Source organism: Argopecten irradians, chromosome 9 (assembly GCF_041381155.1).
Source record: "Argopecten irradians isolate NY chromosome 9, Ai_NY, whole genome shotgun sequence".
Taxonomy (NCBI): Eukaryota; Metazoa; Mollusca; class Bivalvia; order Pectinida; family Pectinidae; genus Argopecten; species Argopecten irradians.
The window spans coordinates 4,806,396-4,950,574 of record NC_091142.1 but is presented as its reverse complement, the minus strand read 5'-3'; the positions used below and the strand labels follow the sequence as shown (position 1 = coordinate 4,950,574).

Here is a 144,179-nt window from a genome sequence, read left to right as displayed (position 1 = left end):
ACAATGTCTACATTGCTCCACATTTTTGTCAGGGGATCACACTTAGATATGGTAGAACCCCCGACATAGCCACTTCCGGGGAGACACGAAAACACAGCTATCGGAACACCTTGCGACTTGTCGATAGTAAAGCTCGTATTCAATATCGATGACGGGTTCCCATCACAGAAATCTGTAAACATAATACATCTTACGATACAAATACAACATACAAAAGTGTATTTTGCATACAATTTTTGAAGCAAATATTTTTTCTTTACGATAAAGAAAATTTGATCAGCAGTGACATGTTTGGGTATTGATTCTATTTGGATACACACGACTTCTTCTGTTTATTTATAGACTGATTAATGATCCGTGAAATAGGTTTGTAACAGGTTTGTAAGAATATGGACTATAATACGACACATAAATATTGAAGAAATGAGTATCTGACTAAGAAATAATGATATACCGAATATTCTTGTACAAAAGCACATACCCAAAAACATTAGAAAAATGACGTATTTCTCAGGGAAAATGCGCGTAAGTTGATTATCACTGCGCCAAGTGGCAAACCAACGAAATGAATCTTTAGTGTTATCGTAGATTGCGTAGAAAATTTTGCATTTGTTTGGTGTTGTAACCTCATCTTTGGTAATCAACATATTGTGTGTTATATTATTATTGTTTTTAAGTTACTTTATTTTTTGTTTCCGAAATGTAGTGTGGGCTTTTAATACATTTTCTTAGTAGTCTTTATTTAAAGGTGGTCGTTATATACTCTATTCGGATAATTACAATACATACCATATTGTATGCAGATATGCCCATTCGATTTCATTCCGATACATTTCTCGTTAGGTAAACAGTTGTGTCCTTTGCATTCACCGGCGTAGTTCTGCAATATTTCATTATTTATGTAGGATGAACAAAGTATAAAAATAATATGATATTAACCTGATAATTCGAATATGAAAAAGATACAAGACTGCATTTTATTATATGACTTCGGTGTTTTCCCATTCAATAAAGGCGCAAAAACACAATCCCCAAAAGTCATTCACGGTTGTCATCATACGCATGACTGCCGGACGCCATTATTTTACCATTTTGAACTTTTGGCGTTTGATTTAGAAGATTTGAAAGAGGTTTACATCGATTATGATGTTCAAATCGAAACGAGAAGGTGAAAATTGATACTGATTTTACACACCGTTATGAATCTTGGTGTGGTGTCGTCGTTCAGTTCACCATTTCGTAGTAAAATGTCGTAGCAAAAAAGAAGGTCATTTTCCACGCGTAGAAATAGTATCATTCATTGGAATCAACCAATCACAATATAGATAGGTTACATAATACGTGTGTAATAAATACAATTTATAAAATGGCTTTATTGAAGGGGAAAAGACGGAAGTCATATGATAAACGAAAATGTGTTATTCAATTTGTAACTTCCTTTGAAATCAATATCATGTTGATGTAGGAAATACATAAAGCAGTGAAATCGCTCTTTATATTCGTTCAAAAAGCCACGGGTTACTCTATTCTAATATACGGTATGTTTCACAATTATAATATCATTTTTTCGCAATATAATTGTGAAGAAAAAATGACTTAAGAGAGAGGAAGTATTAACAACGAAAGAGAAATGTGACTTATTGGTGAATGGCATATATAATCTAAGTGAAGGAAATACGATATAGAAATTATTGATAAATTTTCATTTCATGTGTTTTTATCAGAGTGAACACATACCTGCGGTATATTAGCAGCATCAACAGCTATTCCGAAGTCTGATGTCATGATAGCTCCATCCGTAGAGTTCTCTAGCAGCAGTTCGCATCGTAACCAATCGGGGTATATATTCACAGATTTACAAATCCGAAACATTAAACATTCTCTCATACACATTATCGGAGAGAAATCATTGAGATTTTGTAGAACCTTGCCATTGATTACAGAGTTTCTTTTCAGAAATGTTTGTTTCTCGTCAAGGCATACTTCTGCTGTTAAAAACAGATCTACGAGAAACCAGCACAAGAAAATCACGTGAAATAGCACTGTCGTTTGCATTGTAAAACTATTTTACGAAAACATTTCGTTTAAAATTTTTGATAGGATCCCATCGTATTAAGCCGTACTTTTATATCTACGCATACGGAACTCTGCTTTAGGACTCCAATTAGTTTACGGTGTTTGGTTGCTATAAGAAAACCCTAATCAAGCATTCCTTGTAATAACATGCTCGACCTAGCGAGGTATATCTCATAAGTTTCTAAACACTAAATATGCATCATTGCACTTGTAACGAGCTGCCGGTAAGAAATCACGGCTGTTACGCCCGTCTGAAATATGAGTAGTATAAAGATAGAAAGATCAATAACGCGTCGAAAAATCGGAAATATGGTTGTTTGCAATACGTACGCGTCTTATTCATCTAAAGTGTCAGGTTGACCTTTTGACACCCTGCATCGTTCGTCGTCGTGCCCGTCCGCATGCGTTAACTTTTATTCAGATATGTTCTAGATTTAATGGATATGCATCGTTTTTTTTTGTAACTTCTATTATACAACCCCAAACCCCCATAAATCTTTATATAGATCAAAGTGCTGCAAGTGAAGACATCTCGTCCCGACAAGAAATACGTTGTACTTTTATAGGAAACGCGATTGGACAATTTTGCCTTCAAGCAAACTATTTGGTTAAAGATTTTTGTAAGGATTATAAGACTCTTTCATATGTAGATATGAAGGATAAGAACATTCTACCCGAGGGTCACAAAATGTAGTAAAACCCGAGACTTGTCGAGGGTAGAATACAATGCATCCCCATCCTTCATATCAACGTATGAAAAAGTTTCTCTCATACCTCGATGTTTTATTGCAATTGTACTTCAATAATTTTCCTCCATGTTGAAATCAATTCGAAAAAATTGGCTGCAAGACATTTCATCATACATGAAATATATGTGATATTTTCAACGAAAATCCCGTTGTTTGTATCTTTAAAAGTAAATCCAGCCTACTTTCTGAAAAAAATGTTGAAACTACACCTAGAAAATAGTAATTTCGTTGACGCTGTGACGTCACGAGGCTTTATTGCATGAAGAGCCATGAAATACAGATTCAGGCGACACGAGTGTATTGCCCTGGAACAACCAGTAATTACACGTGTAGGTATGAGAGAAAATATTAGTCTCTTTAATTATAGAAAATACATTGTATTAGGGTGTACGACAAGGGCCACATGTATTGCCCGTATTTTTGTACTTGTTTTACGTTGTTGCACACAGTTTTTGGTGCATTTTTTCCACATACATTTTTCAGCATTGATTATTACTTGCCATTATCCAGTCATTCGGCACGACTTTCATTTACTGGTGTACAGAGGAATAGCCAAATTTGTTTTTAACAAGTTTTAACAATATTATTTTTAACATTAGTTAGTTATTACACAGAAACTGCAGAAAAATGACAATTGTAGTAAATTATTAAAGGGCCATAAATCTGATAAATAACATCCCCTGAAAGAGTTGATCGAACCTGGCAAGGCACTTAAGGCATTGCATTCAACCTTGTTACTAAGTTTGAAGAAAATCTGTTACATTTGTTACACTTATTGCACGGAAATAGCAGAAAATTACGTTTCTAGTAATTCAAAGGGCCATAACTCCGCTAAATAAGGTCCACCGACAGTCGAGATCGAACTTGGCCGAGCCCTATGGCATTTGACCTCCTCATCAAGTTTGAAGAAAATCTGTTTACATTTGTTACAGTTATTGCACGGAAACGAACTGTTACAGACAGACGGCCAGACAGATGGAAAACCCCATATTAATATCCCACGAGAAAGCGGGGGATACAAAAATGAAGAAGATGGCGCTAATGGGTCGAGTGGAAAATAACATCTTGTTCCATATGAATTTTTCATAGCTTTGTAGGTGGCCGCGGTGGCCGAATAATTAAGATGTCTCGAATTATTACCACAAGCCCTCCACAAGTTGACAGGTACTGACCGCTAGTCAGGCTTTCCTCCACCAATAAACCTGGCACGTCCTTACATGAACCTGGCTGTTGATAAAACGTTAAACTAATAAAACCCACAATCATAGCTTTACTGGAAAATATAGTCGATTTCAAGAAATCGTTGTAGGCGATTCTGTAGCAACACCTTTAACAAAAATCTCTCACATTTCCGTTAGATTTGAAATTCAAGCCAATACACATAGTCGATGAATAATATTTTATTTAAATTTTAACATTGATCTAGACATAGTGTAACAAAGACCTAAATTTGCATGTATGTTAGGCGCCTTTTTTGGTCCTCGAATCGATAGATTTAAAAAAAACTCTTATTAATAAATGATAAAATTATTGGATTTTCCAATTTTGAATATAGTCAAAGCAATTTATATGATAGTTGTGTGACTGCGCCGCTGCTATTGCTATAGTGACACCCTGAAATGCGTATTAATTATGCAAAATTGACAATGGTATCAATATAAATATCTGAATTGAAGTTTTCATTTAGAAATTATAGAGCGCATCTTTGAAGATCTCCAAGTTTATAACGATCAATTTTAGAAACAAAAAGTACCCAGACCATACATATTCCTTTCTAGAAAAGTTGCAATAAATGCTCGAGTCATATTCAATAGGAAGATATAATTTGTCATTATTTTATTTTTGCGTTGTGTTATGATGATAAAAAAACCCAAAAAGCTGAATAATAAAATGATGTTTTAGTAAATAATAAAATGGGTATTTGTAGTAAAACAGAACTTTGATGATAGTAGTGTATATGCTATCATATGAATACAAAAAAAAACATGTGCCTTGTCAGTCATCTCATGATTGACGCAATACAACACGACCGTATCTACAATAGTAACACATTGATCTAAATGGCTAAATATGAATAACCTTATCTACGACCAACAATTAACGCAATGCATACTAAGACATCTTCAGCAGAACTTTCTGATATATATATGAACAGTGTGACCTTAAAAGGAGATCAATGTTATTTAAGTAAACAAATTTGATAGTGATTGATCTAGCATGTTTTTTATTTGAATAATTAAGGCTTTGCACATATTAAGAACTTGTGTGAAGAGATCCAAATTTTTGACCTTCCTATGGTATTTGACGTTACCTTTCGGTTATTGTAAATAAGTAATTAAAATATTTCATATATTCTATGCTGCGTTCGGTGTAATCGGGATCATGTCGAAAAAATTATTGATAATTTAGTTTGTCTCTGTTATTAGGACGTGTCCAAATACAAACAGATTGCAATTTATTACTATGTTCTGAAAACTGTAATGTCGTGGTGTTTAACATAAAATCGAAAATGAAACGTCCCAATTAGCAAAAGGCGCAACTTGTGTACTAGCCTAAACCATATTCCAATAAGATATGTTGGAATCAGTAGTATTACGGAGCTTCCATGGAGTAATGTTGAATGGTTAGAGTTACAGCCCAAAAACAACTGTAATTTGGTGTTTCAATTGAGTTTTCATGATAACAAAAAATATTGAAAATAAAAGGTAAAATAACAGGCGAAATGCACAAGTGCACAAGTTAAATATACAGGTATATACCTATAACATATAGCGGAGCTAAGGTGAATAGTTTTGGAGTTTAAGCCCCGGAAATGTCACTCGCGCGAACCGACGGACGGACCTAGACCAAATTAATATCCACAGCAAATGCGTTTCACGGAGATAAGGAAGATTAAACTATTTTTCAAATTATATGAGACATAACTGGGCCAAAATTTTGACATATTATTTTTTTCAGTAATCTATTGAAAATCGTCAGGTTTTATTAGTAAAGCTGCGAAACTCATTAAAATGGACAGATAAACATGTATGATGCCTTGTAAACATTAGATAAACACATCATTTATGAACTGTAAAATTATTTATTTTATGCTATATGTTTGTTTAGTTGGAAACATACATACCTGAAGGAAACACTTTATAATTACTGTATTATAATGTGAAATGAAATTGTAGACACAACTGACCGTATGTGCTCATTTCACTGCATTGTAGATGTAAATGTTATGATGTTTAGCAGTACTGCCAAAAATAATTTGCAGCTCTAATCTGTACTTAAATTCAAATATGTGCATTGTATGTATTGAAATTCTCAAAATATTGGTAAGTTTTGGTAGCGAATAAAATATTAAAAGTTCTTTTTGATTAGCGAATATGAAAATTAGGCCATGTATAGCTTTACAATAAATTGCGTAAACCATTTCCATTACTTTAAATGTTATCAATACAATTTTAATTCAATAACTGACCAACCTCATTTTCAAAAAAGGTCAACAGAAAAAATATAGATAAAAAAGATTCCCACAACATTGCGTTATATAACGCATGTATGTAAGAGTAGCTTTTGCATTCACATATGATTATCATAATCGTCATACATACCTTCTTGATATTTTGAAACGTGAGTTCCGTTTGCTGTGTCATCAATAGAATTAGTAGTATTTATTACTTATAAAGTACAAAAGGAGTTAAAATCTATGAAAATATCGCAATCCAGTTTACATTATGTATATGCAATTATTCAAAAGAAAATTGTATAAACAGCATTTTCATAATATACTTAATACTTGCATAAATTACCAAGTGTCAAAAATTATGTATGTTAATTTTTTTTGTTTTTGTTTTTCTTGTTTGAGTTTGGTATAGTTTTTGTTTGTTTAAAAAATCCCTTTTATCTTTCTCGTCGAGTTTATATCAACACAAAAGTACTGGGTAGTATTCCCAGTCCGTATCCGGTTCCATTGTGTAGCACCAAGGAATTTCTGAATCCTCCATTATGCAGTGATTGTGCGGGTAATTACTATATTCGTGTGAATGCGGTACTTGTGTATCCCAACGCTGACATTCTGTCCCTGAAACCGTGCATGTCACATGGCCTTCGTACCAACCGCTTGTGTAACAGTCCATAACTGAATATAAATAATAGCTGACTAACTAATAGCAATCAAAATATTACAGTGAAAGTAGGGAGTATGATATTGTCTCTGTATAAGTTAAAATCGTTTACATAAAATCACCGTGAAAAGTTATTTGACACGGAAATGCGAAAGTAAGTCGTCGCCAAAATAAGTTACAACATGTTAAACATGTTCTGTTTCATAAACCGATATGCATTTTTCATAACCTTTTATTTATAAGGGAGCAATATTTTATTATGTTTTTGTTTATAAACATAAGCATATTAATAAGGAGGATATAATAAAGAGAGAAGTTGCAGCTGTACCGATAAAGAAAAATTATTTGGACATTGTGGAATAAGAGAGATTATTATACAGCATGTGTGTATCACATCATATGGCCGTCAAATAAAAACATCGTATTTCGATCGGGGAAATAAAAGATCGTATTTCCCTAAGGTGCGTGCCCCCATGGTGACTGTCCGTCTTTCGCACGTAGTTATCTCCCCTTTCGATTGTACAACAATGACGGACGAAGCGTTCAACGTAACTCAGCAATTTGTATATGTCACGAATTGAAGTTATATTTATTTTCCAAAAAAAACGATCGTGAATGTTCGGTTTTAAAAACAATTTATGTCCTCGAAGACAGTGTGATATGAGGGTTTATATACCCTCAGATGTAACATTTACCTTGGGCAAGCCCTCAGGAAATACAGGTATTGCACCTTCGGGTAAATAAGCCTTCAAATCACACTGTCACCGGGGTCATCAATGCATAAAATAATACATACGGTTGGATAATTCATAAAGATCATAATAATTTAAACGACTAAAATCCAAATTTTTGTCTAATATTTTAAGTGACTGTTTGGACTTGTATTCGTTTTAGAGACAGGAGATAACACTAGATGCAACAATTACAAACATCAGATCCTGTCGGGATCAACGCCTCCGGATACAACTGGGATCCAAATCATTATACACGCTATTTATACGGTAGTACCTGACCAGGACAAATTAGAAGTGCGTGCCCATTGTTCTATCCCTGTATATCGGGTAACTGGCAGTTGTCAAGGGGAACCTGACCATCAAAAGACACACACGAAAACGAGGCTAGGTAAACATCATCGTCGGAAGGGTGTTCTGTGTTATGTGGAGTAGAAGGGGAGGGAGGTATACCACATCCGTCCGGTAGGCCTATGAGATAAAACATCAAAAGTCATAATCAGACGGGGAGGGAGGTATACCACATCCTTCCGGTAGGCCTATAATATAACACATCAAAAGTCATAATCAGACGGGGAGGGAGGTATACCACATCCGTCCGGTAGGCCTATAATATAATACACCAAAAGTCATAATCAGACGGGGAGGGAAGTATACCACATCCGTCCGGTAGTTCTATAATATAATAATCAAAAGTCATAATCAGACGGGGAGGGAGGTATACCACATTCGTCTGGTAGGCCTATAATATTATACATCAAAAGTCATAATCAGACGGGGAGGGAGGTATACCACATCCGTCCGGTAGGCCTATAATATAATACATCAAAAGTCATAATCAGACGGGGAGGGAGGTATACCACATCCGTCCGGTAGGCCTATAATATTATACATCAAAAGTCATAATCAGACGGGGAGGGAGGTATACCACATCCGTCCGGTAGGCCTATAGACATAACGCACAATGTTCGGTCACTTTTACGTCACGCCGGAATTTCATTGGAAAAAGCGTTGAACAGTAAAATAATATAAGCGCAATACTATTTTTTTAAATTGAAAAACAGAAAGGATATATTTATTCAATTACGGGAGGACTTTTATCAAAATATTTGTAATATTTATTTTTCTATTGATGTGTTTTTGTTGAGAAAATGACGTTTTTTGGCGCGACAGATGTAACACGCACCTGTATGCGGTTTCAGTTAAAATGTCACTGTGGTCATACTGAACACCACATGGCGGTAAAATTTGGCAAAGAGATTCCCCCAAAACGAACTATCATAATGTCATTTCGTTATAATGAATTGTGACGTCATACTTTAAAATGGTGGACTTTGTTTGTAGACTTGCCGATCGACTGATCCGAAGAGAAAAGATAATAAAGTGAAAAAACACAAATACACACAGTACAAAACGGTACTAATACATGAGATAGAGACATGAATTGTTAATATAAAAATACGTTTTTCTTCTATTTTAATAACATGTCAGAAAATGTAGACTGCGACGTCGTTCTACTTTTTTATCGAACAAAACCTTTCTCTTGCAGAAATGACACAAAATGAAATTTTTAGATTGACTGTTCTGTCACGCAAGTTCACGACGTTGAAAATGACTTTATATTAGGAAGTATGTTTTCTATTCAGAATAAAAAAATACGCGTTTGCTCAAATATACGTGTGCGAAATCTCTACTGAAAATTCAAAAAAGTATTCGAAAAATTGCGTTTTTTCTTTGTCTTGCAGGTTTGCCGAATGTCGGAAATGACGTCAATTGCGCTCGTCATGTTATAAGATAATGACGTCTTTTACATTCAATAACGTTACATAAAAGTGACCGAACATTGTGCGCGACGTCTATAATATAATTATCAAAAGTCATAATCAGACGGGGAGGGAGGTATACCACATCCGTCCGGTAGGCCTATAATATAATACATCAAAAGTCATAATCAGACGGGGAGGGAAGGAAGTATACCACATCCGTCCGGTAGGCCTATAATATAATACATCAAATTTTGGTTGCAAATATGGTTCAAATACGATGCAAACCTACAGCATACAAATGAAGCAAACTTTTCTTTATGATAAAAAGTTATTTTTAAAATGAAATTTTATAGTTTAATACATTTTATAAATACAAAGACATATATTGATATGTAAACTCACGCACTATCATTCGTCATTATTTTTTATTACAAGTTGTATATACCTTGTTTACATACATACCTGGTACACAAGATATGCACCTTCTCACACACCATCACACCCACCCACACACTCTTGAGATTGATTCTATATGGATACACATGACTTCCTCTAGCTATTTAATTATAGACTAATTAATGATCCGTGAAATAGGTTTGCGCCAGTTAAGATCTGGGTATCTGATTAAGAAATAATGATATACTGAATATTCTTGTAAACAAGCAAATACACAAAAAACGGAAGAAAATAATCACGTATTACTGTTGAACAACTTTCTTTCGCGTGCAATTTACTTTCACGAATTTCGCAATCCAAGTAAATTCGCGAAAGTTTATCTCCCCGAATTAATATCTACTTCATATTTATTGATAGATGAATTTCCATTCAATATTTAAATCCACGAATTTTAAACTTCGCGAACTTGTTATGAAATGAGCATCGCAAAAATTAATAGCCGCGAAGAAATTTGGTTTTCAGTACGCGGGGAAGATGTTCGAAGGTTGTGTGGTAGATAAGGAGACACATTATAGTAGTTACAGTCAGTCAAAGGTCCACTACCTTTCCGAAATGGCTTTTTTAAATTAATTTTTAAAACTGGAATGTAAAGTCGCAAAACCTATAAGCTTACCATTAATACTACTCTTATAACATTCTGAATAATTTAAACAAAACTAAATCAAATGTTAATTTTTATAACGCGGGTCGTCTTATGTTTCCCGCCGTCGTCCTAAATACCGCGCGTTAGTTTACTATCAATGCGTCAGATGGCATAAAAGCGAAATTAATCTTAACTGTTAACATAGATTACGCAGAAAACCTTGCATTAATTTGATGAGTAACCTCATCCTAGGCGGCCATCAATATAAAATTTCTTATGTTAATTTTTATTTTTTGTTTTGGTATGGTAGTGGACTTGGTAACATTTTCCAATAAAATGACTATGAACAATATTGTTTTTACGCCAAAGCATACTTTTACAGTTGAAAGTGAAAGAAGATGGCGTTATTATGCAGATGGTCTTTACTCTATTCCGATGATTACAATATATACCATATTGTATACAGATATATCCATTCGATTTCTTTTCGATGCATTTTTCGTTTGATAGACAGTTGTGTCCTTGACATTTTCCAGCGTTATTCTGCAAAATTTTATTATTAAAATGGGATGAACAGTATTAAGCATACTAATATGAATACGAAAAGAAACATACAAGATCGTATTTTATTTGTAAACAAAACATTATACTTGACAGCGAGCAATCGGTAAAATTCTCTCCGACTACGGATGAACAATTCTTCTTTTTCTGTGACCACCATTGAAGAACGATTTTTTCCCATTTTACATTCATTTTGACATTTCATTAATTTTAAATGTTCCCTAACGTCCTTCTATGAGATAAAGTTGGAAAAAAGCCATTGCATGTGTGTTTATTACTTTAGATTTTATAAAACGAGTTTAAGAATTTTTTTAATTAAAAAAAAAAAAAATCTGGAAGCAAATATTAAAACTTAAAGATGAGTTTCATAGAATATCATATGAAAATAGAGACATTTCTGATAATTTCAACTTTAGAATGTGTTGCAAAATCCAACTAAGGCCGCTATTTTGTGTCGCCATCTTTAAATACTGATGCCACGTCTTTGTTTTTGACGTCATTTAATTGTTTCTGTGTTGACGTCAGACAAAGAAAACCGTTCCATTGTCTATTACACTACGACATCAACTACGACAATTACTACACGACACTGCGGATATTAGGCGGATTTTGTGATAAATAGTTAAACTTTCAGTTTTGTAGATGAAAGATTCAGCGGTTGGCTAAACAGTTAAATAAGTATATAGTTTTCTACGAGGTAAATTTAATCTACATTCAACACTATAAATAAGATTGAAAGTCTAGTTATATACGATTTCGTTCTCATTTCTATCAGTTGGATATTATGATAAATAGTTAAACTTTCGACATTAAACAAGAAAGATTCAGCGGTTCGATGAACAATTAAATAACTTTTCAGTTTTCTTCTACGAGAGAGATTTGATCTACATTCAACACTTTGTTTTTAATAAATCTCGGCCAATGCTCGTGTTGTCAGAATAAATTATATTAGTATAAGATCAAGATATGTAAGATTTTCTGATTTTACCCAATGTTAGCCGAATATCCTGGTTTCTAATTGAAAAAAATATTATGTATCATGTTTATGACTGTTTTGATGTTGAGAAACAAGGGCGACATCATCATAATCCAAAATGCGTTATAAAATTGGTAACTCGATTCGAAATTAATCCCATAGTGGTGTAGGAAATACTCAATTAAAATATTATTGGTATTCGTGCAAACATTTTCGGGGTTACATCTCTTTTGATATACAGTATGTTTGGCAATTATAATATCAGTTTTTAGTAAAATCATATTAAAATTATGAAAAATGTAAAAAAAAAATGACTTAGGGAAGAGGAAGCATTAGCAACAAAAGAGAATGTTGCTAAATAGCATAAATTGTATATGAAAGAGATAAGATGTAGAAATTATTGTTAAAATTATATGTGCTATATTTTTCATAATTACGAATCATGAACAACTTTTGATATGGAATTCACCATCAAGAATTTGCAACATTTTGATAATTAAAATCTTTACAGTGTATTTTTTAATGTGGTTTTATTTTACAAGTACAAATAAGAGCTGGAAATCATTATTGCTCAGCTTGGCACATATTTCTTTAAATTTTCCATTTCACACGTGTTTTTATCCGAGTTTATACATACCTCCGGAATATAAACAGCATCAACATAATTTCCGAAGTCTGATGTCATGATATTTCCATCCGTTGAATTCACTAGCACCAGTTCGCATCGCAGCAATTCGTGGTAGATATTCACAGATTTGCAATTCCGAAACATTAAACATTCCCTCATACACATTATCGGTAAAAAATTCTGGAACGTTTGTAGAACACTTCCATTTATTACAGAGTTCTGTTTCAAAACTGTTCGTTTCTTTTCAAAGCATACCTTTGCTGTTATAAACAGATCTTGAAGAAACCAGCACAGCAAAATCACAAAAAAGAATACAGTCGTATGCATGATGAAGCTAACTTACGAAAACATTTCGTTTTAATTTTGTATATGATTCCATCATATTAAGTCGTACTTTTGATATCGACTTCAACGAACTGAGCTATCCTTTAGGACTACAATTAGTTTATGGTCAATAAAAAAAACAACTAATCAAGCAATCCTAGTAATAACATACTCCCCTAGCGAGGTATATTTCATATATTTCTCATCAGTATGTATACATCATTGCACTTGTAACGAGCTACCGGGTAGAAATCACGGCTGTTACGCCCGAATCGCGAAATTTCTACTTGTCTAAAATGTGTGTAGCATATTTTAAAGGTTAGAACGATCAATCACGCCTCGACAAATGGGATATACACTGTAAATATGGTTGTTTGCAATACGTGTTTTCTCAAATACAATATCTAATTAATTTTCTGTTTAAATTACATATTCGGAAGATAAATCAATGATATTAAAAATGCAAGATTGTCTCTATGGATTAATCATTAAAAAGGTCTCAAATGCCCACTACATATAATTACCCAAGTATTTAGAAATTGGCCATTAGCACTTGTCTAAATGTATTAACTAGAGAACTGAAAAGTATTTTGGAATGCACTGTTTATATTGTTTATCGAAGAAACAATGATCATTGGTAGCTCATTTGATGTTTGTACTTTATTATTTTTTTTAAATTTATATATAAATATATGTTGTATTTATAGTCAGATGGCCGTTAACGCTCATTGCGCCTCTTCTTCTATTACTATATGTTCTTACTATGTTGTATTAAAAGTACGATGACCGATAAGGCCCATTAGACCTCTTGTATTAAAATAAGTTTTCATTTTTGTTTCCCGAACTACAATATTAATTTGTTTTACCAAGGTAACATAATTGTCAACCTCTTACTAGAGAGTTCCATATCGCAGATTAACGCCGGGAATTTGACATCCATCAATTTATCTAACAGGCTAAAAATATCTAACAAAATTATAGATAATTGCGTTCGATATATTAATTACAAAACATAGCGAAGATACTGTAGTTAGTTTTCAAGCGAATCGCTTTTTATAGATTTAATAGCAGATATCCTTCACTTGATGCACATCCGAGGCATTTGAAGTATTCTTTTGTTCTTTTCACAACAAAAGATATCTTCTCAACCATGTATACTGATTATTAGACCAATTGCTACTCCTAATAAGATCTTGCTGTTTGGTTTAACCTCTGTTAAAATGAAAAGTTATTAATAATAAAATTTGTGAATGTGGCCATGACCAATTAAACAGATCGTAAGTAGTGATAGAAATTGATGCTTGGAAATACGTAGTGCGCTGTAATAAAGCGATAATGTGTTATAAAACAGGCTGAGAGTACTGTGCCGGCACCATAGTCTTTAAAAGTGGTAGTTTCTACCCCTGCTAAGCGCTCAGAAAAAATGGAGTGGGACTGTTTCGCCCGTTGTCAGTATAATGTGACCGGGTGGGGTGTGTTGTTTAGTGTCTTCGACGGCATAATTAAGTGATATAGCACAATAAAAAGGGTCAGTTACGCTAATGCGCTATATGTTTTGCCGTTAACCTCGCGATGTCTTTTCATACATTTACCACAAGATGTATTAATTTTTGCTGGGTCTCTAGGACATTTGACTCAACTTTTATTTGAATCAAATCTGCGTCACTATTGGTGGTGTCCGCAGCCACGGTTGAGAAAAGTTTAATGCAAGTGTGACAACTGGTTCTTCTTTGGTTTGATTTGCTCATTCTGTCAATAGTATTATCATATAAGCTTCTTTATGATTCTCTCTTCTCAGTGAGTCACATGGGTACATTACTGTCAACCAAAGGCTTGTCTGTCTTTTTTATTATTTTATAAAATAAAATCCTATTAAAAGCCAGGGTCATGATCCAAAGGCAATCAGCACTTGACACATTATGGAATTTCTTTAATAGGATGAGCTAAATGGACCCCCTTAAGATAAACATCAAATCGATACATCTTTCTAATGAACGTAATGAATGGCTTCTGTTAAAACGAGCATCAGGTAACCCATTGAATTCCACATCACTTTGCAGATTTTTTTTTTTTCTCAAACGATAATGAAAGAAATTTAAGAGAACTGACAATAAGACTCAATACTTTATTTTATCATCACAATAGGGAAATTACATGAACAAAGAAACCATAAGTAATTATAAATATCCAGTGGAATCATTTCACAGCTTAATTCCTAATTGCAATCAATCAATTTTGACCAACATCAATATTTACATTATATTATTTGTGCTAAACACACCTTTTCAGTAAAGATATTTAGTTCTTTTGTACTTAAAGGTAGGTTTCGCCCATTGAAATATATAGACTATGAAATTGAAATTTATTTTATACATAGATATAATCTTCAGATCATTTTAATGCATACAGCGAATAATTTGGATGGTTAGTTGCCTAGCTTGACCAGGAAAATACTCCTCTAAAGTAGAGCGAAGTCAAGCTTTACATAGAATATGACGTATTTTTTACAAAACGAGGCCACATCAACAAACGGAAGCGTGTAACCAAAAGTCAGATAGCAGTGACGGTCTTGCCACGGCATGTTCAGTAAAAAAATAATAACAACAAATCGAAGTGCGATGGACTGTTTATACATATTATATCATCTAAAACACTTCATGCTACTTACATACGCTCGTTAGCTTAGGACATCAAACATATATCTAGTAAGTCGGTCGCTGTATGTGCGCTGGCACATGTGTTGAAATTTAACTCACCACGTGCAACAGAATCCGGGCAAGTTCCCCTTGAGACATGGCTTCTGTTTTTTCTATTGATACTTGACATTTCTGAATTTCATTCCCTAGATATATCTTTTTTTTCTCACACGCTTTCGTTCAGCCATTTTGTTTACTTTTAGTGCGTAACAACGCGCATGCCCGAAACTTCGAGATTTATCGCAGCTTCATTTGCATACTATTCTGTCTTGCTGACAATCGTAATAAATCAAGGATTTCCTTGAATTTTATTTCCAAGACACATTTATTAATTCGCATACACATAAAGAAATTAAATTGAGATATTTTTAACATGTTTTTTCATCTTTTCTTCCGTTAATCGAATTTTACAAAAAAAGTTATTTGGTTGGGCGAAACCTACCTTTAATATGGGTTGAATAAGTTACATGCTTTGCAATATGACCATTTATGATACAATTTCACCTGTGCATAAAAAAAACCTCTGCATTGTCTCTTGGGTGGTCTTTTATTAACAGGTTTTACTTATTTCTCGTAATTATTACCTAAATATGATATATCACTTGACCATAATTTTATGTTATTTCAATCTAAAATTTATCATCCCGCAAAACTGTTCAAGATCACTTTTGCGCAAAAAAATTAGGGCACCAAAAATAAGTACGTTTACAGTGTTAAGATACGGTTAAGCGCAAAAGTTATCTTCTTTTAGCGCGGCCAAAATCAATTTCCCTCGCGAACGTGTTTCACGGATACTAAAGTTTACATTAAGTAAGGAGGAATATGTCTTTTAAATGTACAAAAAATCACTTGAAAATATAAATAACATATTTTGAGAACGTAAGCAGTGAACATTTTCTTAAAGATTTTAGTACTAACGTGACTTTTTATCGCGTTTTCATTGGTTCAGTCCCAAGGCACTATTTAGCCATAGTTCCGGGGCTATGCTTTCCCGCGGGACTATGGTTTGGCGCGCTTTTTGTTACGCACGTCACATTGACAAGAATGACGTCACTGTCGCCATTTGCACACTGGCAAACAAGTTGCATGAGGACGACATTTTGCAAAAAACATATGATCTCACGGTTTGGAATCTTTAATGCAGACGAATTTATACAGGGTTCATCATACATAATTGTTTGTCCTATCATTTAATTTTTTTCTCAATCCGTTATATACTAAAAGAATCATTACCTTCTTCTGAGTACACTATGTTCTTATAGTGTTGTATTGTGATGGCTCGGGTTCTATGCAATCCATCGACAACACTATAAGACCATAGTGCACTCAAAGGAAGGCAATACTATATAAATATAGTATGTGTTTTTTTATTTTCAAAACATACATCAGAAACTCACATACTGAAAATTTCAGACGAATATATATGATTTTTTATGCTAAATCGCCACCAAAGATAGAACTAAGAGTCTGTTGCTTGGTGTCTTCGGTGGCAGCTTCAGTGATATAACATTATAAAAAAGGCAAAAGTTCCACTATAAAAAGAGACAAAATACGAATATACCGCAGTCTCCCAAAACATACACCTGCATTTCATACACGCAACACACCACATACATGGGTGACCATCCTTGCATAACCCTGGCTGTTGAAAGGAAATCAATTTATATTAAAAAAATATAGCGGTGGTGTGTGGTGTTCGGTCTCTGGCAGCATACTTCACTGAGATAGCACTATACATGGGCAAAGAGTTCAACAATTACAATGATACAAAACATAAAAAGAGCAGTTCCTCCAAAACACACCTGCATCGAGTTTTTATTTTTGTATTGCAATCTGGAGCGAAGGTGAAAACGAACCGCTATTTGTTTATAATGATAATGCCTATTTGATTTATCTTATTTTTCTGTCGGAAACACGATAAGCATGATAAAAAAATATCTATTTAACATAAAGAAAGTTTGCCTTGAACATAAACCACTTTCCGTATATCATCGCTTTGAAAATTTAAATATAGAGGTCTAATAGGGAATTTACTATGAAGAAAGAACGTCATTGTCGAGTGTCAACTATAGAGGACAACGGGGAAGAGGGAGGGTAAAATCCTGTCGACTATAGTCGACAACGGGAAATAGAGAAGGTAAAAGTCGACAACGGAAAGGGTTAATATGATATGGTACGAGTGATTAGGACATGTTCAAATCCAGACAGACTGTAATTAATTATCGGTTTCCTGTGACTGATTTAATCAATATCTAACATTACCGTATACGTTAAATTTATTTTGCAACATCACTTTCAAACATGTTCAACAAAGTAAAAATATTAATTGTGATGACTTTCTGAGCTTATCGTATGAGTTTACCTCACGGATAGTGCATTACGAAACAATGTAAGAGTAGGGTTAGTTTGTTTGTATTCATATTATGTTCAATATCATCGCCATTCATGATTGACTGAAATTTTGAAACGAAACGTAAGTTCAGTTATACTGTGGTATTAGGAGAGGAGAAACTGTAGTGGTCAGACTGGGATTCGAACCCGGGACCCTCCGAACACTAGCCGAGTGCTCTACCGCTGAGCTACCTGGTCACCGATGATCGACTTAGTCCAATCCCGCTACACTATTTAATCAATAACAGTCGTGGTATATATACGTGTAATGTAAAAGTCGAGTTTAAAACCGTGTGGTAATGGCGCAATTCAGTTTTAATTTATGTAAATTATTTGATAAATATTTATTTAAACAAAGCAATTTCATTATGTTCTTTAGTGCAATGTACTCAGTTTTTTCTTTGATTTCATTTGCTTTCTTTGGTTTTGGTTTTGCTTGTTTCAATAGAATTTATTTTTGTTGTTTCTTGTCCAGTCTAGATTAACAGAAATGTACTGAGCAGGGTTCCCACCTCGTATACGGGTCCAATGTGTAGCACCAAGGAATATGGTGATTATCCATTTTGCAGTAGTTGTGCGTGTTATTTCCGTATTTGTGTGCGTGGGGTATTTGTGCATCCCAGCGCTGACATTCTCTCCCTGAAACCGTGCATGTCACTTGGCCTTCGTACCAACCGCTTGTGTAACAGTCCTTAACTGAAAATAAACAAAACCTCACCAATGGGACTAATTCATGTACGACGTGGTTACCGATAACGTTTGTGGGGAAATACATAATGTAGTACCCTCTGTGGTGATGGAACTAACCTCTTTATAATATTTCTGCGGAAATCACCTTAGCGCGGGAATATAATTTTTTACGTCCTTTCATGACCAATAAGAAATAGTCCCGCAAAAAAATCGCGAATTTAAATTCCTGTGAAATAGTTACTTCAAACGCAAACGCGAAATAAAGTTGTCTAAAAAATAAGTTCATATACTGCATCTAAAACATATTCTGATACATGAACAGACATGCCTTTTCCATAACTCGTTTCTTAAAAATGACAATTTCTTTAATGTCTATAGTCTATAAAAGTGGTAGGTTCTGCTCCTGCTTAGCGTTCAGTATGCGTATGAAGGGAGTGGGACGACTGGTTCGCCCGTTGTCAATATAATGTGACTGGGTGGGGAGTGCTGCTTGGTGTTTTCGGTGATATGCTTCAGTGGTATATAACTATAAAAAGGCAAAGTTCCTCTGTACAGGAAGACACAACACGAGTACAAATGTACCAAAATGTTTACATCTACTTGACACTTCTACTATATAAACTAACCAAGGCAAATTGAAGTATATGACAGGTTAACTGACACCCAAAACGTAACCATTATGACGTCACTAATGTTAACGTGGTGACGTCAACTGATCATCGTCAAAATGGCTGTTCTATCTTGTGGATTAAATCGTCGTTGATAAACGGTTTTCCTGATCTAGCTTGAACAATGTTAATGCAGAAAACCTAAAATGTGTTGATAATGTAAATATAAGCATAAAACTATCTTCCTATGGCATCTATATTGACCATATATGTCTTAGGAAGATAGTTTAATGCTTAATTATCCCACACGTAAGCCACCACATACACGAGAGGTCGTTAATAGGATAGAAATGTGTAAACCAAACCAAATAATTAATGGCATATTGATTTTTTTCTCTTTGAATAACAATAATACGTAGGCTAAAACAAAAAGAGAGTTATATCTATGAAGAATAGGTCACCTAGACATTGCTAAAGAAGAATTAATATTAGAATTACTTTTGGGTAGTTCACAGAAATCTTAATGATAAAACGCCGGAAAAATTAATCTCAAATCCAAATACTATTTAACTGATTGTACCTGAGCAGGATAAGTTGGGGGCGCCCGTCCATTGTTCTATCCCTGTACATCGAGTAACTGGACAGTGGTCAACGGGAACTTGACCACTCAACGACACACACGAAAAAGAGGCAAGGTAATAATCGTTGAGGTATTTGTACTCGGTGATATGTTCAGTAGATGGGGAGGGAGGCGGTCCGCATACTATAATATAATACAAAAAATCATAATTACACTTCCGTTCACTACAGTCACTGAAGTAATCGTTATAAAGTGCGATAACTCCACATATACAATTTCAGAATATCTGAATGAAACGAACAAACGTTACCCACTAGAATTCGAATTAAACGCCAAAAAAGAAATTAAATGAAAAATAAAAAATATATGATATATGATAAATGGGCAGATGTTTTAACTGGTATTAAAAGGTAAATGGGAAAGACAGTACATTGATATCGAAACGAACAAATATTACCCATGAACAAAAAAAAAGGGAAAAATAAAATTCAATATACACTGTATATCATTATTAGATATAAAAATGTTTAAATGGTATATAAAGGTAAACGAGGAAGTACATTTATATATATATAAATCATAAAACGAAACGGACCAACATAAACCATTGACGCCTGCACGTGCAAACCACGTAAGTTAGGAGTGTCAGTCAGAATATAACACGATTATCAGCATGAGTACAATAACACAAATAAATAAAGAATGAAGACAGCTTAGCTCATTCACCCCTGGAATTTCATAATGGACTGGTCCAGTCTTTGACTTAGAAGAGCCTAAATGTGACACATGGGTGAATGACTTAATGGTGTGTTACATTTAATGTTTGGCAAAAATGTGCTACTTGCCTAAAGAACAGACAATGCTTGCATTGCTCCACGTCTTCGTCAGGGGATCACAATTAGATATGGTAGAACCACCTGCATGTTCAGTTCCCGGGAGACACGAATACACAGCTATCGGAACTCCTTGGGACTTGTCGATGGTAAAGCTACTATGCAATATCGATGACGGGTTCCCATCACAGAACTCTGTTAACATCATATATTTTATTTAAAGTACATCTTATTTTTACCGGGAAATTTTTCTTAGTTATAATATACATAATCTAGCATTTTGGTAGCAAGTACGGTTCAACTATGGTATAAAAATACAACATACACATATTTTGCACATACTGCTTCTATATGGATATACACATGGATTCCCTTGTTTTATTAGAGACTGATTAATGATCAGTGAAATTATCTCGTAACGGTCTGGGTAAGGTTATCAAATAACACGGTTTGTTGAAGTGTACTGAAGTACGAGATTTTTTAATTGATTTTTAAAAACTCCTAGATATTTTTTCGCTATCAATAAAAAACATTTTTTTATTATTCAATCACAGGATTGAAAATGAAGTTATACTCATTGTTTAAGGCTACCTATAAAGAAGTAAATGCTTACGAAATTCACTAAATGTAATGAGATAAGTCAATTATCATACTATGCAGAACTATGTCGCTTATGGATGGAAAAAAGATTAATTTATTTAGGGTTTATTTTTAAGTGATTGGAAAAAAGGATATAAATGACCTCTAGTTTAAACATCTCCCCCTCCCGGGGAAATTAAAAGTGTATTCGGTCCTCCTCCCGTTTCCCCAACCCATTCTCATATATTTCTATTTTCACAAATCCCCTTCACCATTCTCTTTTCTGGCCTGCTCTTTTTCTTCTCTATATTATCTTTCTAGCTTGCCTTTTTTCCCTTTTTATTAAAAATGAGCAATGATATCAGCTTTAAAAAACTCATTTGTGAATGTGTGAATTGCTATAAATATCATTAAAAAGAAAAGAAAAAAATCACTGAATTTTATTTCAGACAGACGACCTATATAGGTAATGTTTTCTGTCTAATTCTTTTGACTTTTGTGAAATAAAATTGTTTGAAATGAATATCGATAATATCACAACCGATTGTAATATGACTTACAAATAGCTTAAATCTTGGTACTTTACTATGAAATTATGATATACTTAATGTTCAAATACGCGTACAAGTAGAGAACGCAGAGATCGATACTTCATCATCTTTTGTGTATGACGTATCAACCATGTCAGGCTTGGTCATGTGACTACTAACACTAGAATTAATCCCTGTATAACTCGGGGAAGATGTTCCATTGTTAATTTCAAGATAACGCGATACATTACAGCAGTCAAAAAAGAGTTAAGGTTTTTTCAGAATATGTCAAGGAACGAATTTGATTTTTACGCCACAGATTTATTTTTCGATAGCAATTGAAAGAAGTTGGTCTTATTTTGCAAGTGGTCTTTATACAGAGGTGGTCGTTCTATACTCTATTCGGGTAATTACAATACATACCATATTGTATGCAGATATGTCCATTCGATTTCATCCCGATGCATTTTTCGTTAGGTAGACAGCAGTGTCCTTGGCATTTACCGGCGTAATTCTACAATATTGCATTAAATTTAGGGAAAAGGGATGAAAAGGGTATAATGCATAATATCTTAAAATCATTATGAACTAGAAAATGAAAACATTAGAGCGCATTTTATTAACAATAAAACTTTTTGCTTGTCAATGAACAATTGTTGAAATTTTCGCCGATGATAGAGGGACAGTACTACTTTTACCATTTACTGTAGGTTTACTCCTGGATACGATTAGAGATGTTTCTGCAGTTTTTGTATGGAAATTAATAGTGTCGAAATTTACTATGTCTCCGTGATCATGATTGAAGGATTATCTTTATTCTTATTTTCATGTTAGTCAATTTGAATGATTCTCACAGCTGAATTTGTCACACGCGATGCTTTTCAATAAATTACTGATATATGAAACAATAGTAAAAAACAAAAAAGACGAAGGGAGAAAGCTTTATTAACGAATGAATATGCTTCAGAAAAGTGTAACTTATTGATGAATAACATAAAAGATATGTACGGATAGTAAGCTGAGAAATATAAAGTTGATACATCTACATACCTCCGGGATATTTGCGGCATCAACAGCTATTCCGAAGTCTGATGTCATGATACCTCCATCCGTAGAGTTCTCTAGCAGCAGTTCGCATCGTAACAAATCGGGGTAGATATTTACAGATTTACAAATCCGAAACATTAAACATTCTCTCATACACATTATCGGTGTGAAATCCTGGAGAATTTGTAGAATGCTACCATTGATTACAGAGTTCCTTTTCAGAAATGTTTGTTTTTCATCAAGGCATGTATCTGCTGTTAAAAACCGATTTCGTAGAAACCAGCACAACAAAACCACGATTGATATTACGGTCGTTTGCATGATAAAACTGTTTTACGAAAACGTTTCGTTTCGTTTTAATTTTTAGAATAATTTCACCAGAAAAAGGTTAACGTTTGATATCCACGCCAGCAGTGTTGAAACTGAACTCTATTTTAGGTCTACACTGATTTGTTGTTGCTGTTGATATAAAAGATCCTCATTAAACATTCCCTTTACTAACAAGCCTGTCGTAGCAATGCATATCTAATGCCGCGTTTACCATTACATATATATTTTTATCACTTGTGAGGAGCTGCTAGGTAGAAATCACTACTGTTACACTCAACTAACGAAACTTACTGTTTTAATGCGCGTAGCACTTTTTTTAAAGATAAGAAAAAGAAAGATCAATAACACGTTGACAAATTGGAAATACATTGTCAATACGATTGTTTGTAGTATGTTCCGTCTTAAACACAGTATCAAGCAGTTTTTCTGTTTAACTACATCATTAGAACATAAATCAATACAATTTAAAGTGTAAGCAGATTCCTCTATCAATAAATCAATGAAAGTTCTTGGAGGCCAACTACAGTTCAAGAGAAATATATAGTATTGAGAAATTGGTCATGTAGCATACAGGAGGAAACACTTCATTTATCAACTAGAGAACGATCTTGGTATACTTGGTGAAACATATCAATCGTTGACAATTTCATCTGAAACGGGTTGCAGTTTGCAATCTTTTAATTATCGATCAAAGACAAAAATGAGCATTGCTGGCTCAGTTTGTGTTTTGTATTTCATCCATTTCTTATAAGTACGTCTATTATACGTTATACGACTCATTCATGTGTGGAAATGAAGGACGGATATTCTACCAAAGGATCACGAAATGTTGTAAAACCCAAGACTTCCCGACAGTTTTACCACATTTTTTTTATCCCGAGGGTAAAATATCTCATTCCTTATCCACATAAAAAAAAGTAATTTTCTCTTATATAAATGTATCTCGACGTTTTATTGTAATCTTACAGCTATGATGTGCCACCATTTTGAAATGAATTCGAAAACACAGCGACGATTCTGCATACATGAAAATTGCACGATATTTTAACAATGTTGTTTGCACCTTCTAATGTAAAACCAGTCTAGTTACTGAAAAATTAAATGTTAAAATTGTACTGAGAAATACTAGTAATTTTGTGGATGCTGTGACGTCATGATGTAACAAAGTCTCACGCGCGATATGAGTGTATTGCATTAAAACAGACAGGTATGAGAGAAAATTACCAACCCTTCATTAGCAAGTGTCATATCGGAGACTGGCAACGGGAACTTTGACATTGTTGAAGCGTTCACTACATCAATACCTCTAATAAGCCAGAAACGTCTAACAAAATCCTAAATAGTTGAGTTTTATATGTTAACTTACAAACCGCTGCCAATATACTGTAATTTGTTCTAAAGCTAATCGTATGTAATATGCTGTAGAGTTGCTATTTTTCACGGTCGGGGTTTTGATTTCGCTAATTTCGCGGAAATACTTCGCAAAATTAATCAAATTCATGGTTTGGTATATTTTACCTGTCCTATAACTTACAAATGCTACAACGTTAATTCGCGAAAATAAACCCAAAGTTCCACACAGTAAATCGTGAACCGTTTTACCTGCGAAATTTAACAACTATACCGTACGTCCTTTCATCTGGTGAGCATCTAAGCCATATACATTTGTACACCTTCTATTATTCCCTTCAAAATAATGAACGATGAAGGGTCTACCCAACCACGTAAATTATACACATTGTAACTAATTATGATTAGTTTGAGTTGAAATGTATGCTTGAATGAAAAGTTATTAACCACAAAGGGCGTGAATGTGACCCTGATCAATTCAACTGATCGGAAGTAATGTTAGGAATTGATGTATTGGAAATACGTGGTGCGTTGTAATAAAACGCTAGTATGTTGATTGAAAGTCTACTATTCAACTGAAGTCGTCCAATGCCAATGGCGTGCTGAATTTGAACAGGTGTGTTTTGTGCCTGTGGTACAAATCGACGGAATTTCTACAGCCGAAATCTTATAAAATTGGTAGTGAGAGAATGATTAAAAAAATGACAAAAGACGTCTTTCTTCAAATCGACGTATTTATTAACCAGAAATGTTACAACTAATATAATGTTATGAACCAATAACGTACAAAAAATCCTTATAGTTCTCTGGTGATTACATATATGTATTACACCCATATATATATATATAAAACAGTTAACGTAATTCCCCACCTTTTTACTCTCCATTCATGGGTTGACTACGTTATATATAACTATTTTGATAAATATTCAAAACGAAGTCCATGCAGACCTGTGGTTTTTCACTTTTGCTAATATAGTTATCTGCACTTGCGGGTAGGTATTGATTGTGACGTCATGTGTTTGCGAGCGTAACGTCATACGTTTCGGAGAAAACGACGTAAATTGCGCTCACAAAATAATGACGTAACAATCGATACCTACCCGCAAGGGAGGTAACTCTGTAATATGCAAAGACGGAATAGTACTCTCCTTTCATAGGTTGACTATGTTATAGGCATTGCATAACAAACCGATCCAGTAACTTGAAATACCAGTTGTTAAGGTATAATTCGAAACCTGCCTAAATGACTTTTTTCATAGGATCCCAAATGACCATTTACAACACAATTTGACCTGTATAAAGAGCTCACCTGGCTTTACAGACCACTTTCCTCTAATTCACTTGGGCGGTCTTTATAGACAGGTTTAACTGAATGCTTCACTCAGATAGCACTATAAAAAGGGAGGACCTATGGAGTTGAGTTGAACAGTTTAAAGGTGTTAACAAGGCATCGAAGCGGAGGAAGTGGAAAATGAATGTTTGTTGTTATCACCTTATTTCCATGGCAATTAAACTATCTGTTAATAAATCGAAATGTCACCATTAGCAAAATGCACATCTACATACACAGGGTATTATCCGAAAATGTATGAGTTAAAAATGAGCGTTTTTGGAACTATAGTCCGAAATGAAAAGTAAACTGCATTTGTGATTTGATCAAATATCCAAGTAAAAGCAAACAATGCACACGAACGTTCCAAATAGCAAAACATACAACTAGGACAATGTTCTATAGTAAGCCTTAAGTGCCCTTTGGATTGACGGACAGATGGACGACACACAGAGCCAAACTATATTCTTCGCGAATGCGTTTAACGGATTCCAATTTATACCACAAATAAGCGGGAATCTATCTTTTAAATAAAAAATGCAATAATTTCAAATATAAATTGTATATTTCGATCATAATAATCATTGAACATTTTCTAAATGAATATAAATGATGTGTTTTAGCTTTTCAAAAGCAAGAACAGAAACGTACATGCAAAATTTTATATTTAAATGGTAATTAAAGTAACATTTTTCAATTCAGTAATGTTTAAACAATACTGTTACATTGAAGTATAAGGAGCGAGTGTAAATCCTCATCAGTGCATTGCTCAAAAATTGAAATGAGATTGAAAACAAACATACTAAACCTTCAAACCAGGTTTCGTGTATGTAGGACGTTAGAACTATACCTGCTGTCCCTATAGTGAGTAATATGCGACTCTTCGCTATTTCCCTAAAGATTTAGGCTTTAAATTTAAAACTGCTGTCCCAAATGCAGGTGTTGAAAAGTCGACTAAATTTGAGAAATTATTTTTCCCTTCTTTCTTTAACCGGCTTTCTTGCTCCTAAGGTCTCTTTTTGACAATTCTTCAAAAGCTCCGGGTTCTGTCCCTTGACCAAGACAACATAGCCTATAACGTGGTGGTGTCTTCTACTGCTCAACGCTTAGTATTAAGAAATTGGGACGACTGGTTTTCAGTTCATGTGACCTAGTGGTGTGTGCTGGTCGGTCTCTGGCAGCATGGTTCACCGAGATAACACTATAGATCGGCAAGAGTCCATCAATTACTATGATACTTAACATTAATAGATCGATTCCTCCAAACACATACAAACATTCACACACGCTATATATAGCACACTCAGCCGACCTTCTCTAAATGATCTTAGACGTTGATGGTCTAGACAACCAATCAGTTAACCAACTTTTCATTGGTACTTCATTTCAATAAGCAATGAAAACGATATGTGTTTGTTAAACGTGCCTAAAACAAGTAAATAAAACAAAAGAATTTCGACAGTTTTTTAATTTTGCTTATCACAAGCATTTTCAATGGCTTAACATATATTATCATTTCAAAACATTAAAACTGACGTCAGCGGTTAAAACGCCGCATTTGATTAGTTGATACGGCAGCGTAATAATTTCTAAGAGAAAATAGTCCATAAATAAAAGTGAAGTAAAAATGAATAATAAAGATAAGCGTGAATATATTTTGTGTTAGGGAAATATAAATCATATATAAGTGTACTCTGATTATAAAACACTTCGGAATTATTTATAGTATCTCTATAACATAAAAATACATTCAAGTGAATCCTTAAATATTTCCGCTGCGAAGTCTTTCGCTTAGATACTGTTTAGTGGTGATCGGATAATTATAACTTGACTTCTTGATATTATTTGTATACATGAAATGTTGTTATGGATGGTTTTGTTCAGAACTTCCCTTAGAATAATTATGTGATACAATCGGCTGATGATGATAACACTCTCGACCAAATGAACTAACATCAATAAACTAATTAAAATACTAATTACTTAAAATACTATTTAGTTTGTATCTAACATGCTGGGACACCGCAGTACTCCCATCTAGGGCTAGAATAGATGGTGTAGCACCAGGGCTTCGAGCTATCCTTTATCCTACAATAGTTTTCGGAACTCTCTAAGTCGGAGTATAAATGGAAATGCGGACTTTTTGAATCCCATCGTTGACATGTGTGTCCATTTACCGTGCAAGCGACTTTGCCTTCATAGACGCCGTTACCGTAACAATCATTCACTGCAAGTATTAAACATGACAATATATAATTATAACAGTCTTTCTACAATAAAGAATCACAGTTATCTTGTATTGACACTTGGATGATCAAATTGAGGCGGTAAAGTAAGGTTTTTTTCTTGATTATACAGGTTTTATTTGATAAAATAATAACAATAACTACTATTATGTTGGATTATATAGATATCCGGGTTAAACAAAGGCCGGATCTGACAAGTTTTACATGTATAATTGCCAATAGACCAGTACAAATCATAATTCTATTGTACGGTAACATCGCGTACTGCGTAATACTTGACAAATTCAGCTACAGGTAAATAATGCACCGCCAAAGTAAAAATATTGGACAGCCCCAGGTGAGTTCTGTGGTTTCTGTTGTATATGCACAAACAACGGATAATATCACAACTAAATTTCAATTATTGGGATGAACCGTTACTTCATTATATCAAGGTGTAACTGAATACACTTTTAGTTCAGCAGACGTTCACAACTACTTAATTAGTCATTAGTAATTAATTAGTGATTGAGTAATTAGTGGTACTGAAGGGCGACCATACATTTCATTTCAGGGGTTACTGTCACTGTCCTTAATTACGCCCCTGGACCGTGTCATAGTAAAACTGAAGGATACGTGTGCAATAATATATGAAACAAGTAGTTTGGTCATTTGATGTACATCAAAAAATTCAAATAAGGGTACAATGCGTAAAACCTTATAGTCGCTCTCTGTAATATTCAAAACGAAGTCCCTGCAGACCCCTGGTTTTTCACTTTTGTTCACCTGGCGCTGCCGTCCGTCTGTTTCTCCGTCAACAGATTGCTTAAATTACTACTAGTCATACAGTTGTGATTTTTCATCAAATTGGGAGAGAATGGGGCGTTGTTATGATGGAAATAGTGATAAATCCTTTAAATTGCTACATATACATGTACAAAGGTTTGCACGATATGTAACCAAGGTTGGTAAGGGATATTTATACATTAGATCTAACCCCTGAATCCCATAGATTGTACAAAAAAAGAGAAAGCTATGTTCGATTGGAAAAGAGAGCTAGGCTCAGTAGGAGAAAGACAGTTATGCTCAATGGGGGGAAGAGTGCTAGGTTCAATTTGGGAAAGAAAGCTAGGCACAATAGAGGTAAAGAGCTATGCTCAATAGAGAAAAGACAGCTAGGCTCAAAAGGGGAGGAAAGAGAGCTATTCTTCATGGGGGGGGGGGGGGGAGGAAGCTTGGCGCAATAGCCAAAAGAGAATTAGGCTCAATTTGGGAAAGAGACCTATGCTCAAAAGGGGAAAGAGAGCTAGGCTCAATAAAAGAAGAGCTAGGCTCAATAGGGAAAGAGAGATAAGCTCAATAGGGGAAGGAGAGCTAGACTCAATGGGGGAAGGAGAGCTAGGCTCAATGGGGGAAAGAGAACTAGGCTCAATGGGGGAAAGAGAACTAGGCTCAATTTGGGAAAGAGAGCTAGGCTCAAAAGGGGAAAGAGAGCTAGGCTCAATAGGAGAAAAGAGCTAGGCTCAATAGGGGAAAGATAACTAGGCTCAAGGGGGAGGAAGATACTTAGGTTAAATAGAAGAAAGCGAGCCAGACTCAATAGGAAAAGAGAGCTAGGCTCATTGAGGGAAAGAGAGCTACATGTGTGCTTAATAGGGAAAAACTGCAGGCTTATTGGAGGAAAAGAGAGCTGGTTTAATGAGCTAGCTGGGTTCAAAAGGGGAAAAGATATAGGCTCAACGGAGGAAAGGAAGCTAGGCTCAATAAGGGAAAAAAACTAGGCTCAATGGGGAAAGATAGCTTGGCTCAATGGAGGAAAGACAGCAAGGCTAAAAAAGGGAAAGAAAGCCAGGCTCAATGGAGGAAAGACAGCTTGGTTCAATGGAGGAAAGACAGCTAGGCTCAAAAAGGAAAAGAAAGCTATGCTCAATGGAGGAAAGAGAGGTATGGTCAATGGGGGAAAGAGAGCTTATGCTCAATAGGGGAAAGAGAGATAGACTGAATCGGAGAAAAGAGAGCTAGCCTCAATAGGGAAAAAGAGAGCCTAGCTTATTAGGGGGAAAAGTTTTATGGGCCAAATGCTATTTGTTTTGTCTGAAATTATTTAACCACTATTAGCAAGATGAAGGTCATACTTTTAGGAGAAATATCATCATACGTAAAATTTGTCTGAATTACTTCTTTTTGCTTAATTTTCTTACTTTGTAATTATAATAATTGCAATATCGTTTTCTTCTGCAATACCGTCAGGTTTGCTTTGCGAGTGCATGGTGTGCACCCACCGACAGTAACAGCCACACCTGTGATATCGATGACGAAGGAGGAATAGAAAATTTAACTACCTGAACAAGACAGTGTAGCATTCGTCCACTCATTGATTCCAGTGCATGTTGTGACAGGACAGAACTCTACGCTTGTACCGCCACTTAGTGCCGAACAAGCGTAGCTGCCGCGCAATTGGTTACCGTTCAAGGGATATGTGGCTGGAGATGAACCGGGAAGGGGAGGTGGAGTTCCACACGCAGCTGGTAGGTCTGAAACAAATAACACCTAGTGAATATTGTGTAGAATTTGAATATCCATCTATTATTCCACCTAGTGAATATTGTGTAGAATTTAAATATACAGCTATCAATCCACCTAGTGCATATTGTGTAGAATATCGAGCTATCAGTCCACCTCAATTCCATTCATTTTATTCCGAATGAAACAGCATATAGGATTACAATAAACATACAAATGACAACATATTAAATATGTGCAATATGGCGGAGAACACAGCCAATGTAATACTACACAAAATATGATATACACTACAAAAAGCATGTGTGAATATTAATAAGTTTGCTATAAGAAAACAAGAAAACAAAATATATGTGTATCATACAGTTAATTTACAATTGCAGTTTTTAAACTACATGAATTAATAACATAGAAAAAACAATAGGTACTGGTAATAAGAGATCTTGTGGTCAATTTGCCAATATAAATTGGTGATCAATACATTAACTATTTAATAGTAACTTTCTTCTAGCCGTTTTTTTACATGGCACAATTCAAACATCTTGAACATAGATGGTCGACGATAAAAGTTTGGTTTTAAATATTTTACCCTTTAACCTAAAAATCTTGGACATAATAAAATAAAATGGACTTCATCTTCGACCGCATGGCAATCACAACAAGTTCACAACCTTTGTGGTCTAGGGGTACCGGTGTATTTACCAGTTTCAACGTTCAAAAATAGGCACTTATTCTGTATTTGGATATTATTCGCCTTATTTTGAAAGTCAATGGTTTACTAAGATAAACCTGTAGAATAAGCTTATCAACGATATGTTTGTTTATAATGCACTTTGAAGAACTTTCTAAACTAGTTCTCATTTTTTGAATAAATGTCTTGCAAACGTTGTCTATACAATAACAAAAAAATATTTTTCATTTTTAATGCTCTGTGCATACCATACATTTATATCACCAAAATCAAATGAACATTATTTTTTTTTTCAAATAATATACCCATAATCAAAAAAGGTCGAGCATCTGTATTTGGTAACTTTGACAAATGGATTCAGTAAGTTCTGGTTCCATATCATTTACAAACAAATAAAACATTATCGGTGACAAAAATCATCTTGTCTAGGTCATTCATAGGAGACATTACTCGCTATGTAATATTACACGGGATTTGATATTTTCATACAAAGATTTAACAACATTTGATAAACGACCCCTCACCCCAGATTTCCAAAGCTTTAGCCATAAATTATCATGCGATATACTATGAATACACAATATAATCTTTTTATTATTTCGCAAAGTTTTAGAGATTAAACTATTAAAAACAAAAATTGCGTCCCTGGTACAACATCCGGGCTTAAAACCAAATTGAGCATCGGATATTACGTTATCGCTCTTACTCCAATCTAAAAGGCGCTTATTCAAAAGTGATGTAAATAATTTTGCTAAATGACTTACCAAAGTAATGCCCCTATAGTTTTTAACGTCACTTTTATCTCCTTTCTTGTGCAAAGGGATGATAACTCCTTCAGACCAAGCTTTGAAAAATAACCGACTTGTAAAATCGTATTAAATAATTTCAATAAAACTTGTAAAGAAACATCACTATATTCAATGAGGTATTCCACCCAGTGAATATTGTGTAAAATATCCAGCTATCATTCAACCTAGTGAATATTGTGTAAAATATCCAACTATCATTTCACTTAGTGAATATTTTGTAGAATATCAAACTATCATTCCACTTAAAAAATGGTGTAGAATATTTAGTTATCATTCCATTTAATGAATATTTTGTGTAGGATATCTAGTTATAATTCCACTTAGTAAATTTTGTGTAGATTATCCAGCTACTATCATATCAATAGTGAATATTGTGTAGAATAACTAGATATCATTGCTTACGGAGTGGGACGACTGGATTGCCTGTTGTCAGTATAATGTCAACAGGAGGGGCTGCGCTTGATTGGTGTCTTCGGCGGCATGTATTCAGTGTGAGCATGAAAAATGGCAAAAATACCACTATCTTTATGAATCATTACTCGAATTAACCGCAGCCACAGTAGAAATAAGGTTCACAAACTAAACTGCAAACAATCCACACATGCGATTTTTAAATCGTCCTGGCTGTAAATGGAACGTTCAACCCACTAATCCAAACGAAACCAATAATCTACAGCAATTGTAGTTCCAGTTCAGTTCAGTTAACGTTGACAATAAGTTGTAATGGAAAGATCCGTGGATTGTGTTGTGTTGTTATTTCACAATAGGTTACAGTGTTTGAGTTGCACTATAACTCTGTATTAATAGTTTGTCAAATAGTTGTACAACATACAGGCAACACACCGCATATATGGGAGGCCGTCTTCACATGACCATACTGTTAAAGGGACGTTAATTAAAAAAAATCAAGATTATACTGCTTTCTTGATTCTACCTTTTGAATATGGTTGTTGACAATCTGATAACAATTCAAATCTTTATTCTTAATTCCATTTCATCGAGAACATGATAACATCCAATAAGGGTCAAGTACCATTGACCTTTTAAATTGACCAACACATTAACTATCTTCAAATCTATTGGCGAGGACGAAATAGCTTGCAAGAGCTGCCAAAATCATTTTCGTGATTATAGTCTTTTCGCCAGGAGAACAAAAAATATAACTTTGTGTATATGCATCCTGTGAAGAAATTTCGGCTTTCAGTAGATAAAGCGAGATGGCGGTAATGCATTTGAATTACAGTGAGAATATATTTATATATATAAAGGTCATAAGGACATGCCACCCCATGATATTACGTCAATCTTTTTAATTTGAATTCAAATTAAAGATAACCCATATGAGAGGTTTTCAAATGGAAAAAAAGAGGACTAGGATTTATATTTTAATCAAATTGGGTTGTTTGTTTGTTTTTGTCCTTTTAAGCCATATTGAGTTCTTGGTTTCAGTGCTTCCTTACCTGGCGTGCAGACGATGCCTGGTACTGTCCATGTTCTTGTGTACGGGTTACAATTTGATTCTAAACTTCCCTCCGTATAAATTGACATATCGACACAAGAAAACATCGCGGAAGCAATGCCAGCGGACGTGTCGATCGTGTACAAAGTGTTGGCCACGGGTGGAGGGGGCTCGTCGCAAAAATCTATAAGTAAATCATATTTGATTGTAACAATACAGAAGTGGTAAATTAATATAAAGATGCTCCACCGCTGACAAATGGTATTTTTCACGATCAAAAACAGGAGCAGACGATTTAGTATTTTTCTTCAGCTACAAAAATTACTTACTTTACACCATTACCAACATTGAAAAGTTTGAGCTTCTAATTTTAATTCAAAGTTAAGAATACAGAAAATAATTAAATGTATCTTGACAAAAATCCGTGGCACGATATCCTATATGGCATGAAGTACTGATTGCGCAACCACCAAAAGCAAAATAAATAATTCTATACTACTTTTTTTATGTTAATTTGACATACATATACACTATTAAATACCAATTATTGTTCAAATTATTTGTATCATTTATGCTCTGTCGGCGGTGGAGCACCTTTAAAGGAATTCTTTAACCGAAAAAATCTCTATAGGAAAACATCACAGAAGTTCAGGAAAAATCCTCCTAAGTTAATTAAATGAGCTTTCCTTAAAATTCGTAATGCTTTACCTATGAAGAATTTCAAGCCTATTCTTACCTAAAGTTGATAAATTTCTAGCAAAATTTGGCGAGAAGAGGAAAATCGTCAATTTGATGACGTCATAGGTGGAGCACATCGTGTACATGGTTATAAAAAGTTATGTTTTGTTGAATGGCAAGTATGAGAGTATTGATGTGGATCAGAGTTAATATTTTAGGCCTGAAAAAATAAGGCCAAATACTAGTCATATCATATCTACTCCTTTGAGTTGAAAATATGACAAGATATGAAAGAAAAATACTCGGGATCACAAAATGTTGCCAAAACCCTCGGCAAGCCTCGGGTTTTACTACATTTTGTGACCCTCGGGTAGAATATCCCTATCCTTCATATCCACTTATGACAGAGTCTTATATCATGTATCTAACTTCTTAGTATAATTATCTGAATTCGATCTGGCTTGATCAATTATTCAGTTTACTCAGAAAAATATCAATTCAATTCTCTATATATTACCTTACGTAATTTGGTAAAAACATTAATAGAATAAAATGAAAAAAAGATAATTGACAAAGCTTGATTTCTCTCATACTTACACGTGTAATACTGGCTGGTCTCGGGCAATACACTCATGTCACCTGAGGCTGTATTGCATGGCTACCGTTGCAATAAAGCATTGTGATGTCACAGCGTCAACAAACTCACTATTTTTTCGGTTCATTTTTAATATTTTTTTACAGAAAGTAGGCTGTATTTATGTTAAAAAACGCATATAACGGGATTGGAGTTGGAATTATCATGCATTTATCATGTATGGAGAATTGACTTGCAGTTTCCTTTTTTTTCGAATTAATATCAAAATGGTGGAACTGATGGGATATTTTAATGAGAGTTCCGCTGTTTGCATCTTCAGTAAATCCAGCCTAGCTTCTGACTAAATGTTGATCACTTTACCGAGAAAACAGTCATTTCGGTGACGTCAGGAGACTGTTTTGCATGGGCAGCCATGTGAAACAGCCTCAGCTGAATTGGTTATTATGCATGATATACCAGAATTATACCTACGAGAAAAAAAGACATATACGCATTCATAAATCTACAGAATATGCATCATGTACATGCATATAAACAACTAGGAAAGCTACATACCAAATTGCACGCATGCATGCTCTCCAGTCGACAGCTTACCAGCGCACTTCTCGAATATATTGCATGTATGGCCATAACATTCACCAGTATATTCCTTAAACATGACAATCATACAAGTTATGATTTCTCTGCATACTTTAATCATTTAATTTTAACTAATTTTGAGTGGGGCGATTAGGGATAGCAAACAGTTGGGATTCAAACATAATTATTTCCTATCATGAAATGTGATTATAAATAATGAGAAATCAACGCAATTTTAGGGACACAAAGAAAACTTAGGACATATCGGGGTTCGCAGGTATATTGGTTCGATGTCAAGGTATGACTGAGCTTGTTAAGAAATATTTAATCTGAGCTAGCTTTTCTCTTGTTCAGAAAATTAGCTTACTTTCACCATCAAAAATATCAATATTACTGTAAAAAGGACTTAGATTTATAGCCGATATTTAATTTGCAAGATTTTATTACAAAAGTATGAGTAAAGCCTATAGATAGCTAAATAGCAACTCCATTTGCCCCTGATTTTCAAGGTTCTCCAAGGTAAGATATAAACATTGAGCCATGAAAAATCAATTAAGCAATTATTGGAATATTAAAAGCAAGAACATACTTTTAATTATGAAATCATATACGCTATTATTTTAGCCAATCAGACGCGACGTAAGAAATGCTGACGCCAATTTTCGCGTTATGAAATGGTAAAATAAATCTTAAGCTAATGAAAATGCTTGTTACAAGCGAGAATGAATTAATACAGAAACAACATAAAAAGATTGGATTGTATAACATTTACTATGAAATAACGATTTGCCTGTAATAAGTGCTTTTTTAAAAATACGATTGGCGATAGCATGTAATTATTATAGGACTTACCTGTGGAATATCTTGAGCGTAAATGGTCATTCCGTTTACTGAGAGCACACGACTGGTAATATCGGTAAGGATAAGTTCACATCGTAGAGAATCCGTATAGAAATTTATTGACGTGCACAATGAAAATGTAATGCATTCTCGCATACATGTTATTGGTGTGTAGGGTTCCAAGACACGAGCTACATCAGTATCAACTATCTGATTCCGCTCAAAAGCTTCCACCTTAGTGAGACATTGGGTTGACGTCGATGTTGAAATAACAGTGTTGAAAACACAAGTAAAACAAATTGAGATAATACAGTGATTATGAAGGTTCCACATTGTATTGAGAAAAAAGATCCAATTAAATTAACTAATTTCCAGAAATCACAGCACTTCTATATCGGTATGATTTTTTTGTTAGGTTTTCCTCTTGAATCCGTTTTACTTGGGTTGCAAAATGTTTGTTTGAAATAAAAAGAAATCCGCACACTTTATATTGAATTCATTTAATATATTATGTGATTGAAATGACTGTCGTACACTTGTGATGGTCTTTTTGTAATTGAAAACAGACTATCTTCGTTGTATAATGATGTAACTTCAGTCATTTCTCTTTTTTTTGCCATTGAAATCTGAAATAAATGTTTTCCTAAATATCAAACAATTTACCATTAAAACCGACGATAAATTTGCTGCGCGTTTTTACAAATATATACATCGACACGTTTACTTTAAACATTATTAGTATTTTTACAACTATTTATTTATGAATTCTGTGTATGCAAATAAAAGTTTGTTTTTCGCGAACATTGTTCCATTTGAATATTCCAATTAGGCGAAATGAAACTTGATATGTGTATCTATAGTTGATTTCCATCAAAACAGCAGAATGTCTATCATACCTCACACAACCTGCACACACCATTATATGAAAACATTTCAACACCTATTTGTCTTCTTGCATGTAGAAGAAGAAATGGAAATTATTTATGTATACATTTTCTGTACGATATTTTTTCTTTAATGGTAAATGGCGAATTCCTCCGTACACATGTTCTTTTTAAAAACGTTTTCATGGAATCATTATCAATACTTACACTCCAGATTTATCACGAAGGTGGTCTTTTAAATATTGATATCCGTTAGGCTATAAGCACTCCAAGTGAACACATTGATCTTTAGTAGGAAGATTATACGATTTTCACCATACATCGACAAATCGGTCCTCTGCCATTGTTTCGAGCCTCACGTTCCTTATCCATGCTAATGAGACTTGTCTAGTGCTAATTTAGAACCACTTACAGGCTAACAAAATAGATCAATTGCCAATTAGCAGATACATAGCTGCAGTCGGGTGTGGACTCCAACTTGAAAAACAATCGCTCTTTTGGGAGCTACTGAGATGTTAATTAAGTACTTGACAGCGTGAAATGACAATTCCAAACATAGAAATAATTAAAAATTACCCTTGTGTAATAAAACAATTCCTGTGAAACACGGACGGGTGATACATTATAAATATACTACTTAATGAGTTGTGGTGTGTGTGTAAAATGACATGTAAGACATACATGTACTGTACTAAGTGTTGAGAACGGGGCAAGCTAACTGACGGAGAATGTTTTTTTAAGCTTAACCCGTTACCATGCCGAGTTTAAGAATAAAAAAAATAAAAAAAATTTGATTTCAAGATCACTAAACTGTTATACTCCCCTGATCGTTATAAACCTGAGCGGCCCAAGATCACGAAACAATTATACTCCCCTGCTCGTTATAAACACGAGCGGCCCAAGATCAGAAAACAATATTATGTACTCCACTGATCGTTATAAACCTGAGCGGCACAAGATCACAAAACAATGATTCTCCCCTGATCGTTATAAACCTGAGCGGCACAAGATCACAAAACAATGATTTCTCCTGATCGTTATAAACCTGAGCAACCCAAGCGCACTTAACAATGATTCTCCCCTGATCGTTATAAACCTGAGTAGTCTAAAATCATAAAATATTCTTGTTGTTTTTACTTAGCTAATCGCTAATTGCGTACCGTTTGTAACGTCATCTGTGATTGACTTAATCAAACAGTTTAAGATCTAAGTCAAATTTATGAGTTTGAAGCCAAAATTATGCTATGAAATATGAGCGCATTCTTGTAGTCTGTTTTTTTTTTATTTTTCATATCTACCTAAACTGGATTATCGGTTTTAACATTTCTTCATGTTTAGTTTAATTGACTCGATTAACTGAAATTATGGTATATGTTTGTATAAAATAATATTTTAAGATGAGGGATATCTGAAGTGATTGGAAAGAGGGGAGGGGGACATGTTTCAACAAACTTGCAATACACTGGGTTTAATTTTAAAGTATAAATAAGAAAGCTGAATGTTAAATGATCATTATACATACATCGACAGCGCAGTGAAATGAGTACATACGGACAGACCATGAAACCTAGTTGTGGTCTAAAACTTCATTCCACATTGTTAAAGTGTTAGTGGTAATTGTAAACTTATTTTTGTATTTTTGTTTCTCTCTAAACCTGTTGTACCTAATGTTTGTAAGGTATTATAAAGGTTTCTAGTCCATTTGAATTATTTTCAAAGCTTTTCAATATATTACAGAAAAAGTTTCGCACAGTTAAGGCACATGTAATTTTAAGTAATTAATCCTTATGAAACGCATAAATATATATTACATATAAGAGATGAATTTTGTTTACGTTCGACATTAAAGGTACAATGTACAGTGAGGCTAATTTTGCTACAACCACGAAATAAATATGGCATAATTGTATTCTTATACATTTCTTAAAAAAAAAACCCAATAACATTGAACTGAATTATTTCACATGCTACCATATAAATCGTATAGTTGTGCGATTAAGCAAATACAATAAATGTGCTACAATACATAACATAATAAGGTAAACACGCTACTGTGACAATGTTTTGAGAAGTTTTGGACAAAAGTTTCTTTATGCCATTAGGCCAGGGTTCGGTATACAAAATGTCGAACCACAATGTATAATGGCGGACAGCGAGCACGTTTGAACATTTCACGCACAGTGGCATAATACAGTGATGCCAATTGCCTTGACGACATTTTATTGTTATACTACTATTATCTCGACGTCATGATACTGTTGACGTGACATCATACAATTTGTTAAGCAAATCCATAAATGCTGTCATATCTTGCGAATCTAGAGATGATCCGAATAATGTTGTGTTCGTTCTATTAGCGCATTTTTAATATTGTTCCTACTGGTTTGCCCGTTGTCAGTATAATGTGACCGGATGGGTGTGTTGCTTGGTGTCTTCGGTGACTTGTTTCGGTGATATAGCACTAAAAAAGGCAGTAGTTCCACTATACAAAAAGACACAACACGCATATACCGAAGCCTCCAAAAACACGCACCGCGCACTTCATACACGCTAAATACCGCATACAAGGGAGGCCGTCATTGCATGACCCTGGCTGTTAATAGGACGTTCATATAACTAAAAAAAACCAAACAAATCAATATTGTTCCAGTTCGTCGATATTGTCATTGTTTACCCATATTGACCAAGCTTGGTTATGATGATAACGGGACAGTTTTCACATTGTATTACTAATGTGAAAGTGTTAATCATTCAATGCGATAGATGTTTATATTTTTACGAAAATGTTATAAGAAATAATATATAGTAAACATGTATGAAGTCATTTTTAATGAATGTTATGACAAATGTGATGACAAGGTTTTGTACAACTTATTATGGTTGTGAGACACATTTGAAATCTAAAATTTGAACCAGCATGTCTGCACTCATTAGATTTAATGAGATCCGATATTGGTTGTTACGATAGTCATCATATTTCAATCAGTAAGATAAATATAATTAAGATCTATCCTAAATTGTACAAAGTATAGTTCAACACCCTACATGCACGAATAAACAAAATTCAATATTACCGTGTTTTTCACATTCATATCACAAATATTCTACTAGGCCAAAATCCACATATAACGATCAACTAATCTTAACACCTTTGGCTATATTTATTTTCTGAATTAGCTAAACCTTATTTCGAATTCTATAGCTAATGAAGAACCTTTCCGTCATTTGTTTTTGAACCGATGTAATGTAATTATATTTTTTCATTTTTGGTTAGAGACGAGACAAAAGATAAATGTTTTCCAACAAAGATATTGTAATTAACTCTCTTAATAATTCATGATTGCGTCATACACGTATTTATACAAAAGTTTTTTTTACAGAACAAAAATCATTAGTCTGTCAAACATTCGTTGTTCCTGCTTTTCAGTATATATGATAATTCTCATTTTACGCCTATTACCAAATCATGTTGAAAAAAATACTAATTGCAAATACATGTATATTCTGTTTGCCAAAATACGTAGCAGAATACCTAGTAATGATAAATGATTTAGCAGTTTGTCAAGGTCGAGGAACGTGAACTAACATATTATCGTTATGTTTCCTTATAAGTTCCGCAACAGCTATTTAGAAAATCAATTTGTACTATATCGTCAAGGGTCTATCTTCAACAGTACTTCTTTCGGGATCACCAAAAGTCCATGAAATTTATTTATTTATAATTTTGGCTTTCAACCCTGGCTTGGTGTATGTTATAATGTTCAAACTATCAAACTTTGTATAACTTGCTTGAAGACAATGAGTATTATTCTTAGGTGGTGTAGCAATGGCTCAAATCACTTATAGCCTAAACGATGGAATGGATATGTTATATTGATATAAGACATTAGAAATATCTCTAAAGCATAACCGCCCACGCTTCAACACATTCAAGCAGGACGGTACGTGACAGAGGGATGTACTAGTATATACCATATCCTCAATGATGTTTTTTTTCAGGATTTTATTAACACACTTTATTGAAAATGCATATTATATATCATATTTTAATATCAATGTGACCACCTCTCTGTAAATTGGTAGAGTAGCGAAAAGAGGTGGATATCTACGCATTTTCATGTTGTTATAATCCATGCGGTGGCCAAGTGGTTAAGGTGTCCCGATATAATACCCCAAGCTCTCTCGGTTGCGAGTTTAAATAATGTGTAGGGTAGTTGTCGGATGTTGACCGCTGGTCGTGTTTTTTCTCCGGATACTCCGAATTATTTCCAGAAATTTTTTTGAACCTGTGAAGAAGCTTCTTGATCCGTCCTTATGGTGGTAGCATATTTCAGCCATTGTGTTATATCAGGTCAAGTTAGGTAAGTTTAATATTCTAAAGATAATTCTTGGAAGAAATTTGACATGATAAAGGAATACCAAACTTCATTATTTAAATACGTACCTCTCATTTATAGATATTTCTTTATAACAAATTTGGCATGGCAAAGGGATATCATGCTTAGTTATCCAAATATTTTTGTTACAGAACATGCGACATCATGATGACGTGAAATAAGTCTCTCGCAAGAGAAAACAAAAATAACGTCAACTCCTTCTTTTCTCATTATTTCGAAATTCCAAACAATCAATAATATACTTTTTCCGTACTTCGTACCACAATTATCCGATTCATATTTTAATTTGTTTCGAATCTAGATTTCAGGAAAGCCGTTGTTTCTGATGATCTCCGAATACACGGATACTGACGATTTCATGGATCGTACTCGCTGTGGGCTGTTAAAGTCGACTTGGTACAGTCCGAACTTCTGTGTGTAGCCACTGGTCCACTCAAAGTTGTCCATCAGCGACCACGCCATATAACCACGAACGTCAACATTGTCCAATTTTATGGCTGAAACGTGATCGAAAAAGTAATAAATGGAAACAAATTTATTCCATATCATCGTGAAGTCGTAGTCGAGTTTCTACAAAGATTAAGCATTATCATTTTTGGTGTTATTTACGGACGGTCCAATTCGAAAGAAAGCATTCAAATAGAGCACTGCGGTATGCTTTTTTTTTGAACGACATGTTTGCCTTTTTTCAGCATAATGTAATCGAATGGGGTTTGCTGTATAGTGTATAGTGGTATGTTCAGTAAGTTAACTTATCAAGTAAAAAAATTAAAAAAAAAAGTACGACCTTTTTTTCGGGACGCAATTAAATATTTTTAATATCCTTATATTGAAGTAAAATTAGGAATTCAGACTTTTCACTGGTGGTATATGCGTAAAATTTTGTAACTGAAGAAAAATACGAATTTGTCTGCTCCTTTTTTATTGCGAAAAATACTGTCAGTGGTGGAGCATCTTTAAAACTCAAAAGCCAAGAATTACAAGCCACAACATGAATATACCCAAACCTCCTAAAACATAGAGACATTAACATACGTAAGCCATTGCATGATGGGGTGGGGGTGTTCATCCATGACATTTGTTGTAAATAGGGCGTCAAGCCAAATGTACCAATTATTTTACTACCTAGCTTGTTCACTGTAATGAATAAGTCATTGTGAACTTAAGTGATAGCTGAATAATTGGCATGCATAGAGACAAATATGCCCTTATTGAAATGCAACCCAATGGCTAACTATATTTCCCTTGTCACCTACCTTTCAACATCTCGTTGATGTAGTCCCGGTAGTACCGTATCCGTCTCTCGTCATCCAGCTGTCCTTTGTCAGAGACCCCGTTTTCTGTGACGTAGATAGGTGGACCGTCGTATCGGTCATGTATCCACTTCAGGAGCTTCCTCAGTCCCCAGGGATTCACACGTAACCATGATGATTCCGATCTGAGGTGTAGCAATATTACATCACCTTTAATCATGTATACCTCGTGTTTTGAAACACTTTTCTTCAATGATTAAAAGTTAATATTGATATTTTATAACTTTTAGTATATAAAGCATGGTTGGTACGTGACTATTAGATTTATCTGTGCGTGATCTAATTGTAGCGGTGTTCTAATTTAGCCCCTTTCGCTTTTACGCCCTTGCGCTTAAGTACAACGCTTAAATGTGTCCGGGATGTTATCTTGTATGCAGGGACATCGTGGTTAAGCGAATAGAAGATTACGCTAAATATTTAATGATATAGCGTCTTTTGGTAACGAGTTCAAATGATCTTTTAGCATCAAAAATCTTGTAACATTTGATGATTGGTTGCCCACTTCAGTCTCGAACTGATCCATAAGTGGAAAACAAAGAGGTGATCAGACATTTGTAACGGTCGGCGAACATTGTTTTAATAAACTCTGCGTGGTTAGTTCGTTGACAGTATAATGTGACCAGTGGGATGTGTTTGTGTCTCTGGTGGGATGTTCCAGTGAGATAGCTCTACAAAAAAACCCAAGAGTTCCGCTATCACAAGGAGACACAACACACCGCATACATGATAGGACATCCTTATTTGACCGTGGCCATTACGAGGATGTTAATATAATCAACCAACCAGCCAACAATGGATAGAAATTGTGCTTTATTGTGCAAGTACAGACAAGTCGACAATGGTTACCTATTGATATTGCTTGTGTGGCTTACCTATTCCAGCAATTGTCGTAGGTGATATCAACATCCTGGTCGTTGTCATAACTCTGGTCCCGAATCGGTCGGTCAAATTGACTAACAAGGTTTGACGTGTAATGATTCAAGCCGAAAAAAATCGGCAGATTCTGTAAGGAATACATAATAATGTAATGAAAATTGATTGATATACTAACTTTTTCTAACAGCAAAATACAAAACGAGAAGAATGATTGTCAAATTAGAATTAGTATCGTAGGCTCACAGATAGAATAACTAGAACGAGATTATTCCACATAAGATTAAATTCTATCAAACATAATCATCTATGAAACATTTTTTCAATCAAATCGTTTACCTACTTTTATTCTGCTCAATTTCCTCTGGTGTAAACTCTGGAAGTCGCGACACTGAGAGTCCTTGGGCTAAGCTCTTTTGCTTCACTACACGCTTCATGACAGATGGATAGTCCCCATTACCAAAGATAGGGTTAGCGAACCAACCGAGCTTGAATTGAAGTGCTCTCTCGGCAGCGTACCTGTCCTTGGCTGACCGGAACTGGTTCGGCTGCTTCCAATCACAGTCCAGTGTAATACCAACTTGGCCTAGAACCAGACAATACATACAACAATCACAAATTTGATCTTAAATGTGTCTGGTTGATTTCAGAAAACTAGACACATAAAAGGAAAAAAAAAACTACTTACCGTTATACTTAGACCGGAAGTGATCATTATAGGTGTGGTAAGCCTTCACGTGAGATCGGATGATGTTGTGCGCCACCTGGTAGACACCTGTGCCGGGACTATAAACTCCAGGGGCGAATACTCCGATACCGTAACCCAACCAGGATATAACGAACGCCTCGTTGAAAGTCAGCCACGATTTTACCTGAAAAATACCAAATTCATTATGATAAAAGTGTAGTCAACACTTTCCTTTTCAAAACTTGTCTTTAGTCATGAACTTAATTTCTGGCCGTTTTATTTCTAAATTACTTTCAAAGATTTGAGCTCATAAAACATAACAAATATTTTGTCTCAGTCAACATTTTTAAATAAACAATGACAATTAAGTATAAAAATAACACTAGACATATGCGTGGTCAGATCGCAAGAATACCTTGTGTCCAAAATTTGAGAAACATATCTCCGCGTATGTGTTAAAATGGTCAATAATAGTGTCATTCTCCCAGCCTCCGATCTCCTGTAAAGCCTGAGGCAGATCCCAGTGGTACAGGGTCACAAAGGGCTGAATTCCGTTCTTTAGCAACTCGTCAATTAGGTTGTTATAGTATTTGATTCCCTTGGGATTCAAAGTCCCCGGTGTTCCGTCTGCCATGATTCGGGACCAGGATATCGAGAAACGGTAATGATTCACCTAGGCAACAGATAACATTGATATTTTATAAGCACTTTAAGTATTTAAATAAGATGAAAATAAAAAATAAAAATAAAAAATAGAAGGCCCACTACATTTCCGAAACAAGAAGTAATTTCCAGCGTTAACGATGTTGAGAGTGAAGATTCATTTCGCTGTTTTGTCGTCTGTCGCAGTGATAGTCAACTATAACGCGTTGTTCCCATTTTAAAAATCAAAAGTCGTTGTAGAAAGATAGTGGGTCTTTAGAATCGCCATTTGTTGCTAATTACTACATGTGGTATATTGGAGTTAACAAAACGGTATTCAATTGACATGGTCTAAAGTTTACATACATAATTAATTACGTTTTATACTGAAACGCATACACAAGTAATGATGACGTTTTACCCCCAGTTGTTTCAGCATTTGAACATCCTCTTTGTATTTATGGTAACTATCGCAGGCTACATCCCCGGTATCTTGATTAGCTATCCTCCCATTGTGTGAAAACACGTCCCAAATACTGGGTCCTCTTCCTGAAAATACCAAGAGCAATAACGTAACGGACCACTGTATTTTCATATCTCTATCCTAAAATCATATTACAAAGCCAACAAAGGACTCTTGGTGTAATACCACGTAAACAGTTATTTACTGTCTGACGTAGCCATAACCAGGCTAATCTGTAAAACTAAAAATGCCGACAAATACAATACGGCGCCCGCGCTTTGGAAATTTACATTTAATATGCATATTGAATTGTTGCGGACGGGATGATAGTAGTGGTATTACGAATAAGCCATTTACTTTTGAATCTCTTACGAATTTTCAAATTCATTCCACTTTAATGTTTTTAATCGTAAAAGCCGTTTTGATTAAGGTACATATCGTTAATACTTAATTATGGATAAGTATTATTATTGAAACAGCTAAAGCGAAATCAAAAAGAAAAGTCATGTTAAACTTACCATCCTCGTTCCAGCCCCCTTCCACCTGATAAGCAGCTGTTGCGGCTCCCCAGGCAAACCCATCTGGAAACGTGTCATGAAGGAACATATCACGTTCTTCAACGTCTGGAACAAAAATCAAATATTAGACCAAAGGCACATGTAACATCATCTGTGATTGGCTAAGTCTAACCTGACGATTTTAAGACGATTTAATTTTTTGGGGTCTGGTGTAGTCGTCTATTATTCATACCATAATATATCGTTTTCTACACGGAGAAATACAGAGTTTATGACGCAAAACCAACATACCAAAGCCTTCCATATTATATAGACATTTACACAGGCACATTGCATACTTGAATAATCGACATTCAGATAGAAAATGAAAATGATATATCTTGAAAATAAAGAAAACCTTCATTCAAAATCAAACATCTGTACATTTGTAGACACAAATAAGGATCTACAACGAGTTAATGCTCAATCTACAATACCAGACGACCCATTTTCGCATTGATTGCTTACCTTGCATTACATAAGTTGATGTATCCCATCCCGGTGGGAAACCATTGTTTTTGACTAAATCAGCAAAAAAGAAGCCAGAGTCCTTTACTGTTCTTGGCCTCTCGTTACGCTCGAAATCCACCTTGACCAGTCCAAACCTCGGTGTGTAGCCAAAAGACCAACTAAAATTGTCCAGTAGTGACCACGCGACGTAGCCCTTCACATTACAGCCATCCAATGTTATAGCTGTAACGTGAAACAATGCGATTATTTTTTTATTATTAATTTCGTTAGTAAACCAACTTATTTTCCAGTTTAATTTCTCTGCAGATTAGACTGATTCACTCGTTATCAGTATAATGTGACCGGTGGGGTGTGTTGTTTGGTGTCTTCGGCGGCATGCTTCAGTGATATACCACTTTAAAAGGGCAATGGTTCTTCTGTTTATCTGTTAAATGGTTAATATTTTATTGGTCTTAACGAGCCGAACTAAAAATCTGCTGTTCCTTATTCCGTCTCTGCATATTTGGGGCAGATGTCCATTGTGACGTCATTATCTTGTAAGTTCAACTAACATCATTTTTATTGAAGAGTATGACGTTTTCCTCGGAACCTCTTGACGTCACAATCAATACCTACCCACAAGGGCAAATAACTCCATAATATGCAAATATGAAATAATTTGACCCAAATGGCGAGTGCAATATTGTCCTATGAAAGACGACAAAATGGCATAATACACTGTAATTCGGGCAATTTATATCTGAAAATTATAATGCATACCTCTCAGCATATTGTTGATGTAAGCTTTGTAATAGTCTAGTCTAGTCTGGTCCTGCAATGTTCCACAGTCCGATACACCGTTCTCTGTCACATAAACCTCAGGGTTATTGTACGTAGTTTTGATCCAGTTTAATATATTTCTCATTCCACCCGGGTTGACCTTCAGCCATGGAGAAGCTGACCTAATAACAAAATGGAAGATATATATCATTAAGACTGCGATTTGATTTGATTCGTTTAATGTCTTATTACTGTACATTAACTTATATTTGCGTGCGAGTAGATTTCACGTTTTTAGGAAAACGTTTTTAATTTGCATTTAAATGAATCGCCACGAAGACGTTCTTTTGTGCCTCACTTAACGATTTTTTGACACAGACTTTACCCTGACTATTAGTTTAGTGTTTTGCTCATGTGTAGAAAACTGCTGGTTTGTCCCATGGTCCAGTCTATAGAAAGACTTAGCATATGTTTTGGATTCACAATAGGAACAGGGTGTGATTTGCCTTTTGTTAGAATGTATACTCGATTTGATTATTTGACATGATTTGCGTTTACGTTATCTCCTGGTAGTGTAGTTACTTAATTAAAACATATTAAACAAACGATTAATGGCACCATATAAATGATCCCTTCATCAACTTTGACGTTGCTTACCCTCTCCAACTAGGATCAACTTCGGTTTGGGTTTGAATATCTGTCATGTAACTAACTGGGTCGTCATCACGACGGGGTCTGTTCGACACGATGTTACTTGTGTAATGGTTTAAGCCGAAGAAATCAGCAGAACCTGCAACCAGAATGTACAACAAAGGAAATTGTAATCTTCATGATAATCAAAACATAAAAAAATGATTCTAATATCATGATAATAATATTATTTTTAAAGCACAAACAGTTTCCAATGTTGTAAAACACACAACACGACTATAAAACAGCCTCCCAAAACATACAGACAGTCCAACACACAACTAAATCAATAAAACCAATCAACCAAAAAGCTGGAAACTACACTTTTTTTGTATTCCAATTCATATTCATTTTTTACTACACGCACTTATTTCGCCATTGTCATACCTTTGTAATTAAAAATGTAAATACTACCGTAAATTATCATTTGGAACGTTTATCACCTTTGTTATTTTGTTTCTCAGTGGTAGAGAAAACCGGAAGTCGGGATATATTCTTCATGACCCCTGGGTAATCGCCATTGCCTCCAAATATGGGATTGGCAAACCAGCCAAGACTGAACTGCAACTGTCTTTCAGCAGCGTCAATGTCCGCTTGTGACTGGGTTTTCGGAATGGACCAGTCACTGTTAAGCGTTATTCCTATCTTCCCTGTGAAAGATAATTCAGGAATGCAATCACATCGTATTCACATGGGAAAATAGGTGCTTAAACTATGCACAAGCATAATACATTACTGAATACTAAGCAAGAACGAATGAAATCAAGACCTTACGATTCTTCTAAAGCCATTTTTAAAACATATTATTTACATTCTGGATAATATGACGTGCAGAAGTACAAGACACATACCTACACCGAAGAAACGAACCCTGGATTTCGGCGCGATAAACCAACGGCTGAACCTAAGGAACATGCTCCGTCAGTTGAGAGACATAAATCGTATCTAAGCCCCATAAAATTCATAGTAAACCACTTCTTTTAAAGAGGTATTTTAACATTAACTCACCTTTCTGAAATACCCTGAACTCTGTGTCATATATACGGTAAGCCAATGAATGGGCAAGTATCTGGTTGTGTCCTACAATGTATGGTGCAGTCGCGGGTTCTTTGATACCCGGAGCGTTCACACCATTACCGTATCCAAGCCAGGCTACAATGTAGGGTTCGTTCAATGTGATCCAGAACTTCACCTGAATATAACCATAATAATGACAGCACGTTTGAGCTTTCAAAGAAGTAAAGAAAATTCCATTTTAATGTTTATTTATTAGTAGATACTTAATAATAAAAGGATCGGTAGCCAAAAAAGCTTATGATCACTTCAAAGAAAACCTGCGTTACATTAATGGGTTAACAGTTAGATATACCGATATGCTCTTTATATTTAAGCTATGTTACCGTATTAACATTTATGTGTGAATATTACACGCACTTGAAGTATAATATTTCCTCAGTTTGGAGCAATTTTATTTCCTCGAATAATCCTCTGTCGATATCTATCAGCATCGCGCCCTACGAATGGAGACAAGCCAATGATCATATTCTATTAATATCGACTACATGAACACAAAAACAGGCCTTAATTTCAATTATGATTCTTAATGAAGTATTTTAAGTACACAAGTTTGGAATATGTATGGCCTTAATGTTGCTTTCTGAAATCAGACCAAATGACAAAGAGTATTTCCCATTGGTAAAAGACATGGTATTACCGAAATTTGCGTGTGCAAATGAAACTGTTTTATTACTCGATACACCCATCGGAAATGATCGTGATGAAAATACATCTTCACACAAACCTGGTCTCCAAGTTCTCTGAACATGACCCGAGCATAGGCACCAAAGTACTGTATAATGGACGAGTTTTTCCAGCCTCCCATGCTGTCGTGTAGAGCCTGTGGCAGGTCCCAGTGATACAAAGTCACCATGGGCTCAATCCCATTAGCCTTCAGCTCCGTGACCAGGTTCTTATAGTAGTTAATTCCGGCCTGATTCAGGGACGCCTCGGTACCATCAGGAAGGACACGACTCCAGGATATGGAGAATCTGTAGTACTTAACCTGAGGAAAAATAAAAACAACTCACTTAACCACAGTGACATACCTCCATTACTTGTTCATCAACTTTCTTTTCAGAAATAAAAAAAAACATATTTCGCGGACAGAAACAATTGTAAAAATATAATATGAATTCCAAAATACCATCAATGGGATGATAAAATCTAAACGCGGAACAAATTGACCATTCAGATGTTTTAAACAAATGCAAGGAATAATGTGCATCAAAACAGAAACTGGAGGCGTAAATTGTGTTACCATGTTAGCATACTGAAATACGAAATATGCTAAAAGAAAAAAAAAAGAAAAGTGATTTGTAATATTATAGAGCTTGGTGTCATCCCCAAGTTACATTAACCAAAAAGGGCGCCCTGTGATACGCCTGTTAGAAAAAAACACTTTTTAATTAAAAAAAAAGGTTGTGACATAGGGGTACCAATCAGCATGGACCAAGGAAAGACCCTTGTGGTATATAATCGTCCGCTGAGATTTTTCGGTGTGATATATTATACATTTATTGCTCAGGCGGCAGGGAGGCATGACGCTTTGATTACCCAAGGCAGGTCATATTCCCCGAGGGCGTAGTCCGGGGGAAATATGACTTGACGCAGGTAAACTGTGCGTCATATAACTCTACGGTTAGGGCAATAAATTATCTATTTTACCGAAAAAATAAAGTTTTTCTGGCGCCAGAATACAAGTCTAACGTAATGGCTAGAATCTAAGTTGTTTGCTCAAACACTGTCGGGTTAGCGTTACAGTTATTTATATTAATGATTTCCAGCTTAGCGGAAGGAAAAAACGAAACCAACTACGGTTGGGCCTTTTAATTTCACCTTCTATTTCCGGTCATGCGTACTTACGTTCAATGACTTGATGAGTTGCACATCCTCTTTGTAATGGCTGTACTGGTCACATGCTACGTTACCATTGGATCCGTCGTTCACGTGACCCGCCCCATCCATTGTGAATACGTCCCAGATACTAGGAGCTCGACCTGACATAGTGTTTAGGAAGGGTTTATTTCAGAACAAGGAGTCCAAAATTACAGACATTCACAGACCACCTCATATTGTACACAAGAGAGGCCGTTTGTAAAGGACCCCGACTATTAAAGATGCTCCCCCGGAGACATTTGAACATTAATTTGTGTTTAATCGTGTATATGTATGTCTAATTAACATAAACAATAATATAAAATAATTCATTTTGCTTTTAATGCATGCGCAATCAGTCCTTCATTTCATATAGGATATAGTGCCACGTGGACTTAAATATTCTTTATATTTTTAACTTGAAATGAAATCAAAAGTTCAAACTTTTCAATTGTAGTAATGGTTTAAAGTAAGTAACTTTTGTAGCTGAAAACAAAAACTAAATCGTCTCTTTTTTCTGTTTTTGATAGTGTAAAATACCGCCTGTCAGCGGTGGAGCGTCTTTAATAGGACGTTAATTAATCAACCAACAAAAAACAATAATAAAGCAAATTAACCAAACATCGACGTGTTTCGGAACATATTTTTGGTCACCAAATAGTCATGTCATTTCATAAATCTAAACAGGGGATGGTTGTTCTTTTATATATAAAAAAAAATGTCGTGTAATATATAAATACATTGTACTGTATAATTCTGGTATATAAACTTAAACATTTGTGTTTGTTTTGATATTAGGGTGATTGGTTATATAATTTATGGTTTGAAAATATTTAGCCGGTTATTATTTCCCTTTCAATGTCTCACTTTTTCATAGGTGGCGCTGTGTAGGAGTGCCCATTACACGTGACATGGGCCACTCTACATGTGAATTCATTCTCTGGAAGTGTATATATTCATTTATAATAAAAGGTTAATAAAATCCTAATAGGATTCGATTGGGAATTCATATTTGCTTTGAATTATAAGAAAAAAAATCTGGGTGTTGTGTATGTGGCGATATGAAGGTACATTGTACGTGTAGAATAGCATTGATATTTCATTTTAGTAACTGTCTCGACATTGAAAGTTTTTATGTCAAACAGTTACTGCTACAAACTCCATGTGTCATTTCATGTTGGTCACGTGGACCATGTATGATATTAAATGTCGGTTACACACTGTTGCCTTACTTTTGAATCTGTATTAACATATATTGTTCTCATGACTCTGGAACCGCGTTTTTCTGCTACCCGACAACTTTGAAATTCTTATCTTGTAAATATGTACATAAGCCGAACAATCTTTTTCATCTTTTTCATATCAATATTTTTAAGTCAAATGACCATAAATCATGGTGACCTATTACAATAGTCTTCTGTCCGTCGCCGTACGTCGTGCGACGTTTGTTAACATTTCCTTGTGAACGCAATAACTTGAGTAAATATGCAACGAGCTTAATGAAACTTTATATATAGACATTCATTGGAACGATCTCGAACGAGTTCGAAAATCAGCTTGATTCGACAGTTATTTACGGAGTTATTGCCCTTTGCACTAATAATTATTACTGGACAATGTAACACGATAACCTGAGTAAATATAAACCGAGCTGAATGAAACTATGTATGTTGACTAACACTGGATAGATCTCAGATAAGTTAAAAAAATCAGCGTGATGCGACTGTAACATACAGAATTATTGTCCTTTGCACAAATAAGTAATTAGTATTGGATATTGTGAACATGATACCTTAAATAAATATGCATTCAGCTTCATGATATTTTGTATTTAAATTAAAATTGGAAAGATCTCGAATAAGGTCGAAAATTGGCTTGATTGGACTGTAATTTACAGAGTAATTGTCCTTTGCACTAATAATTATGATTGGGCCTTGTGAACATACCTTGAGTGAATATGCACCCAGCTTAATTTAAACTTTGTATGTAGACTAACATTGGAAAGATCTTGGCCGAGTTCGAAAATCAGCTTGATCCTACTCTAACTTAATTACAGAGTTATTGCCCTTTGCAATAATAATTATCTAATCTTTTGAACATGATAATGTAATATAATATGTACGACGCTTAATGAAACTTTGTAGGTAGATCTATTAGATCTATGTTTCCATTTCGTGAACAAAAGACATCAATAGGCTAGTAAATGACATAACTAATTTGTATCAAATATCAGGTGACGTTAAAGGCTATCTGTCTCTTGTCTCAAATATATGGCTTCATTAGTCCACCGCAAACATATACCAATCGGATTGAATGTTATCTCTAACCAAGTCGTGGCTTCCGTGAGTATGAATGACACATCTTAGATTTAGATAAATGTTAACGATCAAGCATGTCGGACAACAAGGGCGCGCGAACTCATCATCTGATATAAAAGCCACGTGTTAACTTAGTCACGTGTTGTTCTTATGGTACACGTGATAAGTGACATCGAAGGTAAATTAGATAATTACTGCGTTGGATTAGGGATTAGTGACACACGTGAATTAGGGATAAGTTATTTCAAATATTAAAAGTGCATTACAGTAATGTCATCGGTAGAAATCAATAACGCTATCCTACGAAAATGGTTCCTGTTAGATTTTTATTTTGTATTTTATATTTTTTTCAAAAGCTGTGGCATTGATATGAATACTTCAACATCTAAAGTTTCGAATCACATAATAAATTCTTTGATAGATTGGTAATACTAATACACATAGAATGTATTATTGCTACTGCATGGGAAGACTTTAAGACTCACTTGTAGGGTATAATTTCTTATCTTTCAATTTTATAACTATGACATCCCGCCATTTTGAGTTCGAAAAAAGTTAATTAGCTATGCATGAAAATTACGTGATATTTTCAACGCTAAATCCTGTTGTTTGCAATTTTTTTATTGTATAACAACCTAGTTTCAGAAACAAAATGTTAAAATTTTACTTGGAAAATAGTAGACATCACAAAGATTAGAATACATGGGTGTATTGCCCGAGATCAGCCAGTATCACACCCGTAGGTGAAAGAATAATGGAATAGCACATGGGTCTGGTAAGTGGACAGGGGCATTTCAACGGGATTGAAAGACTGTCACTGGTAAGTATAATGCTTGCCAAGTGCTTAGGGCCAAAATCTCCCAGGATTGTTGAAATATTTTTTTCTAGTTGTATTACACCCGTAGGTATGAGAAAATGAACGTTTCTATATCGGCTCATCTGCACCGATGAGCCGATAAACGTGTATGGTCGTCATCAGTAATAATTCATCCGTCCTTCAGTATTTCTAATCGTTACTTCTGAGAAGTTCTAAGAAAAATTTGAGATGAAACACATGGTATTTTAGAGAGATAGGCTTTGTTTGTTTGTTTGATTAATTAACGTCCTCTTAACAGCTATATGGTCATGTAAGGACGGCCTCCCATGTATGCGTTGTGTTGCGTGTATGTTGTGTGAGGTGCGTGTTTTGGGAGACTGCGGCATATTCATGTTGTGTCTTCTTGTATAGTGGTACGTTTGCCCTTTTTATAGTGCTATATCGCTGAAGCATGCCGCCGAAGAAACCAAGCAACACACCCCACCCGGTCGCATGATACTGACATTGTTTGTATAAATATATTTGCACTGATGACCTGTAGAGTTGGAGCTCAAAACAAGCGTTAAATCGAAATTAGTTATTGAAATTTCTTTCCTTACGTCCTTGTGAAAGAAAGTTATTTAATTTTGTAAAGTCTTTCTTAGAGAGATAATTCAGACTGTTTTGCTATAATCATTTAAGTTTTTTAGGTCAAGTACAGATGTTGAGTCCGAACCCCTTGACATGATGGGCGGTCACCTTTGGATCGTAAGTCCTTCATATTGCAATAATTGTCTAGGACGTCACTGAATAGATGTAAACCTTAATACCAAAATCACTAGGTTACCAAGTCTTTTCAAAAGATAGTTTCAGTGAAGGATAACATGTTATGAAATATAGTGACATAGTTTACTTGTGATGATTCTGTAGAATACAACCAAGGTGTCGCAAATATGCGGTGTGGAACGCTTAAACATGTATATTGCCCATGATATCAAAAAATAAATAAAAATTCGGACATTATTCTGTCAGAGTCGGTACTTACCATCTTTGTCCCAGGCCCCTTCCACCTGGTACGCCGAAGTCGCCACCCCCCAGGCAAAGTCGTCAGGGAATTGCCCGGGGACCACGGCATCTGGGTCGTACTCCGCCTGACCCATCCCTGCCATTTGTGCCCCACCCCTAGGGATGAGGGCGAGGAAAAAGTACAATAACAACCCGATTTTTCCCCGCACCACCATCGTGATGTGGGTAAAATAGCAATGACATACCTGGGTAGCCTACTTTTGTGCGGTCAGAACGTTTCAATCAACAAAGCGTTGTACAAATTCTTCGAGTGTTAAGCAAAAACAAATTAAATCAGCTGTTTTAAAAGAATCCATAAGATGCTCTTCATTCCTACGCAAAATACTTCCGTAAATAAGCTGATATTCATTTATATTTATTTTTTAACAATTTTTTAACAATTAACAAGATTTTATTCAATATTAAAAAAAAACCACTGTGTTTGGGTTTTTGTTGTTTTATTTTACCCATGCTTTCCAATAAAAGTAAGTCTTAACGTTAGGTTTAGCACAGATTTCATATAATCGTTAATCTATTGTGAAATAGGAATATTATATAGCGGTTTCAATTATTCAGTTGGCTAAAGGAAAAATATCAAAGTAAATGACGAAGTGCAATTTAACCTCACCGAAATTTGTAATATGTTTCAGTGACATAACACTATAAAAATGGCAAGGTGTCTGTCTGTCTGCATGAGTTGTGTGTGTGTGTGTGCGAGAGAGAGAGAGATATCTGTATGTGTAAATGTATATAGGTTATGGTGCTATATATGTACTGTAATGCTAAGTATTTGTGTGTTATGCAATGCCACTGCCATGATGCTTTTGCATTGTAGGTACACATATGTTTTGTATTATGTATACATTGCTATAGTATGTATGCTTGAATACATGCAGTAATGTATGTATGCATGCATATGTATATTAGTGCATATGTATGTGTATGCTTGTGTACACATGTGTTGTTATGGTATGTTTGTATGCATGCATCTATGTATGCATGCACGTACATGTAGGTATGTGTGTATGTATGTATGTACATGTATGTATGCATGCATGTATGTGTATTGTGTCATGTTAGTACACATACATGCATATTATGCAGGGGAACACCATGGCATGCTATGTAATGTTTTATATATGATGTAACATAACGTACAACTTGATGTTCGAGTAATGTGAGTGAATGCGTATGCACGTGTTTATGTGTTGGTGTCCATTTATATATACTGTGTGAAATGTTTGAAAATAAAAAATAAAAAAAATATCATAATTAACACATTGAACATGTTCAAATCGCATTTTTTTTTTAGCTTTTTTAATATATATTCTATGTATATAATTAATGATTTTCTATCAGACATTAGATTTTTTTCACTTTTTTTTAACATTAAGGTTTTTTCCCAAAATGTCTAACGGAGAAAGTAAAGTGACACGACTAGAGAAATTTGGTGAGTATAATGAAATACCTTGACATTGTCTTTTTAGAAGATTGATTAAAAGGGAAAATATGTCTTTTGACAAAAGGGAAGCATTGATCAAGAATATATATTAAATGTTATATTAAACCATAATGCAGACATTACTGTGTAGCCGGTTATAATGGCGAATCGCACGTTTTCCAGATTTGATCTAAAAACGAGAAAAATAATGTTTTACCGAAAATCATGTGCTAGCTGTTTTCAAATTTTCGCAGCTGGCTTTAAGAATTATTATCATTCAAACATTTCTTGATATTTCTTAAATCAAAGTTTCGCGACGATTACATCCCCGCCGCAATAGCCAACTATATGGTATTTAATATTTTATGGTGAAAGAAAAATAACAATGATTAAAATTAAAATTTCTTCAATATTGTAAAGTAAAATAAACAAACGTAGAATGTCTTTATGTAAAGTTTCTACATGTATATTGACATTCATGTTTATAATGAAGGAGGTTATTAAAGTCAGTGCTGAAAAGCACTTTAATCTTTTAATGAAAAATAAAAAAAAAATCGTTTGTTATTGACCTACAAAAAAAATAAAAAGGGCAAGAGTTCTTCTATACAAGAAGACACAAAACGAATTTACCGCATCTGCCATAACACGAACCGTATGCTACATACACGCTGCAGACTGCATGATGGCTGTTGACATTTCATGTTTTCCGCATTGTAAACAAAACCATCTTTGGCTATAGAATAGCTCCATTTAACCTCACAATCATCAGTTGGTGGGCTATTCAAATCGCCTTTCGCCGGTGGTCCGTCGTCCGCCCTCCGTAAACAATGATTGTTACCGCTATTTCTTGAGACGTCCTGCACGAATATTTCTCAAATTTTGCATGCATGGTTTCCTTGGTCATGCTGATCGGAAAAACAATAAGGCCGCCACACAACCAGGCTGTCATCTTGGATTTTGGCAGTCGATGTTCGTTACCGCTATTTCTCAGAATGTAATGAAGGGATATGTCTCGAATTTCATATGTAGGTTTCCCTAGGCCCTAGAGGTATCATGCTGATTTTGAGACTGATAAAAAACAATATGGGCGCCAGCCAGCCATCTTGGAGTTTGACAGTTGATGTTTGTTACCGCTTTTTCACAGAAAGTACTGTATCACATTTCATATGTAGGTTTCCCTAGGCCCTAGAAGTATCATGCTGATTATGAGACTGATTAAAACAATATGGCCGCCAGGCAGCCATCTTGGAGTTAGGCAGTTGATGTTTGTTACCGCTATTTCTTAGAAAATACTGAAGGTATTTGTATCAAATTTCATACGTAGGTTTTCCTAAGGCACTTGGAGTATCATGTTGATTTTGAGACAGATCGGATAAACAATATGGCCGCCAGGCAGCCATCTTGGATTTTGGCAGTTGACGTTTGTTACCGCTATTTCGCAGAAAGTACTGAAGTGATCTGTTTCAAATTTCGTATGTAGGTTTTCCTAGGGCCAAGGTGTGTCATGCTGATTTTGGGACCGATCGGTAAACAAGATGTCAGCTAGGCAGCCATCTTGGATTTTGAAAGTTGAGGTTTGTTACCGCTATTTCTCAGAATGTACAGAAGGGATCATACTCAAATTTGATATGTAGGTTCCCCTAGGGCCCTAGTTGTGCATATTGCCTTTAGGACCGATCGTTTAACAAAATGGCCGCTAAGCATATGTCAGCTAGGTAGCCATCTTGGAGTTAGATAGTTGAGGTTTGTGACCGCTGTTTCTCAGAAAGTTCTGAAGGAATCTGTCTCAAATTTCATATGCAGCTTTCCCTAGGGCCCTAGTTGTGCATATTGCATTTTAGGACCGATCGGTTAACAAAATGGCCCCATGCCGCCATCTTGAATTTTGATTATTATAGTTTGTTACAGCAATTTCTCAGAAAACACTGAAGTACTGAAAATAATGTACCTAGGGCCCTAGTTGTGCATATCTTATTTTGGGACCGATCAGTAAACAAGATGGCCGCCAGGCAGACATCTTTGTTTTTAATTTTGATTAAGTTTGAAAAGCAGAGAAAAGATCCCTCTTTCATTTGTCAGACAAAGATCAATCTTTGGTGGGCGCCAATATCCCTCTGGAATCTCTTGTAAAGTCGTTCACGGATAAAATACAATCAATTAATGCAACGATTATAGGTACATCCATCAATCAATATTGATGAAAAATATATAGAATTCATTTTCTATAATATAGAAATCTAAGCAGTGTTAACTTTGACCGAAAGAGCAGGTTCTAATCGTCTAAACCCGTGCAACCCGTACAAACCGCCTGACAAATAGCGCTCACGAGCTCCCCGAGTTCAACTTTCGTTGTATTTCTGATAGCGGTGACACATATTCTGTCGATACAATATTCACTCTTTGTGTAGCATTGCACAAAGCGAGGGACAGACAAAGAGTGATATGCAACGACATAATATATCAGAGAACTCGAGAAGGTAAAGCCAAAACGTGGGACAATTTTAGCTCGATATCATCCTCTCAATATTTAAACGTCTAGAAAACGTGTTTGGAGGCAAATATAGATTAAAATCACATAACTGTGGAAAAAAATCTTTTCTGGATCTATGTTTAGGTTGAAATGGCGGAATGTCACACCGTTAGAATGGGGACGGCGTCCTAGGTCATTATTTTGTATTCTACTTGGCGGTATAGATTAATCGAAACATAACTTCTTGATCTTATAAAAACACTGAATATCTGATGTTCCAATTGGTTATACGAAATACGATGGCTATAGGAGGCATTCCTTAAACAAAATACTGATGGAATGTGTCTTTTTGGCTGTAAGCAGCAATTTGTGCTATGGAGATTACAAGTAATGAGTAAGTATTCAATAGCTACATTGTTTTGTTGTCTGTGACAACTTTTTTGGTTACAGTTTTTCGGAATCTTTCCATAGGTTTTACATTGCTACAATTTTAATATATGGTTTTTAACCCTGGATATAAAAACAAGGTACTATATCGTTGTATTAGCAAGATGGCAAGATTTGTACCCCATCTTTGATGCTTCTCGTTTATAATGTAGAAAAGAAATGTAAAGCAATTGCAACACTTGTATGACAACCAATATTTTGATAAGATAATTACGTCATTGATAAAAGACCATTTTAACGACACTAATTGTATTATGTTGTCTTTGAATGCAGTTAGTTAAAAGCAGCAACCGAGCTGCAGGCTCTGATCATAAAAACCAAATTAAATAAGGAATTTGGTAAAGATTCTGGTGAGGATTCCAAAATTATATAGCCATGAATCTATGAATTCCATACATGACCCTGGCTGTTAATAGGATGTTAAAACTAACACAACTAGCCAAACTATACCGCCCATCCCCATCCCGCGCGAGCCCGTAAAAGACTCAATATGTGCGGTGGTTTGTTTGTTTGATTAATTGACGTCCTATTAATAGCCATGTTCATGTAAGGACGACCTCGCATGTATGCGATGTGTTGCGTGTATGTGAACGAGGTGCGTGTTTTGGGAGACTGCGGTATGTTCGTATTGTGTCTTTGCTATATCACTAAAGCATGTCGCTGAGTGAAAGATTTGCATGGAAGATAACTATTTTCATATTTCATGATTATTTGATTATTGTAAAATTGATATAATGTTTGGCAATAAATAAAAAATTATAAAAAACATACAACACACCACACCGTGTCACATTATACTGACAAGGAACGAACCAGTCGTCCCACTCCCATTATATTTCAACTCTCGTGTTGTATCAGATCATGGTAGTAGAGGTTAAAGATAACTACATGTATTTATTTTTTGACATGATAAAGTATTTAATATTATGTATTTGAATACATTTTGAAACTTTCTTTGTACGGTCTTTATTTCCGTAATGCTATCCGTATGGTATCAAATAACTACTTTTTAAATTCATATGGGTGCCGCCATTTTGGAAAACCCAAAACGTGTTACATTAGGCGGTGTCGTATCAATTTAGAACAACTGGTAGGATTCTGCAAAACAAACGCGCAGATATTCTTACTTCAATACTGCATATTAGACTTATTGTAGACAAATGTCAAAATGCATGCTTCTGGGCAAGAAATATTGAAATGGCCCATCGTCATTAAATTGTACCTAGAATGAACCGCTGCTGTAAGTAGGCGCCTCTTTGACAGTTAGCCTACCAAAACATGATAATCCGTAGAAAAAACCACCGCCCTGCGATCAGTAAACGACATTACCCCTTGTGGGGTTCGAATTTGCAACTCCGAGACGAGCGGTAATGTGTAGAACGGCTTCAACACTTGGTCACCGATCTATGTTCAATTCCAAATCGAAACCTGAATAAAATACTGTTTAATTAAACTAAGGCCAACTAATTCAAAGCCAACTAAACTAATGCCAAATTATGTGTATACTTTATTATTTTAATATGCTTGTAACAGAACATTCGACATCATGATGACGTAACATAAGTCTTAATTAAAGCAATAATATAAAAAATGAATGGACATATATGTCAATTGTTTGATATGTCATGATGATTGCAGCACATGAATACATACTGTCATCACTGAAGACAGAAGTCACTACTCAAAGTCAAATATCACAAGAGAAAAACAATCCAGTGCTAACATCAATCCGTCTTTTCTTATCATATCGAAATTCAAAATGATCGATAAAACACTATTACTTTATACAATAATTATTCGAATGATATTATTATTTTTATACGGTTTGATATTTTTAATCTCGTTTCGAGTCTAAATTTCAAAAAAGTCGTTGTTTTTTTACTTTAACTCCTTCTTTTCTCTTTATTTCGAAATTCAAAACATATCAATAACATACATTTTTCAATACTTTTTGCCACAATCATCCGATTCATATTATGATAATTTTTTTTAAAATTATTTCTTGATATTTTAATCTCGTTTCGAGTCTAGATTTCAGGAAAGCCGTTGTTTCTGATGATCTCCGAATACACGGATACTGACGATTTCATGGATCGTACTCGCTGTGGGCTGTTAAAGTCGACTTGGTACAGTCCGAACTTCTGTGTGTAGCCACTGGTCCACTCAAAGTTGTCCATCAGCGACCACGCCATATAACCACGAACGTCAACATTGTCCAATTTTATGGCTGAAACGTGATCGAAAAAGTATTAAATGTAAAAGATTAGATTCATTAGAATTTCCTATCATTATGAAATCGTAGCCTAGTGTTTTACAACGATTAAGTATTATTTGTGGTATTGTTTATGGACGTTTTAGAACATAACCGAATGTCATGTCATGTCAAAACATGTTTAAATCGATAAAACATGTTAATAGAGCAGTTATTTGGAATACTGCAGTATGTTTTTTCGTGAGACGACATATTTTTGTCAGTATAATGTGGTCGGGTGGTGTTTGCTGAATAGTGTATGATGGCATGCTTTAGTAAGATTGCAATATTAAGGTTTAAGACCCTGTTATAATCCACACCCGCCATTGTTCCGACAAGGTCAAAGGTCATTGTATGCCTATGTAAAATCGAATCCGGTCAAACCAGCGCTCCTGTTACATGCTATAAGCACTAGTTAAATTAATGGCATGGTTATTTGGTGACAGAAATGTGTACTGAACCATGTGGACTTGTACCCATTTTTGTATATTTTCCAAAATTTACAAACACAGTGATACCTAAGGTTAGGACTGATGGATAGACACTTTATATCAACTTATCAAGTAATGTTCAAGTACACCTAAGAAGTGATATATAGACATACAAACAAATACTAGTTTAAACAGGGACTTAAACCTTAAAAGCCAAAAATACCAAGACACGACATGAATATCCCCAACCTTCTAATCCCAAAGACATTAGCATATATACGTAAGATATGGACGTGGGATGGGTGGGGTGGGGGTGGGGGGTCATCCATAAATGACCTTAGCTGTAAAAAGAGCGTTAAGCCAAATGCACCAATTATTTCAATACCTAGCTTGTTCATTGTAATGAATAATCATTGTGAACCTAAATGATAGCTGAATAATTGACATGCACGGAGACAAATATGTCGTTATTGAAATGCAACGAAATGGCTAACTATATTTCCCTTCCTACCTACCTTTCAACATCTCGTTGATGTAGTCCCGGTAGTACCGTATCCGCCTCTCGTCATCCAGCTGTCCTTTGTCAGAGACCCCGTTTTCTGTGACGTAGATAGGGGGACCGTCGTATCGGTCATGTATCCAATTCAGCAGCTTCCTAAGTCCCCAGGGATTCACACGTAACCATGACGACTCAGATCTGAAGTGTAACAACCAAACGTCATCATATATGTCTTATCAACAAACACTTAGTCTTGTCCGTTTGATTTATACACTTTGTATCCATTGATTATGATTTAATTGATATTTTAATAACGTGGTGTACAAGGCATCATTGGTACGAGGGTTTTGGATTTATCTGTGATGTGAAAATGTACGTGTACTAGTTTTAGCGGTATTTTAGATCTAGACTTTAGCGCTCACACCGTTGCGCGTATTTGAGTACAGCGCTAAAATGTGTCCGAGATGTACATATATACATGTAAATAGCGAAATATTGTGGTTGCGAGAATTTGTGAGTGCACTTATAAGTCAATACACCCGCAGATCGCTAAAATTTGAATACGCTAATTTAATATATGTGCAGTATATACTCGACAAAGTGGTGATCATTTCATGACATAGCGTCTCTTTATAACGACTTCAAATTAAGTTCTACCTTAGAAAATCTAAATAATTGATGGTACATGTACTTTGATCACTTCAGTGTCGACCACTTCAGTCTCTACCACAGGTGGAAAACAAAAGATGGTCGGACATTTGTAATCGTCGGAGAACATTTTCATAAATACTGCGTGGTTTGCACGTTATCAGTATAATTTGACCGAGTGGAATGTAATCATTGTTATTTGTGTCTCTGATGGCATGTTCCAGTGAGATGACACTATGAGAAACGCAAGCGTTTCGCTATCACAAAAAGCCACAACTCACCGCATACATAATAGGCAATCCTTAAATGACCCTGGCTGTTACGAGGACGTTAATTTAATCAACCAAACAACCAGTCAACATTGGATAGAAATTGTGCTTTATTGTGCAAGTACAGACAAGTCTACTATTATTACCTATTGGTATTGATCGTGTAGCTTACCTATTCCAGCAATTGTCGTACGTAATATCTACATCCTGGTCGTTGTCATAGCTCTGGTCTCGAATCGGTCGATCAAATTGACTTACAAGGTTTGACGTGTAATGATTCAAGCCGAAAAAATCGGCAGATTCTGCGAGGAATACATAATAATGTAATGAAACATCGCTTGATACATGAATTAACAAATGCCTTATGTTATTTTGTTACCGCAAACTTAAGAAAAAGAGAAACAGCTGATAGTCAGGGGAGATAATATATTATATCTATGACCAATGAAAATATTACCAATGAAGTAAATTTTAATAGAATCCCATCAAAACATTTTTTCTGTTATTATTCTAAATAAATACGCTTGCTTACTTTTATTCTGCTTAATTTCCTCCGGTGTAAACTCTGGAAGTCGCGACTTTGAGAGTCCTTGGGCGATGCTCTTTTGCTTCACCACACGCTTCATGACAGATGGGTAGTCCCCGTTACCAAAGATAGGGTTAGCGAACCAACCGAGCTTGAATTGAAGTGCTCTCTCAGCAGCGTACCTGTCCTTGGCTGACCGGAACTGGTTCGGCTGCTTCCAATCACAGTCCAGTGTAATACCAACTTGGCCTAGAATCAGACAACATATACAACCATTACATTGAACGTGTCTCGTAGATTTCAGAAAATCGCGACACATAAAAGAAAAAAACAACACAACTATGCATTTACCGTTATATTTAGACCGGAAGTGATCATCATATGTGTGGTATGCTTTCACGTGAGATCGGATGATGTTGTGCGCCACCTGGTAGACACCTGTGCCGGGACTATAAACTCCAGGGGCGAATACTCCGATACCGTAACCCAACCAGGATATAACGAACGCCTCATTGAACGTCAGCCACGATTTTACCTGGAAAATACAAAATTCATTGTCTGACAAATTTTCAGTCAACATCGTTTTCAACATTTACACCTACAAATATAGGGTGAACTTTTAAGTTCTATTTTTAAAGTCCATAACTGATTCTAAAATATCCCTCTATTCAAATTTTTTATTTTTTTGAAATATGGAAATAAGACACATATACGAAATGCAAACATACGGTATGAACGGAATTTGGACAAGGAGTCTTGCATTCTCTTATTTATGAAAAATTCTAGTTACATTATTGCAAAAGATTTGAGTCCTACATATTTCATTCAAGGCGAAAGAAATTACACATGAAAAATGTGTTTTTATTGAAAAATATAGCAATCATGTTCCATTTCTAACTGATAAAAATTATGTATAAATCTAACAGTAGATGACATTGACGTCAGATTGCGGGAATACCTTGTGTCCAAAATTTGAGAAGCATATCTCCGCGTATGTGTTAAAATGGTCAATAATAGTGTCATTCTCCCAGCCTCCGATCTCCTGTAAAGCCTGAGGCAGATCCCAGTGGTACAATGTCACAAAGGGCTGAATTCCGTTCTTTAGCAGCTCGTCTAGGAGGTTGTTATAGTATTCGATTCCCTTGGGATTCAAAGTCCCCGGTGTCCCGTCTGCCATTATTCGGGACCAGGATATTGAGAAACGGTAATGGTTCACCTTGACGACAGATGGCAGCATTATTAACGCAAAATAGTGAGCATTAAAAAACTCTTAACGTACTTATTTTAGCGCAAATGCGAAAATCTGATTTACAAGCGTAATCCGATGGATTAATACTAAATACATTTTATATCATTTAAAACATTTAGCGCCGTACATTATCGCTAGCGCGAAAAGTGCTAAAATAGAATTACCGTTGAAATTAGTATATTGTGAGTAATTAATGAAACGGCATTTGTTAATAAGCATTACATGTAGAGGATTGGTGTTAATAAAAATCGGTACTCAATTGACATGCTCTAAATAAAGAATTACATAATTAATGATTACGTTTTATACAGAAACGTATACACAAGAAATGATGACGTTTTACCCCCAGTTGTTTCAGCATTTGAACATCCTCTTTGTATTTATGGTAACTGTCGCAGGCTACATCCCCGGTATCATGATTGGCTATCCTGCCGTTGTGTGAAAACACGTCCCAAATACTGGGTCCTCTGCCTGCAAGCACAACGATTAATTATGTACCGGGCCACTATATTTTCATATGATAAAAAAGTAACATCAGTTCATCTTTACCGATAGACTAAAATCATATAACAAAACCATATTCGTGTAATACAATGTAAACCGTTATTTACTGTCTGACATACTGATTACCATACTAATCTGTGAAATTGAAAACTTGAAAAACCCCGCGCTTTGAAAATTTACATTTGACATTCATATTGAATTGTTGCGGACGAGATTATAGTAGACGTATTAAGAATAAGCCATTTACTTTGGAGACTCTTACGAATTTTCATACAAATTTTACTTTGATATTTGTAAAATTAAAAGCCGTTTTGGTTAAGGTATATACAAAAATTTGTTACGACAAAATTTTGATAAATAGTTATATTGAAGCGGATAAAGTGAATTCAAAAAGAAAAATAACGCCAAACTTACCATCCTCGTTCCAGCCCCCTTCGACCTGATAAGCAGCTGTTGCGGCGCCCCAGGCAAACCCATCTGGGAACGTGTCATGAAGGAACATATCACGTTCTTCAACATCTGGAATAAAAAAAGAAATTAATTTTGTGTGTTATTCTGTATTTGTATATTACAGAGCCACCTCCTTTGTTAATAGGTATTGTTTGTGATGTCGTTGTGTGTTTGAAAGCGTAACGTCATACCTTGCAAAAAACGACGCGGTTTTCGCTCACAAAATAATGACGGTATAATTGATACCTACCTGCATGGGAGAACCATATTTATACAATGCTTTTGTTTGTTTATCAACGTCCTTTAACAGTCAGGTTCATGTAAGGACGGCCTCTAATGCGGTGTGTAGCGTATTTGTAGGGTGCGGTGCGTGTTTTGACTGCGGTATATTCATCACTGAAGCATGCTGCCAAAGACACCATGCAACACACATACCTTCAAAGGTTAATGCAAATAGACAAAACAAGAACATACCGCAGCCTTCCCAACATTCACACAAACACATTATATATAGAGGAGGCCGTCCCCTAATGATAAACAAATGAACCAACCAATTAAATCAAAGGTTAATCGTCTGCAATACACTGTAGGTGTTTCTTTTTGATGATTGACATAAGACTTAGGTAGAAAGTTGACTATGTGGGTATACTTTGATCGGATATCACATGAACGTGTTTAGCCTCTTTTTCGAAAGAAATATTACAATAAAAATTCTATCAGCGTGATATCTGATAGAAAACAAAACGCAAATATTATAAAAATAACGAAAAGTCCATTAGAACACCAAACTTTTGTCAACTAAATATAAGTATAAACAATTTATTATTTAAAAAGATTTTTTTGCTAAATCTGATATAGTAGACGACCTATTTACGGCTTACCTTGCATTACATAAGTTGATGTATCCCATCCCGGTGGAAAACCATTGTTCTTGACTAAATCAGCAAAAAAGAAGCCAGAGTCCTTTACCGTTCTTGGCCTCTCGTTACGCTCGAAATCCACCTTGACAAGTCCAAACTTCTCCGTGTAGCCAGAGGCCCACTCGAAGTTGTCCAGTAGTGACCACGCGACGTAGCCCTTTACATTACAGCCATCCATTGTTATAGCTATAGAGTGAAACAATGCAATCAACTTACAATTTCACAGATGGGTATGGTATAGTTATTTTTCATAGTTTTTTTTTATACTTATTCACGGGGAGATATCAGTTTCAAATCATAAATTGCCTTCTACTTCGGAATCAGTTGCGCGTATTGAAGTCTGCAGAAACGCACTTGACCACGAATATTCCGAAATCGAATCCCGCGAATTGAACTTACTACACAATATAAGTTTTGTTTAATGGTGATGACTACAATTTACAATATAATTGAAAAACTGTTATATTAGACATTATTCTTATTTATTTTTTTCTTGTTGAAAAATTGGTGGTATGTTATTCAAAAGTGCGAATTTGAAAATGTGTGACACGCTGCGTTCTCAACAGAGTATATGTATGGTCTATGATAAGTATTTTGGATGATAGAAGAAATATAAGAAGTCAGCAATACAAAAATCGCATTCAACCTACATATATGTGTTTCGTCGAAAGAAAGCTATCCTGTTTATTCTGTTCTTATTATCGTTAAGACGGTTGATGATTTGGTTGGAGTGTTAACGATATTCTGCCGGGTTCTATGGTTACCACTACATGTTGAGTGCATTATTGTTTAATTTGCATAATTCGGGGTCGTCATTTTTTTTTTATTTAATTTAATATTGGTTCTAAATATACTGCCTTTCTTCTTGCTTAATATTAGACAAACTTTTTATATAAACAGACGATTGAAGGCATAATAATTAGCCCTAACGTAATATCTAAATCACTATCATATACCTCTCAACATGTTGTTGATGTAAGCTTTGTAGTAGTCCAGTCTAGCCTGGTCCTGCAATGTTCCACAGTCCGATATACCGTTCTCTGTCACATAAACCTCGGGGTTATTGTACGTGGTTTTGATCCAGTTTAATATGTTTCTCATTCCACTTGGATTCACCTTTAACCAGGACGACGCTGACCTAGAAACACAAACAAACACAATTCACACTTTTAGGTGTATGTAAGACAGCGAATTCTGTGTAAGGGCGGACAAAAGAGAACATTGTTCAGGATGAGACGATTGCATATTATATTTTTAAGGTTTTCATGTTCCATTCTACTCTGACATTCATTTAAGGTAAAACGTACACATTTTGACGCTATTCCCACCCGTAATTTCCCCCTATAATAGGTTTACCAAACGACTGGTTTTGGTTTACAAAGCCCACATTAATCACCTTTGATGTCACCTACCCTCTCCAACTGGGATCAGCCTCGGTGTTGGTTTGCATATCTGTTATGTAGCTAACTGGGTCATCAGCACGACGAGCATGGTTCGACACGATGTTACTTGTGTAATGATTCAGGCCAAAGAAATCAGCAGAACCTTCAATCAGGAAGCAAATTAGACGTAATTTTTCATTTTAGCCTCCCTCCCTAAACAAGTATCACAACGCGTAAAGGTTTAAGTTGCTTTAATGGACCGTTAAACCACGTGACCAACCATTCATTCAATAATTTTTCTTTTGAAATAACACAAATGATATAATACGTGCCAATACTGTGAGTTGTTACAACATGGAGCTTGCTCACCTTTGTTAGTTTGTTTCTCAGTGGAAGCGAAAACCGGAAGTCGTGAGACATTCTTCATTACATCCGGGTAATCGCCATTGTTTCCAAATATAGGATTGGCAAACCAGCCAAGACTAAACTGCAACTGTCTTTCAGCAGCGTCGATATCCGCTTGTGACTGGGTTTTCGGAATGGACCAGTCACTGTTAAGCGTTATTCCGATCTTTCCTGTGAAATATAAGTCAGGTTTGCAATCACATGATATATACACCGAAAGAGGATAGTTACTTTAACTACCAGCATAATTATTGACTGAATTCTAAGTAAAATACAAATGTTGCTATGACGTTGTGCAAAACGGGCGTGTTTGTGATATTACGATGAAATAATGACAACAATCTAATAAAGACATAAAGGCTTCCAAATTCATACGCAATACGTTTTATCTGTATCAAAGATAAAATGAAGTATAAAAGAAAAGGGAAAATGCCCAGACTAGATATCTCACCCTGGTCTAAGGCGTGATTAACGAACAACCGAATCTGTTCCGTATTTAATACATAGTTCGTACTTGATATTATGTACCAGGCCCGCAGACTGCCTCATTTACAGACAGATGCCCTTACCTTTCTGAAACACCCTGAACTCTGTGTCATATATATTGTAGGCCAAGGAGTGGGCGAGTATCTGGTTATGTCCAACTATGTAGGGAGAAGTTGCGGGTTCTTTGATACCCGGGGCGTTCACGCCAGACCCGTATCCAAGCCAGACCCGTATCCAAGCCAGGCTACTACCCAGGGTTCATTCAATGTAATCCAGAACTTCACCTAAAAAACGTCATAAGAATAGCAGTAAGTATTAGCCATACTGGAACATTTATCTTACGCAGAAAGATCAACAACTACATGAACAAAAACAGGTCTTCATTTCAGTTCTTTTCAGTTCTTGGTTTTTTTAATGTTTTACTTTAAGTATAGCTTTCAAAGTACATATGTATCTCGGCTCAAAGACTGAAAATTTTAAAATCAGCGACTGATATCGGCTGCTGTTTTTGAAAGTCAGAATAATTGGCTTCAGATGTTGACAATAAACGCCAATGCGACTGAAATAGGAAGTGGCGGAATGGTTAGAAAGTAATTTGACACAAACCTGGTCTCCAAGTTCCCTGAACATGACCCGAGCATAGGCACCAAAGTACTGTATAATGGACGAGTTTTTCCAGCCTCCCATGCTGTCGTGTAGAGCCTGAGGCAGGTCCCAGTGGTATAAAGTCACCATGGGCTCAATCCCATTAGCCTTCAGCTCCGTGACCAGGTTCTTATAGTAGTTAATTCCGGCCTGATTCAGGGACGCCTCGGTGCCATCGGGAAGGACACGGCTCCAGGATATGGAGAATCTGTAGTACTTAACCTGAGGAAAAACAAAGACAACACACTGTAAGCTAGAACGAATATACGTACCCGACCTACTATACCTTTTGAACACGCAACATTTTTGTCTAAAAGTCTTTTGAGCTGCAATATTACAGTTACCTGTAAGACACAGTAACCTCCCTCCCTCATCTATTCATGTCTGTTCATCTATTTTTAATCAAATCAACATAAACCTGTTTTTGGACAGAAGCGATTGTTAAAATATGATTTCAACTCCAAATTATGATCAATAAGAATATTGAAATCTAAACGCGGATCAAATTGTCCATTCCGACATATCAAACGAATTCAGGGGATTAATATGCGTCAAAAAACTGGAGGCGTAAATTAGCACAATGAAAATAATAAATACGCTTATGATGAAAATATGAAAAGTGATTAAGAATAAGGTTGTCAATTAAATCATTCACTAAAGTAAACAAGAGAAAGTTGTTTGTAATAAATATATTTTACAAAAAAAAACCCATGTGTAATGACTAAGGACAGAGATTATTGCACGCCTGCAAGAAGTAAACCTCTTTCATAGAGCATGGTAATATGGGGTTCCAAGTTGCATGGACCAAAGAGAGCGCCTTGTGGTACGTTTGTTGAGAAAAAAAAATAACACTTAATACATTTTTTACATAGGGATTCTAATTTGCATGACCCAGTAAAGAGTGCTTGCTAGAATATAATCGTCCGCTCGAATTCTTCGGTGATTTAAATTATATATAACACCAGATGTGATTGTTTGATAACTTAACGTTCTATTAACAGTCAAGGTACCGAAGAACCTCTTTTCGATTTGTAGATTCATAACTATTCGGCATTTCAAATGTATGGTGATAAACTTTTTTTACCTCCTCTATTTTCAAATTACAAACAATACTCATGTCATTTAAAATTTCCGGTTAAGCGGAATAAAAAGGCAACAGTATATTGAAAGCCTCAATTTCAGGTAGGACAGCTACCCCGATGATCACGCCAGCAGTCGTTTTATATAAACACTTACTAAACCAATTATGGACGGGCATATTTGACTTCATAAAAAGGTTGTTTTTTTCAATTCTATCCTGTATTTCCTGTCATGCGTACTTACGTTCAAGGACTTGATGAGTTGTACATCCTCTTTGTAATGGCTGTACTGATCACATGCTACGTTGCCATTGGATCCGTCCTTCACGTGACTCGCCCCATCCATTGTGAATACGTCCCAGATACTAGGAGCTCGACCTAAAATAGATCCTTAGTGATTATTTGAAGGGTTTATTTCAGAACAAGAAGTTGACACAACACGAACATACCGCAGTCTTTCAAAATATAGATATTTACAAACCGTTTCACGTTATATACAAGGGAGACCGTCCGTAAAGTACATGGTTTCAGAACATATTTTTGTCATGTCATTCCTTCAAACTTCCATATCTTTTTTATCGTTTTTTTTTTTTAAATATTTTTACTTAATTTTCTTAAAAGGCTCATGGTGATATATAAGCACATGGTGTTGTTATATCTGCTAACTACATACTTTTGTCTTTGCTCTCGTCAATATATACGTGTATTATATGTTTAGAATAAGTTTAAAATTATTAGTTTGATATTTAGACATTTAGACGGTAATTATTTTCCTTTCAGTATCTCACTATTTGATTGGTGGCGCTGTGTATGAGTGCCCATTACACGTTCTGTACATGTGAATTCATGCAGCGGTAGTGACTCCGAAAGTGCATATGCTCTTTTATAGTAAAAGGTAAATAAAATCCAAAGAGGGATTGACTTGACTTTTTTCTGGTTTCTGTATATGTGACGGTATGAAGGTATACATGTATATGTATAATATCGATGATGTCTGTGGGTGAGGAACTTGAAATGCACTTGTGTAACTATTTGCTACATCTACTTTGCCCTCATAACAAAAAATTAAGAGTAATAAAGGGAAATTATATATTGTTTTAGTAAGTGTTTATACATCGAAAATTGTTTATTCAAATAGTCACTGCTACGAAATCCATGTGCCTTTTAAGGTTGTTCACGTGGACAATTCATGATACTAAAACTCGGTTGCAAACTGTCGTCTTACTTTAGAAACTGTATCAACCGCATTTTTCTGCTACCCAACAACTTTGAAATTCTTATCTTGTAAATATGTACATTACAAACATGTAGCAACAATCGTGAAGCATCGACCAACACACTATAAATTATTACTATTGCACATCACTTTCAGCGTGGAACATTAGTAAAATTCGACTTAGAGTCTCGTGAAAAATGAAAATAGGAATTAATCTTTATTTATTGCAAAGATAAATCAAATTAGCAAAGTTCATGTGTAACTTTAACATGAAGCTACAGCTTTGGTAACGCAGATAATTTATATAAAACTTGATATAAAAAAACACATTTCTGATATTGAGCAACCGACGGTAATGATATCAGGGAAACAGACATAAATGCAATGCTGAAGACTTGGAAGCCAGACTATTTTTTCATCTTTTTCATATTAAGTTTTTTTATATATACATGGCTTAAAGATACTCCAACGCCGACAGACCATAAACGATATTCATCAATTCAATTATAATTGGTGTTTAATCGTGTATATATATATATATATGTCTAATTAACATAAAAAATAATATGGCATAATTTATTTTGCTTTTGATGCACGCGCAATCAATACTTCATTCCCTATAGGACATAGTGCCACAAAATTGTATCGGGATGCAATAAATTATTTTCAATATTTTTGTCTTGAAATAGAAGTAGAGGCTCAAACTTTTCAATGGTGGTAATGGTGTAAAGTAAGTGACTTTTGTAACTTAAGTGACCGAAGAAAAATCTTCTCCTGTTTTTGATAGCGGTGGATATTGCGTTACCGAGGAAAGTGATGATATCGGAAAAACAGACACGTATACATTTAACCATGGTTGAAGATTTGGAAGCTAAAATGTTTTCTTTTTCATCTTTTTCATTTTAAGCTTTTTCGTGTATATGGCTTCATTAGTGTACCGAAACATGTGACAATCGCATTGACTGTTATCAAGTCTTGGCGTCCGTGAATTATATATGACATGTCTTACTTACACTGATTGACATTTCATTACATTCAGTTATCGAGCAAGCATGTCGGACAACAAGCACACTCATCAGTTGATATAAAGGTCACGTGTTAGATAGGTCGCGTGTTAAGTAAGTCACGTGTTGTTCTATATAAAGGCTTATGGTCCACGTGATAGATGACATCGAAGGTAAATTAGATAATTACTGCATTGCATTAGGGATTAGTGACACACGTGCAAAATATCATACATATTTAAAGTGCATCACAATCATGTTATCAGAAAATATTGGAAATTAATAACATTATTGTTCGAAAATGTTTTATATCTGGGGTTTTTTTTTCAAAAAGAACATCATTACGTATTTCATAACTTTTCAATTTGAAAATAATAACATGATCCAAAGCAGAAGTATTGTAATGAATAATTCAACATCTAAAGATACAAGTCATGTAAATTGGTAATACTTATATATCCAGAATATATAATTGCCAACTGCATGGGAATAAAATAAGACTCACATTAGAATTTCCTACCTTTCATACTTATATAAAAAGAGTGTTTTTCTCTCATATTTGACATTTTATTGCAATTTTATCATTAATTATGATATCCCGCAAATTTGAAATAAGTTTGAAAAAAAGTTACTTTCAAGTCAATTATCTATACATGAAAATTACGTGATATTTTCAAAATTCCATTGTTTGCATCTTTTATTGTAAAACCGCCTGATTTCTTTAACAAAATATTTAAATTTTACTGTGAAAATAGTAATTTTACTGATGCCGTGACATTACGAGGCCGTATTGCATGGGTAGCCTTGCAATAGAAGTTTAGGCGACATGACTGTATTGCAGGAGACCAGCCAGTATCACACCCGTAGGTATGAAAAAATAATGAGATTACATGTTAAGCAGACAGGGACATTCCAACTTGAGTGTAAATGTACTGGTAATCAGTAAGCATAATTCTTGCCGAGTGTTGACAGCCAAGATCTCACACTAGTATACCGCAGTCTCCCAAAACACACACCCGCGCGCACTTCATACACGCTACACACTACATAAATTGGGTGCCGTCCTTAAATAACCCTGGCTGTTAATAGGACGTTAATGAATCTACTAAAGCAAACCAAACAGATCTTACACGATTATTTAAATATTCTTGTCTATCTGTATTACACCCGTTGTTACTAGAAAATATAATTTCCCTGCGTTTCTAGAGTATATAAGGATAGACTGAACGTTTTCTCTAGGGTCATCTGAACCGAAGAGCCGAAAATTTTGTTTTGTCGTCATCAGTGATAATTCATCCGTCCTTCAGTATTTTTAATCGCTACTTCTGATAAGTTCTTAAAAATTATGCCAGAAACACATCATATTTTAGAGAGATTTGCATTGATGTCATGTAGAGGTGGAGGTCAAAGCAAGTATGAAATCGCAATAAGTTATTGAAAGATTTTAAGAAACAAAATCATTTCTTTCCATGCGTCCTTGTTGAGGAAAGATATTTGATTCTGTAAAATCGTTCTTTATATAAACTCGGACTAGTTTGCCTTAATCATTAAAGCATCCAGATCAGCGATATATAAATCGCCTTGGTCTAGTATAGCTGTTGAGTTAGAATACCTTAGCATGATGGGCGGGCACCGAAGGAACGTAAGTCCTTTATATTACAATAATGTTCTAGGACATCACTGAATAGTTTGTTTGTTTGTTTGTTTGTTTGATTAACGTCCCATTAACAGCTATGGTCATGTAAGGACGGCCTCCCATGTAGGCGGTGTGTTGCGTTGCCCTTTTTATAGTGCTATATCACTGAAGCATGCCGCCGAAGACACCAAGCAACACACCCCACCCTGTCACATTATACTGACAACGGGCGAACCAGTCGTCCCACTCCCTGTATGCTGAGCGCTAAGCAGGAGAAGAAACTACCAATTTTATAGACTTTGGCGTGTCTCGGCCAGGGGACAGAACCCAGAGCCTTCCTCACAGGGGCAAACGCTCAATTCAAGGCCAAAAGTGAGGCAGTGCCAAGGGAGGCATTAGGAAGGATAAAGTTAGTTAGGAAGAAGAGAAAATATAAGATCCTAAATTTAGTCGCCTTTTACGATCATTCAATAGGGGCAGCAGGTACAATTCTTACGCCCTACCTGCAGGGCCAATCACTGAATAGATGTAAACCTAAATAGATGTAAACCTAAATGCCAAAATCGTTAGGTTACTATTTTTTCAAAAATCTCCTTCAGTGAAGGATGTCATATTGTAAATATTTATATGTGAAATAAGGTGACATATTTTATTTCCGACGATTCTGTAGAAATAAAGTGTTTTTGCCACAACGACTATAATAGCAGGGTGAACGATATGCTCCTATGATTCACGTGTTCCTTGGTGTGTTCGGCGACATGCTTCAGTGATATAGCACTATAATAGGGACAACAGTTCCATTGTACAAGAAGACACAACACGATTATACCGCAATCTCCCAAAACATGCACCGCGCACTTCATACAGCAAAGAGCATACATGGGAGGTCGTCCTTACGTTATCCTGGCCGTTAATTAATAGACAAATAAACACAGATAAACAAACAAACAAAAATCTTCATTCAATGAAGGATAACAGAGTATGAATGAATACCAGTCTTGAAGATTGATATCTTTACAAGTATAATATGGTGAGGTATTTTATTTTTAATAATTTTGTAGAAATAAAGTCTTTTGCTATCAACATGCCTATACTACTAGGGTAAGCGATATATCCTTATGATTCATTTGATACGTGCAGGTAGAGTGCAAGATATTGTAGCTGTTGCCCTTGTTCTATGATCATAAAAGGCGACTAAATTTAGGATATTATCTTTTCTTTCTAAATGACTTTCTTCTTCCTAACGTTTATTTCGACAACACCGCCCTTTTCGGAGTTGAACGTTCGCCAAAGAATATTTTGTCCCATGGCCGTTTCACACCATAGTCTATACAAGTAGTAGTTTCTGCTCTTGCCTAGCGTCTAGCATAAGGTTTGTTGGTTGATAAAACTAACGCCCTATTACCACCGTAGGTCATTTAAGGACGGTCGGTCTTCCGTGTTGCAGTGTGTTGCGCGTGTGACGTGCGTACGTATTTTGGGGGACTGCAGTATGTTTGTGTCGTGATTCTTGGGGGACCTCGTGCAGTTTTTATAGAGTTATCTCGCTGTATCGCTTTTAGAGACACAGAAGAAACACGTTGACTGTATCTAAGCATATATAAATTGTAAATGACTGTTGTCGATAGGAAACAAAACATTTGAATGCTGCTAATCCTTGGTGTAATGGCAATTGCACAACACTTCAATTGTTGCACGAGCCAAAAATGTGTGCAATAATCACTTCAAAATATTTTATTAAGGATTAAATTGAAAATATTTTTTATTATGGAGCTATGACCGGATGCACTAAAAATAAACCGCGATGCAAAATATATTCAATGTTGATCCAAATAATTCTATCTAATCCAGTGAAATTCATAATAACTATCATAAAATTCATGTTGATAATATATTTCTTTAGTGATCTCACTATCGAGTTGATACTCTTTTGCCAAACGTTGAGTTTTTCAGAGCGCCGTCCTACGGCCATTGCTCTAATAGTTTATAATAGGCTGTGATAAGATAGCATAATATTTATATCTCACAATGGAGATTAGAACTTACGGCAGAAACCTGATATTGTAACCATATTATAGGCCCCAATGATATTCATTTTACAACACATGAGAAAAATACAGAAAATACGACAATGTAACGTCTTCATACAGTTATGTATATTTGTACACGTATTTGGATAATGTTATTTGTCATTGTTTGATTTGTCATTAACCCATAATGAAAACAAACAACAACAAAATTAATATAAACAAATGTTTTGAAATATGGCCTGGGTGTATATGGTAATAGTGAAATTAATTGTTCTCTGTGTATGGCTGCATGTGCATGTTTGTATATACATTGTAGTTAGTTTGTGTTGGTAGAGTTGGTTGTTGGATGCCATAGACACTAAACCCAGTAATCCCTTGTGGAGTGTATCTGACTTCGTTTTACCGTCATATAGGCGGACGCTCCGAAAAATAAACGGAAGAATTTACGTTGTTACCTACATACTACATACATATGGCATTTTCTATAAGGAATTAATTACGCATGCCTGAATTGTACTTAGTATATCTAAGCACATAATTTATGGTATTATCATTCTACATATGTATACATCGTAAACATGGGTATATCATAATTCAGAAGATTGGTATCTATCTTCTGAATTTATATCATAATTAATGAGTTTATATTGAATATTTATTCCTATATACGGATATGCTAGAATGTGAGCATCAAGACTTTTACTAAACTTTAACGTCTCAAATAATCCTAATGAAGGCAATGTTATAGCCAAAAACTAACGTTACACACCGCATACGTGGGAAATATTGGCTGTTAATAGGACATTTATTTAATAAAAAAAATTAAACAAACATGTATGTTATCCATGGTATTAAAAAAAATCAGATATTTTTTTCTGTCCGAGTTGGTACGTACCATCTTTATCCCAGGCTCCTTCCACCTGGTACGCTGAGGTCGCCACCCCCCAGGCAAAGTCGTCAGGGAATTGCCCGGGAACCACGGCATCTGGGTCGTACTCCGCCTGACCCATCCCTACCATTTGTGCCCCACCCCTAGGGATGAGGGCGAGGAAAAAGTACAAAAACAACACTATTTTCCCCCGCACCACCATCTTGATGTGGGTAAAATGGCAATGACGTACCTGGGTTGCCTACTTTTGTGCGGTCATAACGATTCAATCAACAAAGCGTTGAACAAATTCTTTGAGTGTTAAGCAGAGCCAAATTAAATTAGCTGATTTAATAGAATCCATAAGAAGTTCTTCATTCCTACGCAAAAACTTGGGTGATAAAGCTGATATTTATTTATATTTATTTTTCAATAATTAAGTGGATAGTGTGCAATATCTAAAAAAAAAAGCTGAGTTTGTGTTTTTGTTGCTTTATAAAGTCCATACCTTTAATGAAAGCGAGTCTTAACGTTAGGTTTGGCACAGATTTCATAAATATTGTCGTTAATCTATTGGAAAATAGACATACTATGAAGCAGGTGTTCAATTGGCTATCATGCAATATAAAAATCAAATGAAATATATCAAAGAAAATGACGAAGTGCAATTTAATCTCACAAAACTTGTCATCGTGTTTAATTGATATATCACTATAAAAAGGGCAAGAGTTCCACTATAAAGCACAACACGAACATACCGCAGTACCTCAGAATACGCTTCGCACGGTACATACACACTTCACACCGCATAATAGTTGTTGAAAAGACGTTGATTAATTAAAACAACTACTTGAGTGAGAGTTATTATAGTTCTTGACATTTAATGTTGTCCTCATTGTAAACAGAACCGTCCTTAGCAGAATAAACTTGTGTTATTGTATCTTCATTAACGAAAAACACGTTCAATCAATGCAAAGATTATTGGTACATCCATAATTGTCGTTGGTTATTTTAAAATTCATTACATAAATATATATCTAATTTAAAACTTAGCAGTGTTTACTCTGCCCAAAAGGTTCTAATCGTCTATACCGAAAGCGACCGTTCGACCCGTATAGTTCACCTAATGGAAGGCGCTCCCGAGCTCCCCGAGTTCAAATGAAGTTATATTTCTGATAGCGTTGACACATATTTGTGTCGATACAATATTCACTCTTTGTGTGGCATTGTACAAAGCGAAGGACAGACAAAGAGTGATATACAACGACATTATATATCAGAGTGCTCAAGAAGGTCAAAGCCAAAACGTGAGACGATTTCAGTTTGATATCTACCTTGAAATTTAAACGTATTTGGGGGCAAATATAGATGAAAATTATATAAATGTAGAAAATATATATATTTCATTTACACATAGGTCAGTAGTTTGTATTCTACTTTGGCGGTAACAACATATTAATTAATTGAAACAATACTTGATCTTTAAAAACAAATATCACTGAATATATGATACTCCAGATGATTATACAAATGTACAAAAGTGATGGCCATAGGTGGCCTCCCTGAAGAACTCCGGAAGGAGTGTGCTTGTTTGGCGGTTTACGGCTGCATTTTATGTATGTGACAACTTTTGTGGTTACATTATCATCAGGTTTCCGGCATTTTACGATGTTACAATTTTAATGTAGATAGGGGTTTTATAGGAACATCGATTTGATTATGTTGTCTTTGACTGCAGTAAGTTCAAAGCAGCAAACGAGCTGCATATTCCGATCATGGTCAGGCTAACATAAAAATTAATAAGGAATATGGTGAAGATTTTAAAATTATAGCATATTTTATATTCAGACAAAACTAAAATCTAAATGGAAATCAAACAAATACACCTAGGCAATGTACAATAGAGCGACATGTAGTTATAATTTTAGTGCACTTATGTATTGATTAAGTTAGGACTGCCCTGCAGGTAGGGCGTTAGAATCGTACCTGCTGCCCCTTTTGCATGATCGTAAAAGGCAACTAAATTTAGGATCCTATCTTTTCTCGTCTCCCTAACTGACTTTGTTTCCTAATGCCTCCCTTGGCACCCCCTCACTTTTGGCCACGCGTTGAGCGTTCGTCCCTGTGAGGAAGGCTCCGTTTTCTGTCCCCTGGCCAAGACCCACCAAAGTCTATAAAATTGGTAGTTTCTGCTCTTGCTTAGCACTCAGCAAACAGGGAGTGGGACGACTGATTCGCCCGTTGTCAGTATAATGTTACCAGGTTGGGTGTGTTGCTTGGTGTCTTCGGCGGCATGCTTCAATGATACAACACTATAAAAAGGGCAAATGTTCCAATATACATGAAGACACAACACGAACATACCGCATTCTCCCAAATCACGCACCTTGCACTTCACATACGCTACACACTGCATACATGGGAGGCCGTCCTTACATGATCCAGGCTGTTAATAGGACGTTAAAATAATCAAACAAACAAACAAAGTTAGAATTGAACCTGCTGTCCCTATTGCATGATCATAAAATGCGACTAACTTTAGGATCTTATCTTTTCTTTTCTTCCTAACTGACCTTATGATTCAATGCCTCCCTTGGTACTGCCTCGCTTTTGGCCTTGATTTGAGCGTTCGCCCCATTGAAGAAGGCTCTGAGTTCTATCCTTTGGCCGAGACACACCAAAGTCTCTAATAGTGGTAGTTTCTGCTCCTATTTAGCGCTCAGCATACAGGGAGTGGGATGACTTGTTCGCCCGTTGTCGGTATAATGTGACAGGGTGGGATGTGTTGCTTAGTGTCTTCGGCGGCATGCTTCAGTGATATAACTCTATAAAAGGGCAATAGTTCCACTATAACAGAAGACACAACACGAACAATACCGCAGTCTCCCAAAAGACGCACCTCGCACTGCATGCATGGGAGGCCGTCCTTACATGACCTGGCTGTTAATATAGTCAAACAAGTTACTATCTAATCAGGTCAATTTTTCTAACTTGTCCGAGATCTTTCCAATTTTATTCTAAATACAAAGTTTAATGAAGTTGAGTGCACATTAATTCAAGTTATCGTATTCACAAAGTCCAATAATAATCATTAGTGCAAAGGACAATACCTCCGTAAATGATCGCCAAATCAAGACGATTTTCGAACTCGTTTGAGATCGTTCCCATGTTTGTCTACACACAAAGTGTCATTTAGCTCGGTTTAAAGTTATCGCGTTCACAAGGTCCAATAGTAATTATTAGTGCAAAAGGCAATAACTCCGTACATTACCGTTGAATCATCCTGATTTTCGAAATTGACCTAGATCGTTCCAATGTTAGTCTACATTAAAATTTCATAAAACTCGGTTTATATTTACTCAAGTTATCTTGTTCACAAGAAAATGTTAACGGACGGACGCACGACGACTGACAAAAGACTATAGCAGAAGGTCACCATGATTCATAACCTATGGTCAGTTGACATACAAATTATTAATTGAAATCTACATGAATGTAAAAGAAAGTATCAGCTTAACTATTGAGTTCCAACTTATATGTTGAAATGCATCTGTGGGATTTGTTTTCAACAAGATATATTTAGAATGCACGAGAGGTGGGACGACTGGTTAGTCCGTTGTCAGTATAATGTGACCGGGTGGGGCGTGTTGCTTGGTGTCTTCGGCGGCATGCTTCAGTGATATAGCACTATAAAAGGGTATCAGTTCCACTATACAAGAAGACGCAACATAAATATACCGCAGTCTCCCAAAACACACACCTCTCACAACATACTCGCAACACACCGCATACATGAGAGGCCGTCCTTACATGACCATAGCTGTTAATAGGACGTTAATTACAAACAAACAAACAATCATCAATGTATCGTTGCCATATGAAACCTATGTTGTTATTTGTTACAAAATCGTTGATGATGTACTTTTTATCATAAAATGTCATGATTATATTGGACTTAATAGTAAAATTTCCAGGGATTGCTGAACGATGAATTTCATTGCAAACAACTAATAAATGCTTTAAATACGAACCATGCGTAATTTGATCTCTCATTTGTTTGAATATGTATATATATCAAATTATTTCTTTTATGTAACTTCCGGACCTGTACTATATTCCTTTGATTTTTTTTTGTAGTCTCATAAAAAAGAAATAAAATATATTTATCTATAAATGCTTAAAATTGTAAACCAGACCAGATATGCGTTTTGAGTTTTGCTTCGGAAAAGTAGTAGTACTTCAAAGAATTACAAACATCAAGAATTGGGACAAAAAAATCCTTGAGGTGACCCGTTTAAAATTTCTCAACGGGGTAACGTCCTCCTCTTTGACATCGTTATCTATCACAAACATAAAATGTCTTCGTAGTGAGAACGATTGTCTAGTTTAGTATCGACATTATATGGGTCGGCCAGATAAACAGCTTTATACTAATTGACCACAATAGCCAGTGGTCAATAGCATTACCGATATGACCTGTCTAAGTGAAAGTATACGCCTACCGTGTGCGAGATAACATCACATGTATATAGACAGTGGAGATTATAAAATCTTCTTCAGAAGACATTACCGGTAATCATGCAAATTCAGGCCAGCCCGATTAAGCTTATTTCTGACAAACTAAATTCGACTTTAAGAAAAAAGTTATCTGTAAAAAAATCTTAGAATGATTCCATTATGAGCTAATACAATTAAGATAAACATGATATAGCAGACTTACATTTTGTAATGTAGACCGTCCCTTCGGTTTTTTGTTAGAGTTCGCTTGTTCTTTCTATTATATTTATGTTACATGTATAAATACATGTACTCTTATCACAAAAGATACACAAATACATTTTTCAACACATTCAGTTTTCTTTCAGGGTCGATATAAAAATTATTTAAATACACTGGATTCATAGCATGATTTTCGGAATTTCAAATTAATACTTTAACTCCCCTTAATTATATTATTGCTATTTTCGATGTGAATACTGTTCCATTTTTAATGCTAAACACCTTTCAATACACGTTATATTTCTGATAAATATATATGGTGAAAAGAACTTCGTTTCTAGCATTTTTTGGACGATTTATATATATACAATTAAAATCCAATAACATGCAATACGTACCGCATTATTTTTCAAAATGTGACAGATGTGTTGATGGTACCCCTTAGATATTGCTATGAAAATTCCTTTTTTTTCCTGTCGTACAAATTTTCAAAGCAAATATAATATTTATTTATTTCAATTGTAAGATAGACAACATATACTGTTATCATAAAAGGGGTTATTGAATAACTTAACCATTCATTCAATATTTCTATATTTATCAATATAAACTTAAATGATGTTTTGATAATATCTGTAATTTTTAGACCTGAAGGGTGCTAGCTGGAACAGATTATCGCCAGAATAAAGAATAAACAATTAAGTATGTGTTTTCTTAATGTAATTAACTTATTGATCTTTTTAAAGATGTTCCATCGCTCAAAAACATAAATGACCCTCATCATTTACACAATAATTGGTGTTTACTCGTACAAATACCTGTCTTATTGATACAAATATGATATAGAATATTTGACTTTGATGTAGGTGGATGCACAGTCAGCCCTTTATATCATGTAGGGCATAATGTCATGATTTTGGTAGGGACACAATAAATTAGTTTTAGTTTTAAAGTAAAATTAAAAATTAATGGTGTAGAGTAAGTAAAAGTACTAATTCGTCCGCTTATGTTTTTGAAAAAGAAAAACAACCAATCGTCAGCAGTGTAGCATCTTTAATAAAAACAAACAAACACTCGAAACTCTTACGGTTCTCGAGTCCCTGTGATATTTTCAGGTAAATAATAAAGAGATATACTACACATATTCATACCCTATCCGAGTGTATGTATGTCTTCAGTATAGAAACTAATACCTATATTCTTGGTCCACGCAAACCAATTTCTCTTGGTTACAAAATCTCGCGACTTTTACCGGGTCACGAAGCTGGCCAGACGAACGTGTATGGTACCAGTACTCCGTCCGCCCTTGGCTTCGGATATGGTTGTGCGCTTTGTAGTTTTATGTGGCGTTCTTGCCCTGGCCCGGGGGTCGGGCGAGGAGTTTATGTATGGCTCGTTTCCGACAGATTTCGTGTGGGGAGTTGCAACACCAAACAAAGGTAAGCTTGGTAAGCGGGTTAGTTATGAAGAAATAACGCTTGCGTTGTGTTTCTGAATTAGATCTACCGTTTTACGTTTAAAGAAAATTATACATATAGTTGTACTATGATGAACGAAATGTTGTTGCCATTATTTTTATGCATTTTCTCCCGTCGATTTAGTTTGTTACATAGCCATTTTGCAAGCCGCTTAGTAAAAATACAGTACCAAGTAAATACATTCAATTATTTTAGTCCAACTTTCTAGCGTTAAACGTCTGATATAAAACTATTTTCAGAATGCTTTTAGCGATTTAAAGGAGAAAAACTGGTACGTTATTTTCATTTTCTCTGCTCGTGCTCGAATATATATGCTTATCGAATTATTTTGGCATTACTGTATTATTTATAATTATATTCGAAATTACGTTCTCGAAAATAATTGAACTTACATTTCTTGGAGTAGTGATTAGTTTTCGGTATTGTAGCCCTGTGACTGTTTTTCTTCTTTTTGTTTCTGCTGACAAATTATGGCAAATTATGGCTACTGTCAATTTTTTTTTGGGAAAAGCAGGGTCTGTTACTTTCTATATCGGGAAATGTAACTTCGGGCCACCCGGTGTCATGTGATTTGAATCGAGAGCATTGACCTTTTTAAAGATGGCGGAAAAATTACAAATAGACGATGTTTCCACTATTTCAGTGTAATAACTTTTATTTCTAACTTTTAACTATTATTTATCAATTAAATTTGATTTAATCGAGTAATGTCTCTTTTTAGGTCATTTGTTGCTATAATGATACATTTATATATAACATACAACTCAATTGACGGGAATGGCAAATGTGGAACCTCATTTTTATTTATCAATCCGCAATATTGTATCGTTTGTCCTGCTCGATGATTTAATGGAGGGACGACGTAAACGAATGTCGTTTCTACAAAGACCGACACAATCGGCAAAAGCGGGATGGCGAAACGAGCACGACGTTTAGATCCATCGACTTTTTCCAATCTTTATAAGGTCGATGCACTCGATTCGAAAACGAGGTTACCTGTTATCCATGAGTTACCTTCCCGGTTTTGTTTAAAGCAGACCCAACAATAGTTTCAATTGATTTAGTCAATTAATGAAAACAACATTAAACCTATCTTGAGTTTATCGAAAGAAACATACATATATCGACGTCAATTCGAACGTTAAATCGACCGATTTTACCGGTGTTGTCCATGCGTTTTGATTAATTCCAGAGAATTAATATGCTGTAATCATTCTCTATTTACATTATCCAGACATTTGGTAATTATCCATGGTGTCTTACATATGGCCTGACGTCAATTACCTAGATACGTACTCTGTAGCTGTGAGTAAACCGCTTATAAATCAACATATTATGTAAAATATTGCAATAGGGATAAAAAGAAAGTTTTAAATCAAAGCCCTTTGAGCAGTTGTAGTTAGATGTGTTACGTAATTTATGTGCCATCTTAAACCATAAATTTTTATTTGAGCCCTGTTTACTCAAATGTGATATACTAATAACCCTTTCCTGTTGTCCGATCTCTGACGATAAGTGTTTATTTGGACAGAGTAAGAAGCAGACTAATGTTCGGATTATACCAACAACGCCATCATTATAGTATACAAGGTGATATCAGAATGTCCCTACCTGGCCGACCTATATATATATATCTATATATTTATCTCATGTACATCCAAATTTTATCAATGATCCCGTTATCCACAATTAAGCCCACCCTCCCATCTAATCCATCTTATTACTGCCTTATTTTATCACTGGCTCCGTTATCCGCAAGCAAGACCACCCCTTCCTTCACAGCATGCACGTTAGCACGGTGTCTGAATAGTTTTTCTGCTTATGTACTGTATAGTTCGCGGGGTTTTCAATTTCACTAGTTTTAACAATGATTATTCCAAATTAGCTGATTCTAACGCCTCGTGTAACTAAGTATTGTTTTGTGGCCACATGAATGTGTGACACATAATGGTTGCCATTACGATTCATTTGAAAATGTTTTTGCCATCTCCAACCTCAAAACCATCAGTATCACTAAAATAGAAGAGGCATAGTTATTATAAATAGTCCTGTTTAAGAAGCCTCAGCTAACATCTGTTTAGTGCGATATTTAGCCAAGTAACGCAATAAGCGTTTTATATATACCCGGTATATAACGATATGAATTAAAAACAGTGTCAGGTAAATGAATCACAACATTGCTATAATTTACACTATGATATGTAGCTGTGATAAGAATACATCAATTCGATAGTTGTTAGGTGTTGAGTCCCACTCACCAGATTTGTGTTAGATTTCCTTTAAATTGAAAACCTGTTCTGTCACAAGGTCACCGTGTTGTGATAAAACAAGCCCACATTTCATGAAATTGTTTTCCAATGCTTAACTTGTGTGCCAACGTGAATTTACACCCATTTATTTGCAGTTATATACGACATTTTTGTTCTAATATGGTTTGAACCGATAATGCACGAATACTTTTTCAACATAAAACATGTTAACTATGGGTACATATTTTGTTGACATATCGAATCTTTGTGAATAACGATAATCTATTTGGTGGGAAAGGGGGAGCTGGAAGGAAATCGAGAATATAAAAATCATAATTTTGTTCTTGAGAAAAACTCATTTTTTTCCTAGAATAAGATTGTTGCTTAAAAAATATTACTGCAGACAAGGCTGTGAAATAGCGTAAATATTAATATCTCTAAACGTTTTGTTACGACTAAGATATATTTATCGACAAGATACTATTACAGATAAAAATTACTTTTACACTTATTTTTATTGCTAGATTCGAACCCAGGATCAATCATATCATATGACGTCGCCGAAAAGAATATTGAAGCTGCCAAGTTCCTTGGGGTAAGTAAATATAACAAAATTACAAAAAAAGTTTTATTTTGATTTTAAAGCTGACATTGTAAGTTCAAAAGTATAATAACTTGACATTTAATATAATGAAGAAACATTAAAAAATGAAAATTATTTCTTAGACTTCCTTTCCTCTCCCCCGGGTTATGACAGTGCTGTGTCCGAGACCTATATAAAGCATAGAGAAGTCAACACACGTGCATTCATTTTAGAATACGTTATCTCCCTTCAGTTTAACGATTTTAACTTAAATTTGTAGCTTTAGCCGGCCTCGAAAATTGTTCTTAAGGTTGAATTATTGACGCACAACACAAAGTAGTTTGTCGACATATGACCGTAAAATATTCTACAGAATTGGTTAATGTATATATCCATCTATGTCAAAATAATACCATCATTCATAGAAAGTGTCGAAATATATATGTTGGTCGAGCACACAAAAAATGGTAGAAGTACATAATTTAAGTATTAGAATTAACAATGAGGCACAACAGAAATATACCGCAGCACCCCGAAACATACAGACATTCACACACGCAACACATTGCATGCAAGAAAGACCGGCCTTAAATGACCTTTGTTAATTGAAGGTTAAGCGTAAAAAAGCAACTGATAGGGCCATTTTCACCCTTCGTAGTTCTACTCCTTAGGTCTACTCCTTAGAAATTCAGGTTTTGATTGAAGCAGTGTTGTTATTTTTACTCTTTTTGCATTTCTTTGTTACTGTGTATTTCAGTATGTTCAGTTCCTTTGTAGGTTTCTCATTACCATTTCGCCTTGGATTGGTCAATATTATTACCAGATATAGATGGACAGCACAATCCAAGTCCTGGACTCGATTATTACAATCATGTGATCAATGCTACCATAGCAGCAGGTATGACGCCAGTGGTGACTTTACTCTCGGGAGAACTTCCGGTTCATATACAAGAATCCAGTGGGTGGTATAACACCTCTACAATACACCACTTCCGGGACTACGCCAGAAACTGTTTCGAAGCGTTCGGTGATAGGGTAAGTCCGTTCTGTTTATTTCTAAAAGTTTTTTTAAGACGGCAGGGAAAATACGTATATATAAATGAAAATAGACATATTAAACAGTTCAAGTTATACATTTTATGCTGATATACGTCGTGGACGGATATTGTCCTAAAAACGATCTTTTAGTGCAATCCCACGTACGGGTATTTGCAGACTAAAACTAATCTTACAGCACGTTTTGGTAATAATACATTATCTATTCATTAAATCAAAATTCGTGCGCCTATGACTTCACGTGCAAATCCGCACAAAGTCGTTAAGGTCTACTCGACACAATAGCAATTTACTTTTAACGCTGATAAGGGTTACTTAGAAACACCACTCCGGATCTAGACTTGTTTCGTTTTGTTTACTAGAGTGACCACTTAACAATTTTAAAGGCAGTAAAACAAAGGCATTCAACATCAGCCTAGTAACGCAGAATGTTCCAATTTCTAATTTCACATCAATGGTCGTTTGAAGATCATCAAATGATGATAACCCTTTCAAAAATGTAATACTTTTTATCTACCTATTCAATATACTTGAACACCTTTGTATCAACGTTAATATTTCCATATATCATAATCGCAAGGAAAAGGGTTAGAACTGTTTTTGAAACAAAATGCCCAAGCCTGCATCAAAAATTGAGATAGGACGAGCGGGTCACGTAGTGAACGTTTTTGTACATTCAAACGTTGCAATGATACAAGTTCGGACAACGTATGCACATTTTGACCCTGAATTCCACATAAGCATCCAAGCAGGCCATTATCTAAATTATTTACTATTCATTCCTACAGGGAGATAAGGAGCATGTCCAAACCAACTGGAAACCAAATTTTCTTTGTTTTACTAAAAAACAATTTTGGTACATTGTTTTTGTTTTGTTAAGACAGTTGTTTAACTTCTATGCTGTCACATACGTATATAATCAATTTCTGCATATGGACTAACTTGTAGTAGCTTTATAAATAATTCATGACCGTTACTTCTGGACTTCAATCTTATTTACAAAGCTTTTGATTGGTTGGGATGCTTATCCAATAGTAATTTGAGATTTCATAAGAAACGAGGTTATGCAAGTGCATGTATGAAAATAGGTCTTTGTAACGAAAGTAATAAATAATCTACTAGTCAACCGAGATTTCTTGTTGATAACATAACGTGTTTGTCCTGCAGGTTAATGTATGGGTAACTATGCAGAGGACGTATACCGCGACATTACCCGACATAGTCAAGCGTAATCTGATCTCAACCCATACCGAAGTGTACACAATGTACAAAACGGAATTCCAGCAGGTGTCAGCAATAGGAGGTACCAAATAAAATGAAACTGTAAATGTGTCTGTATGTGTGATCAGATTTTTTTACGACTTGGTAAAAAAGATTAGTTACAAGCAAGAAAACAAAAGAAAAAATGGTGATACATTCTAGATTAGGAGGTTAAAGACACACACATATAAAACTATTTAATGAAATAAAATATCCACAACAGTTACTGTATAGTCGGTGATGTACGCGAGTCGTAATTCTCGCGATTTTAACATGAAAATTATTGAAACAGTTACATGTATAATTTTAGTGATCTGATTTTATTAAGGATGTATAATTATGATTTAATAATATCTCATTATTTCGCGGAGCAAATTTTCACGGTGACAACAATGTCCCACGGAATCGCGAATGCATCGATCCCGCGAAATTAAGTATACGGCATTGTGAATAATGTCAATTCCATTTAAATTCTGATTTTATCTAGATAACATTTAACGTGACAATTTGATTCGTTTTCCGTTAATATTTCAATTGTTATATAGAATCTAAAATAATGTTACATTTGTAACCGATTTTTAACTTTAGGAAAATTAGGAATAGCTTTGTCAATTATGTTGGACGAACCGCATGAGCCGCAGATGATTGATGATGTTTTGACAGCCTCTTCGTATCTGACCAATCATATCAGAGATTTCCTGACACAACTTACGTCCAATGGTAAAACATTACATACTACTATTTATTGAACATAAATAACTTTAATGATCTCCATAAATATGTTTACATATATATGTATATATATGATAGTGATGCCCATACCAGTGATACATTTTTGGATTTTCAATTTTACAATAAATCAAAAGTAACATTCCCTACTACAAATCTTGTCATTGTGATAAGTTTTTGTTTACAATATTATCATTATTAAATGTATTTCGTTCAATTTTTTTCGCTATAAGGTTTGACTGACTTTCTTTGTGTGGAGTATGCTGTATCTCATATGACATCACCGTTATCTGTGCAAGGAGCAAGCAAATCGAGGTAAACTGTAAACGAAAAAAGAGAATTTCATTAATAAGATATAACAGGCATGTTATATGTTTCACTGGGGAAATATCATCTACTAAGTATTGCTCTGTGGTGACTGGGCTGCTAATTAACTAATTTACTAATTTGTGTTAATTGTTTTTGCACTGTAAGCCATGTCCCAGTGCTACGCACCAGACTCAGTAATTATAACGAATGTTTGTGACATCGGTGTACTATCAGCGGTAACTTTGAAAAATACATACCTTTTACGTACATACATAGCAAAAATGCAATACTTTAATTCATCGCCTTTCCTTTAGAAAGCTCTTTTCTGCTTGTTGATAAGACGGAAAATAAAGACTGTACTTTATTATATTACAAATTAAATGTTAAATACACAATTATGTGCATTTCAGCGATAGGTATCTTATTATGAAAACAGTTTGAATATTTCTGTTCCATTTATATAAGTATAGGCGCTATCAACGTGACATTCAAAATTATTTCTAAAAAAAAATAAAAGAAATATTAGAGGTTGATGTACTAGACGGATATAATTTATAGTATTCAGGAATATTGCTGCGACCAAACGGAAACTATATCCTAAATCTATATGCATCAAACATTCTTGTTTGTTTTTAATATAAAGCTGAAACACCTATATTCTGTCGAATCCACCCAGGAAATATTCCATATATTTTTTTAGAACCACGGAGGCCAAAGTTGATGAATCTCTCCAAAGTTTGCGACAGCTACTGAAAGGGCTGACTGAATCATCACCAATGCTTCCCCTTTATATCATGGCAAACTATGACGACGCATCTGGAGACTTACAGAGGCTGGACTGGTATCGCGACCACATCAACGAAATATTGAAAGGTATGAGTTTCCAACAAGGCTTGGTTATTACTTTATATATATCGTTAGGGTTACTGTAAGTTTGGATATATTCGCGAGTGTTTATTTTCACGATTTGTACGTGTTTTTTTTTTTTTTTTTTTTTTTTTTTGCAACATAGTTTCATAAATTACGCACGGGGGAAAGTTTCGAGCTAAAAAGACCTACGCCTAATCAGCGTAAATTTCCATCTCGCGGTAATTGCCACATTTGAAGTAACTGAAAACGATTTTATCGATTACAAAAAGAACGTTCACGTCGGAAAGCGCGCCCGATTTTTTCGACTGCTCTCATAAACCTAAATAGCAGTTATGTGTTTGATATATACTCTTCTCTAACCAAATCCTACCAATCCAAAATTACTATAATATTTCATTTTTTTTATTGATCGCGGAAGGGATGAATGTAAATTATATATATATTATTGTACCTAATATTTCGTGAAATAGACTGTAATCACATGAAACCCATCCTTTGAGATAAATGCAAAATAATATGTAGTTTTCACTATTTGAAATTTGCATATAACAAACAATTGCATTACGTTTATTTATATTTCGATTTTAAAGGAATATCGAATCATGGATATTACTGGGCAGTTATTCAACAATTGTCGACAAATTACGATGTAACTAGGACCTTAAAACCCTCTACAGCCTCTGAAATCCATATCTCTATAAAAAACAAGGTCTACAATATACGATCGTCTATGAATTAATTATCCTGTATGTACATTTTATACATATTTACTTTTATATTACGGCAGCAATCAACTCGGACAAGTGTTCAGAAGTGAAAGGATTTTTTGCATCCTTTCCAACTACTATGCACGAGGAACAAAGAACATCGAACACCGTTTCGAACAGAAGACTGCCGAAAGCTTCCGAATTGTTTATCCAGCAGGTTGTCAACGACAACGGTTTCACAGAAGGTTACAACATGAAAGGAGGCATGGCAACTAGTCGTGTTGCTAATGAAGACTCCTTGTTGTTTGACAAATTTCCCGAGGGTTTCCGATGGGGAGCATCCACTTCTGCCTATCAGATTGAAGGAGCCTGGAACGAAGGCGGTATGTGCTACTTAATTTTTATTTTAGACATGAATAAATTAAACTATACCGAAACTTTAGGAATGGAAATATTACTGCTTGAAATTATTTGAATGAAACAGAAAGCGAAACCGTTCACTGCTGTATGCAAGGGTAGTAAATAAACAATTCAAGAAGATAACTGAATTTGCCACATGATACCCCGTGAATACATTCGAAACAATAAATCGCGAATTTTTACTTTCACGAAAGTTAACACTATACAGTATTACTCTAAGGCATTTAAAATGCAATTGTAACGTTGCAAGACGTTAATGTTCACAAATCTACAATACGTTTATTTTCTTATGAATTGATCTTCTTTTTTTAAATGAACGAATCGATTGAACAATATAATTTCGTACATCAGTTGATCAATACATGAACATTTGATCAACTACATGTATTTATTGAATCGTTATCTTAATTTTCCACAGGGCGTGGTCCGACCTTCCTTGACCAGATCACCCATAGCCATAGCGGTTCCATCATAGACAATTCAACAGGGGACGTGGCGTGTGACAGCTACCACAAGTACATGGAGGATATCAGAATCTTGAAGGACACTAAGGTAAAGTTTCTATAAGCTAACACGCGGTATTCGCCATCAATAAAATCAATATTCTGGATATCCCTTCACAGATGGTCATAATTGTTTGTTGTCCTAAACGAAGAAATGTATTAAGGTGTCTCTGTCATTTCTCTATACGTTATTAAACCCTTCAAATTACACTGAAAAGTACAGAAGTGACAGTTGAATATTTGCAGCAAGGCATTTGTTAAACTAATATTCGGAACCTCGTACAATCATGTTAAGCCGAGAAAGAGTTTGTTTCTCGGGAACACTTATGCTGGTATTTATGAGTCCATTGCTTTACAGTTGGAAAATATTTTATAATGTCTATTTATTAATTACAGGTTACTACATACCGGTTTTCTATATCATGGGGAAGAATTTTTCCAAATGGTGCTAACCACACCGTCAATCAGATTGGTGTGGGTTACTATAACAAGGTTATTGATGGCCTCCTTGCCGCGGGAATCGAACCTATGGTCACCTTGTATAAATACGACATGCCGTTGGATTTAGTAAAGGATGGTGCATGGACTAACCCGGCTACGATCGACCATTTCAAAGAGTACGCGAGAGTTTGCTTCAGGGAATTCGGAGCTAAGGTACATAAAACGAAAAGTGATCTATATATTTATCAATAATGGGCATCTGTTGAGGTTCATTTTGGTATTATGACGCCTTGATAGAATTAAATAATATTCGAGAGCGTAGTCAGACGTCATTATTTGTAATACAGCATTGCTGGATATTTTCACGAGTGAAAAAATTTCGCAAATTTGACATAACTCGAGGCAATTTATTATTTCACGAATTTTGATTTCGCGTTTTGGCAATGAGGAATATGATTTAAGAACCATACATGTAATTAGATGTTCACGATTTCAACCATGACCTACGTTTACCAGCTATACGATATTCTGATATAATCACTTCCCATACAAATCTACTGCAAGGTTGTTCTCCTTCACTGAGGATTAGATTTCGCTTCGCCACGAAAAAATCAAGAACGATGAATTGAATAAATGTGAGCAAATGACAATTCGCGTATTAATTATCCCCGTCAATTAGTATCAAAGAGAAAAAAATAGCGAAATATTATGAGTTTTTTCAAGAGAACATAACATGAATATACCGCAGTCTCCTAAAACACACACCCGCACTTCATACACACTACACACTGCATACATGGGATGCCGTATTTTCATGACCATGGCTCTTAATTGGACATTAATTAATTCAATAAACAAATAATCATTTAAATTATGGTTGTGTTTGTAGAAAGATAAAGATACAAATCAATGATACCAATTTTTAATTTCGGTCCGTCTTTATTTTGTTTATCAAAGGTGAAGACATGGTTCACGATCAATGAACCGTACATGATGAGCAAGGTGTTGTACGACAATGACGGTTCTGGGACAAAGGATTATATAGCGGCTCACAACATGATCTTGGCTCACGCTCAAACTTACCGCATGTACGAGAAGGACTTCAAACCACAGCAAAACGGTAAAATTACTGGATATCATAATACAATTTATAGATGCTACATCGCAGACGAATAGTATTTTTCTCTGTCAAAAACAAGAACAGACGATTTAGTATTTTCCTTACTTACAAAGCTTACTTACTTTATACCATAACCACCATTGAAAGGTTAGAGCTTCTATATAAAAATATTAAAAACAATCAGTTGCGTCCCGAAAACAGTCCATGGCACTACATCCTGTATGGAATGAAGTACTGATTGTACATCCACCAAAAGCAAATTTATCATATATTATTTTTGTGTGCATTAGACATACATTTACATGAGTAAACACCATTTACATATACTGTCGGCGGCGGAGCATCATTAACATCCCACTTTAAGGTTTTCTCTGTAAATTAGGAAAAAAATAATGATAATTTCCGGATAGTGTTAGTCAATAGAGAGCAATGCAACAACCATATCATAGAACATTTTACTTCTGTTTACGGTTGTGTTTCATGATAAGATAAACAAGATATGTCCAGTATCATGCTAAACTAGAAATCGTCATTAGGTATATCCCTTGTAAAAAGTAACGAGAAAAAATAATAGTATATTACATTAACCCCAGGTACATAGCGTGTTTAAACAAAGTCTATAAAAGTGGTGGCTTCTGCTCCTGTTTAGCGCTCAGCATAAAGGGAGTGGGTCGAACGGTTCACCCTTTGTCATTACAAGAGGATTCAACACGAATATACCGCAGTCTTCCAAAATACGTAACTCCCACTACATAAGCGCTACACACCACATACAAGGGAGGCCGTCCTTACATGACCCTGACTGCTAATAGGACGTTAGTATAACAAACAAACAAACAAAAGTTTAAACAACAATTTAACTTATCGTTTGATGATTAAAAAACAAGCTTAAAGTATACATGAATTCCTATTCTAGATACGTATTAGTTCATAGGGGATAAACTGACGCTAAAGATCAGTGTAGAACTATTTTTAACAACACTGTTATCGGATGGACTGAATGACAAACGGTTCACTGACGAAAGGCGAAAAATGAATAGGAAAAAAATGCTCAATAGGTAACAACAGCATGAACGAATCACAATAATTGCCTGTTTTATAAAAAAAAAATAGTCGATAAATTACAATTACAATGTACTTGATATCGATTACTTTGTTTAGAATACAATTGTAAACTGTTTTGTTTATTAGTGCGTCCATTATGTAGCTATTTTCTACCGGACGTGTCGTTATCTAATATAACTCATATGTTATAAGAAAACAACGGGGAAATATATTAAACATATAGCTTTGAATTATAAATCATCAACACTAATTCGCTATTCGTTGATCATTGACAAAATATGGTGTAATCTGATGCATGTTAGATTTTTAAATGAAATTAAATACATGATTTATTTCAATTTCCAGTTTTGAATAACATGTCGTATTTTCACTGATATTAATCAAGCATGCATTGCATTGATCAAATGAATATAACACAATTTTATTTTCTTTCTCATTTTCTCCCCTTGGGGAGTTTACTGATACGAGTTATTGTTTCAGCTTTCCGGTAATTATTCGTTAATTAGTTAATCCTGTTTTGTGAATGGCTTACCACTTGGCTAATGGAATAGGTAGACGGATACCCACATGGTATTCATAAAGATGGAACGAGGAAATATGTGTTAGGATTTTAGGGTGCAAGTTAATGGAAAATCGACAGGCTACTTTATAATCTCATTGGGAAATGTTTCGGGATGTAGTATAATGGGGGCTTCTTCGTATACATGTACCAAGCGTTTACATTGGGCTGCGGTGGCCAAGTGGTTAAGATGTCTCGAATAATTCTTGAATAAAATATTTTTTTTGAAAAAAAAGATGTCTCGACATATTTCACAAGCCCTGCACCTTCGGGTCGCGAGTTCGAATCCCATGTGGGGCAGTTGCCTTGTACTGATCGTTGGTAGGTGGTTTTTCTCCAGGCACTCCAGCTATTCACGACCAACAAACCTGGCACGGCCTTATATGACCGTGGCTGTTAATATCATAGGACGTTAGACCAATAAAAGACACTGGCTGATTGTCATCTCTAAAACTGATACTAACAATTAATTGGCATTGTTTTATTTTACAGATATCTACTCCTCCGAGGAAATTGGCATTGTTTTATTTTACAGAGATTTACTCCTCCAAGGAAATTAGTATTGTTTTATTTTACAGAGATTTACTCCTCCGAGGAAATATTTATTTTTATTTTCCTGCACTTTTTAAGTCATCAGATCTCTATTTGATTGATTTTGAGTTTGTACAAGTAATTTGTGTCTAAATCAGTATTCGTAAAATCAACTTGCTATGTTCTATGACAGGCAAACTAAGCATTGTACTGTTCTCCCAATGGATGGAACCGAAACAGGCTGGTGATCCCGCTGATTTGGAAGCTTCTGAGAGGGCACTGGAGTTCAATATTGGATGGTTTGCAGAGCCAATATTTGGCAATGGATCTTACCCAGACGTGATGATAAGACGTATAGCAGATGCCAGTAAATCCATGAATCTTACCAAGTCTAGATTGCCAAATTTTACAGACGAACAACGCAAAATGATCACAGGTAATTATGATTTTTATCAACTCTATTCTATTTATTATTTATGTTGACTGATGAGGTTGCTACAATTCGTATATTCATATTCTACATAAAGGTATATATTTTGTGAGTTTGTTTAATCCTGTTTTAACTAGGTATAGATCTAAAAAATAGTATAGATCTCATGTATGTTTATAAACAATATACCTGAAATTATATTGACTATTTAGTCTCTGTCATTTATTTCCTGTGTAAAGCTGACAACGTAATTCAACCCTAACAGAAAGTTGGACCCCCAACCTAGAAATAATGGTAACAGAATGCATTCATACTTGCCACACATGTTTCTTACCAATTAATTTCAATATTTGTGATAAATATTCTATCACAATTTATGTGTACAATTAGGCAAGTCATACAAACTATTTCATAGCTGCTTTGTATTTTGACATATAATGCCCGGTAATTGTTTTTAGCTTAGAACACCCAGGACTACATTTTGTCGAGCATGTTAACATGTGTGCACAGGAAATTCGGGACAAAAAGTTTGTACACTTAGGTACATTACATCAATTATTTTGATTCTGTCTTCCCAGGTACTGCCGATTTTTTCTCCATAAACATATATAGTGCGGCTCTGGTGACATCCGCAGGCCCCGCCGAGCTGACGACAAGATTTGATGAAGATGCTGGCTACACTCTCAGTGTTGATTCGTCATGGAAGGAGTATGCATATTTCATTTAGTTTAAAATTTAATTTTCCAGCTTCTACTTTATTTTCTATTTTGTCATACAATATTTTTCTCGGTGATAAAAAATATTTGTCTTCTAGATTTTTTTACCACGTCCATTTCCTACATGATATTAGATGTCACTATCACGACAATTATCACATCACATTCATGAGAAATGTCAACATGTTGCATGTACAACCGTGCATGTTGACTATGAATGTCATTGTCACGGGCAACTGTTTTGGAAGTGAACTTTATTTGAAACTACCTTATTCATTTGTCATTCGACATTTGGTTTGGTCTAGAAAATATTTGACCTCTGAATTTTTTCACCGCGTTCAACTTCTTGATATGTTTCACCGCGTTAACTTCCCACATGATGTTAGAGGCCACTTTCACGACAATTATCAACTATCAAATCATCAATGCAAACGTTGATTGTATGATGAATGTCATAGCAACGAGCAGCTGTTTGAATGATACTGTATGTGAATGGTACAAATCATAATGCATCGTATCTAGTTTATATCTTAGATATCCAAATAATATTTTGCAACTAATAATGTATTAAGTATTACTGTTCTTTCACAATGTATGAACTGTTGTAGCTGTTTCGATATTATATCAATATTATTGATATTTATTTTGTGCGCTTTTTTCAATTCTCATCACATTTAATATTTAAAATTTAAATATTAAGTATGTTATAGGCTTTTCTTTCTATATATTCATATTTAGAAAAACTTGAAACTACATTAATATATCTTCGTTATTTTCAGAACATGTGATGGTAGAATGTACGATACCCCGTTTAGCATGCGCAAGATGTTAAACTGGATCCGCCGAAAGTATGGAGATGTTCCTATCCTGATAACAGAAAATGGCGCGTGCGATCAAACGGACGGGATAGTAGATCCGGATAGGATTGACTTCCTTCGAAAATACACAAACGAGGTGTTAAAAGGTAATCTTGTTTCAGTGATGGATTATTTTGATCAAAATTCCGTTTTTCATATTACAGAGTTGCCTCCCTTGCAGGTAGATAAAGGTATCCATTGTAACGTTATTATTGTGTGAGTAAAATGTACTTCATTTTCTCTGGAAAGCTCTCAAGGGACGATAACTCATAATATGCAAACACAGAATTACCATTTTGTTACATCAATGCTGCAATACCCTCTATTTTCGTTTATTTGTTATTGCAATAACCATAAGGGGGTTGTTTAAAAACGCATACGGTTAGTGGATTTGCATAGATCATTTGCCAAATATACTTTTCAATAACTTGAAAATGTATGCATGTTTTATTTCATCAAAACATTATACAATATATACTCCTACATTAGACCTTTTCCTCCAAAATGTGGAACCTTTTAATAACTCCCGATAAGAAAAATATATAATAGATATATAATGAAGACAATATAAATCTTGTACACGATTCTTATGAATGTATACAAAGGTTACCAATAGACGTCCTGACATTGTCAAGCTATTGTTTTTAAACTACTTTTAAGGCAACAGATTGACTGTGCAAGCATATCGCATGATGATATACATGGTTATAAAACTCTGTTTATCTGTAGAACCCGTAGGCACTGCATTAGAAAATAATCTGTAGAACCCGTAGGCACTGCATTAGAAAATAATTTTAACGATACCTAAAATATGTCATAACCTCTTCATTTTTGTATGATTCATGATATTTTTGTCTGTATATCTGGTGTATTTTTAATTCAATGTATATAGGCGTCAGAAAACAGAGCATAACATGCACCCATACATTCACGTTTGACAGTTTAGGATTTAATGAAATGTGTGATTGTTGTTTTTTCAGCCATACGTTTGGATAAGATCAATGTCACTGGATACCTAGTTTGGAGTATTATGGACAACTTCGATATCACTTTCGGCTATCGTAATAAATACGGACTGTATCACATCGACTTTAGCGATCCGGACCGCACCAGAGTTCCGAAGCACTCTGCGTCTTTCTATCGACAACTAGCTTCAGAGAACTCATTCGAGCATGGCTACCCTGGGATCGGAGGAAGAGGGGTCGCACCGGAAATGGAGAATGAGTTTTATTTTGAGACTTTCCCTGATGATTTTGTTTGGAGTTCAGCTACAGCAGCCTACCAGGTGGAAGGTGGATGGGACGAAGGCGGTATGTTGTTTATTCAAAGAAATGCTGTAAACAAACTTCTACTCGATTTAACCTGGTCTAACGACTTTTTATGATGATTTGATTCGCGATAAAGGCTTCATTGGTCATAATTGAATGAGTCCTACAGTTTTGTATCATTCTATCAAAACTGATGTTACAACATATTTTTTCTTGTTTTCTCATGAAAGAATTATTAATGAATGCCTTTCTTAATGTATATCATACTTTGTATTGTATTACAGTACAGTAGCTGCGTTCTCCGCCATCTTGATCATATGAAATATGTTGTCATGTGTATGTTTATTGCTATTTTCATTCGGAATGAAATGAATTTAATTGTTGAAACTTGTTTCAAGCAAGATATAATTATAATGCCGTTCATAACTTCTTTATAATCAATTTCTTTTTTAATACGAAATATCAAAAACAAATTCTAGATAACTGCATTAAAATGGAATGTGATTCTTCTTTGCAACTGAAATAGCGTGTGTTCTAACCATTCATAATCGTGTTCCTTTACAGGGCGTGGTCTGTCTATATGGGACGTCTGGGCACAAACCCCGGGCAAAATCGCCAACAATGATAATGGAAACGTGGCGTGTGACAGTTACCATAAATACAAGGAAGATATACAGCTGCTGAAACAACTCGGGGTACGTGAAGAAGTTAAGTCACAAACCTCGTTAACTCGCAGTCAGGGAGACCATGGTACATATGTAAACTGTCGAGTTATCAGTGTATTCGAGTTAACTGTTAACATGAGTAGATATTAACAAAATACAAAACAATCACCCATTTCAAGACCTGATTGAGTCTGGCTTTTTTCTATTGAATACCGAACTTTTCACGCTTCTTTCTTTGTTTAGTTTTTGCTTCAGATATGGCGGCTTTGAGTCATTTCTTTGTTTAAAAACTGAATAGCAGATCCTACATTACATTGGTAAAATAGGTACTGCAAATTTATTTTCGAGGTTTCATGCCTCCAACTTTTTTGCGGCGATTTAATTTCGTAATTTAAAGTTTATACAAATATATCTTTGTCTGACATCAATTGCTGGTTCTATTCTTTACTAGGTGTCTCATTACCGCTTCTCCATTTCCTGGCCAAGAGTCCTACCAAACGGTACAGTGTCAAGCGCTAACCAACCGGGTATCGACTACTACAACAACCTTATCGACGGCCTTCTGGCGGAAAACATCCAGCCCATGATCACATTGTACCACTGGGATCTTCCTCAGGCCCTGCAGCTTAAGTACAATGGATGGCTCAACGATTCTATGGTCGACATCTTCGCTGACTACGCTGAGTTCTGTTTTCAGCACTTTGGAGACCGGGTATGTTGGTTGAATAGTTTAGTGTGGTTTCATGTGTCCTGTTAACAGCCAGGGTAATTTGGTCGATTGATTCGTTTCTGGTATGAATGTGATGAGTCATCTAGTACATGTATGTAAGCGGTGTGGTGAATTAGAGCCCTCCTGTGTGGGGACATTTGTTTATATTTTTGAAGGCTGACCCAAAGGCCCCAACCTTGGCAGCCTTCAGATGTAAAACATGTCTGGGGTATTAAATGTTTTTGTGTTAAAAAAGTTATAGTTAAAATTATTTATAGACGACCTGCTCTGTATGTAATATGTTGTGAGTGTGAATGTCTATGTGTTTGAGGGGGCTGCGGTATATTCTTGTTGTGTCTACTTGTAAGTGAAGACTCTTGTCCTTTAAATACTGTATCACACTTGCTTGTCACCTATTACGACCATGAAATAGGGACATCAGGTACAATCGATTCTAACGTGATAAATAAAGTAATAGACGACAGCAATATCAATACAACCAGTGGCTATAATATAAACAGATTTTTGTCAGTCATGTTTGTTCAATTTCTTTTCTATTTCAACCAATCTTTGATCATATTTTGTTTTCTATTTTCAGGTGAAATTCTGGATCACATTTAACGAGCCGTGGATAGTTTCGTGGTTAGGGTATAGTGTTGCTGTGTTTGCTCCAGGAATGTATGGTCCCGGGACAAACGCTTACACAGTGAGCCACCACCTGATCCTAGCTCACGCTAAAACCTGGCAGGTCTACAACTCCACCTACCGGCAAAAGCAAAAAGGTAGGATTCTTTACTAGGGCCCAGTTTCATGAACATTCCTTAACTCTAAGGAATTCATTAACTTAAAATTCTCCATGGGAAAGCATTATGAAAGTTAAGGAAAAATCTAAATTAGGGAGCCTACCTTAAAATTTGTAATACTTTCCTGTGGATTATTTTCAGTTTTACGAATTCCTGAAAGCTAAGAAAGCTGCGTCATGAGTCATTCTTACACCGCCACGAAACAGAAATATGCATGTTAAACTTGTCACTTTAAAACTTATCGTTGGCATTCAAAGCGGATTTTATCAACGAAACCAAAAGTGCTGTTACTTCAATATTTTTTTCATATCTATAAATTAAAGTAGTCTGTAAATGTAGTAAACAATGAAAAACAGCTTGATGTAATAATACGGTACAGATAATTATGGCATTATTCGGCACCAACACAAAGAAGGCGAAGGAAGAGAGAATGATGAAAGGGACCTTTGATACGTATAAGGAAGAAATGTCGCTTAGACGATGAACATAACAAATAGATAAAATGATTGATATCAAAACGGTAATCCAGGTCAAGCATTTGTATTTATGCAACACTGGATAAAGCTTGTTAGAGTAACTTTATCCCACGAATTCCAGAGACAATTTCTACGTAATTGGTTACTGAAATAATCGAGATATGAACATAGACATCCTCTGTCCCTTTTAATTTTGAGATTTAATGGAATACAGGGCAGGTGGGAATAACCTTGAATGCTGGCTGGTCAGAGCCCGAGGATCCGTTTAACCCCTCTCATCTGGAGGCTGCGGAGAGAGCTACCCAGTTCGACTTTGGCTGGTTTGCCAATCCTCTGGTCCACGGTGACTACCCGGATATCATGAAGTGGCAGGTCGGAAACAAGAGTGCTCTTCAGGGATTCAACGAGTCAAGGCTACCTACATTCACAGAGACACAAAAGCGAATGATAAACGGTATAAATGAAAAAAGATAAAAGATAAAACGTATTTTGGCGGAATTATATTTCAGCGTATTGTTATTATATAAGAATGTATCTGAGGGGGGATTTATTTTAGCTTAAACAAGATAAGCGCAGAGATGCACATGCGCATTTACAGGAAATACAATTTACGCAATCATATTGTATCGCACAATGTCTGGCGCAAAACCGCTATAATATGTTAACTGCTGAAATATATACGTTGACAGTATTCTTTTTAATCAGAATGTCCGTATTTTGTTTCCCTTCCCGAAATATTTTTTTTTTAGATTAAAAACTTATCAATGCAACGTTTAAAGAAAGTCCCAATGTAATGAAATCGAATGAGGGTTTTTATTTCATATTAAGTAATAAATTAGATATTTTCAGGGAGTAAAGAATACTTTAATCAAAATATTATTGGTTTCATCGTTCACGAGATTTAGATAAGGATTTTAATTGCAATTGCCTTGTACCATTTATAGGAGCGACAGATTTCCTTGGTCTGAATTTCTACACGTCTGGTCTTGTTCACCCAGAAGATAGAGACATTAACGACATTAGTTACGACGCGGACAAAGATACTGGAGGCTCAATAGATCCGAAATGGCTTGGGTAAGTAGCAAACAAAAATACTGGGGGTTCAATAGATCCGAAATGGCTTGGGTAAGTAGCAGAAAAAAATACTGGGGTTCAGTAGATCCGAAATGGCTCGGGTAAGCGGGTAAGTAGCGGACAAAGATACTGGGGTTTCAAAAGACCCGAACAGACTCGGGTAAGTAGCGGACAACTCTAGAGACCCGAAATGGCTTTGGTAAGTAGCTTTAGAGACCTGGAATGGCTTTGGTAAGTAGCGGACAAAGATACTAGCGGCTCTATAGATAGAAAATTAGTTTTGTGTTTGGTTTTTTTAATCTGGTTCTACAGATACCAATAAAAGTGTAATGCTGGGCCAAGGTCTTTAACTCTTCCAATAATGTAACACTTCGCAATTTCGGACAAAGTATAGCTATTAATATACAAATAAGATATCACAACAGAAACACTCCTCATTGACAGACAGATACGTTATCCCCAATTTGATATATTATACAAAATTTATGATGCCGAAATGTCGCTATGCGTTCTGAAACATAAAAATAGCCAAATTGCCAACCTTGTGTCTAATAGGTAGTTTAAACACTGCTGCATATCAGCGCCCTAGCATCATAATGTTGAAAGTGTAGTAGAAAACTAATTTACCGGTACGCCAGTCGATACCTATATATTATCTGTTTGCCCAAGTACATGTAACATGTCGAATATATGACAGGCCAAACATTAATGAGATTAGGTAATTAAATATTGAATATATAAAACTCAAACCATATCTTCAGGTCGGGCTCTGGCTGGCTAAAGGTTACTCCATTTGGTATCCGGAAAATGTTGAATTGGATCAAAAACCATTACGGGGACACTCCTATTTATGTAACTGAGAATGGCGTGTCCGACAGGAACGGATCTCTACCAGACGTCCACAGAATTAACTACTATAGGTCTTATATCAACGAGGTTCTCAAAGGTAGGTCACCGGAGATTTGTTTGGGTTATTCAAAAATCAAGTAAAATAACAATGTATTTCACATTCGTAGGAGGGCCCTCACAGCGTTTTATATATTTATTGTACCTTAACTTTGAAACACAATTGTATATCATCCTCACTTTATTATTGATATATAATCAGCATTTTCACTTTTTACAACCCATTAATTCACGTCCATTAAACGCAATACTTATATACTTACTTTACAGTACCTGTGAAATTCACTTGAGATAATCAAAATGATGGTAGATTTAAGATATGAATTTGCAGTGATCAAGTTTGTCAACAACTCTCAATTAAAGGGCACTAACTCGAGTTTCAGTATGCCTGAATGCAATAACATTGTACTGCATTTGGGAGTTTGGTCTACTATACTTAATTATACTTTAGCACGGAAACTGGATAGAGTGAATGTGCGAGGCTACACAGCTTGGTCTTTGATGGACAATTTTGAGTGGGGCAGTGGTTATGACGAGCGATTCGGTCTTCACTTTGTCAACTTCAGCGATCCTGACAGAGCCCGTACCCCCAAGGAGTCAGCCTATTTTTACTCCCAGATAATAAAGGACAAGGGTTTCCTTCGAGATTCGATCACAGCACCAGGAAATATAAAGACATATACTCACGAGAATGAGTTCTTATACGGAGAGTTTCCGAAGGGATTCGTTTGGAGTGCATCTTCCTCTGCCTATCAAGTGGAGGGATCATGGAACGTCTCTGGTAAGACATAAATGTTTCTTTCATTATCTTTCTTACAATGAAATATTAAATCAAAGAAAGCCGAAAAAATTGTAGCATATATTACATGCATCTGTGTTGACATAAAGCTAACAGTATATTTTTGAATTTCAAGATAAATTTTCGTGTACCCGGTAATAATTGTGGGAGGATAAAGTCACAATTAATCAAAGTGTTGAAGCTGTGAAATGATAGCGGATTAGTAAATCATATATTCACCTTTGGCCAGGATGCAATATTTCAATGAGTGAAGTTTTTATCTGCGGAAATAGACTATACTTTTGTTACATTAACGAATCGTTTGTTTTTGTTCACAGATTCTCTAATTTTTAAATTTGATCAAATATATCATGCACAGGATGCAAAAGCCCTAAAGATTACAAGGTTGTATTTTCAGAACAAAACCAGATGTGTTTTCGGAGCAAAGCGAAAATAACATGTTGTGCTAATGCTTAAAGGTTCATGCAGATGTTTATAAAATGAGAATATTTGTATTTATAACAGGCCGAGGCGAAAGTACCTGGGATAAATATCTCCACCAGGGGAATCCCGCCACTGGCAATGCTGATGTTGCCTGTGACAGTTACGACCAGTATACGGAGGATGTGAAAATGCTCAAACAACTTGACGTAAGATATTTTCTTATTTTACATCTTTCTATCGCAGTATTGATAAAATGCAAAGATAATAATTTCAGTTTACATATTTCTCTTGTATTTATAGAAATATATAGAACAGTTTTTACATACATTTGTATATATAATCTACACATTTGTTTATTGATGTTCGTGATGTTTTATGTTGTAACATATACAGTTACATACATTCCCTAAGTGGATTTTATTAAGTAAAATATGTTTATAGCAATTTACTTTATTTTACGAACATATGTATCAACTGTTGAGGTTCATATAATGTTTTGATACATGTAGAATAAACGACCGAGGGCTGATCTACAGGCTAATTAAAAGAATAACGATGGTCATAAGACGCCACCCTGGAGAACTCAAAGTTGGGCAATGAAGTATTAACCCGTTTTTGACACCAGAAAAAAAAGAAATACTGACATTTTTTTATCATATTTAAAAGCTAAAACAAAACTTATTTTAACGTTTGTATATTACATTTGTCCTATTTATTTCTTACATGATGTCTAGTACTCGTGTTCTTCCATTAGGTGTCCCACTACAGGCTAACTCTATCGTGGTCGCGTATCCTACCCCGGGGATTAAAGACGGAGATTAACAGTGAGGGGGTCAAGTACTACCACCGTCTGATAGATGCCCTCCAGGAGGCTAACATTCAACCTATCGTTACACTGTTCGATAACGACTTCCCCCAAGCCTTGCAAAACAATGGAGGATGGCTTAATGCATCGATGGTCGACCGTTTTGTCGATTATGCAAGGATCTGCTTCAATGAATATGGAAATAAGGTAATTATGTATGCATTATCACAATAGGTAATTATGTATGCATTATCACAATCTTGGAAATATGATATTTAAATTCTGCACCGGGTTTGGTTTTTACATTAGGCCTAACCTTTTTGATAACGAATACTTGGCACAGAAAATATAGGCATAAGTCATAATGGTTATATTGCTGAATAAGTTTGCTTTTTTATTAACAATGCAAACTATTTGCTGATAAATGAGAATATAATGAAAAGATACTATAGTCATAGATATACCAAATCAATCGTGCATCAAAACGTGTACGTTTAAAGTAATTCTTATAGTCATGTATATAACAACTGACTTTTGAATTTTTCACACCATCTCATGTTACAAACCTCTTATAGCTCGAGGAAAGCAGAACATCAGGGTAATCAAAATATGAAATATATTCATTATCCTCAAAAAACGCTATTGATACACTGAATGTAACCAACCTATTCGTGAAATGATTCTTATGAAAAAGTTAATGTCATAAAATTGAACAAGCATGATTGCAGTAAACTTGTCTGTGCTACAGGTAAAGATGTGGTATACTATGGATGACCCCCAAGCGTTAGCAGTGTCTGGATATGGGGAAGCTAAATCACCACCTCGCATATCCGGAATAGGAACAAACGTCTACACGGCAGCACACAACCTGATCAAGGCCCATGCCAGCGCCTACCACGTGTACGATTCAGAATTTAGACAGTCACAGAACGGTAAAATTTTATTTGGGTTAATTTTGATTGTTGGTGTTTTGAAAAATCATATAACTTTTGGCGCTGTTCTGATTTAGGAAAGAACATTAAGAATTGTACTGTTCTTTTTAACTTGCGATTACCATTTCAGGTTGTATTAGTTCCTTTTATAGGTCTTTTAGTTTTACAACTAGTACTTTTAGCTTTAATTGCTAACCATTGAAAGTATTCTGAAAATGCATGATACCTTTGGAGTATACTACCATTTATTAAAGTCTCCAGGGAATTGAACACAATGGCAAAGTTCAGAAACGTCCAATCGGTTCAAAATATTTTTTGTGATACAAAACTTTAATATATCAAAATATCATGCGTATAACCCTGCCAAAATCTTAATTTACCAGCCTGCCAATTGCACTGCTGTCCATATCTCTCAATAGCCTTTTGGAATATGCATACGTACTTATCCGCTTTTGATTTTGAAATGCTATGATAATAAAGAAACACGGCATGTATATACTCTGAATTTTTAATTTCGATTGAAATAAAGGTTCTGTTGGGATCGTACTGCACGTGAAATGGGCCGAGCCGAAACAGACCTTCAATCCGTTTGATGTGCTTGCATCAGAACGGTACCTGGATTTTAACCTTGGATGGTTTGCCGATCCAATCTTCCTCACGGGACAGTACCCGCCTGTGATGAAGGCACAGATAGCAATGAAAAGTAAACACCAAAACCTCACAAATAGTCGACTTCCGGAGTTTACCACAATGGAGCAGAAGATGATTCAAGGTAATTTAGACAGGAAATGCGTCTTTCAATAAGAATTATTTTAATTTTCTGACGTGTTTAACTTCATGTTAATGATATAATCCTTATTATTGTGATAAGGAGCAGACCATGATTCAAGGTAATTAAGACAGAAGATGTGTCTTACCATAAGAATTATTTTGATTATCTGATGTGTTCAACTTCATGTTAGCAATGCGACTTGCAATTTGGCTACAGTATGCAGCTGGTTGCATTTCTGTGCTCGGATTTAAACAAAATTATGGACATACAAGAACTAAAACTTTCTCAGTGAAGTCGAAAATAGTTCAGTATTGTGAAGTTTTTCTCATCAGTCCCATAATTCAATTTAAGGTAAGTATGTTACGATTGTGATCAATTTTGATTGTATTTCTTATCTTGTAGGATCAGCTGATCATATCGGAATTTCATTCTATACATCACAGCTGATAAGTAATTCTCAACAACCAACATCATCGCCTAGTTACTATGACGACCAGGATCTGACGACGGAAGTCAACCAAAGCTGGCCACAGTAAGTAACCTCTGAACAAACAATGCAAACGTTCCACATATTTACATAAGTTTTGATATGCATGGCGCACTTTGTTTCAATTACATGTAATCAAGAAACAAAAGAAATGTTACCATACAGATGATTTTTAATCAACTGCCAATTTTCACTGAATCAAAAGGGCTATATACGGCTTTTGCCTAATTCACCCCTCCTTTTAAAAACTATTTGTTAAGAACGTTAGTGTATTTAAAATAACTACAAGACTCATGACGATCCTATTGACATGTTAACCATGAAACAATGTTGGTCTACAGTAACTTATTCAACTTATTCATTTGACACAAAAAATCATTTGAACAGGAGCGGATCGTCATGGTTACGTGTGACACCGTTTGGTATGAGAAAGCTGTTGAACTGGATCAAATTTAAGTACCCAGACGTCCCAGTATACATTGCGAACAATGGAGTGTCGGACAATGACGGGTCAGTGCAGGACAATTACCGTGTCCAGTATCATAGAAACCACATTGACGAAGTTTTAAAAGGTGAGTAAATATGATTCAGGTATATTCAGCAACATAACTATAAAGTTCTCATATTATATTGTTCAGAAAATCTCAGTATTACTATATTTTTCATTTGTTTACATGGATATTTTACATCGACATATTCCTTGACTGTACAGTTTGTAAGAAATGGTTAATGCTGATCTCTGGTAAATACTAGCCGCAATTTACCTCTCACCTAGAGTGAACTTCTCTTTAGTTAGATCTGTTGAGCATAAGACTGGTAATCCAGAAGTCCCGAGTTTGTTTCCTGACAGAAGCAATTGCTAAATATATATAGAATCCAGCTCTCTGATACACTGATAAGTATATATAAGTTGACGAGATCATGAAAGAATTCCAACGGTAATATTCTAGATAACACATGATCCATACTAACGTATGAAAGGTATGGGACATTGAGGATGGTATTTCGCATCTTATTTTTCATATTTTAAGAGAAGATGCACTGAATTTACTGTCTCCTGTTCTTTCCCCTGTTTTTAGAAAAAAAAATGATAATTGTGCTTTGACTATATGCATATTCACCATACCTGTGATCGTGATTTTCCTTTTTTGAATTTCCAGCCATCACTTTAGACGGATGTGACGTGCGGGGATATTCGGTCTCATCTCTCATGGACGAGTTTGAATGGAATGCAGGTTATACAGAGAAGTTTGGTGTATTTAATGTCGACTTCACAGATCCTCGACGAACGAGGACACCGAAATTATCCGCCAGTTTTATCCGGAATGTAGTCCGAGCAAATGGATTTTACAAAGATCTTGATCCGCTGCCCTTCCAGGACGAATTTCTATATGAAACCTTCCCAGAAGGCTTTGCGTGGAGTGCAGCCACTGCATCTTATCAAGTGGAGGGAGGCTGGAATGAAGATGGTAAATTATGGCATTGGAGATATTGGTTTGGTTGTTCTGATATGATAAATATGTATAGATGTTCCAAGCCAAAAATTTAAAAACAAAATAATCCTTTTGTCGTAAAAGTGGGGTAAAGTAGGATGTAAAAATAGTTATCCTACTGGGTCAATATATTGTAATTGTTAATACGTGAACATATATATATATTTTAAAGGTATTTCAGCACAATTTGGCCATAATTTTAAAGGCATACTTTCTAGACAAAATGTAAAGAGAACAATTTGTTTTGTGATTAATTTACAATGGGTTAGTACGATGAACATAAAAGTTATCAGTTCTTCAATGTATTTTAAAATATTATATTTCTTGTAATACTCCGCCCACTGGTGTCATTTGTAGATCTTTCTCCAAAATAAATTTGGACATAAATATTTGATTTCCGAAATACAGGGGATGAAGTGTAAAGTATAGCCAATTTCTGTCCCGTCCCATCACTTCCCTTCGATATATGGAGGCAAGGATGCATATGTACATTATAGTTGAACATTTTATCAACGAATATTTCCTAATCCAAATATTGCAGGGAAAGGCCCGAGTATATGGGACACCTTCTCTCACCAGGGTCACGTTGACAACAACGACACGGGCGATGTAGCATGTGACAGTTACCATAAGTTCTTCGATGATGTTCAACTACTCAGAAATATGAAGGTAGTTATCGACTTTCCATAAACCAATTAATTTGGACGCTCCTGAGTACAGCGTGATGCAAATAAGATCAGTAAATATGTTCAAAAAAACTATAGATTTGTTCAATATGTCACAATATCAACAGTAGATAAATTAATGTTATTTGATTACCAAAAACGCACATATTTTAGCGCTTTTTGCGCTAGATATTGACCGATAGTAAGTTGTAATATAGACAAGCCTCGCGCTCGCAAACGCACGTGTACCTGTTTAATTTCGATGCAAACAACGTAGCATACACAATACAAAATGCAACGTCACGCGTGGTTTGATTGACAGCTGGTGATCCGTCAATTTTACGTTAAAATAATATTACACAAATCGTATGTTCTTCATAACGCTAGTATTAGGAATTGCGTTTATTTATCACTGCGCTAACCTATTCAAAATCACTTTTTCGCTGTTTTTTATTGCGCCAAAATAATAACGTTTATCATACGTCGAATGATAAATTAATTATATTATTCCATATTCAGGAAGGATATTGAATAAACTACCATCACATAACATCACCTTCTTTAAAACTTTTGGTATTCCCATTTTTTGCAATCTTTGTTAATAGGTGTTTGTTTGTTTTCAAAAACAGGTGACGCATTATCGGTTCTCCCTGTCGTGGCCCCGTATTTTACCTGACGGAACAGCAGATCACGTGAACCAGCTAGGTATAGATTACTACAATGCATTAATCGACGCCCTCTTAGACGCCGAGATCACACCCATGGTAACATTGTACCACTGGGATCTGCCTCAGGCCTTACAGGACATGGGCGGAGGCTGGCTAAACGCCTCCATAGCTGACGTCTTCGCCGACTACGCAAGGATCGCATTTAGGGAGTTTGGAGATAGGGTATCTCAGCACATATATTTTTTAATATGAAAATAAACACGAACATTTAAATCATCATTTTCCGTGACGACAAATCATAGATCCTTCTTTGCACTGGAATTTTTTAAATTGTAGTCGATGTATTTTTCAATTTATTAATAGTTTGATGGACTTTTATTCTACAGAATTAACCTATTTCACGTCATTCCATAAAATCGCAAACAGCACAGACATACGGGAATATGCAATTATTTTTTTCTATATATCTTGTATGCAAGTTCATGTTATGTTTTCTTTTGCCGTGACATGGCCATCATACATTTATTCGTTAGTATCATGAATCCGGTAAATGTGCGCAGTAGTGTATTGTTGGTTGATTTGGTCGACAGGTGAAGACGTGGATCACCCTTAACGAGCCCTGGGTCGTATCAGTCCAGGGCTACGGACAGGGTACAAAGGCTCCCGGGATTGTCAGCCCGGGGGACAAAATCTACATCGCCGCCCACAATCTGATCAGGGCTCACGGAATGGCATACAGGATTTACGAGAAGGAATTTAAGGCTTCACAACAAGGTATGTACTATACTTACATATAATTAGGGCATAATTTTGTTTGAGGTCTTGATCATGACTTCAAATGTTTTAAAACGTTCAATGATTTTTCATACCAATTATAGTTCATAGTATCAGTATGACGTCATCATTGATCAGCAAAATCCATTAATTTCGAATTGGAAACGATACAGGCTTTCAATCTTTTCCCCCATTCAACAGAAGAAAATTTTTAATAACTAGTGATAATATTTTAACTTTTGTTTCATGTTGCTAGGAAAGGTTGGTATCACATGTAATTGTGACTGGGAAGTACCAAAAAGTGAGAATGTTCCGTCCGACCGAGAGGCAGCCGAGCGTGCGCTCCAGTTCCATTTTGGATGGTTTATAAATCCTGTACTAAACAATGGTGACTATCCTGACGTCATGAAGTGGCAGATCGGAAACAAGAGTGTCATTCAAAATCTAACGGAAAGTAGACTTCCGGTGTTTACGTCAGAGGAGAAGTTGTATTTAAAGGGTAACTTACATTATTATAGCATGTTAACCTCAATTTCATTAAGATTACTTGTATAATTGGTTTCCAGCATATTTTATTTTGCTTACATAAGATTTATAAAACTAACATAAAAGGACGTTATAATTAACGTCATACAAATTTCAAAACACAGATTTGGTTCATTTAAATGTTTAGTTAGTAAAAATGATGACATTAAAATCATTACGACATGGTACCAATTCCTAATAAAGCGAGAAATGAGGTAATTTATAAATACAAAAAAAAATCCCCACGAATGATAAACAACGCCATTTACTGCACTAAACCTCCAAAGGATATTTAATATGTATAAAGATGCTTTTATCATTGACTCTGTTTGCATTTTAGGATCCACAGATTTCGTAGGCTTGAATTTCTATACATCAAACCTGGCAGAATATTATCTGGACGAGAAATATCCACGAGATTACTTTTCGGACATGGATGTGAAGATGTCAAAAGATCCGTCCTGGCTAGGGTAAATAATTATGTATCATCATTTATCACCACCCCTCCAACTCTGGCTTGAGTATCAATTATTAGTCCCCTTCCGGTGAAACCGGAGGGGACTATAATGTTTGTTCCCGTCTGTCTGTTTGTCCGGATTTCGTTTCCAGACGATAACTTGAGAAAAATTCAACGGATTTTGATCAAACTTCACACAACGGTAGCATATGGGAAAATACAGCTTGGGATTGAATATTAGGTCAAAAGGTCAACTACAAAGGTCACTGTTACTGAAAATAGATTTTTTCACAAAGTATTAGTTTCCAGACAATAATTTGAGAAAACATCAACATATATTGATAAAACTTCACGCAATAGTAGCATATAAGAAAATACATATTGGAATTGAATTGGAGGCAAAATTTCAACTACAAATGTCTTTTTTACTAAAAATAAATTATTTCAAAAAATTAGTTTCCGAATGATAACTTGAAAACACATCAATGGAATTTGTTCAAACTTCATACAATGGTAATATAGGAGAAAACATAGCTTGAGATTGAATTTGGAGCCAAAAGGTCACTTGCTAGACATAGTTTGTTTCACAAAGTTTCGTTTTTCGAACGATAATTTGTTCAGAATTCATACACAATGATAATCTAACTAAACAATTATAGCTGGCCATAATTAGAAAAATGTAATTGACAGCAGGGGACGTGTGCTTGCAACATTTACTGCAAGCTTGTTCGGTCTTATATAGCGCTGGCAAACGTTATAATATATAATTTAATATAAATTATTTCACATTATGTATTTAACATGTTTCAGTAAGAATACAATTTAACAATTTGATATGAAGATTCATAGCACTCGATCAGATGATAGTATATGGCATTGTTAACCTTGGCATTATTGGGAATATACAAAACCATTAAGCGTTATTAAAGCAAAACATTGTAGTCTTTGGTTTAATGAGTTTAACGTCATATTAACTAGCAAGTGTCATTTAAGGACAAGTCAGGTTATTATGGTAAAGTAAACCGGAATGTCCGGAGAAAAAACACCGATCAGCGTCCAGTACCTGGCTACTGCTCCACATGTGATTCGAACGTGCGATCCAGAGGTGGAGGTCTTGTGGTAATATGTCAGTACATCTTTACCACTTGCCATCCGCAACCTCAACGCTTTTTTAAAAACCATTAGTTTAGCTAGGACTTTTAACATTTAATCCATCATCTTTTCCCCATAAGATCCGGATCATCTTGGCTGACAGTGACTCCGTTTGGAATTCGTCGTATGCTGAACTGGATAAAAAATCACTATGGAGATGTACCAGTATATATAACAGAGAATGGCATATCGGACAGAAACGGCTCCCTGTCTGACGATCATAGAATATTCTACTACAAACACTACATCAATGAAGTTCTCAAAGGTTAGTACAAAGCATTATCCCGCTACATCGCTATGTCAATGAAAAACGTAATATAGCTCGAGTGCAATAAAGATATCCGAGCTTTAAACACGTCAAAAAGAGAAATACTTTTACTTGCATGACCTAAATTGAGTTTTAGCTTGCTTTTGGCTTAATTTGCTTCTTCGCTTTTTGGTTTGATGCTTAACCCTTAATTTCGCAAATCCATTTCGTTGATTTTTTTAATATTACTAGGGGTGCATAATGCCGTTGAATTTAAAGCCTACGCTTTTTATAGCATATCATAAATTTTAATCTTAAGCAGGCACAATTTTCATATTGCTCAATATTCGCTTGTATCTTCGTACTTTTTATACAATATGAGCTATACAAAACGCACCAAAAGTCGCACAAATCTGGAGAAATAGAGTTTATGAATCTTTCACTCCCTGACCTTGTTTTGATACCAATTCTCTGCAGCCATCCACGTTGACAAAGTTGACGTCCGGGGATACACCGCCTGGTCACTGATGGACAACTTCGAGTGGTCACGGGGTTACTCCGAAAGGTTTGGCCTCCACTATGTCGATTTCAATGACCCGGCCAGACCTAGGACACCTAAAGCCTCGGCCCGGTATTATCAACAACTTATCGAAGACAATGGATTTTATAGAGCTGTTCCTATAGTTCGTACAGCACAAGCCCCTCCTAAGCGTGAAGATCGCGGGGTCTCCAGAGCTAATTCTCTATGCCACTTACCAATACTGATATTGTCTGGACTTATTTTAGGAATTAAATTACTGACGATTAATATTTACTAAATTCCCGTCAGACGAATTGGTTATAGAAAAAAAAAGAAAATGTAAAGTGAATTAGCGGAACAGCGTGAGAAGGAAGCAGTTCAACATACATGTGTGTATATAAACTGTATACAGTAAAACACTTTTATAACAAACACGCTTACAACAGAAATTCGTAATTATAACGTACTTCATTTCTCGTCAAGGTCCCTTAAATATGTGTATCATGAATAATGCTTATAACGAATTAATTTGTTGATCCCCAGGAGTTCGTTATAACTGTGTTTTACAGAATATGTACGCGTGTTACAGTTAAATTTTACATGTGTGAAATTTCTGTGCTTTTGATAGTTAATAGGAAAAAGTATATCGCAGGTACTGTATGCAATGTGTGAACGCGTTAGATCAATATTTTGCGACATTCCATTTTCCAGCAACTTCCACAACGTAGAAGCCGGTGATACTACGTTTAAGCTTTATTGAATACAATGTTTTCCTCGTGTATTCAGGTGTCAAGACAAACTATACTTTAAACCAACTAATTTAGCGGGCAAGAAAAAATAGTGAAAATTAATTATCGCAAAAAAATTGTGAAGTATAGGTTGAGTAGAATCTTTGATATAACTCAAAATCGCGCTATCAAGTAAAATTAAGTAACCGTGAAATAGTAAATAGGCAGGAAAACGCGATATTGTTTTGTCGCGAAAAATAGATAATTTAAAGTAAAAAGTTTTATAATTCTTCAAAAAACAATATTTTTTTAAGAAATCAATTGACGTTAAATGACATGAAGTCATATTATCAATTTCAATTGGTATAGACGTTTTGGTCGATTATCGACATTTTGTAATTCTGCCACACATGTATAAGAAAACGATTTCATTGTCATCAACATACCTACTTTAGGAATGTGTAACTATTCATATAGAAACTTCTTTTTGTGTTGTATGATCGACAGTTGCATTGAAGAATAAATATTTTGAAAATGTGTGAGTGCTTGTGATTTGTAAGTCAATATTTTTTTCTTGTCTCGTTGTTCTTTGAGTTCAGCAACAGCCATTAAGGTAATTTGAAATGTATAATGGACAATTAATGCAGCATAACTTGTCAAAATGGGGTCTTTGGTTTAGTTTATCAGATCGACGTCTATTAAAAGCAAGAGTCATTTAATCATTGCCTCTTCCGCATGCAATGTGTTGCGGTGTGTGGATGTCTGTATGTTTTGGGAGGCTGTGGTATATTCATGTTTTGTCTACGGGTCCAGTATACTTGGCTGGTAGAGCCAGAGTTCCGGATTTTACAGGTTGTAACTATTATACTAATTTATTAATAAAGAAATGATATACAATTACGTTGGGATAGACAAGTATCCGAGTTAGATAAGGACAGTGTTTGACGTGTTGTACTAATCAGTTAAACACGTTTATAATGAACACGCTTAATAGGAATTCTTTGTTCTAGCGTAGTAGTTTTCGTTCCGCGTCAGTCGTCTTAACAGTTATTTATATTATGTTGTAATAGCATTTAATTTCTTTGGTTCCTTGAGGTTAGTTATAGGCGTGCTGTTTTGTGAAATAAGGTGCTGCGATAAATCATTTTGTTTCCACAACTTAAAGCTAATATATTAGAAGAATATTAATTACACAAACATATACAACTGTTCATTCGGTTGCGGGTTAAAACACACTAATGATTCTACATTGCATTGAGTGATGAAATAGCATTGCAATTAAATTTTGATATCTTAATTCAGTAGGTTTATTTTATAACAACATAAGTAAAGTGTATATATTTCACTACATACCTTTCGGCGAAGGATGTGGGGGTAGGGTAATTTCACAAACGCAAAAATGTTAACCGCATCGTTATATCGTGGCAACATTTTACTTTTATCGACACTCTTCAACAAGTATGACATGTAAATGTATTCTTAAGCATTATTAATGGATATGTTGTGGAGGTAAATGTTAGACGGATGTGTAAATAAGGGTAAGGGCATAGAGATACATAGAAAACAAGTGTATTTAGCTTCTGCTTAAGCTTTAATCGTCTGCCTGTAGATTTTTTTTATTTCAAATGCAAGATCGCCCGGTCCGCAACTTATTTACTCAAGAACAACATCCTTTGCTTATAAACATCGTACATTTGTCTACAAGATATGTGCTTGTATTAGCCCTAATCGAAAGAAGACTGAACGGTGAGGTGAGTTAAGAGTTTTAATTCAAGAGTTATATAGAAAAACATAACCTTAAGTTTCTATCCATTAATCTCACAAGCTCAAACAATTTCTGGTAATATTTGAAACTTAAAACACAGCTAATTGATATAATTGATAACGCGGTGAGTTAAAAGTAAGAAAGTAGTAAATAAACATAGCACCTTATACATTTTATAAATCTATATTTGCTATAAAACCAGAAGTCTAGCATTGTAATTTTATGAAGAGGAATACCTCTTACATATTATGCAACAATTTTTATATCTTTTAAATAATCTTATGTAGAAAAAAAATAAACAAAGAGCACGTGTTTTCTGACAAATTTTAATGATACTGGTTACTATTCATGAGGCTTCGCCGATACAATTATTTCTAGTTCTTACGAAAATGTTTCATAAAATTAAACCCAAATATTGCCACTTTCAGCCAAATCACTCGCGCAATGATTTATTTGCAACCGAACAAAACTTAAAAAAAAAAAAAAATAACGCATCATCCACGATGTAGAATGTAGTTCCGAAGTAAAATTAACAGACCAAATATGATTGTTTTGCTTCGAAGTGTCAACTTTTTTTAAAATGTCATTTATTTCAAATAATCCTCGTTCAGGTCCGAGTGGTTCAAAATATTAATTTGATTAATCACATTAAATTGAAATAATTCATATGAAATTTACGTAATTATATAGCATTTTCAAAGCAATTCGTTCTTTACCTAATTTCTGGTTTTAGTATAGATATAATTATAGGGTTTGCAGAAAATTAGAAATTAAAAAATTCACTAGCCATGCGATGAAGCTATTCATCTTGAACAACCGGGTTCGAGGGTCGAGATAACAAGTTTAACGACTCTTATACTCCAGCTATCCGTCTAGATCATGTGGATGTTCGTGGCTACACTGCATGGTCCTTGATGGACAATTTCGAATGGTCGATGGGTTACGCCGAGAGGTTTGGCCTACACTTCGTAAATTTCAGTGATCCAACACGCACAAGAACACCTAAAGCATCCGCTAAATTCTACAGACAACTCATCGAAAACAATGGGTTCTTTAGACCACTGCCAACCCAAGCTATCAACACCCCTCCACCTGGTCGAGGACATATGGCATTGGAAAATGACTTCATTTACGGTACATTCCCCAAAGACTTCATTTGGAGCGCAGCAACAGCAGCATACCAAATCGAGGGCGGCTGGCAAGCAGATGGTAATTTATTATTAGTGATATATGATGCCATCTTCCTAACCAAATAAACAACGAGCTTAATAATGTGTGTAATATGTCCTTTTCCGATTGCAGTTTTCTGTCATTGGTGTTAATGACCGATTGTCATTTCCTTCTTTGCCTATAGTGAAATGCACTCATAAAAATAGATTGGTTATTCGATAAATGTGACTCAGTACATATTTAGGTAATTTACGTAGGATGTAAAATAGTTCTGAAGTTTTTGCATGCAATCTTGATTTGATGTAAAATGACGCTAGGAATAACTGACCGTACATTTGAATTTCATAAATCGTGAATTTGAATATGAATTAAAAGTCTGTAAGACTTTCTTGTAGGTAAAGGCCCGAGTATCTGGGACACATTTTCCCATCAAGGTCACGTCGATAACAACGCCACGGGCGATGTAGCGTGCGACAGTTACCATAAATACATGGAGGATGTTCAACTGCTTAAAAATATGAAGGTAAATATAAGTACCGCATTTCTGCTCACTCCTGTTTTGAAAGGGAATATACGACCAGGCGTAAGTGTCTTTCAAAATCATAACATTAATAGATACTGTTTAAATATGATTGATATTTTCCATTTCAATATTGTCGATAATAGGTGACGCATTACCGGTTTTCCCTGTCGTGGCCCCGTATTTTACCGGACGGTACTACACGTTATGTGAACAAGCGTGGCATACATTACTATAATACACTGATTAACGCCCTACTCGAAGCTGGAATAAAACCCATGGTAACACTGTACCACTGGGATCTGCCTCAGGCTTTACAGGACAGGGGCGGAGGCTGGCTGAACGCCTCCATAGCCGACGTCTTCGCCGACTACGCCAGGATCGCCTTTAGGGAGTTTGGAGATAGGGTAAGGTATTTGTTAATTAGCTAGTCTATAAAATCACTTCTTTGGTACATTTAACTCATCTCCCCAGAAGAAGCATTTAGAACCTTCTGAAGAAAAGACCAGATCAGTTCATTATGAAATGTATGGGGTCAATGAATTAAGAAGAAGTAATGAATGGTGAATATTTGAATGTGCCATGGTGATTTATCAGAGTTATAGTTGAGCCGCTGTAACAACTTGGCAAAAAACGCGGGAAAATGTGTTACTACATTGAGCGACATTCCAAAAATGTTCCAGATATCATTATTTTCGAATTGGTATATCGTTCTGATTTTTCATAAAAAATGTTTTGTTCGCGGATATAACCGTCTTTATTTCATCAATTGTGAAGTGATTTTCAGCTGAAATATGAAAATATAACTATTACAGATTGATTGTGATGCATTTTGTGTTGTATAATTGTAGGTAAAGATATGGATCACATTGAATGAGCCGTGGGTAGCCTCAGTGTACGGGTATGGCGTCGGGACGATGGCACCGGGTATTGTCAGCCCGGGGGACGATGTGTATATTGCTGCACACAACCTCCTCCGTGCCCACGGGAAAGCCTATGGGGTATACCAAGATGAGTTCAAGCAGTTGCAAAATGGTAAAATACATCAAATTGTTTACTTTAATAATACCTTTGATAAAATTTTTCTCAATGAATTATTCAATTTTATAGGAGAAATTATATATAGCAGATTTAATTTTATGGACTAATTTTAAAAGATTTTTTTATGTAATGGAGATATAACGCAAAATTTTCCGATTGTACTCTTAAAATTAGCCCTTCGAAATCAATATACATAATATAAAGGCAATTTAACAATATATTACTAGTTCTGTCTTTGTATCGTAGCAGGACGAGACGATATTCTGTATTTGCACATTACAGAGTTATCTGCCCTTGTGGGTAGTTATTGATTGTGACGTCACATGTTTGCAAGATTATTGTCATATTTTACAAAGAAAACGACGTAAATTGCGCTCACAGAATAATGACGTCACAATGGATACATACTCGCAAGGGAGGAAACTCTGTAATATGGAAAGACGCGATATAACGTCAGACACTTATTTGATGGTCATCACAACTTTGTATACAATCATTTTGACATTTGTTTCGATGTATTACAACACAGTTATAATTTAATTATTCAGGAAGCATCGGTATCACCTTGAACTGTCATTGGACGGCGCCGAGGTCAGAGGGCAGTCGTGCTGACCTTGACGCAAGTGAGCGAGCCCTTCAGTTCTACATTGGCTGGTTCGCACATCCTGTACTCATAGACGGAGATTACCCGGAAGTCATGAAGTACAAGATCGGAAACAAAAGCAAAGCACAAAATCTAACTCAGAGCAGACTACCAATGTTTACAGACCAGGAGAAACGTTATCTTAAGGGTAAGTTCAAATCCCCCATAAAATGTATCAAGCAACATGCTGTTATAGATTGTTGAAATATTTTATCGATCAGAAAGTGATGGTTTTCAAAATATGTATTAAGTCATGACATTTCTAACCATTTTATTTGTTCCGACCAATCCCCTATTCTGTATATGCATATTACAGAGTTATCTGCCTTTGCAGGTAGGTATTGATTGTGACCTCATATGTTTGCGAGCGTGACGTTATACATTTTGGAGAAAGCAACGTAAAAAGCGTTCACAAAATAATGACGAAACAATCGATACTTACCTGCAAGGGAGCTAACTCTGTAATTTGCAAAGAAGGAATTGATTGAAAGAAGCTAATACACTAACATATTTCCACAAGTAACAACCAGTTAATGGTTGAGTTCGTTGTTTAGTTGGCTGATTCCTAGCTCCCCAAATAAAGATGATATATTTTCAATTTTTGATATTTATTTTATTTTAAGTGAATAAATTATATTCTGTAACAAACGTTGTTCTTAGGCTCTACCGACTTCCTTGGATTGAACTTCTACACCTCGGATGAAGTACAACACTACGAGGATCCAGCGATGACGCATGATTACTTTTCAGACATGGATGTCAAAATTTCGAAAAATCCTTCCTGGCAAGGGTATATGATATTGAATCTTGCTAGTTCGTCGGCTCAAAATATATTATCAGTCCATAATATAAAAAAAACGTTGCCGTTTATAACGTCGCATTTGATTGGTTGATACGCTAACGTAAAAATTCTAAGAGAATAGAGTACATTCATATAAATGGAATTAGAGGTAAAAAGATTAAATGGTAAGTATTAACTCGAATATATTTTAATGGTATGTACTCTCATCGCAATTTATTCAGAGTAAACTCAGAATTCTGGGTTATATATCCATAACACAAAAAATATTCTGGTTAATCCTTAATGATATGTACAAATTCTACACCGAATTTGAATAGCGTGTTAATTTGTATCGAACATTTACATTAACAAGGCCATGATGATCTATTGATTAAGATTAGTATTTACAGTAGTTTAAGTAGTGAAAATACAACATTGAGAAAAACTGTTTGATAAAGATGTTAAAACTGTTTGTACCTATGTGGGAAATAAAAGAAAACATTAGAAAATTTAACTAAGTAAAAATAGACATTTAAATAGCCATTAAAAATTGCTCACAAAGTGATCACAATAAATACCAATCTGCAATAGTGGGTAATCTGCAATATACAAATATGGAACAAACTCTGAACTTGGACTTCGTGTTCCAGCTAGCGAATTATCACTACAAAATTCAAATAGATATATAGTCTGCTCAAACATTTACATCCGGGACCTTATGCTTCGTACTAGGTCTGGATCTGATTGGCTGAAAGTCACTCCTACTGCCTTACGTCGGATGCTGAACTGGTTGAAGGGTCAATACCAGGACATCCCTATCTATATCACGGAGAATGGTGTTTCCGACAGGAATGGGTCGCTGATGGACGAACATAGAATCCGTTATTATAAATACTACATCAATGAACTTCTTAAAGGTCAGTTAGTTGTCACCTTGATAGTGTTATAAGATATTGGGAGAAAATATATATTTTATTACCGATATATATTAAATCCAGTGCCAATTGCCACACAAAATTTAACGTTTTCGATATCACCTCCTTCTAACGTTAAAGAGAATAATTCAGTACTGTTTGCAACGAGCATCTTCATTGACTTAAATATTTATTTTATCAGCCAATAAAGGGAAAAATGACGTTGCCTTCTTCGCAGTTTATTTAGAGCACACTAAAAACTTTCTGTGTAATATCTCCGTACCCTTATTAAGTCGAGAGAGCTGCTTTTCATTTTGAATAGTAATTTCTTTTTTCAACATACTGTTTAAAGAACTCAATAACCTTTGTCTGTCATATGAAAAAAACACCCATAGACAAAAAATCGAAAAATAGTACTTCTCTTACTTTGCTCATAAATCGCTCCGACTCAAATATTTGGGATCTAATATTACTTTGGCGTGTTATATTCCCAGCTATCACTCTTGATGGAGTTGATGTCCGCGGATATACCGCCTGGTCACTTATGGATAACTTTGAGTGGGGTAGAGGATACACGGAGAGGTTTGGACTCCATTACGTCGACTTTTCATCAGCACTAGACCGACCACGACATCCAAAGGCGTCAGCTCGCTACTTCAGACAAATCATCCAGGACCACGGCTTTGTTAGGCCAGACCTGGAGCCAATCTCCTCATTCGATAAAAGTGATTTTTATTACGGCACTTTCCCGAAAGACTTTGCTTGGAGTGCAGCGACAGCAGCCTATCAAGTTGAAGGGGCCTGGAAAGAGGACGGTAGGGCATTTGAAATTAGTTGCATTCCATGTGTTACACTCATTTCGATTGGCTAGAAGTTTGAGGTTATTTTATCATAATCTGCAAGAACTGTCGTCAAGTACGTCATGCACCAAGACAATTGTCGCGGGTAATTTTAAAAGCGATACAGTCATTGGTCAAGCTAAACTATTGGCTAATATGCAATGCGCCACAAATGAATTTGATTGTAAAAATATGTAAGATAAGGACCGAAGGCGTTCTACCAAAGCTTTATAAACCAATATGGACCTCAACAAAGATCCTTAATTGATAAATATATTTTGGTGGATCAGAAATACGCTAAAAAATATTTAATTGCTTACAGGTAAAGGACAGAGTATCTGGGACACATTCTCTCACCAAGGTCACGTGGACAATGGTGATACGGGTGACGTAGCATGTGACAGTTACCATAGATACTTAGAGGATGTGCAGCTACTCAAAGACATGAAGGTAACATCAATCATTACGATCTCAACAACTAGTATATTTTGTTTTATTTGTTTTTGTTTGGTTTTTGTTGTTGCCAAACGTTGAAAAAATCAATATGATTAAATACTTCTAAATATTTGAATCACCACGTGTTATCAATACCTATTCATTAACAATTAATAAAGTGTCAAAGAACGATGAAGTTAGTCATGAATCAGCTCTTTAAGCAATAAATGAATACATAACCGATCACACAGGTGACGCATTATCGGTTCTCCCTGTCGTGGTCCCGTATTTTACCAGATGGTACAACACGTCACGTGAACCAGCTAGGTATAGATTACTACAATGCCCTGATCGACGCCCTCCTAGACGCAGGTATCACACCCATGGTGACATTATACCACTGGGATCTGCCTCAGGCGTTACAGGACAGGGGTGGAGGCTGGCTGAACGCCTCCATAGCCGACGTCTTCGCCGACTACGCAAGGATCGCATTTAGGGAGTTTGGAGATAGGGTAAGAATTAACATTGAAATAATGCTTCGTTTGTTTAAATTGCACAATGTATCATTAGCAAAATATGTTTGTGTTAAAATGACACTTTTTCATTGTCAGCATTAAGGGAGTCTTCCGTTTTATGTGAGGTTAGTTCTCCTCGGTACTCAAGGGGTTATTATCATTATCATCCTGATCTGTTAGTACTGACGTAGTGAAACTCTGGTAGATCCGAATGCCAAAACTGAGGCGTTGTAAGGAAATGTAAAAGGAATTAAAATGAATACCTGAAATATATCCCACTTTATTTAAAAACATGTGATAACTGCATCCGGACAAAAGCAATAAGTTCCTTAGCGCCATTTATACAAAGAACAATACTTAAACAATAGAAACAAACTCTTACTAATCGTGTTTCCTTCCCTATTCATGGAACGTTTCAACGAACATATTGTTAACGAAATAAAGCTCAAGTTGTAACTAGAATACAAAAAAAAAACTCTTTCACATACAAATCGAGAATCTGATTAACGAAAATCTGATTACAGAGGCGCAATAATTCATGTACAAATTCAAATCATTTTCAGGTGAAGACATGGATCACCCTTAACGAGCCCTGGGTCGTATCAGTCCAGGGCTACGGACAGGGTACAAAGGCCCCCGGGATCGTCAGCCCTGGAGACAAAGTCTACATCGCCGCCCATAATCTGATCAGGGCACATGGCAAGGCGTACAGGGTTTACGAACAAGAATTCAAACAAGTACAACAAGGCAAGTATATAACAAACATACATATTGACATATTGACCTTATACAGATATAACGGAGATAAATACAGCATTGAATAAATAACCAAGAAATATGTAAATAATCTATTAAATTTTGTGTAAAAATTAACTCTTTTATATTAGATAGATATCTAGTTTCTTGAATAAAAGCCACAAGTATTATGAATGATAATTAAGAAGAAAGAGCAATGGCCATATGAAGTCACCCTGAAGAACTCAACATGAAGGCAATGGCCGGAGTTGACAAGCGAATTGTCAACATTACACTAGTAATATTAACTCGGGGTGTCTTTGGGCGACAACCTATTTCCTATCCAAGGATAGAGTGAGAACATGGAGTAGGAAACTTAATTACCAATTGATCAATTTATAGATGATCTTCTTAACATTGAAGATGAAACCGAATCGGAGACACCACTTCGTATATACATATAACAATCCTGAAAACCCCCACACCTTTTAATATTGAACGTTAATTGTTTAAATAATATTTGAGAGAGTCCCTGCGTGTTATTGGCCGTGTTAGATATCCGGAGTCCTAAGTATGGATTGACCTTTAGCTCCTGGAGTACGTGTTTGTTTAGCTCATAAAATCTTTGAGAGCGCTTGTTTATGCTCAGGATGTAACATTTGTTTTTGCGTTATATCTCACGCCCCAGATATTTGCCCATGTTTCAAGGTTGCCAAGTCTACTTGGAGTTTTACGCGGCCGTTCTCCATTTTGATGGTTCTATAGAGCAGGTAGTAATCGGCAAATAGACTAACTGATGCTTGGTAGAACGTTAAGGTGGCATAAGAACATTATCGGGCCGAGGACAGTACCTTGATGGACTCCTGAGTCGACTGGTGTTTCCTCTGAGCTTACTCCTTCTACGATGGTTTTCAAATTTCTGGTGGTGAGGAGGTTTGTTAGCCATAGATGAATGTTACCCTGTATGCCGTACTGGTGTCGTTTATGTAATCGTTTGTCGTGGGGCAAAGTGTCGAATGCTTTCTAGGAGTCTAGTTGTCAGAGTTGTCTAGTTTTTCAGAGAGGCATTTAGGGAGGTGATTAATTGTGTCTCGCATCAGTATCCTGTTCTGAAGCTATGGTTAATGTTTGTTTGTGACGTGTATGGTAACGTTACGTCAATATAAAGAAGTCATTGGATATTCGTCAATAAACACATTTCACAGCATTTTACGACCTGTTAGTACTTGAAAATACATAAATTCACACATTTACATCAGCATCTTATAATCACACTTCACGGCACGCTTCAGTGATATAGCAATATAAAAAGGGCAACATTTCCACTATAAGACACATCAGGAATATGCCGCAGTCTCCAAAAACACGCACCTCGCATAACATACACGCAACACACGCATACATGGGAAACCGTCCTTACATGACCATAGCTGTTAATAGGACGTTAATTAATCAAACAAACAAACACTTCACGGCAACAGACAAGAAAGTCAAATTGGAGCGAAAGGCCACACATTATTTTGAATTTTGCTTTGATAATTCTCCTGCTTTGGAGATGGTGTGAGATTTTGTACCGAGAACAATGTTCTCGTTTCATGTTCATTGCATTTTGGCGAAATTTTCCGCGGAGAACACTGTTCTTGTATCAAGAACATGTCGCAAAGGACGACCTCGGTATTTCTAAAAATGGAAACATCTAGTCTATATATCATATATTCACGTGATCATATATAAACCATTCAGAATAGTCGAAATAGCCGAGTACATTAAATATTTGTTGGTAATATATTGACAAATAATAAGTTTTGATGTTGAAAGTTCCAAAATGTCTGAATTATCAGACTGATTATCAAAATCTTTAGCAAGAATGAGAACAGGTAGTTCATCGAGACGATTGTTTAAAAGTCTATTAAAGCTGACATGAATACTCTTTTGTTTCAGAAAATTACTAATTATCCATTTTGTAACTATCGTTCCAGGGAAAGTGGGAATCACTTGTAATTGTGACTGGGAGGTACCAAAAAGTGAGAGTGTGCCGTCCGACAAAGAGGCAGCCGAGCGCGCGCTCCAGTTCCATTTAGGATGGTTTACAAACTCCGTACTAAACAACGGTGACTACCCTGACACTATGAAGTGGCAGATCGGAAACAAGAGTATGATACAAAACTTAAAACACAGTAGACTGCCAGAGTTCACTCCAGAGGAGAAACAATATCTAAAAGGTACGTTAAATTAGCATTGTGATCTCTCAGAATTTATCCGCCACGCTTCACTCCGTCAGTCTCTAATCTGTCGGAGTTGTTAACTTTCGTGTCACTCCGTCAGTCTCTAATCTGTCGGAGTTACTAACTTTCGTGTCACTCCGTCAGTACTGACGTTTTAAAATGAAATGGAGTAACTCTTATTGATCTTGCTGTGCACTATAAACTTGTTTTTATGGATGAAAACACAACAAAGTAATAAAATTGATAATGGAGATGTCTATAATTTGCGAACACAAAATAATGTCAATTAAACACATCAACATAAATATGATACAATACAATATTCAATTTAACCTGTTACCGTTATATTTGTTGTTGTTGATAGGTGCCGCCGATTTCCTAGGTTTAAATTTCTACACATCAAATTTGGCGGAGAGCTTTATTGACCCCAACACACCACGTGATTACTATGGTGACATGGATGTTAAACTCTCAAAAGACCCTTCTTGGCTTGGGTAAGTTCAATTTTATCATATTTGGTTATTGAGTTGTTCCTTTTATATTAGGATCCCTATTTTCAGTTAGGATAATTTATTGACGGTCTTCTCTATACGCAATGTGGATGTGTGAATGCCTGTATGTTTAAGGATCGAGGCAGCAGCAATTGTGTCTCTTTGCAATAGTGAAAAATCTTGTCCATTTTGTAGTGTTATCGCACTGAATGATCAATGGGTTCATTTAAGGACGGCTTCCACTTCTGTATTGTGCTGTACCTAAAAATTGCCTGTGGTTATGATCGTTTTGTGTCCATTGGTGATAGCGAAAACTCTTGCCATTTAATATATTCTGATGGAATCATCGTTCTTTGTGAGTTTTTGATTGGTTGTTCACCTGATATTAACAGCAAGGGTCATTAAAGGGCAGTGTGTTACATGTGTGATACGTTTAGGAGACTGCGGTAAATTCGTGTTATATTTATTCGCAATGGTGGGAACTCCTGTCCATTTTGTATTATTATCTCACTGATGACTTTCGCTAAAGATACCGAAAAACACACCAAGTCCATCTGACCACATTACACTTGCAACGAGAAACTCAGTCATCAATCTCTTATAGGTGAACGTTTAGCATTTATGGATATTATTTTATGCCATGTCCCCAAAGTCAAAACTAAATGACAATCTCATCATGTCAGTAATTTGCCTTTCATAGATAAAAATGACATGATGTGTTTAGATCCGGATCATCTAGGATTCTTAACATGTACACCCATGATCATTTTTCACATAAAGATCCGGGTCATCATGGTCTGACAGAGACTCCGTTCGGAATCCGTCCGTATGCTGACTTGGATAAAGAGCCACTATGTGAGAACGTACAGGAATATATAACCGATAATGGCATATCGAAACTGAAACGGCTCCCTGTCTTACGTATCATAGAATATTCCTACTACAAACACTATAACAATGAAGTTCTCAAAGTGATCTAAAATATTAAAGAAAAAAAACAGTGGATTATGTAGCATCTTTCACCACCTGTTTTGTGGATAAAACAGGATAATCTCAACCCGGACGTAAGATTCTCAAGTTGTCAACACGAGGAATTTTTCGAGGCTTATTCCGAGGTTGATGATCTCCTGTCTGGTCACAAAGAGGGTGAATGCTATTTTTCTCCTAATCAATGTGAAGCACGTGCAAAGGTCTCGTGTAGCTTGTCTTTACCCTAGGGTGAAAATCTCACACCGGTAAAATTGCGGATATCATTGTCTGTAGTAAAAGAAAAAAAAGTTCCCAAAAGTATACTTCTCTTGAAGTTTTTCTACTTCATTGCTTCATGAATAAAAGTCTCAACTGGTTTCATTTTGTAAGTTTGAATAATGCATCACCATATCAATAGATTTCTCTATATTTGCAATCAATGGCACAAAAAGTTCAAATTTAAGACTCTATTTAAACTAAAGATTTTTGGTTGCATGTACCTATATATCACTTCTTAGGTGTAGTTGAACAGAGCTAAGTTATTAAAAAATGTCTATGTATCCGTACGTAACTTATATATTACTGTTGACTCATAGATTGTTGGGTTGTTTGTAAATAATGGCAAAATATACAAAAAATTGTACATTTCAGTTTTGCAAGTCCACATGGTTCAGTTCATATTTCTGTCACCAAATAACCATGTCATTATGTTTACTAGTGTGTATACCTTAAATTTGTTGTGTGTGTATGTTTTCTTACGAATGCCCAAGTCTATCGCAATAAAGATTGTAAGTACATCAAGTAATTTCTGTGAGATTTTTATATAATAGTCCTACTAAATGCTCAAGGCACATAAAACGTCTTCATAGCAAAGTGGCTTTTTGGCATCCCGAGAATCCCGAGAAAATTCCTTTCGAATTCAAACTTATGTTTTGTTTTTGTTTTTTTAAATGGCGCTGAGTAATTCTTTAATAATTTTATTTTTGTTTTGTTTTTTTTTTTAAGCTATTCGTTTAGACAACATAGACGTCCGTGGATATACCGCCTGGTCTTTAATGGACAATTTCGAGTGGTCGCGGGGTTACTCCGAGAGGTTTGGCCTCCACTATGTCGATTTCACGAACCCTAAAAGACCCAGAACACCTAAGTCATCAGCCAGGTACTACAGACAACTCATACAAAATAACGGATTCTTCCAGGACACAGAAATTAGACCGACTAGTTTAGCACCAAAGGATCTGATTCAGAATAAAACACTGCCAATGGAGAATGTCTTCATATATGGCAAGGTACCCGAGGGATTCGCTTGGGGGGTTACGACCTCGGCTTATCAGATAGAAGGAGGTTGGAATATAGATGGTAAGCCTATTAACTCTTCAACCAATTGTTACATAAAGAAACGTGTAGTTGCTTATAATTTTAATTTCTCTAAATTCGTAGATTCACTCAAATGCGGGAAAATTGTGGCCAAATTGATTTGAAATATATTCGATTTTTTCCAGGAAAAGGCGCCAGTATCTGGGATGTGTTTACACACCATCGTACTTCTACCAATGAAACCGGAAGACGTTTCCTGTGATAGTTATCAACTTTTGGCGAAATGATATAATAATGTTACAAAAAACTTAAGGTAAAAAATGAAATGTATGTACCTGTGGACATGTAGGAATTTATCTCGATAATACGATCTATAAGTAGAATTACTCTTTATAATATTTTAATTTGCGTCGTACTACTACATATAACGAAATTGCTTTTTGTGTCTCAATCGCTCGGACAAATGTTTAAAAAAATAATGGTCATAGGTGGAAAGTATTGGACACCTTTTGTACAAGAGGTATATGACAGAAAGAGGATTTTCGTTTTTCTTAGCATTCTATCACTTGAACAACCCTGACACAAGATATAGCAAATATTTTGTGTTTAAATCAGGTTCCGTATAGTTATCAGCAAATTTGATCAACTTTTCGGAATTTCAGACATGGTGTTCATAATTCGGACATAAGGGTGTTCAAAGATATCAGACAAGCAATTAAAAACGCAATTAAAAATAGAGTATGGATATAAGCAATAAAACATGTATATATGTTACAAAAAACATGAATTTTCATGTGATCAAATGGAAAATACATATAAAAAGTTCTTTTGTAACTTTTCAACATATATAACCCAATATTGGGCTCAAAATGAACTATTTTAAACATGTATATCAATTTTATTTCTAGGATTAACTTGTTATATGTGGATGATAGGGCTCTGAATTCCTGTGTATTTATTGAACATATTTAAGTATTTTATTGATTGTGACTGTTTTCCAAATAAGGAAATTTTCCAATGAGTAATGGGGTTGATCAAATTTCAGGACACCAAACTTTATACTAGGTATATGTATGGTTAATTCCCACTGATTTTTTATTTATTTAACTCAAAATACAAAAAAGCGGAAATTTTAACAAAAAAAAAAATAAAAAGTTTTAATGAACCCACTTGAAATAGAGACATGAATTTGACATTGTAGTTCAGATAATGCGTTCATTAGACAAGTTCATTGTTTGTATATAGACAATCGCAGAAAAGGTCGTGCGTCACATAATCACATTACAAACTTACAATACAAAATATAATGCTCACTTATCTGTTCTTCAATCTTGTTATTGGACCAATTGAAAGTAAAGCAAGGTCAGTTAACAATGAGCTTTTTTATATTACATATTTCTCGACTATTTAATGAGTTTTGTTAAGTATTTATTTTAATTACAGTCCGAAATTTTTAATCCTGTCCTGAATTTGACTACTTTCCCCTATATAATTCCTTTCCAAAAATGACTTTTTATCTTATGATATATATTCGGATTATTTGTAATGTGTGAAATAAGGGAGATTCAGTGGTATTTATTGGCATTTAAGTCATAATTTGAAAAATCAATGCAAAGAATTCCCAAATTACAATCAGACATTATCAAATATTATGTTATGAGGCCTTACTCTTAACACTAGAAGGTGAAAAGTATTAATAACACAAAAGGAAGAATTGTTCATTGAAAAAGAATATGATATATTCCAATTCAGGTAACGCATTACGATTTCTATCTCATGGTCACGTGTTCTACCACGGATGACGTCAGAGACATTAACGAAGAGGGAGTTAAGTGATTACAATGACGTCATAGATGCCCTGGCACATGCTGGGATTACCCCTGTAGTAACACTTTACCACTGGGACCTACCGCAAAGTCTGGCACGAGGCTGGCGGTTGGCTTAACGATGACGTCATCGTAACAAAGTTTACTCACTTTGCGGATCTTTGCTTCTCACGATTCGGTGATCGGGTAAATATTATATTATGTTTGCGATAGTCTTTGGGTGCTGGTAACATTGATTTGTGTTGTTAAGGAAAATATTTCTTGTGATTTGAAATACACATATGTTTAATATTTTGACTTTTAATGAAACATTGGTGCAATATTAGAAGCAACTAAAGACTATATCAAGTACAATGACCTGTTTTAAATATTCATTGCCAGTACCGGTAAATCTTTTGATAAATTAATGGTCACTGAAAAGGAACGTTGCTAGTTTTTTAAACCTTCAATCAAGTTTATAAAAACTGATTACTTTTATTAATTTTAGTTTGTTGGTTGACTTTTAAGGACGACCTCCTGTGTATAAAAATGTTTTTGCGTGAGAATGTATGTGTATATCAGAAGGCTGTGAAAACGTTTGTATTGTGTCTCTGGATCTGGAAACTTTTAATCATTTTATGTAGTGTTAATATATATTGATGCATACCGCCAGAGACAATCTGGCAGAACATCCCGCCCGGCACATTTGAGCCGATTAGATTTCAAACCTTGTCAATGCTGTTTAAAGTTGTATGGTCTATAACTTTCGCTCTTTTGGTCATAGTGAAAACTGTTTTAAGTGTTATACATATTTTTTTCAGTCTGCCTGAGGTTTAAACTTTCTAATTTTACCACTTTTTATAAAGTTGCAGCACTGGGGAGTATCTTTAATTATAAAAGTAAAAAATCTTTTTAACGTGTACACGTGAAAAAATAGGCTCGAAAGATGCCGAATCATTCCGAACACTCTTCCGAACATCGTCGCGACAATCTCGAAGTAAAAACGAGAGTTGTGAATCCAAGAGAAAATATCAACAATTTTTCATAAACAAAACATGTGGTCGACCTCATCAGACTCTATCTACAAAGAAAATAATGCTCGCACATTACAATATTTGATACACACAACATTTTACGGTAATGTGTAAATTGGATGTTTCAAATACTCAATCTGTGGACAATATACCAGCATGTTTATTTGCTCATATAGGCCAGAAGGAAAACGTAAACAAACACATGTGTGCTTACGCTAGTTACCTGGCTCACCACGTGCAGGTCGTGTCGAACGTCAGTCACGTGATACGATTAGGAATCCGACAAAACCCGAAGTCACTGAACATGGCGGTGATTGAAGGCGCTTTATTCAAAACCAGGAATATATGATTCCTAGATTTCGGCTCTCTTATAGGCCGACATATGCTTTTGGGGAGCTAAATCATCAAGTTACATGTCAATGTTTAAATATCAAATATTTAAGTTACATATCGTTACAGTGAAATTAGCAGCAATACAACTTTAAAATGAAAAATAATCGACTAAACAAAAATTGATTGTGAAATCATTTATTGATTCATTTTCACTTCATCCTATAGGTGAAGACCTGGATATCAATATCTGATCCCTATTCTATAGCAGTAAAGGGCTATGGTCTGGGGACACTGGCTCCAGGGGAACGACGAGACAAAAACGTTTACAGAGCGGCTCATAATTTGTTACTAGCTCAATGCTGCCGCTTACCACCAATATAGTCTGAAATACCAACCTTCAACCAAAAAGGTGAGTGTAAAAGGCCTGATCCAAGGGTCGGATATACCAAACTCACCATGAAGGGTAGTCCAAACTGTCTGACCCTCCAGAATGATACCAGGTTGGCCAAAAGCGTTTCCAAATGTCCTTGTTTAATTGTCATGAATTTTTTTAAATTTTTTTTTGGGGGGGGGTAATACACTGCCCTCCAAAGGTTCTGTAACATCTGTTAAAATTTGCTTACAGTTTATTTCTGAGAAAACTCTGGAAAAAGCTATTCATTAGTTAGAGAAGATACATCAGTTTATAAATAATATATATACTAATGCATTGAATATTGCAAGATTGACATATTTTCTGTACTTTATAAAAATTGTTTATTTTTTAAAAAGAGGTCTATGTATGGACAAAGCATTCGGTAGAACAGGGTTATATCTCGGGGCTATAATATATTATTTTATTTTAAGTTCTGTACGACAATATATTATTAATCTGTGATAATTTAAAAAGATAAAAGTTATAAAATTTTGTTTTCTCTGTGAGAATCATGCTAAAGATAATTATGATTTAACGAATTATGCCAATCCATTATATTTTCAGGAAAGCTGTGGTGAGATATCACTGTTACCAGCTCCATGGGGTGAACAAATGAGAACCAATAGAGTGAAAAGGTATGTTACATTGTCGTCAGAGCGCATGCTTCAGTCTATGTATCTGAGTTGGTCTGGTTACCCAAACGCCGATTTTATAAGTGAAGGCTAATATACCCGAATCAGTAATGCCAGACTTCAATGCTTAAAAACATGTTTATGAGAAAACAATCACGGATCAGACAAGATTACCAACCTTTCACCCAGCTGAGGATCAAATGATGAATAGAAATAGGTATATATTGCAAGAATTGTTATTGCTATTCTGATAACATCTCCTCAAATGGAGAGTCTCCAAATTATAGAATCATTAAATGGTTCACATATAGAAAAAATCCGAAACATTCATTAGTAACGAGCGATTAGATCATTAACTTGTTCACAATGTCTGTCATCTTTGTATAGTGTCCGTCCTCTGATATGATCGCGTGTTTAATCACGATGAACGCACAAATGCAAAGCAAAAAGAACAGAGAAATAAATTTTGTTTTTATTGAGTTTGGTTCTTTACAGAACAAAGCTTACGATGTATTGACATATTTCGCTCATTTGTATTAAAGAGTTATCTATATAATCCTAGTTTATGTTTTTCCGAGAATTCATTTATTAAAATGTGCTTATAACTCACAGTAATTCCCATTTTGCTACAATATTTTTATATGACTTTGTGACGTTGTTTTAACTAGTATCATATACACATTACAGATCATCGTCTTCTTTTACATAAAGGAACTGTTGTATCCATTGTTTCAGTTAGTCAGCAAATGCCTTGCAATTTCATTAAATCTTATACAAAAGTAAACGAGAAAGCCAATAAAAAAGACATTTTTAACTGGATTCCTAATTTTTAAAAACACAAAAAATTCATTTGTAAAATGATTGTCGATTTAACTTCTTGGATTGTTTTATTTATACGGATCAGCGGAACTTTCATGGTATAAGATCTACTACAACTCTATGGATGGTAACAGACAGTCGAAATCTTCATCGTCAAATTTCCCTCCCTTTATATTCTACAGATATGAACGTGAATATTCAGTGTTGCAAACACCTTCCATATGGGTAAGAGATCCATTAAATGAAATTAATTATCAAAATTCAAAAGATCTCAAATACATGGGATATGATAGTGTTTCCTGATTTAACAATATGTTTTAGATGTACAAATATATAATATTGATAATTAGATGTTATCCGTTTATGTTTGATCTTCAAGTTACAAGTAAAAATTTTAGTAATCAATTTCAGGACACTTTATTAGAATTTGTAATGCATTCCCAATATTCTAGAATTGGAATAATCGAAAGTTATCATGGTTTTTTTTCTGAAAACGAACAAAATTACACCATGCACAAATACGTAAGGAAAATTAATGATAGTGTGGTTATAACTGAGATGAACCTCATTAATCTCAGTAGCTCCAGGAAAACAGAAGGGACTTAGGCGTGTGTTAAAACTGGCTCCACCAAATCATACGGCCGCAACCCCAATCTACATCACAGAAAATGGGGTATCCGACACAACAGGTCAACTAGAGGACACAGGAACGGATAGAATACCTCAAACAGAACGTCAATCAGGTTATTAAGGGTAAGTTATATGTTAGTGTCATCTTAATTAACAAATTGAACCTGTCTATAAACACCACCCAAGGTACTAAGAAAAATGGTCGCTAAAGTGAAGTGGTCGTTATACACAGGTCACATTGTGTTGAAATTGACCATTTGGAACCATGATAATGTGATCCTATTAATCATATAGTCTTTGTACAGAGGTGGTCGCTTAGGCAAGTTTGACTATATATCAACAGGTACTATTGCGTGCGTCCATTGAGTACAGTAATTTGTGTTCATATTATTTTCGCAAGAAAACCATTTCCATTTTGCTAAAAGAAAACCATGACCGAAAACAAATTAAACCATAAATAGGGGCAAATACCCCGTTGATTTTCAGTTAAAAGATTTTGCCTCTTGGCAGTATACACGTATTACAAAATGTCTGTAGAACGTAGACAACACATAATTAGATTTATTATTTTGATTGTACTATTTACAGCAATAACCTTGGATAAGGTCAAAGTTCAAAGGTTACTTCGTCGTGGTCAATTAATGGATAACTTTGACTGGGAAGGAGGCTACACTAAGAAGTATGGTCTGTACAGTGTCGATTTTAAAAATCTGCCAACAAGACGCGTACTGCTAGGACAATCGGCTAACATTCTACAGCCAACTGATAGACGACGACGGTTTCCATGACAACAGCACAGACTCTACTCAAGCGTCCTTGACAACACCGTCTCCCACCGTTGTCAAACATGGCAACAGTATTTCTGGGACAAGTACTACTCACAAAATACCTGTCATTCTCATTTCCTGTATGATTCTAGGATGGATGTTATCATTTGAGATATGATATTTAACGACCTGAAAGTGATCGTAGAGCATGCAGTTTTTAACTCCCGTCGTATGACGTGATATCAGCATTGAATGAGTGAGTGATTGTAACAAAATCATTAAGATGAAATCATATTTTTTTTCAAAATGATAGTAATTTATGATGTTCAGACACACACACAACATCAAACATCACAGAGAGCGAAATCTTTGCTAAAAACATTGGTTATGAGAATTTGTGACATACTAAAGGACATGAATGTATCATTATTGAATCTAAAAAACCAACTTTGTACTAACACTTAATCTGATTCTTCGTTACGCTTGAATAATTTATCTTCCTTAGTTAGATTAATTTCTAAGATAAGGGAGAAAAAAATTTAATTATTCAGAGTTTACATTTTCATTAATTGTTAAGTGTAATTACTATTGATAACATAATTTGTTATGAATTAAGAGTGTCCACTAATAAAAACAATCATCTCAACATTAAAACTTGATCACGACACAATATCATATTTTGTTTCTCGTTATTAAACCTTTGTACACAACGCCCCCGTGCTAAATGTTTCTCACTGTTTTGTATATTTGCGCGAAGAGAAGTATTCATCAATTGAAAAATAAAGTATTGGACATAAATACTAAAACTGCCTAGTTGACTTTTTATTGATCTATAAGAACTACCTGACGAACCCAATTTCATCTTTTTTTTAATCTAAAAGCTTCACCAGCCCATCACAAAGTAAACAAATTGGAACAATTGAAGTTATAATTTATACATATTTGATTATTTTTTTATACTTGAGTGAACTAATAACGGTTTCGTGAAATTATTTTGCCTAAATGTTGCAAAAGGCCTTAAACTAGACCGGATGACTAATCAGATAGATGGAGGTCTACAGTATAATGTGACCGAGTGGTACGTGCTGGCCGATGTCTCAGGCGGTATACTCCAGTAAGATAGCACTATAAATCGGGCAAGAGTTTCCACTATTGCAAAGTGACACAACACGAATATACCACAGACTTTCAAAATATACACATTCACAAAAACAATCCGCAATTTTCGCATACAGGAGAGGTCGTTCGGAAATGATCCCAGCTGTAAATAGGACGTAGGAAAACCAACCAACAACTCAGCAATGTGTTGCGGTTATGATGTTTCATTCTGTATTTTGACCGTGGTTTATTTGTGTTGTAGTTCCTTGTGATAGTGTGTCCATTCTATGGTGTTTTCTAACGAATCTATCCGTTACTCGGACGAAATCTGCTGAAAATTAAACAGTATCATTACCTTTAAGCATATACTTACTATCTACAATTAAACCTGTAAAATACAAGCATGTGGTACTAAGGACGAAATGTGTTCAATATTACAGCGCCGTTACAATAAGCGTACGTGTGACGGCCAGTCTAGTAGGTGGTTCAGTTGATTGGTACATGTAGCTAGTCAGGTTGCATGGTAGCTAGTCAGTTTGCCAACGACATTCAACAAGCTGTGTAAGCACGACTCTCATTGGCTGTCGCTTCAATGTAAGGGCGGAGCTAAACAGTTGGAAATGTCTGTCGTCGATTACTACATAAAATGATTGGCATCGTAAGCTTCATAATGTAAAAAGATTACACAAATACATTTTAATTACCTCATGTATAGACTCTAAATCAGCGCTAATCAGTGAAGTACGTATGGAAAGAGCTACTGTTGTAGTGAAAAAGTCAGTCAGATATTGTACGGAAAAGAAATCACCTGCTTCTGACTAATTAAAACTTTACCGCAAGGTGTGGGAAACTAAATCGGGTACAATGTAAGACCGACCATCGTGTCTTGTCAAAATATATTCCGATAAAACATGGCTTTGACACATACCTGGATGTTAGTAGGGGATGCTATTCCAGCTGTAGGCGTATATTTTTTTAAACTTTTTATCACCAGTGTTTAATCAGAGAGATGCATTTGAATCTAGTGTTGACAATTTCTCGGCTAAAATCAACCGACATTTTGTAAACTACCGCCGCGCATGCGCCAACCTCCGAGAACATTACCTGTGAGGGTCGCGCAAATAAATTATATGTATTTAGGCAATGCATTCAAACTCGACGTCTCCAAATAGAATAACATCCCCTACTAACATCCAAGTATATATCAAAACTGTGTTTGTTCGGAATACATTCTGATAAGACATAATCTATTATCAGCCGTACCTGATTTATTTTCCACACCAAACGGACCTTGCAGCGGAAAAGTCAGTCAGAAGGTACAACATTAGCTAGATTCGGCTGTGACATATTACATGTAACATTAGAATGGACACAATAGATCTAAACCCAACACATTAATAAACACAATGAAAAGTTTGATCCATTGGAACGTTGGTAGATACATAACGTTACGCTACAGTATGAATACTCCCCGAAGTCGACAGAAATGGCCAATAAGTTATATATATAATTATGAACAAAACATCCTGAAAACATTCGCTTAATAAGTGAAACAAAACAATAACGAAATTTCAATACAGTGATTGAATGTATACATTGTAAAAAATTAAATAGTACACAACGTGATCAAATACATTGCACAACAGAGTCGGGTATGAACATCAAAGATCCGCTGGCTCCGCCTACTTCTCAATGTTGTCGGCGATCTTGTCAGTCGGGGGGCAATCAGTCGGGCTGCCGATGCTTCAGCCAATCAGTGCCTTCGTTACATGCCATCTAAAATCTAATCTACTGCATAAGTTACCAGCCTACTAGATCAGCTACCAGCCAACGTGTCTATCGAGTGATTGAATGTAAACAGGAACACTTGTTGTAACGGCGCTGTAAACAACATTTTTAAACGTACGAAACAGTGAACCCCCTACAATCCGGATACTGATAACGCGGAAAACTCTCAGTCCGGACGGAAATGTCGGGGAACGAATAATGTAGCGTGACATATTAACTAAGAATAAAAAAGCTGGCAGTCCGGAATATTCGTAATCCGGACGATTTAGGCAGGGATCGAATATGTCCGGTTTATCGAGGGAATAATCAAACCTGTAAAATGCAAGCATGTGTCATTTGGGATAAAATATGTTCAGAATTAAATCTTATCTTTTAGAATATACTTTGTATATAAAAATAAGCCTGTAAAATGCATGTGTCGTTGATTCTTTTCACTCGTTGACCTGCTGTACTTGTTATTCCTACACGTTTTATATAGATAAGGGAATATCTGTTCTACATTCGACATGACTCTAACAAACCTATTACTTGTCTTTGCTGTTTTTGGTGGCGTGTTCTGCCTCCCGAAACGGTTCCTGTTTCAGACCGATCGTTGTGCTCAGGATCCAGAAAATGGCCAGTAGGTATATTTTTACATACCATTGATGAGGAGCACTGCGCTTTGTTGTTCCAAAGGTGTTTATATACTGTGTAACGGTTTAATATTCGCGAGTGGATGATTTTCCTAACACTAAACACCATCGAAATAATCAGAATATAATTAACATGCCTAAGAATGCGTGTAGATTCATTATAGGAATCAGTAAACCAAAAAAATACCATCCGCGAATATGTCTCTTATAGAAAAACCGCGAAATATTGACCACGCGAAACTTTAAAGCAATATACAGTATGCTAATAATAGTATAACAACAAAATTTAAAATCAATGTAAAATATTTTTCTTTAAAGCTGATTTGCAAAAATTTCATAAATGTCTTTAATAATTTATTATTTAATCACCAAAGTAATGAAGGGTAAGATAATTAATTTTTTGCAGCAAAGGAGAAATAAAAAAAAATATCACAAATCAAGACATATATAAGCTTATCACCTTTAGTGGGTTTCTTCAGGTCAACGAGGATCGCTCAAAATCGTAGGTTAATCGTAGGTTTGATTTCATTTTGCCTAAATTCTAATCTTGAGCGAAAGGTTTTAAAAGTGGTTTCGTAATATCCTATACAAGTATACATGCTTTTGAAAATTATGTCAGTGTCATGTCTCCGTGTGATACCGGCACTCTCACCTACTGTATAGTGATATATCGTTGTATTATGTCGCCAAAGTTTTAAATTAAAAAATAATCAGTTTGAGTAAGTCCTCGATTTCATGTGCCGACATAGTTGATAAAATGAGTATTAGGACAAAACAATAAATATTAAGATCGAATATTATAAAAGATAAAGTTCTTGTCATAGATGAACCTGTTTCAAAAGGTTTCCTCATCAATTCCTTATCGTATACAATATGTAAGGGTGGTTAATTTCCAAAGCGGAGTAAATATTCCGGATCAATAAATATTGAGTTATGTATTGGTTTTCTTCCTGATAACTTTTTTTTCATAATAGTTTCAATTGCTATGGCTGTGTTTTATTTTGTTTAGAACCAACATTCACCATCCGGACAACGCGCCGTCCGATTTTTACGTAGACATGACCTGTACAAATGGCAGCATCAACTGGAACTATCCGATCGGCACAATTAGACTCCATTTTAAGACTGATCATGACTTCGTCGTGTGTTTTCTCGATGAGATAGGAACTGGAGTCCTGCAACTGTCGGACGTAACTACTGGAGTATCAAGGATATTCCCAACATTGTATCATGGAGGTATAAAATTCATTATCCTCTTCGACTGAACACCTCTTCATCATCTTCCCAGTTCTCATAGAGTTCAATACACAAATATCCATTATGGATTTCAATTTTTTGCCCTATGATTGACAAAAGTTGTTTTTCAGCCAGTTGTTCAACGGTAAAATTAACACATAATCGTTTTTTGTTCGTTGTAATAATAAAAGAAAACAAATGACATTTAATGCACGAATTAAATTGTTTGACGTCATGGAATTGGACGGAGTTTTTATTTTTGTTTCAGATGATGCAAATGAAGCCTACTGTGTGACGTCAGTAAACAATAACCTCGTTATCGAGATGCACGCTCCATTCCACGCGTACACGGCTTCGTTTTCGTATCAAATAAAATATTGAAATAAAACGGACCGATATCGACCGCGCGATATTTGTATATCTTTTTATTTAGGGAAGGTAAGATTGTATAGTATTTTAGAATGATACATAATGTTATAATATATACAACATGGTTGCATACTCATGTATATTCATGTCATCACGATTATAGGAATTGTTGCTAGTGGTTATGTTTGAGTTCACAAAAAAGGTATCTGTATCTGTGGATCTTCAGGTCAAGACCGACATGTAATAGTTGTAAATTGCCAATTCAGGACGGTGGTTATTTATGGGAACTCCGGTTTCTTCTGCCACCAATCCCTAGAACGTCCTTCAATGGTCACCATCTCTGTTACTCTGTAAAGGACGTAAACCATGGCTAATGTATAACCATATCTCCTCTACATTACAAACAAAACCAATGTCATATTGGTGTTAATTCTGTACAGGACATAAAATACAATGGAATTAAAGCTATTCTTGTGTCATATCTCAATATCCTTATAAATGAAACCACAAGCAAGAGCGTTGTCGTGTGGCTAGATAAGCGGGGTCAAAGGTCATGACGAGTAGATCACGGCAAACACATGTTGACATTAAATATGCTATGTATACATATAAACATGTCACTCATAGGGCGTTACACATTGCATATCCCATATGTCACGTTTTTCTGTAAAAAATAAATCACGTACAACATAGAATATCACATATTACTAAAGTCTACATAACTATAGATGGCCTTCACCCTCGTATTATTAGGTAGGTGTAGATAAGGTGCGTTCGATTGGTCTACATTTCTGATCTTTAACCAAGATGTCACTGTCCAGAGCTGTGTTAGCCTTTGTAATACTGGGAGGGGTTGTGGGACTCCCCAGGAGGTTCTTATTCCAGGACCGTGTACGCAAGATCCGGAAAATGGCCAGTAAGATATATGTATAATTTACACATGCAATTATCATAATAATTATTTTGTGCGGTATTATGAATAACTTGTAAACAGTTAGAGTTGATGACACGTACTCGCAGTTTGATGGTGCCCATTTTTAACCCGACGACACCTAAAAGGCGAAATGGTTCTACCTGCAGTTAATTAAAAAAAAATAATCGTGAAATTCTTCAGGAACTATTTTACCTGTGAAATTACGCCGCTATTTCAGCTAATCAGGGGTGACGTCACATACGTCGACGTCATTTCATACGTTGCGTTATCGCAAGGTGATAACATTTTTAAACCAATAAAATAAGATTTATTAATCTTTGAACCTTAAATAAATATAGCACGAACAATTGTTCAGAACGAACGTTTTTAGTATGTCTATATTTTTTTTATTATTTTTTTTAGCTATTTGATATTTATGTATTTATTCCATGAATTATTTAAAAACTAACGATGTCAATATATTTCCGTGATTTTTTTTTTTTTCAAAAAAAAAATATTCAATAGACATATAAATAACATTATGTTCCTTTCACAGAAGGACTTGCACACTTGTCTATAATCTTAATATTACATTCAATGCAAACGTACCAACACAACATCTTATTGTCAGCGAAAACATGCGCACGCAAAAAAGCAGTATTTTTACGGTATGTTACTGTTCGTGTTATCAGTGCTCACATTAACCACCCTGACAACGGACCCACAGACTATAACGTGGATATGACCTGTAAAAATGGAACAATCTACTGGAACTATCCAACCGGAACGATAGATCTCCACTTCCGGGAAAACAAAGACTTCACCGTCTGTTTCCGGGACGATCTTGGAGCAGACTATATCTGGAATTTTTCAGACATTACAAGTGGAACTCCCAAAATGAGAAACCACAAGCAAGAGCGTTGTCGTGTGGCTAGATAAGCGGGGTCAAAGGTCATGACGAGTAGATCACGGCAAACACATGTTGACATTAAATATGCTATGTATACATATAAACATGTCACTCATAGGGCGTTACACATTGCATATCTCATATGTCACGTTTTTCTGTAAAAAAATAAATCACGTACAACATAGAATATCACATATTACTAAAGTCTACATAACTATAGATGGCCTTCACCCTCGTATCATTAGGTAGTTGTAGATAAGGTGCGTTCGATTGGTCTACATTTCTGATCTTTAACCAAGATGTCACTGTCCAGAGCTGTGTTAGCCTTTGTAATACTGGGAGGGGTTGTGGGACTTCCCAGGAGGTTCTTATTCCAGGACCAGTGTACGCAAGATCCGGAAAATGGCCAGTAAGATATATTTATAATTTACACATGCAATTATCATAATAA

At 35.3% G+C, this 144,179-nt stretch overlaps 4 protein-coding genes and 1 long non-coding RNA gene across 5 annotated transcripts in view; 3 read left to right on the top strand and 2 right to left on the bottom strand.

Annotated features, from left to right (window-relative positions):
• Window positions 1–27,938: 27,938 nt before the first annotated feature.
• LOC138331287 (plasminogen-like) lies at window positions 27,939–36,664 on the bottom strand. The gene is made up of 5 exons (XM_069278807.1): window positions 36,344–36,664; window positions 35,468–35,561; window positions 33,641–33,823; window positions 30,500–30,691; window positions 27,939–28,159 (listed from the first exon to the last, which is right to left on the bottom strand). The coding sequence occupies exons 1-5, from the start codon at window positions 36,662–36,664 to the stop codon at window positions 27,939–27,941; spliced, it is 1,011 nt and encodes a 336-aa protein (XP_069134908.1).
• A 4,861-nt stretch (window positions 36,665–41,525) lies between these two features.
• On the bottom strand, window positions 41,526–78,299 carry LOC138331283 (lactase/phlorizin hydrolase-like). The gene is given in 34 exon segments (XM_069278805.1): window positions 41,526–42,109; window positions 42,869–43,050; window positions 43,798–43,928; window positions 44,045–44,055; window positions 44,142–44,384; window positions 44,487–44,670; window positions 44,902–45,159; window positions 45,550–45,677; window positions 46,110–46,214; window positions 46,617–46,841; window positions 47,379–47,560; window positions 48,036–48,168; window positions 48,512–48,718; window positions 49,077–49,260; window positions 49,870–50,130; window positions 50,991–51,124; window positions 55,162–55,396; window positions 61,570–61,766; window positions 62,737–62,918; window positions 63,810–63,939; window positions 64,170–64,412; window positions 64,515–64,698; window positions 65,122–65,379; window positions 65,756–65,883; window positions 66,331–66,435; window positions 67,248–67,472; window positions 68,243–68,424; window positions 68,699–68,831; window positions 69,038–69,244; window positions 69,643–69,799; window positions 69,802–69,843; window positions 70,166–70,426; window positions 71,528–71,661; window positions 78,065–78,299. Coding segments are annotated over 34 exon segments (5,967 nt in total). The 5' UTR covers window positions 78,261–78,299; the 3' UTR covers window positions 41,526–41,909.
• Window positions 78,300–83,917: 5,618 nt separating this feature from the next.
• Window positions 83,918–130,618, top strand: LOC138331161 (lactase/phlorizin hydrolase-like). Its single transcript, XM_069278630.1, is given in 53 exon segments — window positions 83,918–84,195; window positions 87,008–87,078; window positions 87,844–88,101; window positions 89,290–89,425; window positions 89,971–90,102; window positions 90,345–90,426; window positions 91,121–91,293; window positions 92,078–92,380; window positions 92,836–92,969; window positions 93,317–93,574; window positions 94,319–94,481; window positions 96,830–97,072; window positions 97,645–97,774; window positions 98,562–98,746; window positions 99,620–99,949; window positions 100,472–100,602; window positions 101,024–101,284; window positions 101,880–102,063; window positions 102,775–103,014; window positions 103,505–103,634; window positions 104,396–104,580; window positions 104,992–105,321; window positions 105,844–105,968; window positions 106,517–106,774; window positions 107,316–107,499; window positions 108,029–108,271; window positions 108,674–108,803; window positions 109,146–109,330; window positions 109,919–110,227; window positions 110,793–110,920; window positions 111,546–111,806; window positions 112,175–112,358; window positions 112,615–112,857; window positions 113,224–113,353; window positions 114,573–114,757; window positions 118,617–118,961; window positions 119,318–119,445; window positions 119,589–119,849; window positions 120,294–120,477; window positions 121,032–121,274; window positions 121,787–121,916; window positions 122,640–122,824; window positions 123,316–123,636; window positions 123,983–124,110; window positions 124,347–124,607; window positions 125,174–125,357; window positions 127,325–127,567; window positions 127,935–128,064; window positions 128,842–128,857; window positions 128,859–129,032; window position 129,207; window positions 130,036–130,389; window positions 130,533–130,618. Coding segments are annotated over 53 exon segments (10,146 nt in total). The 5' UTR covers window positions 83,918–84,038; the 3' UTR covers window positions 130,610–130,618.
• Window positions 130,619–139,909: 9,291 nt separating this feature from the next.
• LOC138330803 (uncharacterized) lies at window positions 139,910–141,939 on the top strand. The gene is made up of 3 exons (XM_069278320.1): window positions 139,910–140,287; window positions 141,310–141,536; window positions 141,805–141,939. The coding sequence occupies exons 1-3, from the start codon at window positions 140,175–140,177 to the stop codon at window positions 141,915–141,917; spliced, it is 453 nt and encodes a 150-aa protein (XP_069134421.1). The 5' UTR covers window positions 139,910–140,174; the 3' UTR covers window positions 141,918–141,939.
• Window positions 141,940–143,988: 2,049 nt separating this feature from the next.
• LOC138330802 (uncharacterized) overlaps window positions 143,989–144,179 on the top strand; it is a 1,436-nt gene continuing 1,245 nt past the window's right edge. The window contains exon 1 of the long non-coding RNA XR_011209593.1: window positions 143,989–144,137. This is a non-coding gene — a long non-coding RNA (uncharacterized lncRNA). The remainder of the gene's footprint in view (window positions 144,138–144,179) is intronic.

Bases quoted from the DNA above. Each gene is read 5' to 3' on its own strand.
- LOC138331287 (XM_069278807.1), bottom strand. From the start codon at position 36,664: ATGTGGAACCTTCATAATCACTGTATTATCTCAATTTGTTTTACTTGT. The intron at 35,562-36,343 runs GTAAGTCCTATA...GTCATGTTTAAG, and splicing joins ACGCTCAAGATATTCCACAG to GAATATACTGGTGAATGTTA. The intron at 28,160-30,499 runs GTAGTTAAATTT...TAATACTTGCAG, and splicing joins TGCTACACTGTCTTGTTCAG to TGAATGATTGTTACGGTAAC.
- LOC138330803 (XM_069278320.1), top strand. From the start codon at position 140,175: ATGACTCTAACAAACCTATTACTTGTCTTTGCTGTTTTTGGTGGCGTG. The intron at 140,288-141,309 runs GTAGGTATATTT...TATTTTGTTTAG, and splicing joins CAGGATCCAGAAAATGGCCA to AACCAACATTCACCATCCGG. The intron at 141,537-141,804 runs GTATAAAATTCA...TTTTTGTTTCAG, and splicing joins CCCAACATTGTATCATGGAG to ATGATGCAAATGAAGCCTAC.